This window comes from Phocoena phocoena, chromosome 2, assembly GCF_963924675.1.
Source record: "Phocoena phocoena chromosome 2, mPhoPho1.1, whole genome shotgun sequence".
Classification (NCBI taxonomy): Eukaryota; Metazoa; Chordata; class Mammalia; order Artiodactyla; family Phocoenidae; genus Phocoena; species Phocoena phocoena.
The window spans coordinates 24,719,230-24,861,978 of NC_089220.1; the positions used below are offsets into that span (position 1 = coordinate 24,719,230).

The 142,749-nt window shown below is 47.3% G+C and overlaps 1 protein-coding gene across 1 annotated transcript; it reads right to left on the bottom strand.

Moving 5' to 3' along the window:
* Window positions 1-4,047: 4,047 nt before the first annotated feature.
* ADCK1 (aarF domain containing kinase 1) lies at window positions 4,048-104,964 on the bottom strand. The gene is made up of 10 exons (XM_065871493.1): window positions 104,801-104,964; window positions 102,728-102,811; window positions 70,429-70,632; window positions 42,954-43,112; window positions 32,476-32,634; window positions 25,538-25,654; window positions 12,056-12,205; window positions 10,627-10,824; window positions 6,291-6,484; window positions 4,048-4,804 (listed from the first exon to the last, which is right to left on the bottom strand). Exons 1-10 carry the CDS (start codon window positions 104,933-104,935, stop codon window positions 4,633-4,635), a joined length of 1,572 nt encoding a protein of 523 aa, XP_065727565.1. The 5' UTR covers window positions 104,936-104,964; the 3' UTR covers window positions 4,048-4,632.
* Window positions 104,965-142,749: the final 37,785 nt, after the last annotated feature.

Consider the following 142,749-nt stretch of genomic DNA (forward strand, 5'->3'; position numbering starts at 1 on the left):
TAAAACAGACTGGTGGGTCCCACTCCCAGAGGTTCTGCTTCGGCAGATCTGGAGTGGGGTCTGAGATCTGCATTTCTAACCAGCTCCTGGGTTACGCTGATGCTGCCTGTCCCAGGACCACACCTTGAGAACCACTGATCAGAACCTTGCAGCTCAAAGCATCATCCTCAGACAAGCAGCATCAGCATCCCCTGGGAGCTGGTTAGAAATGCTGAATCTCAGGCCCCACGCAGACCCACTGAGGCAGAACCTGTGTTTTAACATTAGCCTAGGTTACTTATGTATACAGGGAAGTTTGGAAAGCACTGCTCAGGAAGGAGGGATGAGGAAATGGGAGCTGAAATGTCAGGGGTCGGGGGCTATTGACACCCATCACTTCACCACTTCACCAGCCTGGACTTCCCTTTACACAAGGGAAAGAGAAAAACAGGAAGAAACACCAGAGGCTCTTTGCTATTGTTAAGCCAAAGGCAGAACTGGGCAGAAAGAGTGCTTTCTGTCCCTTGCAGTGCTGGCCAGGGGCACGGTGACCTGGCTAGAAGAGGAGCTAGCCGATGACGGGGGCTGAGGCAGCCTCCGGAGAAGTCAAGTAAACCGGGCCAGGAGGCACTGGCTGTAGGAACATGGACATCACAGCCCAAGGTTTAATCTTTACTCTGCTGAGGGTCCCTCATCCTTCCTTTAGAAAAGGAGAGAGCAGCTTTGTAATAAGCTTTACTCCACAGGAGAGAAGGAGGGAGGGAGGAAGGAAAGGAGGTGAGAGCAGAGCCTTTCTGAACAAATGGATTTTTACCAAAATATTTGCAGACTTAAAGCTTAGGAGACGGGGCCTCCCCAGTCCCCCTTGGCCAGTTACAAACAGCAGTGGCACCAGGTCGCCGGGCATTCAAGGCCTCTCACCCCCGATCTAGCCCAGCAAACATCACCCCCAGCAGGCCAGGCTGCCAGGAACTCTCTGAGACCCTGTTCATCCTGTCTATTCAGATCTTGCCCAGTCACCAGTTCCCAGCTCAGACCCTAGCTCCGCCTGGCCACACCTTGAGACTGCTGAAGCCCCAGTGTCCCTCGGCAAGGCTCCATCCCACCCTTCTCACATTTGCTTACACTGAGGGTAATTCCAAACCTCCAAAGCACTGCCCCTGAGGATTTGTGCCGCGTGGAGCCACACTCATTTTCTGAGATGTCATCAGAAGTCCCTAGAGCCGTGAAGTGGTGGAGGACGGGGGCACCTAGCAGCCCATCATGCTGAGAGTGACCAGCCCTGATCCCGGGAGTGGGCTCAGAACACTGCGGAAATTAACCTGACAATCAAACAAGGCAGTGTTCCTAGCAGAGGGAGACTGGCATGTGCAGCTTCTTTTTAAATACACAGGTCTCAACTCCCTTGAAAATAGTGAAGCATTCTGAGAGTCTAAATATTCGCGTGTTTATTGAGCACTTACTACAAACCAGGACATCCGCACTTCCTATCAGCTGGGTGCATACTCGAGAAGCCAAATGGGCCATCGAGTTGGAATTCCCCTCAGGTGGATGAGAAGAGGGAAGGGGAACTATAGCCATGTTGCCCAAATCAAAGAAGCCAACACCTAAATTGAGTAAGGATCCAAGGGTTAAAAGAGAAGGTGCTCTTCAAAGTAAGCTGGTGCTGACTTCCTGACACATTGTAACTGCTGGGAGAAGAAAGCCGCAGGATTTTACTGGAAGCACCAAACCCAGATCAATGTATGGAAGTTCCACGGGACAGAAGGGAGCAGGGCAAAGGTCCCACATATAAACTCACGTGCACACTCTCTGAGCTGCAGAACAGAGATCTTGAGATGGATCCACCAGACATGGCTCCACCTGGCAGAGCAGAAGGCATAGACCAGTGGTCAGTCGATAAAGACGCACCTCCGGCCAAGTACACAGGATAAGGAGACACCAGAGTGATTGTTACATAGTGAAGAATCTGCCTGGTCTTTGTTGCTCTGTCTGCTCCTGGGAGACGACCTCTCAATCCTTGGACTTTCTTAGTGATGGGAGTATCTTTGTTATTCATGGTGTGCCCCCTGGATCACACCTGAGCTTATGCTAAATGACTCAGGATGGGGTTGATAGCAGCCCCACCTTCTCCAGGGAGGGAAGGGGGGCTGGAGATTGTGTTCAGTCACGTGGTCAATGATTCAATCAATCGTGCTTATATAATGAAACCCTGATAAAAACTCTGGACACTGAAGCTCAACGAACACATTTCTGTGCCAAGAGGTTCCCTTCACAGCAAGAACCCAGAAGCTCTGCATTCGGGATCCTCCCAGACCTCACCCTGTGTGTCTCTTCATTTTGCCTGGTCACAAGGGTAGTGCTTTCCCGAGTTCTGTGAGTCATTCAGCAAATTATCAAATCTGAGGGGGCTGTGGGAACCCCCAAATTTGTAGTCAGTTGGTCAAAAGTGTAGATGGCCTAGGGACCCCCAAACCTGCAACTTGTGTCTGAAGTGAGAGCAGTCTTATGGGAACTATGCGCTTAAGGGAACAGAGTCTGTACTAGCTCTAGGTGGTCAGCATCAGAATTGCACTGCAGTATCACAGTGGTCCAGGTCCATTCTGCCTTAGGCCCGAGGAACATGCAGGACTCGGTCTGCACTTCCAGAACTTTTTGTCTCCTTCACCCATCCACTCCCCCACTTCCACTGAAAACCCAACTTTCTCTGAAGTCAGGGTGTTAGAGTCACAATTCAGGCACATATGACAGCTCACGGAGCAGGCGTAATCCATATCTCCAACACTGTGGAATAAAAAGCAAAGCATGGACCCTCATTCAGCAGCTGTGTGACTTCAAGCAAATTACTAAACTTCTCTGAGCCTCAGTTCCCAGCTCTGTGAGATGAGGCTAATGACCCCTTGCCCTCATAGAGCTGATGAGACAAGTCAATGATGTAACTTACTTACAAAGAACCTAGCATGTTCTCTCACACATGGAAGGCACTCAGTAAACACTGACCCCTCCTACTTTCCAACTGCTCTGTACCCCAAGCTCTCCCAGCCTCTCAGCTCTCTCTGGATAACTGTTCTGGCAACATGCTGATGTCTTAGATCCCAAGGCAGCAGGAAGCCAACCATTAAACCCAAAGTGAAAAGCGAGTAACCATTACCTTGAACAAAAAGGACATTTATATTTACTTCAGTGGCTATAAAAGACACCATAAAATGTAACATGCAGCGTCCATCCTCATGACTCATAACAGATCTTGCAAATTATTCTCTCAGGTCTCTGGGTGCATCCAACTGGTCACTAAGAACAATTAATTCTTTCAGGAAATAAAGGGATTGTGAATCATCTCTGGTCAGTGAAAAATCTGCTTCTTGTGTTATGAATAAAGAGAACAGAAAATGAGACTTAAATTTAGGGTTTTTTCTGCCCTCATGAATGCAGTGAAGTAAGACTGGAGAGATTTAAACACAATTACTCTCTGTGAGCCTGGGTGCTTGGTGAGAGCTCGGACCTGCCATATCTGGGGTCTTGGGGATCTGGAGACCACACAAACACAGGGGTTTGCGGGCGTCCCCAAAACAGGACCAGATGATCGAGTGGGGGGAGGGGCAGGCTAGCAACAGGCAATAAGGTAGAAGTAGAGTCCAAACAGGCGACAAAGAGGTTTCAGAGTGGAAGCCCAGCCATGGTGACTGAACTTTAGACTACAGTCTCCAGGACTGGGGATATCAAATGATGAATCCAAGGGCTAAGTCAGAAGCCAACTGGTAGAACAAGGCAGGTGCCAGGTCACAGGGAATGAGGTGAGAAACCGGGGGAACCAAAGTCAGAGGTTTCAGCTGAGCCTCTGAGTTCCTGGCCTTGGGCTTCCTAACAACTCCAACCAAGGTCTCAGTCTTAGAAAGTGAGAGGAACATACAAGAATCAGAAAGCTGCCGTACAGTGGAAGGGTGGAAGGATTTCAGGGCCAAGAAGCCGAGCAGATCACAATGGCACACGGCATCCAGACCCACTCCCACCTAGTGGCCAAAGTGGATTCACTCCCAACCTGGAATAAAAATCCCACTGACCAAGCTCTGCTCTGCAACCCTGAAGGGGTTTTTATTGAATCACAGTACATAAAACACCAAAGGGGTCACCACGACAGCAGTGAACTCACAGCTGCAACAGAGCCTGGCTTGGGTGCCGAGCCACCTCGCTAAGGTCGGCACCTCTGGGGAGTGACAGAGCGAGGAGAGGAAACTGTTCTCCAGTTCAGAGACGACGCTCCCTTCCAGCGAAATCAAACTTCCTACAAGTTAAATGTGCCCTCAGTGGGATTCATGGTCCATCCTGAAAACAGGAAGGGTTAATGGAAGAGGGGGGGCATCCAACCCAATGGCCCACATGGGGAGCGGGAAAGCAGACTGCCATGTCTTCTCCCTGGATACAGAGAGAAAGAAACCTATCACACGGCACAGCTTGGGGGTCCCAAGACAAGGGCTCCAAAGGAGAGGAATTTCAGAGGTGGAGCACAACGGTGCCATGGACAGAGACCGTGGGGCTCCAGGCCACCAGCTGGCAGAAACGGGGCAAGTGCGTAGAGACACGATGGAAGAGTGAGGAGTGAAAAGACCCCTTGGCCACCACAAGGTCACACCGGGAAGGGAACAGTAAGTCCACTCAGTGTGGAGCAGGGAACAGCCAGCAGAGCAGGGCCAACACCCAGCTGGCCAGCCTCAGCCCCTTCACACGCAGAACGAGTTCATGAAGGTTGATCTGCCATAAGTTGAAGGCCTCACTGAAAGAGATCTGGGTCCTTCTGAAGAATGAATGGGTATTCTTCTTCTTGTGCCTGCAGGAGGGGCAGGAAGGAAGGAGAGAACAGGAGATAAAGAGGTAAGAAGTACTCAGTATCATTAGAACAATGGAGGATGGTGGCTTTGCCAACTCACCAGCCCCCTGCCCCAGTGGACAACTCCTGGTTATGGATCAGACCACGGCCCAGTCAGGGACCAGAGGAACTCAGCTATTCCAAAGGCATCTTCCAGGTAAGTGGGGTCAGCAAAAGCAGTTGTTTCACAGCGTATCAAAGGTCTAGTGAACCCAGTGGGTAGCACGTTCCAATGTTTCCCTTTTTCCAAAAGTATAGTTAATAGTTATCAAATCAGAATCCCCCAAACCCAAATGTAAAAGCTTTCCCAAACTTTCTGAGGGTAAGAATCACTTGGAAACCTAATCAAGGTAGTCCTGGGAGGCTGGGGCCACTGTGGATTCAGCCCAGCTCATTCTCTTCTGCACCAACAAAAGGACATGATGAAAATTGGTGTTTATGATGACCACCTATTCCAGACTTGTTTCCTTTTTTTTTTTTTTGGCTCTGCCGTGTGGCTTGCGGGATCTTAGTTCCCCGACAAGGGATTGAACCTGGGCCCCAGCAGTGAAAGCACCCAGTCCTAACCACTGGACTGCTCCAGGAACTCCCGAGACTTTGTTTCCTGAACCTCAGAGGAAGAATAAATCATGTTCGGCCCTTTCTGTATACAGTCTATTTTCCTGTAATCTAACTCAGTATTTGATAGTGGGTGCATGATGTATGTGGTCAACACTCCCTTCACCCATTTACCAGAATGACCCATTCACTGCCTAGAATGGATGGGCTCGGAGCTGACCACAGTCCAGGCCTGCCCTCTCAGGTGAGAACATTCAGCCAGAGCACAGGCCTTCCTGTGTATTTGCTACTGTCAGCTAGGAGAGCCTAGAACCCTCTTTCCTCTGTCACTAACCCCCTGAGGAAGCACCCTTCCCTTCCTCATCAACACCTCAAGGGTGCTGAGACATCTAAAAAGACCTGAGATTCCGAGATGGCCTGCTGGTGACACTCTCCTGAGTCACAGCCACACCTGCAGGGAAAAGAACACTGGCCTCACTGCCTGGCCAATGCTGGGGACACAGTCTCGGGACCAGCTAGAGACGGGATGCGAACCCGGGCATCCCGATTCCAAGTCCGGGGGACGCTTGAATGGGACTGAGATTTTCCGAAGACACTGTAAACTTTACTAAGGGTAAGAATCACCTGCAAAGCTTGCCCAGGAGGGTGAGGTCCTAGAATCCACAATTTTAACAAGTAGAGGTGGCTCTCTGGACCACCTCAAAACACAGCCCCGAGGCATCAGCCAGGTCACTGGAGCTGTGTTCTGCCCCTAACTTCCTGCAGGGAGAGCTGGAGACTGGGGAGCTCAGGCACAGCCCTGGGGACTGGTGGGAAAAACTGGAGGTGTGCAGACCCCTGGGGCTGGTCGGGGAGCTAGAGGGGAGGAGCGGCCAGAGCCCACACTCACGCGGCCAGTGCCTTGATGCAGCAACGTGACATGTTGAGGAAGGAGGTGGCACTGGCACGGGTGCCCAGGGCGGCCTCGATGCCCCGCAGCAGGTCGTTGGTCTTGAAGATGAGCAGCATCTGACGCGGCACGAGGTTGAGAAGGTGGCTGATCTGGGGGAGGTAGTTGGCCGCATTGTTGCGGATCTCTGAGTCCTGAAGCAGAGACAGGAGGACAAACAGACGGCTGGCATAGGAAGTGGGGCCCCGGGTGGCGGGCTGTCCGGGCAGCCTGTGACCTGAGGGGCTGCAAGGAAGCTCCGGGAGGGAGCGCCTAGCACAGCTGCCTTGGCAGCACTGGCAACCCTCCCCAGAGGGAAGCCTAGCCCAAGGGGCTTTGTATCCGGACAAACCTGGATGGGACATCTCATCCAACTTCTAGCCAAGCACCGAACGCGGTACAGGAGCAGAAGCACATCAGCAGGAACCAGGCCGCATTTCTGCTGCCTCTGCCATCCTAGCTCCCGGCAGCCAAGGTCACCCATACCCAGGCCCCAAGCCCCCAAGCCCCCAAGCCCCCAAGCCCCCAAGCCCATACTGACTGGGGCAGGAAGTCTACCTCCCCACCAACCATTTGATGAGTCCAGCCTCTGAGCCCGGGGTCCACCCTTGTGTTATTTTCTAAGGCTTCTTCGCTGGCCACCAATTTCAGGCCAGGCCTGGAAGGAGCCTTGGAAGCTGGTGCTTCTGAGTCGTGTCCCCCATCTCTCCAGCCAAGCCCAGGCTGGTGCAGTTGAGAGGTCTGAGCTGCTGACCCCAAACCCAAACCCAAAGTCCTGCCCCATACCCTGCCTGGCCCTGTACCCCACCAGACCTGCCCACCGGGCCACCGCTTATCACTGTCCTCCATGCTGGAGCCAGCGTCAGCCCGCCCACTGCCCGAGGTCCTCCTGTCCCCAGAGCAGGATTCAGGGCCGCCCTTGCCCCATCCTGGTGGGTAAGTTTGGGGTCTGGCTTCCCAGCCTTCCCCGTCCCTGAGCTCTGCATGGTTCTGGGCAGATAACTGCCTCTAGCCAGAGTCCTGAGTATAGAGTGAGGCTCTGATCCCTTCTCAGTCTCCAGAGAAACAGTGATGGTGACAACGATGCCAACAGTCCACTCGTACGGTGCATCACTAAGTAAGCCGGGCGCTCTGACAATGCTTGCATGCGTTAACGCACCTAATCGCACGGCAACCCTAGTAGGCAAGCGTATACCCCACGTGAGAGGAGGAAACTGAGGCACTGAGAAGTTAAGTAACCTCCCCAAGGTCCGCAGCTAGTAAGAGGTGAGTCAGAAGTCAGACCCAGGCCGTGCAGCTCCCAAGCCCACACCCTCACCACTACACTGCCTGTCATCTCACAGAGGACTGTGTGACCCAATGTCCTCCCCAAAAAACTGGGCATGTTAACACCGTCTGTGCCCACCTCCCAGCAGAACCCAGAGGGTCATCAGGGATAAGGTACGGGGAGGCGCGTGGGGCCTGTCAAAGTCACCCCAAGGGGCCCAGCAATGCTGCCAAGCGCTTCACCCCGCCCAACCGCTTTCTGCAGCAGGAGCAGAGCTCTCGGCTCTTTCAGCAACACGCATGCGCCGCTGACAACTGAGCCGCTGTGAAACCTGAAATGTCCCCCAGGCAGGAGCTATCAGACTGGAACATCTCAACACGAGCCAGACACCAAGAGGCTGTCTGCCTCCCCACCACCTCCCCGCACAGCTGCAGGTCGCCCTGCTTGCGGGGGCTAAGGGCAGATCAAGGCCCCGCTCACCAGACCCCCTCTCAGCCCAAACGGAAGCCCCTGTGTCCACCCAGGCTACCCCGAGAGGCTCTTTCTCAGAGCAGCATAGACGTCAAGCTTGGAACCTGCTGGATGTCTACCCGCTTGCAAAAACAAAACTCTAACTTAGTTAATAAAACCAGATATCATTCACTGAGAACCTACTGTGTGCCACGCAATCTTGTCCGTCCCTGTGGCTTTAATACCATCTATACGCTGGAGACTCCCAAACTTATATGTCTCGAGGCTGGATCTCTGAGCACCAGGCTTAACTGCCCACGACACCTCTATCTGAACGCTCAGGAGAACTACTGACCCTCCCACCCCAAACATGTCCTTCCCCAAGTCTTCCTATGTCAGGAAGTGGTGCCCCCTCCACCCCATAACTCACCTCAAAAAGCTACGATGCAACTCTGACCCTTCCCTTTTCCTCCCCTCACGTCCAAGCCGACAGAAAGGCCTCTCACTCTTATGTCCAGAATGCACCTTAGCCCCACCTGCTTCTCTCCACCTCCATTAGCGTAGTCTGAGCCCCGTCATCTTTCCACCTGAAGTCCTGCCCCACTGCTCATCTTGCCCCACTCCAGGAAAATACTTAACATAGTGAGTCTGAGCACATGCTTCTCCTGCTCAAAACCTGTCAAAGGCTCTGCTTTGTTCTGAGAATGAATCTGAAATTCTCCCTGTGTGATGCTCTCCCAGCTCAGCCCTCCAAACGCTTCTCAGTCCACCACCCTCCTCACACACTCCAGACCACCCAACCCTGCCCCCTTAATGCATCGCATGCCCTCTGCCTGGAGTGCTTTCTCCAAGCTCTTCCTGTGGCTGGTGCCTTTCTTGTCCTTCAAGCCTCAGCTTACATGTCAACTCCCCAGCAAGATCTCCTCTACAGCATCCCCCCCCCACCCATCATCACAGCACCCTGCTTATTTCCCGCCCGCCACCCCCCCAGCACCTCTAACCTGCACTTATTCCATTTACCTGTTTATTCACTTGTTTACTGTCTGTCTTCCTCTACAAGTGCAAATTACATGGAAGTCCTGTCTGTCTGTTCGTCACTGGATCCACAGGCACCCAGTCCAGGGTCCAGCAAAAACAAATGTTTATTCAGTGAACAAATGTCAGAAACTATGAGGAGGCATTTTACATGTATTATCAGTAAAGCAGAGACTATCGTCCCTATCCAACAAACGGAGGAGATTGTTTTCCTTCTTCTGAGATGATGAGCTGAAAGCTGTGTAAGCCTGGGGTAACTGGTGGTCATCTTTTTTTTTTTTTTTTTTTGCGGTATGCTGGCCTCTCATTGTTGTAGCCTCTCCCGTTGCGGAGCACAGGCTCTGGACACGCAGGCTCAGCGGCCATGGCTCACGGGCCCAGCCGCTCTGCGGCATGTGGGATCTTCCCGGACCGGGGCACGAACCCGTGTCCCCTGCATCAGCAGGTGGACTCTCAACCACTGCGCCACCAGGGAAGCCCCTGGTGGTCATCTCTGCCACCAAGTTTGCTGGGGAACGATGTCAACTTGGAGGAAAGCAGAGCCAAGAGATGGCAAGAGGCGGATGGTGGTTTGGTGACATTGCTTGGAGACTCTGGACCCAGCCATTCCTAAAGCCCCCACCACAAGGCAGCTCGCAAGGGAGGACTCTGAGGCTCAGAGAGGTGACTAGAACCATCCAAGGTCATGCCACCAGAAGCAGGCGCTGGAACCAGAGCCCAGGTCTTTCTACTGCACAAGCAGTAGAGCGTAAGCCCCTCCCCACATGGACACGGGCAAGTCTGCAAAGGTCTGCAAACTGACAGACTGGGAAGACAGAAGGCAATTCCATGAGGGATTAAGAAGCCTGGGAGGGAGCTCACCCTGAGCCAGGAAGAATGAGCTACCCGCTAAGCCCCTACTGGAGGGGCAGAGGTGAGTACAAGTACAGGGAGAAGGTGTTCCTAGGATCGGTCTCAGCCCAGACTCCCGATCCAATGGAGGAATGAGCTACAAACAAAAAGACCAAAAGAGCTGTTTCACTAAAAACTCCATAGGAATGAAGGGACAAGCAGCCCTTGAGTACGGCATGAGGATTGAAGCCCCCTGCCCAGGAGGGTGCCCTAGAGCAACCCCACGATGGGAGATGGTGCCCAGCAGGAGACAGCGGGTGGTGCCAGACTTATTCACCAGACAGTCCCTGGGGATTCCCAGAAGTCCTGGGGGAGAACTTGGTGGAAGCCTGAAATCTTATGACAGCAGGTTGTAGTGAAAGTCACAGAGCCTGGATTATACAGTTAATGTGACCTACTTATATTCCAGGTTGATAAGGCCAGGAGGGACACAGTGGGACGGCATCCCCTTTCCCTCCGTCCATCCAGGCACACTCTTTCTCCCTCCCTCCCTCCTCCTCAACCAGTACCTCTCTAATTCTGCCCCCTACTCCATCCCCACAGCCCACCAGTATAGAACCCCAGACCCTGGGTTGGCAGGGCTCCAAAGGCCACGCCTGGCCCTGCCCCTTGCATCCGGGACAGGGCAGGACCAGGGTGGCGGGGGGCACCCACCTCAGTGGCGGTGACTGGAGTTTGGCCAATGCCCCTGTTGACTGAGTCCCACGACCGGGCTGTCAGCATGCAGGTGAACAAGGGGTAGAGGTCCCCGGCTCCCAGGCGCTGGCTGTACTTCTTCACGCTCTTCATGTCGGTCCAGATCAGCGACTGCCAGAGGTGGCAGTAATCCAGGCGGAACTCTTCCGTGAGCACCTACAGCGGGGGCAGCATGGCAGGACCTGGGCCCCCTCTCCCCATGCAAGACCTAGTCCCTGGCTGGTGTGACCACTGCAAAGGGGAGTGGAGGGAAACCGTGGTTCCTGCACAACGTCTGCTCCTCTCCCACAGTCAGCCATCCTTGAAGGTCCAAGCACAAAGCCACTATTTGGCCAGCCTTGGTCCTGAGTGGCATACCAACAGCCCACCAAAATCTATATTCCCCTCTTCTTCCCAAGTACAGTCTAAGATCCCCGGCTTCCTCCTAGTTAGATGTAGCCCTCTGCCTGAACTCTGACCAATGGAATGTGGCAGAAGCTCCACTTGCAGGCCTGGTCCATGAAAACTTTCCCATGCATGCTCCTCTGAGCCCTTATCCCTGCTGCTGTGGGTGGCGAGACCCCCAAGGAGACCTGGGAGCAACAGCCTCGGTCAGCACCTGCTTTCAGGCTCCTCCACGCACCCCAGACTGGTGTGTGAGCAGGCAATTAGACATCTGTTGTGTTTGGGCCATCATTCACTTGGGGGCTGTGTCTAACTTAAACTAACATGCCCAACACCCCTGAGCCTTTCAAAGGAAGCCCAGATTTGGGGATGTGGGATCAGGGCTCTGAGGCGAGAAGCAGGAGACCACCAGGGAAACCTCCCCAGGACCACCTGCCTCATGGAATCAAGCCAGGCCCTGGATCCTGGGATTGACACTGAACTTGTCAACTTCCAGGCAGGAACACGTGGCTCGCTGGAACCTGCTCTGTGTCCCAAGTTCCAGAGGACAGTCGGGACCATCCAACCCCCATCAGTTCCCTGCGCCCTTTCCCATGACATATGACCTCCTCACTGGGGCTGAGTTACCCTTCCCCCTGAAGTCCAGCTCATGTAAGGGCAGCTCACCTCCCAGGGTCTGGCTGGCCTGGGCTTCCCTGGGAAAAAGGTTTTTTTTGCAGCTGAGAAAGCCCATTCACACATCCAGGCACAATCTCATCTACCCCTGACAGCTGCCTCTAAAGGAGGTGTTATCACTCTCACTCTATTAGGAGCAAGCTGAGGCTCGGAGAGCTTGGAGAGCTCCTATGACCTTGACTTCCACAAAATAACAGCTCTAGGGGTAGGGCTGGGCCCTCTTCAGCTACCTTGCTATCTGCTTCCCATTTCTGTGGCCAACAGGGGAGTTCAGCAGGTTCTGAGCCCAGGCAGGACCAGACCCTGGGGGGGGAAAGGGCTCTCCTACCTGGTAAAGCCCATGGTCCAACAGGACGATCTCCACCTTTCCTGTGCCAGGGCACTTCCGCACCAGCACATTGCCTGGGTGAGGGTCACAGTGCACGAAGCCGTTGACAAAGATCATCTCACTGTACATCTTGCCCAGGTGGCGCGAGATCTGAAAGAGAAGGGAGGCGGGTGGGAGTTGCACCTCATTACCACGTGCCTCAGAGATTTCTCCTCTGGCCCCTCAATCTGGCCACGCTCAAGAGGAAGGCCTGAGCAGTCACGGTGGAAGGGATGGCTTGAGATTGCACCGTTCTCGATAGAGCTCAACGCTCATCCAGCTTTTCCTAACTTCAGCTGCACATGAGATTCTGCTGGGACTCAGAAATGTTAGGGGTGGTACCCAGGCATCAGGATTATTTTTAAGTGCCCAAGGGGATTTTAATGGATGGCAAGGTAGGAGAACCACTGCTTCTAGGTTTTCTGAAGGCTGTAACACCCACTTCCCACACCTGCCCCTCCAATCTTCCCTGGTTTTTCTCTTCTCTCAGTCCCTCTTCCTTGTTTCCCCCAAAGTTGAATATGAGTTGGAAAGCTGGGTGGGGGTAGGGATCACTCTACCTGCCCCTTCTCCAAAGAACAAGGCCAGAGGGCTGAGGACCAGGGCTAGGTGACCCCCACCACCCTCTAGGGCTGCCTCAGCGGCTCCAGGCCAGTCCCAGGAGTACCCAGAATCACAAGCCCTTCTCCCCTCTCCCTTCAGCCCCCTCTCCCTACTCCCCTCCCTGCCACAGCCCAATGCTAATCTGATTTATGATGTCTGCACAGAAGAAATGACACTGGAGAGGCCATTTAAATCATCCTGTCACTGCTGCTCTCCCTGCCGAGGCAGCCTCCTTATCTCTACTCCCTTTTCATTAAAGCTAAAAGCCTCTTCCCAGCTAGGGAACAGCTGCTGAACAGAGCCAGACCCAGACCCACAGATGGTCTGCTGATGGGTTTCCACAGGACAAAGAGATGCTTAACCCAGGAAGCTGACGCCCTAGGACACACACTGCCCTTGGCATCCCTCAGCCTCCCATGGTCACTAACAAACATATCCCAGCTAGAGGAGAGGAGCTGGGGCCCGTGGGATGGGGAACATAGGATTAGGGTCTTAAGATAAAGACTCCTTTGCTTGGTTTACAAAGTCCTGTACAACCAGGCCCAGCCTCCCTCCCTGGTCTCATCTTGTACCACACTGACATTCCAGCCATATTTGCTCTCTTCCTCTTCTCTGATAATCTCTGTGCCTTCCTACCTCAGGGCCTTTGCACATGACATTCCAGGAACATTGCTTCATCTCCCCTTCACCTGGTTCACTCCTCTCTTCCTTCCCACCCCAACTGAGCATCACCTCCCTGGGGAAGCCTTCCCTGACCTCCTAGACTAAATGATGTTCTCCTGCCATACACCCTCACACTTTTCTATCACTAGCACACTCTTTGTGTTATTATTTGATTAACAATCATCTAGCCCGCTATCATAAGCTCCTATATGATGGCAGGAACTGGCTCTATTTTGTTAAACAGCTTCATTGAGGTCTAAGTTACATATCATAGACTGGTTCTATTATTCATCCCCTTGCCTGTAACAGGCCAAACATGTGAGTATAGGACTCTGCCTTCAACATGAGTGAGACCCTTGTCTCTCCATGTTTTTCTGGGATGCTGAGGTTCCGGCCTCTGATGCTTATCCCAACCCCATTAGTCTCCTCTGAATCCCAATCAATGATAACTGGCCTCCAATTAAATCATCGAGGATAAGTCTACTTCAGTAACAGTAGTGGTCATCCTTATTAAAAGCCCTAGAAGTAAGTACAATCATGATCCCCATTTTGCAGATTAGGCACCGAGACTCGTCGAGGTTTAATGTACCCAGAGCTACCTGGAGGGAAAGAGGTGGAGACAGAATTCAAACCAGGTGTGACCCACAGCCTTCCAGTAAGCCCTATTCTATACCGGCTCACGCCGACTTCTGCACTTCTCAATTGAACTTTGTGACCTTAAAGAAGTTAGTCATACTCTCAACTTCAGCAAAATGGAAATAATAATAGTGCCACTCTCACGGGCTACTGTCAGGTAAATGAGAGTGTCATGGTGCTTGGGACCTAGGTGCCCCTGATTCCTCATAACACTCCTGGGAGGGCGGCAGACTAGGTTTCATTGTCCCTTTTTAAGAAATGATGAAATCAGGGTTAAAGAGGCTATCTAAAGTCCTGACACTTAGACTGTCGCCCTGTGCCCTGCTACCACACGCTCCTGACATTTTTCTTGTGGGAAAGGAATGCCCAGTACTCAGTGCCTGTGGGCATCAGGAACAGAACTTTACCCCATGTCAAGTTCCCAGACTCAGGCTGAGATGTTGGGTGCCCCAGGGCCACCATTTTCTGTTTCCTGGGAGAGGGGGCCCACCCAGAGCTGGTCCTGGATGAGCCAGCAGGTCCCCACCTCGGGACTACTGAGAACCCCTTCTGTTAGGCTCTTTGGAGCTCTACGGAGACGAGCTCTGAAAGGCCATATTTGCCAAACCAATTGCATTTATTAAGTAATAATTCATTTTTATTTGTCAAGGATGCCTATAAGGTCCGATCAGGGATCCTGATCAGCCCAAGATAAGCAGGGCAGCCAGACAGAGCTGACAGAATTCCAGCCAAAAGCAGAGACATGACATTTCATTTAGTCTGGGCAGACCTGTCATGGGGAGATGTATGACCTCCCTTAAGCTTCCTGAAATATTGCTAGTCGCTGCGGGCCCCCTGTTACTACATTGAAAGGTGGCCCCTAGGGCTCCGGGGACTCAGGCTGGGGGAGCCTTGGCCCATGAGGAGCGAGCGGCTGCTATAGGAGGAAGAGAAGAGGCTGCCAAGTGCGGCCCATGTACATGCAGGCAAAGCCACCAGAGCAGTCCTCCCCTTCCAGCGGCCCCTACCTGGGTGTCTTTCCTTTTACGGGCTGTTCGTGATGTTCATTTTAACCAGATCTCACCGGGATAGGCAGATGTGGAAGGCAGAAACAGGAGGGAGGACCAGCCTATGTCACTGGCTTCACTCTGGGGCCCTGTTGGCACTGCCACTGTGGGCATGGGTGACCTGGGGGACAAGTCACCTCCCTTCTCAATCTGGATCTAAGTTCCCTGAGCTGTCCGGTGAGCCTAGCCCCATCTGCTCTATTTCCTCACAGAGCTACCTCGAGATTCAAGGTCAAAATGTGATTGCTTGCGGGAAGGCACTTTATCTACTACACTCTACGACACAAACGTGCTTGTTTGTTTTCTGTCATGTGGTAGCTTACTTTAAACCTGGAAAAAAAATATACCCACTGTCACCATCAAAGAGTAATTTTCGAAAAGTTAAAAACTTGACTTTCACACAAATATAGAATGAACACATGTCAAACATTGTGTAACTCATCAGTAAAGGAGCAAGTAAGAAAGTAGGTCTGGTTCAAAGAGAATTTTGAGGGACTGGGTATTTATGGGTATTTAAACAGGAATAAGAGACTAAGATTACGGGATTAGATACAAAACTGGTTATTGGCCTACTGGGCAATAAGGAAATCATAACCTTCCGGGTTATCTTTTCTAGTAGGGAGAAATTATTTGCATCTCTACTGGATAAGATCCACAGGTTGACATATGACTTCAGTCTGAGCCCTTAATTAATTGTCAATAGCAAAGTCAAACAAAAGTACATTCCCTTAGATATGAAAAAATCCTCAGGTAGGCTGCTTGAACAATGCCCAAGAGTGACTTTGAAAGGACAAACCGCACACTCCTTTTTCTGAATTTTAGGTAATTTTTCTTAACATCTATCAGAGTTGCAGTAAATAGTCTCTGAGAACCAATATGCCCAGAGAAAGGCAGCCAGCCCCCTCCTACTCACAGAGGCACTGAGAGTCCCAGGAGAAACCTAAGGCCAACACTGGGCACAAAACCCTCTCTCCACCCCTTCCATATACTTAGCTATGGTTCCTCCTCAAGAACAGACAATTGTAAATAAGGCTGCAATGAATATGGGAGTTCAGGTATCCTTTTAATATTGATTTCGTTTCCTTCAGACATATACCCAGAAGTGGAAATGCTGGATCATATGGTAGGTCTATTTTCAGTGGGTTATTTTGTGTTTTCTTTGTCTTTTTTTTTTTTTTGGCGGTACGCGGGCCTCTCACTGTTGTGGCCTCTCCCGTTGCGGAGCACAGGCTCCGGACACGCAGACTCAGCGGCCATGGCTCACGGGCCCAGCCACTCCATGGCACGTGGGATCTTCCCGGACCAGGGCACGAACCCGTGTCCCCTGCATCGGCAGGCGGACTCTCAACCACCGCGACACCAGGGAAGCCCTATTTTCAGTGTTTTAAGGAACCTCCATACTGTTCTCCATAGTGGCTGTATCAATTTACATTCCCACCAACAGTGCACGGGGGCTCCCTTTTCTCCACACCCTCACCAACCCTGTTATCTCTTGTCCTCTTGATGACAGCCATTCTAACAGGTGTGAGGTGATCTCTCATTGTGGTTTTTATTTGTATTTCCCTGACAATTAGTGATGTTGAGCACCTTTTCATGTGCCCCTTGGCCATCTGTATACCTTCTTTGGAGAAATGTCGGTTCAGTTCCTCTAAGGCTGCCCCTTGCCCTGTTAACGGCAGCATCTGCATAAAGAAAGGAATCCCACCTTTTTAGAATGGTAACAGCTAACGCTCTGTGCCATGCACCATTCCAGGTACGTTACATGGACTCACAGCCACCTCTGCAGTAGACAGGTGAGGGAAGCGAGATACAAAAAGAGGAGGAAGCTTGGTCACCTGGCCAGCAGTTAGTGAAACCGGGATCCAAACCCAGGTGGCCTGGCTCCAGGGAACAAGCTCTCAATCACCAGCCCCTCCTGCCTCTCCACTCACTGGGAAGCTCCTTCCTGGTGGCAGGAGCTGCACCAAAAACCTCTGCAGGTCCCCACGGCAACCAAGAAAGCATTCCGTTTGGAGAAAAGAGTCGCAGTGGGAAATCCAGAGCTGTTTGTCTAACCAAAAATACACTGTTAACTAAAGCCATACTACAGCTCTTTTCAGAGAAAAAAAAAAAAATCAGTGACAAGTCTTTAATTGTTCCTTGTAAAAAGAATGTGCCACTCACGTAAGTGATTTCCATAATTACGCAATGCCTTTATGTTCTAACGGTAGGCAGGGGAAAACCCAGGAATCTATAAAAAGTCTGAGTAATGAATTAATTTAGTAAATAATATTTAAACCAAAGAGTTATTTTTGGATTTTTCTCAAAACTGGAATTGGCTGAAAGTACTTTAATTATTCTATAATTGCATGGATGGATTTATTCCCACCCCCAAGGGAAAGTCTATTTATGTTCTTGGGGGGTGTCAAGGAAGCAAGGTCAAGATCTCTGAAAGAAACAGGAGGATGGTGTTGCAGGATATTAATAATCACACAAGTAGCCCGATATTAAGTATAAGGAGGTTAATAATTCAAGCTCTCTTTGCCCCTCCCCTGGTGTCCGCCCAGGCTTCTAGAGGCAGAACCACAGCCCCAAGGACCGGACCAGACCACTGCCTAGAGCGTTTTACTCTCCAGCCCACCCCACCCCCAGAAACCACCCCTGGGATGTATAGCCTCAGGTCCCTCGCTGCTGTCCATTCACGGAGCGGGTCAGTCTTGGACCAGCAAACACTGAGATGAAGTCCCTGAGTGTGAAGGCAGTGGGGAACTTCTTCAGCCACACATGGTGTTGGGAGCAGTAATGAGGAAGAAAAGAAGAGGAGCCGGGTTAATTACAGGAACCTGGGGGAGTTTCTCTAATCTCGGAGCCTCTAAGAGCTTGGTGAAAGCTTCTCTAGATTCGGCTTGAACCGGGACAGCACCTGAGAGCCAGGGCCTGGGGTATCCACAGGCCAATGAGGGCTCCTCAGGTCTCCTGGCCAGTAAGGCTCAAAGGGTCACGGCTACCAGAGTGGCGAGGAGTGGATCCCAGGGGCCGCAACTACTGGAAGACACACATGATGACCTCTGACATCCCTGCCTCGGGCAGTAACTCGCTCCAAAGAAATACGTCCACATCTGCCCACCTTACCTGGGTCAGGATAAAGGAAATGAGCAAAGGGTTTCTTCCCTACATTTCCCCCTTCTTCTGGCTAAAGTCTTACTGCCAGCACCACAGAGGGGGTTGGGGGTTAGAATTCCAGCAAAACAGCCTGTGTTGAGAGCATGGCCTGTGGGCACTGCACCAGCTGCTTCATGTTTCAATCATCAAACAATCCAATACTTTTTTTTTTTTTTTTGGCCACACCACACAGCATGTGGGATCTTAGTTTCCCAACCAGGGATCCAACCCGTGCCCCCTGCAGTGGAAGCGTGGAATCTTAACCACTGGACCACCAGGGAAGTCCCTGATACTCTCTTGTATCCACTTTACAGCAGGAACCTGGGCCTTCCCAAGGGTGATGAGTTCCACCAAGGCGGCACAGCTCGCAAGCAGCAGAGCCAGCAGCAGAAGCCAGGAAGGCCAACTCCAAAGTGACGCTGTTCCCCACTCCTGACACACCTGCTGTTGGAGAAATAAGTCTCCAGGAACCCATCTGTGCACCTGGACCCCTCCAACATCCCCAAGCTTCTCAAGATCTGGTGTGAGAAGTTACGGAGGGTGGACGATGGGAGGAGGTGTTTTCATTCTAGTGATTTCAGTAACCAGGGGTCTCCGTGCCTCTCTGGCTTCTCTTCCCTAGTCTTCTAAGCACCTTCCACCACCGAACCAGAGTGGCCCGCCAAGTGGTGGACGAGGCTGAGCACAAAGCAAATGTCCTGCGCAATCCGAGCTGGTGTCGGGAGACAAGAGGCAACACGTGGGCAGCATGGCTTTTAGAGCTAGGAAAGGGGGTCCCCATTTGCTCAGTCAATGACCACTGATCACCCCTGAGCCTACATACTCATGGACAACAGAGGGAGGTGGACAGGAGAGGAGCAAGAAGATTCTTGGAGATTCCGTGGAGCAAGACATGCCTCTGTGACTAATAACCTCATGAATTATAAATGACTTTCTTTGTTTTTAACAGAACTTCACAGCCTGCAAAGCCACACAACAACCCTGTGAAGGAAGTATTGTTATCACTCCAACTGTACAGATGAGGAAACTCAGACTCGGAGTTTAAGTAACTTACCCAAGGGTACCTGGCCAATAAATGGCAGAGCTACACACAACCCCAGGTGGCCCAACTTTGAACCCTCTGCCCCTCCCATCATACACGCAGCCTCAGTGACGCCTGACCAGCCCACTTGTCCCACGCTCTGTCCACACCTCTCCTATGGCACTGACATGAGGGGCCTGCACCTAGTAGGTGCTCAAGAAACGTCTGCTGAAAGACGCTTCTGAGATGCTTTCACTGCTTCTCCAGTGACACAGAATAGAAAAACGACTGGAAAGAAGAAACATGGCAAGGGCGGCTGGCTACACAGAGCAGATGGAACCCAGGCACTGACTGCATTCCCTCACCAGCCCCACTAAAATGACTCTAAAAGCAACAGATAAGGCCAAGACCCCACTGCAACAGAGAGCAGAATGGCCAAAAGCAGCACACAAAGAGATTAGCCAGGCTGTTTGCCAGAGGGGAGCAGACAGCTACTGAAAAGTGGCTCAGCAGGCTAGACGACAGGGCACCCTAAGCTGACAGTGGCGGAACTTGAAGTCTGCTGTCTCGGAGCCTAGAGAGGCCAGCAACTCAGGCCCTGGCACCTCTGATACATGGGTTGGGAGTCCAAAGGAAGAGCTAAACCTCCAGATCCCCTTCAGATCCTTATGGAAGACAAGATTTACTCTCTGGAGTGGTAAGAAGACAGGCTCTACAAGCCACACCACAGACCAGAGGGCCATCATGGGGACAGAGGACCCGGTCAAAGTCCACATAATGACCACTGCGGAGCACCCAGCCTTCTTCCCCCAGCAGACTCCCGGGCCCCCGGGATAGACAGGCTGGCGTCTCTTGCAAGCCCGCCATCCCTGCACCCAACGCGTCCTTCACAGACTGCGGACGTTACCCACCAGGCCTCCAGTCCCTGTCTCACCCAACCCCAGCTCCTGACTTTGTCACCTTTCTCCCAGCTAATTTCACACAAATTCAATTGGGCCTCAGCCCGTGTGGGGTCTTAAACACACACTCACTGAAATCCAATTAACCTTCGATAAAGGTCCTGCAATCAATAGTCGTCCTGTGGCTTAAGGAGGCTCCATTCAGCCCAGGAAAGCGTGCTCCCGCACGACCTTTATTCTTAATGAAATCAATGACAGTCACTGTCACCAGTTCTTAAAGTGACTGGCAAATATGATCACCGGGTCAGGCCCTCAATAACGTGCTGCTTCTGGGCTCAGAGCACAGACAAACGAGGGCCCCTGCAGGCTGCTGGCTCCCCAGGCTCCACGCTCCCTGGCCAGACAACACACCTACGCAGGGCCTGGACGTGCAAAACAGTGGAGGTGAGGCTTGCGGGCTCACCTGGGGCAGCCAGGGACCCCCTGGTCTTGTGGCAGGTGGTTCCTGAACTCCAGTGAGTGCCTGAACCACCTGGAGAGTTTGTTAAAATGCAGATTCTTGCAACCCTTCCCACCCCAGATTCTGATAAGTAAGTTTGGGGTGGGGCCCAGGAATCTGCATTCAAGTCTTATCTCCAAGCAAGCCAAGAGTCGCTGTTCTGTAAAGTATCCAAGCAGGACAGACCCTTAGAGTCCTGCTAACCCAATGCCTTCGGTAAGAAAATTGAGGCCCAGAGGAGGGGAGTGATGTGTCCAAGGTCACACAGCAGGCCACTGGCAGAGATGGAGCTTGAACCCAGGTCTCTTGTCTCCTAAACTGGTGTTTCCCTACCTGAGTCTCTGGGGAACTGGCCACTTGGACTGGTCTTCAGGTCCTCACATACTAGCCCAACTGTGCTGAGACGCTGCAGGGTGAGAAGGCCTCTTCAAAGTGGAATGGGGATGACTAACAAGTGTTTGGAGGGGTCTAGAGCCCTCCCCACCCTTGAGAACAATTCCTTCTAGAGCCACTTCCTGCTAAGCCCCATCTTCCAGCTGAGTCAACAACTTGTAGCAGCCAAGATGCCACTAACTATCCTTTCCCCCAGGATCTGGGATGAGATCTTTGCCCCTTGTCACTCCTATCTGTCCCCTGTATTTCCCTCCCCAAGCAACACTCACAGCCAGGCTGTCCTCAGGAGGGAGAATCACTCCAGGGACAGGCCCACTCAGTCCCACAGTCCTAGACAGGTTTTAGACTCTCAGAATTTTTTTTAGAAACTTTCAGTCACGTGGAGTCTTTCATGCTACATACACACACACACACACACACACACACACACACACACACACACACACACACACACACACACACCACTAGTCTTCCATGAGGCCTGTGGCTTTGAGGTTGGTTGGTAAGAGCCATAATAGGTTAATTTCTGCACAGTAGGGCCTGTCCCTAGTCTCCCAACATCACCAATGGTCAGCAACGGCACAGTAGAGCACGTATCCCAGCGCCCACTGCCCAGCCTGAGGTTCCTGTGGAAGTATTTAATGACATCATCTCAGAACACTACCAAAGAGGCTCCCAGGTCATGCAAACCCTAGAAGCCAGGGGCAGGGGATTAAGGAAATAAGGAATTAAGACAGTATGGTTATTATTGCAAGGACAGACCAACAGACCAATGGAAGAGAACAGAGCTTCCAGAAAAGACCCACAGCCAATTGAGGACAAAGATGCCAGGCCTAAATTACTATATGGTATGATGCCATTGACATGAAATTCAGTAAGGGAGAAGGTGATCTATGGCGACAGAAGTCAGAATAGTGGGAGCTCTGGTGGGGGTGAGGGTATCAACCGGGAGCGGGCAGGAGGGGGCCTGCCAGGGGGCTAGAAATGGTTTGTCCCTTTATCTGGCTGGTGAGTACACGGTATATCCATATGAAAACTCACTAAGGTGTACCATGAAGATCTGGGACCTCAAGTAAGTTACCCTCCCTCTCTGAGTCTTTGATTTTTCATCTGCAAAATGGAGACAAGACCTCCCTCCTAAGTTTGTAATGCAGATCGGGCCTGGCACCCAGAGTCCGGTAGTCAGTAAACGTTAATGGTCAAAGGAGGTAACGGAGGAAAGGGCAGGGCCCAGTGATGATAATAATAATGAAAACAGCAACAACCATCAACTAGTTACCAGTTCAGAGTCCTAGCCACATGCCAGGAGCTGGGCTAGGAGGACACATCTAGCCCTCACAACATCTCTAGAAAATGGAACGTCTGTAACATGAACTTGACGTAAGCTAGAGAGTGAAGGGTTGCATTTAGATGGTGCCCTGGGAGCTGGGCAAAACTTCTGTCAGTATTCCAACTCCTTCTTCGAGGGGTTACTGGTGTGGCTGTCAACCAGGTGGCCCCAGGATCCACTGCAGCCCCAGGCATATCCCTGGGAGGGAGACAGAGAAGGTGGAGGTGCAAGGACTTTGAAGCCATGCAGACCTGGGTTTGACTCCTGACTCTGCCCCTGCTAGCGGTGTGATGTTGGGCAAATTGTTTAACCTCTCTGAGCTTCACCTTTCTCATCTATAATTGGGGTTAACAATATATCCTTGGAGGACATCTGTAAGGAGTAAAGATTATATTTGTCACATGCTTGGTACATATAAGTTGCTTATAATAATTTTTGCTATTGTTTTTCCCAAACTACTCTGATATCAGCCTGCCCGACTCTGTATGCCCACAGAAACAAAAACCAACACTCTACCCCATCCCTGTCTCATAGAGGCCAATCCAGGGCATGAGACTGGCTTAATTTGTTCGCTAATTCATAGGATGTCCACCAAGGGTCTGCTCTGCACAGAACACTGGCCTTATCTGCAAAGCTGATTCAAGAGGGTTGGAAGCAGGAACAGATGAACCCAGGCCCTCAGAGGGCATCACCTAGACCCAGCTCCCACCAGCCACCTCCAACCTCCTCCCAGGTACCTCACTCAGCCGAGAGCAAGCAACTACACCAGAGCACATCTTTGTCTGCATTTGTCTTTGAAAATCAAAGCTGCCTGATTAAACGCCATTACAGCCCTGGGTTCACCGGATCAGAAGAGATTAATGGATTTGGGGTGCTGCTGGCATGAAAAGCCCACCGCAGCTGGCAGTAACTAAACGCCAGTAACCTGAGGCTCCTGGAGTCTTTCCTGATCAGCAGGCAGAGAGACCCTGCTCCCCTTTAAGACTGCTCAGGATAAACAAGAGGTGACCTCCCCTCCTTTCCCTTCCCCTCCTCACTGGCACCAAAGACTCTGTACTCAAAGAGTCCTGGTGGACAAAGGACAAAGGATCCCTGGTTAGATGTGCGGACAAACCCCCACCCCAACCAACAGAGGAAGAGATGGGCAAGCAGGTCTTACCACTCCCTCCTCTGCAGGAGGCTCTGCCCAGACACCCTCTAGCCAACAGTGAGGGAAGCAGAGTCAGAAGCCCCAAGTTGTGCTACTGCCAGGTGACCTCGGGAAAGACATTTGCTATCTCTCTGAGCTTCCCCTGAATTGGAACAGTAGTTTTCTCATCCTCCCCCTGCCCCCAGCCCCCAAGCAGCAGATCTCTTCCCAAAAAGCCCAATAGGCAACTCAGGTGATGGCAGAGCTGCCCTGGACGAAGCAGGGCAGGGAGTAGAGAGGCCCACCCAGCCTCCCCACCCATCCAGAGGCCCGTGAAGGGTTCTGGGAGCACTGTTCCCTAAGTCAGGGGACAACAGCTGTCCCCAGGACTCAAGGCCAGCTGTGGCTAAACATGCTCCTGGCAGCAGCTCCATACCCTCTGATGCAGGCCCTCCTTTTATGAACTAAGAGGAGTACTGGAGTCAGAGAGACTTGGGTTTCAATCCTAGCTCTACTAGCTGTGTGACCTTGGGCAAGTTACCTTCCTTCTCTGAATCTCTGATTCTTCATCTGCAAAATGGAGGCAATAAGACCTCCCTCCTGAGTTTATCATGTAGAAAACGGCCTGGCACAGGGAGTCAGGCATTCAGCAAACATTCACCGTAAAAGGAGATAAAGGAGGAGGAAGGAAGGGCCAGAGCCCAAAGAAAAGAGTGGAAACCACAGTCCTGCTGCCATTTTGGAGCGCTCAGCATACACCAGGCACTGTTCTAAGCACTGTTGTGCACTAACTCTTGAGGTCCTCCCAACGTTTTTAGAAGTAAGGCTATCCTCGTCCGCATTGCAGAGGCCACACAGGCACCCAAGGCCTGGGCTCACAATCTGCACACCTCCTGCAGTTCCCACGGGCTCGTCTGCTGAGCCAAAGTATGGCTTTTTCCTCTGGGCCACCACTGGGACCACAGGCTCATCGTCGTGTGCTGCCTGAGAGGGAGTAGCCAAGAGCATTCGCTTCTACTGGGTCTGGTCCCTTTCCTTCCTTCCTCCCACCAGCCAGAGGGGTCATGTCACTGCACAACTCAGCCTTCAGTGACTCCCCAGTACCTCGGGGTCATGCCCAAGGCCTTCACCATCTGCCTGCAGCCCTGCAAAACCTCACCACTCCTTAACCCTTCCTTGCAGTACCACCTCTGCGCCCCCAACGCCTCCACCCCGACACACACACACACACATCCCTGGCAAATTCCTGCTCATCCTGCTGGGGAAGCCGGCCTGGGGCAGAGGTGAGCACTTCTTCTTTGTGGCTCCCTGGGGACTGGCTCACCCCTCATTGCGTTGCCTGAGAGATGGCTACAAGGATAGAATTGTGTGTCTGACTCCAGTGCTAGGCTGGGAACTCCCTGACAAAGGGAATTGTGTCTAGTTCCTCTCTGAACCCTCACACCTAGCACACAGTAGGGACTAAAAAATGATGAATGCTGGTGGAAAAAAGACAACCTCATCCCTACCTGTGGTATCCCATGGTGACCAAGAAGAAGAAAATGGGGTACAGGCCCCAGCCCACCGGTCAGCTTTCCCTGAGGCCAATCAGGTGGCAGGCAGGAGACAGAAGCCCCTCTGTTTTTCGCTCCAGGCCACTAGCTGGCTACTGCCGCGCCCTTTTGGCCTGATACCTGGAGATCTGGGGAGGGCAGGAAGAGGGAGGAGGTGCGTCCAGGGCCCAAGGGGCAGAGGATTAAGTCCCATGGATTTGCACCATTGTTCTTCAGTTTCTCTGCACTGTGGGGCTCAGATGGCACAAGAAGGCAGATGGTAATCCCCTGTCCAGGCAGGCACTGCTGAGGGCGGGTCAGGTGGGGCTCAGCACGTGCCCCACCTCACTGCCTGCTGCCAACCCCAGTTCTAGGAGATGGGCAGAGAGCTGCCATAGAGGACCTGTAAGGCTGCTTTGTGCTCAGAGATGTTATAATTCTTCAGACAACAGGCCCCACTTCAAGACCTTGAGACCTCACCCAGACACACCTGCCCTTGCTAGGCAGCCCCGCCCCGTCCCACGCCAGCAGCCAAGCGCCCTTGACCTTACCTCATTGACGTCAATCTTGTTCCTCTCCATGTAGTCTCTGTCGTTGACCTGCCCGCCGTCCACAAACTCCATCAGAAGGACCCGCTTGGTGGACAGCTCCCAGTAGATCTGGGGGACCTGGAATAGGAAAGGGCAGGTCAGAAGGAGGCAGGAGGCTGGAAGCTGCGGGCAAAGGGGCTGCAGACAGGCACGTGAGCCAGACATCAGCACACGCTCCTCCCAGGAACAGAAGGGAAGGCCCCCCCCCCAGCAGGGATTGGTGGGGAAAGTGGGAGGCAGGCCAAGAGAGAAGGGTAGGCTGTTTCGCCTCCACCAGCGAGGCGCAAGGCCTCCTTTAGTGACCCCTCCTGCTTGGGGACCAGAGAAAGGGCTTCCCACCCTCCTCAGTGCCTTCCAGACACAATGAAGAGCCCACACTAAAACTGGGACTTAGGGGAAAATGCATGGAACCTCTCATATCTGAGCCAGAGTTGGTGTTAGAAGCAAATTCTCTCTCACACCAGGCTTATTTCAGGCTCCTCGTGTGAATATAAACCCCCTGCCTCAGTTTCTTCACCTGTGCAATGGGTGTTATTATATGTATGAATGATTGAATGAATGGATTTTTCCTGAGTGATAAATTTTTCAGTCATGAGTTTTCTCATGCCCGTTTCCTAAAGCCTCCTGTGGCAGGCAGTGCTGAGGCCTAACCCAACACCTATTCCCAACCCTCCTCTTTCCCCGAGACAGGGGAAACTAAATACTTTCCCTGCCTGCCCTGCAATAATTATGGCCATGTGACACAGTTCTGGCTTATGAGACATAAGTGGAGGTCTGTTAGGGGGTGTAGGAAGGTTTTTATTTTCTTAATAAAAAGGGATGTTTGTAAATATTGCAACTCTTCTTACCCTTCTCTTCTTACCTTGAGAGTGAATGTGATACCTGGAGCTGCAGCAGCTACCTTATAACCATGAGGAAAAGTCTAAGAAAATCACAGAGATGCCAGCTCTGATACTGTCAAACCACTGAAACAATAACAACAGTCAACTGCTACAAGCCTTCTTGCTATGTGAGGAAAATACATCCTTTTTGTTTAAGACACTCTGAATGGGGCTGTCAGTTACTTACAGACAAATGCATTCCTAACTGATATGCTCTCCGACCCACTCTGACTCTAAGGACACCCAACAGCCAAAAAGAGAAGATTTCCCCAGGAGTAGCCAAGAGATTGGGCTGTACCAAGGACTGCTGGGCTGCCATGTGAGTGAGTGACACCTATGAGTCCCACCATGGCCAGGAGGGAGGAACGACCAGGATTTCAACATGCCATGATTCCCCAACAACTTAATGGGTTTATGCCACTTACAAATGACGAAGCAAGGGCACCTAATTCAAGTGTTTTGGGGAATAAGGACTTCCCTCATCCCAACCCTCAAAGCTCACCTAGCAGTAAGATAGCAGCCCTCAAGCCAAGAAACCTTTCTTGTTCCTGGTTCTGCTAACAACTGTTGTGTCTGAGTCCACTTAACTCCTCCATGCCTCAGTTTCCCTCATTAGAAAGGAGATTGTTCCTTCTCCATCTCAATAAGGAGCTCTGGGGACAAAAGGTGCCGTACGTACAAGTGAACACCCTGGGCTCCCTGGAACAAAAGTTCCTACTGAAATCAGGTGTCATTTTGGTTTGCTCCTTTCCTGCAATTCTTGCCATTTGAAAATCTGGGCCATTAGAGAAATCTGTGACCCTACGTTACTTTGAACTTAAAATTCAGTCTCGCTTGGCATTCTTCAAAAAAATCTCTTTAAGAATATGAGTGGCAAGTTTGCTGCTGTTGGTGGTGGCTTCCAAAGGAAAGGGACATATTTGGGGGTTAAGTCCTTCCCCTGCATTGTATGGGACCCAAGCTTGGCCGTGGGTGCCTGGGGCTCTGGAAACTGGAGGCCAGGCCCCTCCCCTCCATGCCTGCCTGGGGCAACAGGGAAAACAGCCAAGAAAGAGCCACAGACCAGAGAGAAAACCCAAAAGCTGGAGACTCCCTGGGCCTGTTTGTCAGGGTCACCGGTGTACTGGGTTCCCCCTCTTCCACCTTCCCCCCAGTCTCCCTCCAAATGCAACCAACCCAGTCTCCCAGTGGAATGTGCGCCTGCGTCAGCGGCTTAGCTCTGAAACAGCAGAGACAGCAAAACGATGGGAGGCAGAAGGGTTTGTCCCGGGAGCTCGGGGAGGGCGGCAGTTGCCCTTCGATGGATGTAACATGGAAATGCCTGCAAGATGCTCAATTAGGAGAAATTTGGCTTGACAGGGGACACAAGGTCAAGTGACTCGTCCCTAAATCATCACGTGAGCAGGAGGCTCCGGGGCTGTAAGGTGAAATTTACTTCACCCCAACAGCAATGTTTCACCACCATTCCTTCCTCAGCTTCTTCCATCAAGGAATGGAAAATGAAAGAGAAGTGGTTTTTTTTTTTTTTTTTGCGGTACGCGGGCCTCTTACTGTCGTGGCCTCTCCCGTTGCGGAGCACAGGCTCCGGACGTGCAGGCTCAGCGGCCATGGCTCACGGGCCCAGCCGCTCCACGGCATGTGGGATCTTCCCGGACCGGGGCACGAACCCGCGCCCCCTGCATCGGCAGGGGTACTCTCAACCACTGCGCCACCAGGGAAGCCCAAAACAGAAAATTTTTAAAGAGGCAATAAGAACCACCCTGTCCCCTGCCCAAACAAAAATAAACCCCAAGAGGCTCCTGGCCAGGGTGCCTGCTCACCCAACATAGGCCATCAGGACCTCTGGGTCTGGCATCTAAACTTCTCACCACAGAGCAGAGGCCCCACTCCTGTAGGCTCTGCCTGCCCCCATACCAGAGCCAATCCTGACCCCCGGAAGGAGGGCACAGATTATGGAAAGTTCCAGCCCCAAACCCTGGCCTCAGCCTCATTAACTGGCCTTGACCCTGTGCTTCCTCTTTGTTCCTGTGCTTGGTCAGCACACCTGGCTTGTCCGGGCCAGCCCCCCGTCATCCAGGGCCACAGTCGTCCCATTAGCCGAGCCCAGTGGAGCAGAGCATAGACCTGAAGTCAGACTGTCAGGCTGGAGCCCCTGCTCTGCCACCTCTGAGCTGTGTGACTTGGGTAAGTTTTATAACCTCTCTGAGTGCCAGTTCCCTCACTGTAAAAGGGTGACAACAGTTACGAGGAAAGCGACGCTCCTTACTTCCTACTAGCATGTGTGAGGTCCTGGTGCTCAACACGGCAGCTGCTATATGACAGCCACGTAGAATTTCACTGGTTCTGAAACACAACCAGCGCTGAGAGCTAATGCAACGGACAGTTCAGCATAACTCAGATCTGCCCATACGTTATTACAGAGGGAGAAGAGCTCAAGGTTTAACATGCAGGCTTGGGGCCAGGCTGCCTCTGTCCCTTACCAGGAAACTGTGTAAACCTGGGCAAGTGGCTTCATCTCTCTGGGCCTCAGCTTCCCTGCTGCTGACATGGAGCTAATAATGGCATTTCCCTTGTGGGGCTGTATAACGATTAAAGAGTAAATATACATAAAGCACTTTAAAAGTGTCTAACACAGCACAGGCATGTAAAAAATATTAACTAATTATTACACATCAGTGCTTCCTGATCTTTGAGAGTCTTAGGAAGTTATGGTGTTTCACCAAAAGCATGCTCATCTCCTCAGGGTTTGCCCACAGCTTCTGGAGAGTCCCAGGCCCCTTACCTAGCACTAAAAAACCCTGGAGTGGGCCCTGCTCAAGAGACAACTCCCCACCAAGCCCCAACTCCACATAGAGAGACACACTCTCATCCCTTCCAGTCCCAAACCCTGTGGTTATAAGGCTTCTCCCTCTATCTTGTCCCAGTTGTCCCCAAGGTCAGTCACAAACCTCACTGCTTGTCCTGTCCCCTCCCCACAGCAGACACGCACTCTGATGCCATATCTACAAATGCCCTGGTCTGACCGTTCGGCCTGGCTGCCCCATCACCTTCTCCCCGTCTCCCCGACACCACGTTTGCATTCAGTGCTTGTCTGAGGCTCGGAGATTTATAGCATAGGGCTGAGGTTATTAAACCCCACTGGAAGAGGCCTCACACACTGAGAGGTAAACTCTTTGCTGAGGCTTAATTACGCACAGATGTTGTGACGGGGTGCCAGCGTGCAAAAGCAATCTATCTCCTGTTTTAAGAGCTGAACGGGGTTCGCAACGCAAAATTTGCTTCCCACTTGTTATGTGTTTAGAGAAAATTAATTACTCAGGAGCCTTAATTCTACCATTGTCTCAGGAATGGTGTGCGGGTTTTAGAAGCAGCAGGTCAAATCATTACACTAATTATTTACCCATTTGGCATCCTCGTTTCAAAAATTTGTGTTATTATTATTATTATTACATGTCTTGGTCTGACAGATGCTAGCTGGCCCCAGCCAGGGGACGATTTTGCTGTTTCCATGGGAACAGTGGAGGAGACGGTTCTGTTTGGTGCGGAGGACCACCCCTGCCGGCTAAGAGGCAACAGAATGTCCTTAGACGAGCCTCAGAGTTGAAGTCAGAAAATCCCGTTTGTACCCTAACTCCTCTCCTCTAAGACTACCATCTGTAAAATGGGATGATGGCTGTTGGAAGGATTCAGTGTCCTAGTATCGTCACAGTGTTCAGTGCCACAGAAGAAACATTCAGTAAACATTGCCTATCCCTTTGTATAATCAACACGTCTTGGAAGCCCCCTCTGACCTCCTTACCTAGGTGGAATTAAGTACTTCCTCTTGGGCATCCACAGAAACACAGATCAGTCTCTGGCATAGTACTAACCAACCCGTACTATAACAACATGCTGTGTGTTTGTCCCCCACTAGATGGGACGTCTTCCCAGGCAGGAGCCAACCATCTCTTACTCATCTAGGTACCCTCCAGATCCTAGCACAGCAAGAGGCTCAGGAAATGCTCCATAACTGTGGAATAATGGACTGAAAGAAAAGGAATATGTAAGTGGAAGCATAATTCAGACCCCACAGCATTATTCTAATTAGTTAATATTATTACTTGCATTAGAAAGCCAAGTTTTCATTGAATTGGTGGCTTGAAGCTCAAGGCTGGGGCAATGTTACCAGATCATCTGGATTTGCCCAAGCAAGAAGGTCTGTACGAATAATGGCATTTGCCTCGTAGGGCTGTTTAAGGCAAAGCCAGTCAAGCACACTGGGGGCATCTGGACAGACCTGACCCCTGACTCACTCAAAAAGCTGAACTTTGCCAGTGGCTACACCTTCCACCAAACCAGCGTATCAAGACGCCACGCTGCTCATCACAGTTGTAGGTCTTCCTCCCATGAACCAAGCTCTAGGACTCTCAGGCAGCTAGGGTAGATGCACCCTCAGTCTCCCCGTCTCTATTAATCAATCCGGATAGCAGAAGTACAGTATAAACACAGTCTCTGTTTCTCAGGATGTCTTCAGAAGCCACGTGGATACCTTAGTCCAGAGCAAGAGACCTTCCAGTCCACATGCTGAGACACCCTCCCCAGGAAGAGCCCCACTTGACTGTTTGCTCCAGAACTAGTACCTGGAGCCCTGTGCCTCCCCCTCCCACATTCTCCAGGCCTCCCCAGTTAAGAGCAAAGGGTTGATCTCTCCCAAGAGTTGAAAGTCAATCTCTCCATGCAGACTGCCAGAGAGACCCAACCCCTGCACTGCTGTGATGAAGCGGTACCCCCGGAAAATGAATCCAAGCCCCACCATGGACAAAATGTGTTGGAAGAGCAGTGGTGTGGGCATGCATCTCTCTCACTCTGACCTCCACGGGCCCTGTGGGGAACATCAGGACAGTCCTCAAAGACCAGCTCCAAGGCCAACTCCTCACTGGAGCCTTCCCTGCCCTGCTCCCCACAGGAGTCCCTTCTGAATCCTTAGAGCAGGACCTCTCACTGAGCTGGGACTCTGTGACATTTGATGTTGTTTCCCACAGTAAGTGTCTCCTATCACACCAGCAGTTCTAGTAAATACTTGAAAACACAAATCCGTTCCAATGTGACTGATAAATTAGGGAAAAATTTGATCATAACACAAATTTTACATTCACTTACGTGCAGTATCATCTGCGAGAAATACTCGGAAACACAGAAAACTGTATCCAGCTGATCCACACAGGAATACAGAGCAGACACACCTCAAACATCACCACGTGTGTTATGGGTTACACTCACCCATAACTGGCGTCACAACAGCTGTCCAATTTCAGATGACCCTCCTTCCACCTCTTCATAGTAACTCCTAAGCAGCCACTCTTCTGATGCCCACTTCCGCAAGCCCGTGTCAAGTAAAGTGGCGTGTGTACTGTGGTCTTAATGTATTTCTTAGCCACTTACCATGTGTAAAACTATGCTACCATTTCATTAGGTTCCTATCCGCTTTTATTTTCTGGGTCACTGGTGACATTTTTGAATGTGGTAAGCCTAACCCTATTTTGCCCATAAACCTTGTGGTTTCTGTTGTGCCATTTTGCATACTGTGGAGATTTCTAGGACACATGTGTTGTGTGATACAGACCTGCGTACTCAATGAGCTGATGTAATATAGGTAAAGCTTTAGGAACAGTGCCAGAGTATACTAGCGTTAGCTATCACCATCACCATCATCAATGTCATCATCCCATGGTTGATGGAGGTGGAAACCATGGCTTACAGGCCCTCAGGAGTGTTCAAGGTCTTGCAACTGCAGGTCATTCAATAAAAAAATATTTGTTCAAAAAGTCAGCAATCCCGTTTGATAATTTGTATCGATAACTTTGCCTTCGAGGGCTTTAATGTGCATCACCAGGGACAAATCAGTCACCCTCAGAAGGAAGACTCAGGAAGGAGATGTCCCCACTCATGTCTTGCAAGGAGGGATGCTCAGGGCTGGGACCAGTTTTCCCCTGCCCTCTTCCGCCCAACCAGCAGGGCCCCATGGCCCTGACCTCCTACCTTTAGGAAGTCAAAGTGCTTGAGCATCTGGGCCACTTTCTCGGCGTTCCTCCCCTCATTGAGGAAATCCAGCTCCAAAGGCAGGTTCTTCTTGGCTTCATCCACCAACCACATGAACTCAAACTCCGGAAATAGCTGCTTCACGGCCAGGACGAGCACCTAAAACCCATCAAGCACCCCATCAGTCTGTCCACGGCCCCCACCAAGGGAGGTACATGCTCTGTCCTCCTGCCTGGGTCTGGGCGTTGACAAGTCCCCAAGCCACCCCTGGAGTAAGGGTGGGTGGGCAAACGGCTCCCCTGGGGCCCATCTCTGTAGTCCAAATCCAAGATTATGAAAGCCCAACAGCCGCGAGCAGAAACCACCACCACCATTTACTGAGCGCTCCCCACTCGCCCAGCACTGGGTAAGCACTATTACCTGACTTATTCCTCCATTTCTTCTTCACAGTGTCTCCGGGAGGTACACACCCTTATCATCTGCATTTTACAGGTTAAGAAAGTTGAGGCTCTGAGAGGTTATGTGATTTTCCTGAATTTGCCCAGCAAGGAAGCAGAGCCAGAATTCCCCTTGGGTCTACCCGGTCCCAAAACCCTTGTTCTTAAGCACGTTGCTGAATTGCTGCCTTTGCTTCTCCCAGATTTGTGCTTCGTGGTCCTGTTTATAAAGGGCTGGGAGGGGGCAGCAGCTACATTTTGTTTATTTCTTAGGCTGAGTGGTTGGTACCTGAGCATTTATATTATTTTCTATGCTTTTTGTATTGAATACATCTAAAATATTTCGTGATAAAAAATCAAATTGGAATAAGAAACCAAGGTTGGCTAAGACAAGAGGAGTAAGAGATAAGGGATTTGACCACTTGGGTAAAAAGCTTGGATTTTTGGAGATCTGGGCGCACAGTGGACTCTTGAGTCAGGACATGATGAAAGAGTGAGTTTCAGAAGACTTATCTGGCATTTCAGTTGTCAGTTTAATTATGTGAAACAAACATCACTGGCAGAGAACAAGAGCCCAGGGACATCTGCAGAGCACACCACGGCCCCTCCGTGGGCAGGGACTCAGTTCTGAGGCTACCCCACCACTGGAGCTATGGATTTGAGATGGTCTCACAAGTTCACAGACTATAGCACTATAGTAGTGGGTAAGCAAGGGTGATGCCAGGGACATGGGGGATGTTCCAGCATTGTGGGGGGTGGGGGGGGCGGGGGGGGTGGAGAGAGGGAGGGACACAGAAGGCACCTCTCCTGTTCTTCTATAAGCCCTCCTGTTGGTGTTCAAAGTCGGGCCTGGGGAGAACCACTGATAGATCCTCCCAGTAATTCTTGGTATAGTCCTCTGAGAATCCCCATCTCTAGCCCTGGCTAGAGCAGAAGGACAAGGAACGAGAACTAAAGAACCATGGGCCTATTGGTACCAAGAGACCTTCCCCATCTGTTATGGACTTAATGCTTATGTAGCCCCCAAATTCATATGTTAAGCCCTAACCTCAGGGTGATGGTGTTTGGAGGTGGGGCCTTTGGGAAGTAATTGGGTCTAGATGAGCTCATGAAAGTAGGGCCCCTGTGACAAGATTAGTGTCCTTATAAGAAGAGAAAGAGAGACCAGGGCTCTCCGCTTCTTCGCCAGGTGAGGACACAGGGAGAAGGCAGCCATCTGGCTACAAGCCAGGAAGAGGCTCCTACCAGGAACCAAATCAGCTGGCACCTTGATCTTAGACTTCCCAGCCTCTAGAACTGTGAGAAATAAGTGTCTGTCATTTAAGCCTCCCAGTCTATGGTATTTTGTTATGGCAGCCTGAGCTGACCAAGACACCCCCCAGTCTATCCAGAAGGCCTTCCCGAGCCCCAGCTATGAGGCTTGTCTCGTGCTTCTGCTTGCTCTGGTCTATGATATGAGGTCCAAATGAGTCCAACACTGTAATTAGGTTCACGCAGCACAAAGAAGTAAATCTAAAGTAGGGCCGTTAACTACAAGGCATTCTACAGCTTTGTTTCTAAATCCTATGTCCGAGGCAATGTACCAGATGCCACTCTAAAAGAATCATCACACAGGGTTATTATACTCAGTTTCTCCCAAACCCTTTTTAATTACATTCGGCTGCAGTCTAATTTCCTTTAAGTCTTGTCTAGTCTTTCAGGGGCTAGACCTGTGACCTTATGATAATCGATTTAGTTTATGTTTTGTTTCTGTTTCCGTCACACGAAACAAGAAGGAAGAGGTGGCAACAGTGAGGCCCAGGCCGCATGTGTCAGAGCCGGGCATCCTGTCTCATCATCGTGCCCTCAGATGGCCCTCAGCTGTCACCAAAGGGGAGGCAGAGCTGGTGCACAGGAAACAGAAGCACCTGCCCAGCCCAGGCTAAGGGCACACCTGTCATCCGAGGCACCTGAATTCCAATCTCTGGGCTCTGAGTTCAAGCAAGAACCCTCTTGGGTGTTTTGCTCCAGCCTAGATTCCAGAGCTTCTCACCCAGGAGGGACAAGGAAGGAGCCACAATGAGTCTCACTCATTTGTTCAGTCAAAATGTACTGATTACCTTCTTGGTAATGACTTTGGACCAAGGTATACACAGAGACCCACATGTAGCCCAGTGGAGTCTATACCAGGAGATGAGGCTTCTGGCCACACAATAACTCCTCATCATTTGTATGGTCACTGCTATTTGTGAAATTTTTAATTATCATTAATTATCGTTAATATCCAAACAGCACTGAAAGGCACTTTAAAGACTCTTCTGTTACTAATCAATTATGTGATTAGTCATTACTAGTACTATTGATTATTATTAATACTTAATGTCATGAATCATAAAAGCAGCCAAAAATTGTATTGATTGATATTAACTGCTAATAACTAATTAGTAAACTAATTCATAACCCAAAAAACGTTGCACTACTCATAAAACTGGTCTCAAAAGCATTCTGTGGTGGTTGGCATGTCACTTCCTTGGTTCCTTTAAAATGAGAGGGTCTGTTTGAATGGAAGTCAGGGGTTCTTAGCTTTATAGGACACCATCCCCTTTATAGGAAGTCACCAACCTGAAATTTTGATGCCCGCTATGAAGCCCAGAAAATGTAAATACTCCCATAATTTTGTACATAATTCAGGGGGGTTATCAACCCCTTGAACTTCACAGTGGGTGGGGAGAGGGGTCAGGTTAAAACTTGTCTGGTCCAAGTCTAAAATGGTTTGGGCAGCTGTCACTTTAGACTGTTCTTGGCTTGGGAAAATAAAATAAAACTCCTCAGTTTCACCTTCTGTTTTTATTCAATTCCGTTCTTAACAGCCTGCCCTAAGTAGATTCAAGTTTTTCTTTTTTGACAACACATGCAATCAACGAAAATAAAACAGGTGTTGTTATCAATTTGACTTTTTGATTTTTCTCCCAAATTTATCTTCTCCATAAAATTCTTCCAGCAGCCAATTTTCCACCAGTGCCTAGCACGTACTCAATAACCAGCAGATGTTTACTGAATATTCACATGAATGAATGAGTGAATGAATAAATGAACATTCCAAAAGGTTTGCCCTCTCCCCAGAAATAATTATATGTTCACATGTGCATTACCCAAATGCATTAAGTTTTTATGCCTCTAAGATTTTGGTGGAGAAAGGACTACCTCTGAACTTTGGGGAACCACGGTTTTACGATGACTGAGAATATTCTACTTGATTTGGAGTCTTGTTAATCAATCAAGGTATATTCAACAATTAATACTTCCTTCAAGGTAGAATAATGAAATCATTCTCCTATAAGGCTATTGGCTCACAGTAGGAAAAATAAATTATGAGCCACACAGAAATGTAATAGAAAAATTGAGAGTCACATAAAAGTTTGAAAACTAGTGACTGCTATTTATAATAGCAAAAAAAAAAAAGGGGGGGGAATTATCATTATCCAGGCATAGGCAGTGCGCTATGAGGCACTTTATATACATGCTCTCATTTCTTCCTCTTCTTGTCCATTTCACAGAGAAGGGAATCAGATCCAAGAGGTTAAAGCATTTCTCAAGGTCACATAGCTTTTAATTTCAAATGCAGGACTTGGACCCACGTGTTGGTTTTTGTCTTTTTTTTTTTTTCACTTCTTTATGCAGCCCTGTCTCAGGCAATACAGTACAGGACAATACAACAGGAAGCTTGAGATAAGGCATAAAAAGAGCTTTGTAAACTGTAAAATGCAACTGAAATTCGAGTTACTGCTATCAAGTTATTATATATTATAAAAGAAATAATGTTCTATGGAAAAGCAGGACACTAAATAGAACGCCTACACGGATCTGAACTGGTAAAAATGGATGTTCGACAAGGATCGAAAATCAGTTCAGAGTGATGCAAATAGCTTACCATTCATGGGGTTAATCTTTGTTCTGATAAGTTATTAAAGTGCATACTTTTTAGAAAGCAGAATTACAGGGTGAAGAGAAGTTTCCATGGGATGGTCTACATCTCTGGGGCTTTTAAAAATGTATTTAAAAAAAATAAAATCAGCTGTTGGATTCTGTGCCAACACAAACATTACCTAGCCACCCACTGTTCAATCAACACATTCAGAAAAGAAACAAGATGACAGACAGCATGCACTGAAAATGTTGTTCAAAAAAAAATCAAAAACATAACTGTCACAGGTCTTTACTTTTAGAGTCCCTTGGTATGGGCTGGATGACATCAAATGGTGAGTGGATGGGATTCTGGTGCTCAGATCAGAGAGTTCTACCCTAATGCTGCAGAGCACCTTGGGGACAGGTGGTACATGAAGGGCAGGGAGCCTGGCCATGAGTTAGATTCTTTAGGGGGTGATAGAGCACGGGGGTGTTCATCATCAATTTCAGAAGCTTAAGGGATAACAGGGAGTGATACAGGATAGTGCTATTGGGACCTGGGAATGATGGTCTTACTACTGCCTCATGGGTCAACTGAGTCCTACCCTGTTCTCAAATGGTGAGCGTGGCAGTGAGACCCGGCCTGCTAAGCTCCCTGCTATCGTGGGCAGGCAAGAACTGCTGCAAAGCCAGCCCGCCAGCAGACAGACTCTGCCTTGTCAGTCCTCCCCTTGCTGCTGAATCACTGTTCCAATCTCTGGGCCCAATTAGTCTGGCTCTGGACAGCCACTCAAATCAATAAGAGTCACTGGCCACGCATCTAGAAGTAGAGTTGCCCCAACTATTAAAGGGACAATATCAGGTGATAATGACAAAGCTGAAAACACCCTTGGCTGTGCCTTTCTCTTTTGTGCAAAGTCACCGACACCATCAAGTTCATCACCATTTACTGAGAGTCAGTCTCTGTTTCTCTAGCGCTGGTCAACAGCTATCACCGAGACCATCCCCTTCCCCAAGAGGAGGAGACACAAAACACCAGGGTGGCACATGCTATTGGGTGCCAACTTCCTGGCTAACAGAACCTCAATTTTCTGCACCTTTCTTGTCCTTCAAGGAAGGCAGGCCTTAGCCTGAGAAGGCAAACCATGATTGGTCTAAGCCAATCAAAGTGGTCCCAATCCTCTTGCCAAGACTGATTCAGTCTTGGGGATGTGGGCCTGCTTCTGGCCAATGAAAACTGAAATGAATTCTATTAAGGGGCTACTTTTTAATATGAGGGAAGAAACAGGCCCTCTCTGGCATCTGGATGTCATCCACTTGTAATAGCAGGAACCCCGCAGCTGTTTTGCAGCTATGAGGGGCACTACCTTAGAAGGACAAGCCAGGAAGCTGAGCTGGCAGAGTGGAAGACATAAAGAACCTGGGTCCTTAAAAACCACACAGAAATGATGCATTAGTCAACCTTGAAACAGCTGACCCTACTTCCAGATGTGTTGTAATGTAAGATAATATAGGTTACTATTATTTATACCACTTTTAGTTGGATGTCCTGATACACGCAGTTAAAAGCATACTAACTGATACAGCTAGTAGCCCCCACCTCCTTATTCTCAAAAGTCTCATTTCTGCAAACCTCCATCCTTACAGCAGATATGTGTTTGGATTTACAAGCCCACTTCTTAAACTGCAAATATAAAGGTTAAGCCTATTAGCCACTCTCTCCTTAGTATGAACTACTTTAATCGGGTTTTCTTCCTCTCAAGACCAGGCTGTGATCAATCACAGGGTTGGAGATGAGAGAGAGACAATAGTGGGCAGTGGGAGAGAAGCATGAGGACACACAATACCTGGAATTGGCATGAAAAGAAACACCAGAAGGCTCTCCAGGAAAGTAGCTTTGCCTCCCCTCTGTCTCTAAGTTTCTGGTGGGTGCGATAGCCCTAATGCCTCCTAGAAATCATTTTTTTCCTACCAAGCACACTGGAGCATGTGTCATTCCTAAAATCAAGGCACCATTTAGGTCTGGACTTAGAAAAAAATAGTAATACTCATTTCAAATATAAAACGAAATGAGCTTTCCAGTTGGCACCTCTTAGTTGTAAAGCAGAAAGGGTGACCAGATAGGACTTTTTTCCACCAGAGGCCAAGCCCAGCGACAAGGCAGTACCACTCTGTGCTGCTGCTAATGCTGGCGGTCCATGGAGGTGGTGACCTCAGGCCTCATTTCCAGCTTCTCTCCTGAAGGCTGTGAGCGCAGGTCTCTTATCTGCCTCACGATCCCAGCCCCAGCCACTGCGAAGGAGCCACTCTGTGCTCTGCACATAGTCACAGGGCTGGTAATTTCCAAGAAAAGCATCTGATGCTTATCTCAGGCCGGAAGATGCCAAATTTTTATTTCTACTATTATTGATAGTGACCTTACGGCCACCATTACTTAGGGAGCAGTGAGGCTCTGAGCAAAGAAAAGATGTCAGCTGTCCTCCCAGCCCCAGTGGGTCTGCTGGCACCACCGGGCAGAGACAGGTTCCCAGCTAATGCAGGCATGGCTGCTGGGTCCCAGGACACCCAGGGATCCTCTGAGACTCACAGTGAACTTGCATCTATGGCTGTTCCATAGCTACTGACTGATGCTTCAGAAAACTAAGGTTTCCAGGTGGCTGCCCAATGCCACTCGGCAACCCCACTCCCGAGTCCCGGTCAGCTCCCTTTTCCACTGCACCCAGCAATATTCCAAACCTTCATTTCCCCGCTCAAGCCTCCATGCCACCTCCCACCCCCTCTTTCTCAGCAGATGGTCTTACCTCCTACTTCAGAGAAAAAATAGAGGCTATCAGGCTGGTACGACTCAGCTGTCCACTTTCCCCACCTTCCCCCTCTGCCCCACTCACTCATCTGTACCCAGCCTTACTACCTTCCTCTAGCCTCAAACAAAGGCTGCCAAAGCCCAATGTTTCCACCTGTGTCCTTGGAGCCCAATCCCTCCAGGCTCCTCCTAAACCAGGTCTATCAGTTACTTCCTCTCCTAAATCTCCAAGTCCCCGGCTCCGCTGCCCCTTCCCCATCAGCTACAGCCTGCCCCAGGTCCCCGCCGCTAATCCTGTGCTCTGCTCTAACCACTATGCTCACCCTCCCCCACCATCCATGGCTAAACATGAAAAGAGTAGTCTACATTAACCATCTCTGCTCCCTGAGGCCTCAATTCTCTTCCACCCCACTCACCCCACTCTCCCTGCTCTTCCCAAGAACTCTAAGTCGCCAAATCCAAAATACTCTTTCCAGAGCTTCACAAATTTATGTTGCATTTGACAACATGCAGTAATTCTGACAGATTATATTTTCCAAAATGGCTGCAACAATACCTCCCACTCTAATGCTCTTCTGGAACCGTGCCACTCGCCCATCAGGAGGTAGAGTCTATTTCCCTGCCTCTTAAACCAAGGGGGACTTTGTGACTCTTGCTCTTACCAATAAAGTAAGGAAGAAGTAACCTGCGTGACTGCCACGGCTAGGTCATAAAACTATGATGTGCTTTCAGCCTTATTCTCTTGGGACACTCCCTCTTAGAAACCAGCCACCATGCTGTGAGGAAGCCCAACCAGCCTTGGAGAGGCCTTGGTGAGGGTCTAAGGCCCTGACCCACAGCACCGGCTGAGCTCCCAGCCAACAGCCAGAACCAACTTGCCAGCCGTGTGGGTGGGTCCTCCTGTTGCAGTTAAGCCACCCCAGCTGGCGCCAGATAAAACAGAGATGAGTCTCTCTGCCACACCCTGCCCAGGTTGCAGAGTCATGAGCAAAATACACGACTGGTGTTTTAAGCCACTGCGTTTTCAGGTGGTTCATCACGCAGACTAGTGGTTGTATCAGTTGGGATGCTAGATAACTGACAGTGCTCTCTTCTCTACATTGTTCTCATTGGATGTAGCTGCTCAGTCCTGGCTCTCCTCTAATCCCTCTGGCCATGCCTTCTTAGTTCCCTCCGGAACTCATCCTCCTGGGCATGATGCTCTCACAGCTCTTTCTTTGCCCCCTCCTTTTATTTTTACTCTATATAGCTTTTCTAAGTCATCTCAGCTACTGCCCCAGATTCAGCTCCCATGAGTCTCCTTGCTGATAAATCCAGAATCTGTATTTCCAGCCTGAAGTGCAGACCAACAGAGATCCTGATCTAAAACTGCTGACGGCAATGTCTTACAGAACATAGTTGCTCCGTCACCCACTCCACTTGCTCTGATATCCATCCCACCCCCTTAATCTCATAAGAAACTACATTCCCCAGGCTCCCTTACCAACTGGCTTCTAGCTAGGTTTGGTGGAATACAGGGGAGTGGGCAGGGGGAACAGGAGGAGGTGAAACACCCACTGCCTCAAACGGCATCTGTGGCTCCAACCCCAGGTGACAGGCCCGAGGTCTCTGAGCCACTCCCCTCAGGTAGCCCCAGCACCTGGGCTCCAGGGAACCACCTCTTCTCCTTGTCCCTCCACCTGGAGGGTGGCAGTGGCTTCCTGCTATTGGTGACTATCTCACCATTCCACTTGGCTTCTCAGCAATTCCATCCCCTGTGAACTCCATGTTCTGTTTTAAATTCCCTCTGAAATACCTAGAGCAAGTTCTTTTTTCCCCCAACTGAATCCTGACTGATACACATCGTTAAAGGCACCTAAATTTAATCATTTAAGCCAGAAACTTACAATTTGTTTTCATTTTCATTCATACCAATGTTTCCCCCCATCCCATGTAAAGCTGGTCACAAAGTCCTGATGATTCCACCCTGTGAATCCATGCCTCTCCTCCACCCCCATTACACTGCCTGGGTTCGCATCATCTTTTCTCTCTCAGACCAAGGCTGCAGTCCCTCAATTAGTCTCCCTGGCTACAGTCTTTCTGCCTTCCAATACATCCTCCAGACTGTCAACAGACTTTTATTTCTAAGGCACATCTGATCACAACATTCCCCTGATTAAAATTCTTAAATGGTTCCCCACTGACTACAGAAGAAAATCAGATGTGCTCGGTTCCACAGTAAATACGTACTTACTATGTATACCATTCTGCGCCTGAGCCTGGAATACGAGGCCCTTCATGTTCTGTCCTGCCTACCTTCCCAGCCTCATCTGCACCCACGCCCAGCTCGTTCCATCTGAACCAGCCGAAGCTCTCCAAGCACACCCTGCTCCCCTAAGACTCAGGGCCTTCGCACAGGCTGGGTCATCCTTCCCCTGCCCGGCTGTGTCGTGGGTGCCTTGGTGAAGCCCCCCTGATGCCCCCAACATTCCAGGCACAGGGCTCCACGGCACTCTGCAAACACCCCTCTGACGGAGCTCACAGTCGAGGGCTGTTTTGTGTACAAGCCTGTCTGCGCCACTAAACGGGGAGCTCCCCGAAGATGAAGATGTGGGTCACTCACTCTCGTGTCCTACGTACATGTTAAGTTTAGCCAAAGTGAGCTGGAAGAATAAACTAAGTGTCCAAAGTGAGGAAAGGGAACCAAGGAAAGGGAAAGAGAAGAAGAAGGAGAGGGACAATCTGGCAGGGTAGGCAGGCTGCTGACCTCCACTGGGGGTGCTGGCTACCGCCCAAACCCTGGTCGCTCACCCTTTTTCCTTGCTCCAGGCATGGAGCTAGAAAAGTCCAGAGGCACAGTCCCCACTACAGCTGTCCCAGGGCCATTTTAGGGCATACACGTTTTGTTCATTCAAAGCAAAGTATCAGGGAAGCAAATGTGCAATCTGCATAAATATTTCTATGTGATCTGCCTGTCATTTCCGTATCCCTTGACTGACCATATGCTCCCTTTTGTTATAATTTAACAAATTAGGAAGTAACTTTTTCTACCCCCAAGGAAGTCACCTGTGGGTCGTCTCATTTCTACAATATCCCCGAGGTCTCCTTGGCCCCAGCAGCGGCCCACCGTGTTCTGAGACCACCCACAGACAGTTCCCAGGAATGAATCAAAAATCAAGCAACCTTGCCATGGGTCCCCTGGTCACAGCGCTGTCATGACACCTCCTTTGCGGTCTCAAGCTCTCCTCTTTCACTCTGCTGCTCAAAGGGCCACACTCCAAACTATAGGCCTTGAACCAGTTTCACTGGGACTGCCTGGATCCCAGGGAAATGTAGAACGAGTATGAAGGAAGGGGAAGGTGGAAGGCTCTCACCTCCATCAGAAGAATGTCCTTTGAGCTCTGAGCCTGCACCTTTGGGTGCTGGACCTTCACGGCCACCGTCCGCCCATCATGCAGCATCGCCTTGTGGACCTGGGCCAGGGAGGCAGCTCCCAGAGGGGTGTCATCAAAGCTCATGAACAAATCATGAATCTGTCAAGAGTGGAGAGAGGACAGAGCAATTAAGATGACTCAACTCAGTGAGAGGGGCCAGGAGGATGGGCCAGGGCCAGCACTGCCCAGTGCCCCCAAGAGAGATTTTCTCCTCTATCAATTGCTTTGCCTGGGCCCTTTAGTGCCATGGAAATTCACACCAGCCACCAGGGCAGGGAGTGAGACAGAAAACACACGTGGAGGGTGGGTCTCATACCTGTGCAGGGGTACCCTGAGCACCTCCATTTAAAGCCAAAAAAGTGCCATCTCGAGTGTTCAGAACCGTGCATCATCCACCTATTTAATTACTCACCATTGTGTCTCCGAGGCTCTCACATATGGATATGATCAAAAGTTAACAGAACCTGGGCCCAGGGCAGCCCAAGCCCGGGGAGCAGATGGAAGATGTTCCAACCCCGCCAATCCGGAAAGCTCAAGGAAGCCCAGGCTAGAGGCTCCAAACCCAACAGCTACCACTTGTTGCTGCCTGAGCCTCAACATGGGTCCCCAAGTCCACTCCTGACCCAGCCACCTGGCAGAGATCTCTGCACACCAGAGCCCTGCTTTTGGTCTTCAGGTGTGATGCCACCCCAAGTACCTTGGGCAGATCCCTGCCCCTTCTGCGCCTCACTTTCTCTATGAAATGGAACATATACCCCTTACTCTTCCATCTTCTCTTCCCTTCTTCCTCCCCTCCTTCCCTCTTAGAAATGCCATTCCAATTCTCCTGAAGGAAAGGTCTGTCTGACTTGAGTGGTCAGATAGTCGGTCCAGATACGAATATTCTACCAGATGGGAAGAAGGGCCCCAAAAGCCTTTTGCAAAATTGTCCAGGTCTGAAATTCTCATCCCCTCCATTTCCTGAATTCCCTGTATAGCCTCACAATTCTGGAAAGGCCAGACATTCACACACACACGCACGCACGCACGCACGCACGCACGCAAATGTGCATATGTATGCCACATGCCTCCGCTCCTTCTCACACCACCCAGGCTCTCATGCTGAGGTCCACTCAGTCCGTGCCCCTGCTGCCTCTCTTTGTCCCCCTTCGGCAGCAGCCACTGCATCCTACCCCTCAGCCCCTCTCCTCTCCGTGGACTGCAGAGGCCACACGACCCACGGCCACCACGCCATCCCTTTGTTTGCTAGGCTGCACCACCACTTTGCTAATCTCATCTCATAAATCACTCCCTCCAGTCCTGTCATCATTTTGGTAGCTTTCACTAACTCCATGCCATTTATCAACATCCTGCGGGGGCCAAAGGTCCAGGCAACACGGGAGGGGCCTACCCTTTTCTGTCACGGGAGATGGGTACAGATTGGCTTCCCGTCCCCCTTCTTCCTTATTGGGTATTTATTTGTACCCCTCCTACTGCCCCCTTCCCCAACTTGCCTTTTTCCCTCCCTCGTGAGTTCTGGGCTCCCTAAGGGCCAGATTCTTCCCACATCATCCCCCTGAATCACCCTGGGTCTCTCCACACAAGAACGCTTTATCCTGGACCTGGGCTTAGACTAAGAACGAAAGGGCCGTCAGCCCTATAGCGCGTTAAAACATCAGCTCCAAATAGGCAGCAATTGTTTTCTGTTTTGTTTGCTGCTGACTTCCCTACAGTTAGAACAGGACTGGAACTAGTCAGTGCTAAACAAATATTGTTGAAGGACTGAATCCACTATTCTTTCTATCGGAGAGGGATTGTATCAACTCTTTCCTCCTTTTGAAATGGCTGGACCATCCTACTCCCACACTGCTACTATTCCAAAGGCCTCACACATAAAAGCACATGTCACGAGTGGGATTTACCTAGGTGGGCTCCACCTGTTACTCCAGAGTGGGGGTGAGACCCTGGCCTGATCATTCAGAACCCTGGGTACCTCAGGCCACACTGATTACATCAGAGATTGACCCAAGTGGTCCAATCAGACTCAATTGTTTTACTTTTGCTTGAACTATTGTAGAAGTGCTTCTCCTTCTTTCTGCTCAACTTGAAGCTGAAAATTGAACTTGAAGCCTGGAGCTACCAGGGGTCACACAGTAGCAACAAAGAGGAAAGCAGAGTCAGGAGAGAGAGTGAACCCTGGTCACAATGGCTGAGCCCTGGGTCTAGCCGTGCCTGGATGCCCAACCCTATAATATCTTTCTTTTGCTGAAGGTAGTTTGAGTCGTTTTCTGTCACACACAACTGAAGGGGCTCTGACTGACACAGTGTGTTCTCAGGCCCCAGCAGGGATAGATGAAAGAAACCTGGGCATGGTGCCCGGTACCCCCAAGAGGCCAGTACATGAGAGTTCCATTTCCTTCCCACCCTCTTGCTGGGACTGGCATCCAGGAACCGAAGGGAGATGGAACTTCAGCAACATTCCTGTCCGTAACATAATGAGATCAACACCACTTCCTTGGAAAGCCTCTGGTAATTCCTGAAGGAGCACCAAGGAGAATGTTTTCTAGAGAAAAGCCGTGAACTCAGACCCTCACCTCCGGCAGCTAGGATGGGCAAGGGGACCTGGGGGTCATCTGACCCCACTCCCACCCCAAGCCTCCGCCTGGCTCCCTGGGAACACTTGCTCTTTCTCTGAGAAGGACGACCAGTCTTCAAATCAGAGTCATTGCAGGGACGCTGCAGAGTCACTGCAACTGAAGAGTGACGTGGCATCACTAGGGCTGTGTGGCAGGAACAGCTGCCAGGAGCGCTGCAGGGGGTGGGGAGGTGGGGGGAGGAATGCGTCAAGGCAAGCATATCCCAATCTTCAGGGCAAGAGGAAGACTGGTGCCCCATATCCCCAGGGAATGCGGAGGGGGGCCTCCCACAGTTCCCTGCTCCCACCAGGGGTCGGGCGGGTCCCAAGGTACCACCAAAGCCCAGGTGCCCATTCAGCACCCTGCACGAGGCCCAGCTGTGAGGACGTGCCCAAATCCTCAATTTGACCAGTGGAAGCAAAGAGGCATGGCAAGTGAGGATGCACTACCCACTCGGCCCAGGGAACCTGTCGGGCGGATACCCCGCCCACCCCACCCCATCCACGCACTGCCACCGCCTCCGGGGTGCCCCTGCAGCCATCCTCTCCCCTTATCAGTAAGCACGTCAGACACCCACACCCTCCTGTGCTCACATACACTCACACACGACACACACACAGTTAGTGATTGCTAGTGAATGTTCCCAGCCGGCTTATAAAAACCGTAATTAACGATTGGGGCTACAGGCTGTAATTAAATATGAATAAAGTATCTGTAAATGGAACCTTGATTCAAAGTGTTCGCTGGAAGTACTTTATGCTGATAGAGAGTAAGGAAAAATAGACCCTGTCCCGAAAGAAGAATTTTACCCCTCGTGCAGCTGAAACAAACGTCACCCCCCCCCCCATCAGGCCTCGTCCCCCAGACCTTCAGCAGAAAAGCATTAGCAGAAACAACCTGCAGCATTTGTAGCAATTAGATTCAAGTGGGGCCCTCAGCCGCCTCCAGTCCCTCGCAGACGCCTCTCTCCCCTTCTAAGGCTTTCTCTCCCCTGTTCTTTTTTTTCTCCCTCTGGGTCTGGCGGCAAAATCAATTAACTAAAACAACTACATTTTAAAATGACGTTATGTGCTTTTTAATTACTGTCAGCCCATGATTCAAATATATCAATGTCCCTGTCTGGAAAAGGAAAAATAATCAGGGAAAAAGTTTCTCTAGCTTTGTATGGTCTGGGGGGTGTGTGTGTGTGTGTGTGTGTGCGCGCGCACGCGTGTGTGTGTGTGCGTGTGTGTGTGTGTGTGTAAGGGGTGGGGAGAAGGGCAAGAAGAAATTTGTCACCTCCTAGGGGCTTAGCTCACCAGGGGCTCAGGTTAAGACTTCAGCACGTCGATATGACATGATGGATGTTAACTAAATTTACTGCAGTAATCATTTCACAATATATGTAAGTCAAACCATCACGCTCTACACCTTAAACTAATACAGTGATGGATGTCAATTATATCTCAATAAAACAGGAAGAAAAATAAATGTCAGCAGACTGCCTTCAGCTGGGGTCCAAGACTCAAGAGACCACGTGACGTGATGCCCTAGTACTGGGCAAAGTGAGAGACCCTCCAGAAAATCAACCAGGATTCCCATAAAGCCAGGTTACCGGGCAATGATTCCAAAATGCCACGTTAAGCAGCCAGGCACTGGCCAGGTTCTCATTCAGCCCAAAATAAGGAGGCCGGAAGTCAGGACCTTCTAGAGAAGCCTCAACATGACCCCTGGGGGGAGTTTCACTGGGGTCTCTTAGCCAGCCCCACCAGAGCCTGCAGCCCAGGCAGCCCCAGCCTCATCGGGACTGGCCCATCAGTCACAAGATAGGGGATGTCCCAGATTTTCCAAGATGGTCCAATTTCAAATACTCTATCCTGTTGTCCCCATACTCACTCACATCAGACATATTCTGGATTCAGAAATGACATCACCAAAAGATAACGCTAAGAAATCCAGCACACCCTGAACTGGCCAGCTCCGGATGTAGACAGAAGCAAATCCAGGCCTTGATGCCAAGGCCAGGCAGTTCCCACTTAGGAGCCAGGAAGACTGCCCAGGGCACCTGAGCAGGTTACCATGGCATCAGCAGCAAACAACATCTGGCTCTCAAGGTCTTGAGATGGCCCAGCCCACACCTGGCTGGGTGCCAGCAGCCATCCACTGCTACCTGATGGGGGGAAGGACAAGTCCCTGTGCTAATGGAGTGGCTGGAGTGAAGCATACTCACCCCAGCCTGAGGCAGACAATAGAGCTCTAGCTTGCTAGGACTCTGCCAAAACACTGATGTCTGATGTCTGCCTTGGGCAGAAAATCCATCCCCCCTCTCAGCACCAGGAACCCCGACATCTCACGGTCACCCTATCAGCTGATACCCCATTTTGCTGCAATTCCTGCCCCTCAAGTAGGGGCTGGACTTAATGACCCACTCCTAGCAAACAGCACATGGAGGAAGTGACGATGTCCAATTCCCAAGACCGTCACCAAGATGTCCTCCTTGCTTTCTCTCTTGGAATGCTTGCTCAGGAGGAAGCAAGCTGCCACGTCACGAGGACACTCAAGCAACCTGTGGAGAGGTCCACGTGGTAAGGAACCCAGGCTTCCTGCCAGCAGTGGGCCATCTTGGAAGCAGCTCCTCCCTCCCCACTCAGGCCTTCAGATAACTCTACCCCAGCTAACATCTTGACTGGAACCTCACGAAGAGACTGAGCCAAAGCTATCCAGTAAAGCCACTCCCAAATTCCTGACCCGCAGAAACTGTAAGATATCAAATGTCTGTTGTTTTAAGGCACTAAGTTTTGGGGTAATTTGTTACCCCAATGTAGCAATAGCTAATTAATGTACCCCAAGCACACCCTGCCAGACGTCACGAATCAATCACAGCCTTCATTCCTGCTGGGCCCAGATGATGCCTCAAAATCTCTCTCAACCCAGTGTTCCACGCAGCCACTACCAACTGACAAAAGTTAACATGTGAAATGAAACCAATTTGCCATTTCTCAGCCTAAGCCAATGAATATTTACTGCAGGCCCATCACATGACAGACACCATGCTAGGAACATGGGCCAACAAAACAGGCAGTCCCTAGCCATGAGGAGACCTTGGCGCAGCCGAACGTCCTACTAGAAAAAGGCAACAGCCTCTGAGAAACACACCTGCATTTTAGCAGTACCTGCTGGAGAGAGCACCCCCTGCCCAGTGCTGCTTAACCCAACCCTGAAAGGACCTTCAGGCAAGGTAAGGAGAGGGGACCCCCCATATCGCCATGTAGACCCTGGGGGGTCAGGGGAGGGGACAAGGCATCCAGGTGTCTCTCTGTCTCCCCACTCAATAGCTGCCCCGCCTCAAGGTGGGCGCAGCCCCATCTCCAGCTTCCCACTCAGAACAATTTATTATAATAAAAATCGTAATGACAATAATAGCTCAAGGACACCTAGAACCTGTTTTCCATGGAATCTGTGTTATTTCTGGGGTTCTAAAAGATCAAAGTGTTGGTTCTGCAGAGCCATTAGCTATTGCTACCGCCAAGCTAGGCCAACAGCAGAACCTGAGGCCCTTCTCAACAAGGGTCCTCCCCAGAAATTACAAAACAGCATTCCCGTCTAAGTTCTTGCAAGGAGGCTGGCACGATGCTAAACTCTTACCAACTTGCTGAAGAGCCTCCAGGTACAGGATAATCATCTACCTGGCTCCGCCAAGGGCGTCACAGGTCAGACCAAGCTTCTTTCCTCCTGCAGGATGGTAACAAGTAGCTGACAGAAGGAGAAGCAAGAAGCCAGGAGCAGCCCACCCTAGGATGGCCATGGGCATGCTCCCTGGGAATGCCCACCTGCTGGCCAGGACAGTCGGATCTGAGAGGCAGCAAGGCATAGTGATTCCAATGCAAGCTCTGGGTCAAACTGCCCCGACTCAAATTCTGGCTCCAAGGTGCATCAGCTTCGGCGGTGACATAATCCCTCTGTACCTCGGCTTCCTCATCTGTAAAGTGGGAATTTGGGTACCTACCTCATAGAGTTGTACGAAACCACATACATAAAGGGTCTAGAATAGAGCCTACAGAAGACCCCCAATAATTGTAGCAGGAGTAGTGGGTGCCCCATCTGATGCCTCCATGAAGAGGACACAGTGGTCTAATGAAAAGAGCACTGGACAAGGAGGCTCTCAGGTCTGTTCTGTCAGTGAGTAAAACCCACCATCCTCTTTCACCCAAAGACTCCTAACTGGTCTGCCCACTCATGTTCCTTTCTGTGCCAAGCCATCTTCCCCATAAAGCTAAGGTGAGTTTTCCAAACATAAACCGATCATGTCACTTCTTGCTTCAACTACTTCACCAAATTCCCAGGGCCAAAATCTTTAGCACGACCCACAGGGTCTGACCCTGCCTACATGTCCTGCCCCTTCTCCTCCCTCTGCCCTCCCCAAGCTCCAACTGCCCTGAAGAGATGGCCTCTTTTGACCACCAGCATACTCCCTCACTGCCCAGGGCCTTTGCACGTGCCATCCCCTCTGCCTAGAAGGAATGAATAGGAATTCTTCATCGAGGGAATTCCTACCCATGCTTCAAATCACAGCTCAACTGTCACCTCCTCAGGGAAGCCTCCCTGTGTACATTCTCAGAGTTCATTGCCTTCCTCAAGAGCAATTACACAACTGCACTTTTGCCTCAATTTATATTTGCTTCATCTCCCTCTTTCCTTCTAGATGATAGACTTCTGTTTTGCTCAGCATTGCATCCAAGGCACCTGGCACACAACTGGTGCCCAGTATGTATTTCCTAGTGAATGAATGGATGTGAGGTTTGATTTCCCCATCCACTTCCTGATGAGGGGACTCCAGGCCTTCCAGCTGATCCAGGATAGCTAAAACACCTCCCGGAAGTGGCTACAGTTCCCTCAAGGTGGCTGGGCACTTCGAGAGCTGTGGGTAGAGGGACTCTATGGAAATGTTGTGATAATAATGATTAATAAAAAGCAGATAAACACCCAGTGTGGCCGGCCAGCCCAGAAAGCCATCCATTAGATCTGTCATTCATTAGAGGTGGGGGAGGGCACAGTCCAATCAGATCTTCTCAGTTTAAGCAAACCTTCTGTAAATTGTAGGCTGCAGGCACTGACATTTGATAAATTATTGTTCATAACCCACCATTGGCTGTCATAAATCTAATCTTTCAACATTTCCCATCTTAATAACTTGTCCAGCTGCACAGGGTGACAGGTCTATGTCTCTGCCTGTGACAGAGATCTCTGGGGTAAAGATACCAGAGATCCTAGGCAGTGCTGTATGAAGTTGAGGACTCCCACAGCCAGGGCCCCACCAGGGCAGGCATCCCCTGGGTGATCAGAGTACAGAGGTGATGAGCTGTCTGTGGAGCTGCAGAGCGCCCGTGAGTCAAGTGCTCACACCCCATCCCAGGGTCCAGAGACGGGTGGTGCCAGGAGCTCAGACCCAAGAATTGGGCAGGTTGAGCTCTACACCCTCCACTGCATGCCTGCCCATGTGAGGACTCTTCCTTGAACTTGAGCTTGGTTGGAATAAGGGATGTCAGGATATCTTTGCTCTGCAGGCACTGAATGCTCAACCATGGGTAATTCCTTGTTTTTGCATAATATCTTGCTCTTATGTAATTCTCAACCCTCTCTTAAGGTTAAGGTAGAGGAGATACAATCACCCCCATTGTACAGAGTAGAATATATTCCCTAAAGGTCATTCGTTTATTCATCCAACAAATGCTTATTGAGTGACTACTACGTGCAGGGCCCTGTGCTGGTCAGTGGGGACTCAATGGGGAGTGAGTCCAAATTGGGTACGGCCACCAGCCTCTGGAGTTACTACAGGAATGTGAAGTCCATTAGGGAGACAGGAATTAATCACAAGATCACCAAGAAAGATAAACGGCCAGCTCTGATAAGTGCATGAAGAGAGAGGTAGCTGGTACCATAAGAGCCTGTGTCCAGAGGATTAAACACAGGCTGGGAGAACTTCTTGGAGGAGGAGACAAAGAACTGAGCTCCGAAGGATGAGGAGCCAGTTCACGAGTTAACTAGCTGAAGAAAGGAAAGAGGAGCCTTCCAGGCAGAGGGGACAGCCTGTGTGAACCATGAATAAGGGGAATAAGTTATGGAGACAGCAGAGAGCCAGAGAGAAGATGACCACCAACTCCCAACCTGGAATCCAGGCCCACTTGGGCTCCCCGGGTCTCCCCCTGGTTGAGGAGGAGGGTCCTTATCCACAGCTCATGCCCACGGCGGAGAAAGCCTGGCCATAGTGACTCGCATTCATACTTCTAAAACCAAATGGGCTCACCCTCACAAAACCCCAAAGGCCTTCTCCCAACAACCTTCAGATGTTCCTACACCCAAAAATATAGGAAGGGAAAAACTAAAGCCTAAGCAAGCATTCTTTGCTTATAGCGGCTCCATTTGCTGTCAGGACAGACTTCCTTAGCCTTTGGGAGGTGGCAAAACGACACACAGCAAATGAGCCCAAGCTATGTTCCTATGCCTCAGAGCCCCAAACAAGAGGGTTCGCGTACCAAAGCCCTTGTGGTCTTTCTATAACACCTGAGCGTGTTCCATCCAATAAGAAGTTTCCCAGATTTACTTTGCATGTGACAGCAGCAGTGCCCAGGAATTTTAGAGGGAGGTAAACCCAGACTTGCTGGATCTACGGGGAAGATAAAGCTCACATTTGGGGGAAACCACACACACGCCTGGCTAACCCTATCTGCCAACATACAGCCAAGTGGCCTTGGGCAAACTGCTTCGCTGCACTTATGTTCTGCAAATGGGAGTGATAATAATGCCCATTGGTAGGGGAGTTCTAAAGGTTAAAGGGTATTATGCATCTAGAGCAGGGGGCCAGTAAACTATAGCCCGTGGGCCAATCCAGGCCACCGCCTGCTTTTCTGTAGCCCACAAGCAAAGAATACTTTTTTACATTTTTAAGAGAGAAAAATCAAAATAATAATATTTTGTGACATGTGAAAATTACGTGCAATTCAATTTCCATGACCATGAATAAAGTTTCATTGGGACACAGCATGCCCATTCATTACTTATTGTCTATGGCCACTCTCATCCTGCAACGGCAGAATTAAGTAGTTGCAACAGAGAGTGTGTGGCCTGCAAAACCTAAAATATTTACCATCTGGCCCTGTGGCAGGCAGAAAAATGGCCCCCTAAAGATGTCCATATCCCAATCCCCAAAGGTGTGATGAAGGTAAGACTCTTGAGATGTGGAGAGTATCCTGAATTCCCATGTAGGCCCAATGGAACCACAAGGGTCCTTATAAAAGGGACGCAGGAGGGTCAGCGTCAGAGCAGAGATATGACAATGGAAACAGAGGTGAAAGGACAAGAGAGAGAAAAAAATTTTAAGAAGCTATGCTGATGGCTTTGAAAATGGAGGAAGGGGCCACAAGCAAAGGAATGCCGGCAGCCTCTAGAAGCTGGCAAAGGCAAAGAGATTCTCCCACAGAGCCTCCAGAAGGAACGCAGCAGCCAGCACCTGAATTTCAGGGCTTCTGACCCACAGGACAACAAGATAATGAACGTGTACTGTTTTAACCCACTAAATTGGTGGTAATTCGTTACAGCAGCAATAGGAACCCAAAACAGGCCGTGAAATAGAGCATTAGTGTAACACTCTCAGTACAAGTCGGGTTTTATTGTTTTGCTGCATTTCCCAGGACAGAGAAAGGGCTAGAAAGCTGGGGAATGTGACAAGAGGTTGCACTGGCAGTGGGGGGAACACAAGTCAAGTGCAAACCCTGAGATGTGGAAACAGGAAGGGCACATAACTGCTTCCAGTTCTGCTGTGCCAGGTGGCACACCTAGAGCCAGTGCTGTTCTCACCCGCTTCCCAGGGCAAGGCGTCCTCTGCTCCCCCAGCTGCCTCCTACATGTCATTCCTTCCCAGCCTCCAGGCCAAACCCTAAAACCTGCTTGGCTGAAACAGCATCTTCCCCTCTTCCCAAGGAGCTTCAGTCCCCACGCAGAACTACCTGTCATCGGCTCACACACCAAAGATGGGAGGAGCAGTGGGGGCCCATGAGAGACCCCTCATCACAATGCTGATGACATAGTTAATTTGCAGAAGCTGTTCCAGCTGTTGAAGTAACAGCTTCTCCTACAAAATCCGTTACACACACACACACACACACACACGGCCCTAGAGCTCACGTCAGATCAGGGTACGTTTTTAATATCTGGAAACCAGGAACCCAATGCTGGATCCCAGCCTCTCAATGCTGAACCCCAAATTACTCAAACCCATGTGGACTCTCTGGCCTTCTCTGACCACTAAGGAGAGAGGGAGCCACTGTGCAAACCCCAGCCCTGTAGAAAGACCCTTCCCCAAACTGCTTGCAGGCTGACCTGCTAACACACTCTCCTCACCGTCCCCTCCAGTGCTGTGGTCAGAACCCCAGGAGTCCACTGTGGCACGTCCCTCTCCCTGGCCCCTCCCCACGTGATTCATCCTTGAGTCCTGTTGATTCAGCCTCCAAACCATGTCTGTCCACGCCTCGTCCAAGTCACCATCACCTCTTGCCTGGACAACCACAGGAGCCTTGTAACTGGTCGCCCAGTTCCACCCTGATCCCCTGCGAGCCTGCAGGCTGGACTGCGCCGTCCTCTGCAGGGAGCCGGTCAGTGCCAACCTCGGCTGTCCCGAACGGGCCCAGCACCTCTCCAGCCTCACCTTCCAGGGTGTCTCTCTGTCCAGCCACTACCACCCCTTTTCTGCCCCCAGGCAGATCCACTGTCTTCCCCACCCTGAGGCCTCTGCATTCTCTGTTCTCTGTGCTGCCTCCCCTTCTCCTAATTACCCTCTGGCCTCAGCTTAATCCTCACGTCCTCAGAAAGGCCACCCAGCCCCACACTCAGAGCACTCCTCCTCTCTCGTGGCATTTATCACAAGTGTCATTAGATTTTCACTTTCCTGGTCGCTTGTTTAGCATCTGCCGTCCCCACAACTGGATCACGAGCACCATGACGGCAGCTTGTTCATGCACGTAACCCCCAGCGCCCGCACAGCAGAGCTCGGTAAACATCTGCTGAGCCAATAAACCAATCAGCAAAAGATTGGTGACGTCCTGGAAGGGAGGTGGAGGGTCCACACACGGGACCCCAGCCTCTGGGGCAGGCACACCACCCAGGCCCCGAGGTACAGGCTCCCTGGTCTGGCTCAGATTCAGACGCCTCCCTGAGATCCTCAGCCCTGCCTCTGCCCGTCAGCTCATGCCTCTCCACCTGCCCAAAGGCCCTCTCCAGGCCCTTCTGCTCGTTCTCCTTTTACAGCACTGAAGTCCCACTCAGGTTTCTCCTCTTTCAGAGAGTGTCCTAACTCACCCCTCCCTAAGACCCTATTCACTGATTCCAAGAACACCTGAAAACTGTAGCCCAAACTTCAGAGAACTTTCTCTCAGCCTGTCTTAACCTCTCATTAAGTTACATCTACAGCTCATTCTGTACCTAAAATACAAGCTCCTCCGAGATGTCAGAGTTGTATGATGTCAATAACTCAAGGAGAGCAGCCCACACAGTACCTTTCTCTGACTCTGCCCTGCCTGTACTGCTGTGGAAAGTGTTCTGTCCTCCGAGTAGGGGGGTCTAACCCCACCTCTGCCACCAACCAGCAGCGTGACCTTAGGGAAGTTGCTTCACCTTTTCTGGGTCTTAATTCCTCACTTGTAAAAGGAGGTGTCAGGGTACTTGATCTTTGATCGCCCTCCCACTTCTATGACCCTGTGACACTGACCTTCCATCCAATGCTCCCCTAATTGTTCCCCAGCCCATCCCACCCTCTACACAGGCAGACATGCACCCATGCACACTACATCCGGTTCTCCACCTGGAGTCAGCTTACCCTCTCTGGTCACACACACACACGGAGTCATCTCCAAAGTGGCACAGGCCAGGCACCCAAGACACCACTCCTTGAAGCTGGGCCCCCTACAGCAGAAATCACCAAGGGAGCCTGGCCTGGGACATGGGCTTGTTCCTAAAGCTCCATGAATAAAGAAGCAGGCACAGCTGGCCCATTCATAATCAGCATAAAAAATTGATTAGCCCTTTCTGGATTAAACATTATTGTTTCAACGATGAACATAAATCAGGCGGACGTGGAGGGCTTGCCTCTCTCTGCTGCCAAGGAGCAGTATCAGGTAGACGGCGAACGGGGGCAGTGGGAGGAGAGGGGGGCTCCTAGCTGGAGAAGTCCATGGGGGAGCAGCCCACTCCCCCATCACCAGCCCCTGCCTGCACACACACAGGGGGAGCACCTTGTCCAGAGGTGAGATGGAGAGGAGAGCCTGATGACCTCCCAGCAGGCTCCTTAGAGCACCTCCTCAGCTACCATCTGATTGGCTCTCGAGGCAACATAGGCCCAGGGCCAGCCCAGGGCTGAAGGCAAGGGGGAAGACTGGGGTGATGTCAGAGGCAAGAGCATGGCCCTCAGAGGCAGACTGGGTCCCACAGGCCCATCAGCGCAGCCTCCATGAACGGTGTGTTTCTCTGGAGTCAGACAACACTAAGGTTCAGTTCCCAGGTGAGCCACTGTCCTGCTGTGTGATACTGAGTAAGTTACTTAGCGTCTCTGAATCTCAGTTTCTACATCTGGAAAAAATGGGGAAAGGGATACCTACCTCGCTGAGCTGTTGTGAGGACTAAGTGGGACCTTGTGTTTGAAAACACCTAACACGTGCTAGGGAAGGAGAAAACACTTAATAAACATTCAGTTCCTTGACCTGCCAGGTTCCCCATCTGCCTGTCCCGCCTCCCACTCAGGAATGCTGGGAGAATCCATCAAATGCCAGAAGTATGAAACCTTGTGAAAAGCACAGGGGTCCTTACAGAGAACAAGGGAACACAGTGGTTAGGAACTTGGGTTCTGCAGTCAGCCCTGGCTTCTGCTCCTGACTCTGCCTGGTACTCTCTGTGTGACCTCAAGCATGTGACTCAACCTCTCTGGTCTTGGTTTGCTCCTCTGTAAAATGGGAATAATAATAGTACTTCCCCTCATAGGGCAGCTGTGAGGATTACAGGAATGATGCCTGCAAAGTTTGCCAGTGTCCCCCCATTCCCTCAGATCTTTCCTCCTTCTCTGGCCTGATTTGCAATTCTCTGTATTTGCATCTGTGCCTGAGGACTCCTCCTCCAAAGCCGCAGGAATTAACAGCGCTCTGGAGCAGGCATCACTCAGGAAGTTAGAAAGCTGGTGTATAAACACCCCACCTTCTCCTTTGACTGTTGAGTGGGATGATTCTAAGGTGACTGTTTAGCACCGTTTCCCAGTCTCCCCACAGCATTAACCTTCATTCACCCACTGGGGCAGCTGGTTTAAGAGCACACAGCTACCGGCTGACTTCTCTTCTCTGGACCACGTTCCCACTTCCTACTGGAAGACCCTGAGCTTCCCACAAAACCACTTGCACTGGAACCCTTTTCTTGGAGTCATATTCTGGGAACCCCCAACTAGGATGAGCACCTCTCACGCCATGAGCACTGGGCCAAGGTTGGCAGTTATGTTCACTGTAGGATGGGGCAGAACCTGGGACTCCTCCAGATCATCGCTTCTCCACCAGCCATCACCAGTAAAGACAACTGCTTGGCTCACATGGAGACAGAAACCACTGCGAGCACATCCAGCCGGCCCACACCACCAACCCCAGCCCTGAGGGTTGCAAGTGAAGACCCACCCCTTCTCCCTGGGAAGGGGAGGAAAGGCCACAATTTCATTCAAGGAGAAGATGAGGACCCTGCAGTCCCCCCAGCAGTCCCAGAGGGCATGGGGTCAGCTGTCCGGCCAGCTCCTTCAAGAGCAGTGACCGTGGCATTCATCCTCTGGCTTGTAGCCTCCTGACTCACTGCCCAGCTCGGGACACTTGCTCGGAGCTCCAGGGGGATGGCGAGAGAAGAAACTGGCCCTGCCCAAGCCCCAGGAGACAGCTAAAAAAAGGTTCTGTAGGGAGAGTTCACCTCTGCCATATGTGGATGATGGAAAGAGCCCCTTCCCACAGCTCCTGCCTTGGGCCCCTCCATCCATCCTGCAATGTTGGCTAACTCTGCCCGAAATGTCTTTTTCCATCAGTCACGGGAGCTTGCACACACACACGCACGCACGCACGCACGCACGCACACGCTATTAGCTGATTTGACTTAACATTACTTCCTGGGGCCTGTGGCCACCCCCTAAAGCCTACACATCAAGGCCCAACACTTATGTCCACTGTAACGCCCTCCGGGAACCAGTCCCTCCTCAGGGCTGGCAGCTGGAATGCAGGAGGGGCAAGGCCTTAGGCAACAGAGTTCAAAGCCTGGCTCTGCTTCCTTTAGCTATGACTGTGGCTGTTACTTAACCTCTCAGGGTCTCTGCTTCCTCATATGGAAAATTGGAACGGCAAAGTCTATCACACTTGCAGAATTATTGTTAAGGGTTAGAAGCAATATCTGTAAGACATCCTGCCAATGTGTACTACACAGCAAGTACCAAATAAAAAGAAACTAACACTATCATCTGCTGACATGAACATCTCCGGTTCTGCTGGCCTTACGCATCTTTATGCCTTCTTCTGCCTTGCTGCTTCCCACCCGACCCCAATTCTAAACCTTGGGGGTTAAATGAGGGGGGTAATTATCTTACAGACCCCACCTCCTCCGACCACAGTGATTGGTCCGTATGGAACAGACAACTGTATTTGCTAATTAGGGCTACCACACCAAATTACCACTAACTGGGGGGGCTTAAAACAACGGAAATATTGTCTCACAGTTCTAAAAGCTCAGCTCATCTGCAGTCAAGGTGTTGGCAGGCCTGCGTTCCCTCTGAAGGTTCTAAGGGAGAATGCTTCCTTGCATCTTCTTAGTTTCTGCTGGCTGCCAGCAATCTTCAGAGTTCCTCGGTTTATAGTTACATCACTCAGATCTCTGCTTCCATTGTCACATGGTGTTCTTATAAGGACACCAGTCATTGGGGACCACGCTAATCCAGTGTAAACTCATCTTAAGTTGCCTAATTACATCTTCAAAAACCTTATTTCAGTCTCAGGTTCCAGACAGACATGAATTGGGGGGAAGAAGGGGGACACTTTATTTTATAAAATGAAACTAGAGTGGTGGGGGGAATTCCTCCTGGGGCCACAGATGGAAAGAGGTGAGGCTGAGAGCTTCCAGTGCCAGGTGGTCATGGAGGGAACATGAATGAAGCTGACCTGCAGGAAGAAGTGGAGAGACAGAGAGAAGAGTCCGGGAAGAGCTCCCCAAAGGCTCAACTCCACCCCAAGCCTTCCTAAGATGTGGTTACATTAGACAGGACATCTGCCTTTTTGCTTCAGCTCGATCAAGTTGGGGTTCTGATCCTCACAACCACAAAAGACCCAACGCACCCACCTGTTATGGGTTGGTTTGTGTCCTCTGAATATGCAGGTGTTAAAGTCCTAAGCCCCAGTTAGGGGGTTAGAACATGAACTTATTTGGAAACAGTGTCCTTGCAGGTGTAATTAGTTAAGATGAGGTCATGCTGGCATAGGGTGGGACCCCTAATCCAACATGACCGCGTTTATGAAAAGGGGCAATTCAGACACAGAGACAGACACACACACGCACACACACACACACGTGCACACACACATAGGGAGAACGCCAGGTGAGAGCGAAGGCAGAGATCAGGGTGATGCTTCTACAAGACAAGGAACACCAAAGATTGGCTTCCAAACACCAGAAGCGAGGCGAGAGGCAGGGAACAGATTCTCCCCGACAGCCCTCAGGTGAACCATCCCTGCCGACACCCGGACCTTGGACTTCCAGTCATCAGAACTACAAGACAATAGAGTTCTCTTGTATAAGTCATCCAATTGGTGGTACTTTGTTACAACAGCCCTAGCAAACTAATACACCCCAACAAAGTTCCCTGTCATTCCAACCCCACTGGTCTGCTCTTGGCACAAGACAAGCTGTGGTCAGCCCTCGCCACCACACTGCCCGGCCTCATGTGCTGTCGTACTTTCCCTCCTTAAATCTTACTCATCCTCTAAGGCCCAGCTCAAGGCCCACCTCCTCCAAGAATCCCCTTCTGAACTTCCCCCAAACTTTTCCTTCATCAGCCCCACAGGTGAGGCCTTGATTGTTCTCTAATTACTCCCTCTGTGTATTGTTTTGTCTGCCTGGCTTTGGCGGGGAAGGGAGGAGGCGGGAGGGAGTGACATGGCTTTGACATTTTCTGTATCCACCACAGCACTGGCACAGAGGTAAGAACCTATCAGCTGCTCAACAAACCTGTATTTTCTGAGTGAGCAAAGCAGCAAGTGGTCGCCCCAAACTTCCTGAGTCAGTGAGTGGGACCACCATGAGCTGAGGCCCTTTCTTTCTCCACGGAACAGCCCAGACACAGCAGCTAAGCAGAGGGTTTGGGCACCACCCCGCAGGACAGATCCCAGAGAAGGGGAGCACCCCAGGCGTGGCCTGTGGGCCAAAGGTGAACTGGTAAGCGCAAGGGTATAATCTCCCCAAAGCACAGACAAGGACTGATAGAAGGATACGAAGAAGAGAATCCATCCCTTTGAGGGATGAACTTAGGAAAATACAGCTTCCTGAAAGTCCACAAGAAACTACAAGGTCCCAAGTAGGGTGGAAGCTACCTGAGGCCCTCTGGGTTTCGCTGAGAGCAAGACCGGCCTCGTTTCCTGTGCGGGGCCTCTCCTTCTGGGCACTAAGCTTCCAGCCCTGAACAGAACAGTCCAAGAGCACTAGCCCTGGATCAGGAGTCATGAGACCCAGGTTCTAGGCCTGCTTCTGCCACTAAGCAGCTGTACCACCCTGGGCAAGTTACTTCTCCTCTCCGAGCCTCAGTTTGCTCACCTGTGAAAAACTGGGGTTGAACAAGATGATTTCTAAACCCTTACAACGCATGAGTTAGTGACGCTCTTAGATAACCTGTGTCTAAAGCAGCTGCCGCTGGAAGATGAGGGCTGAACGAGAAGATCCAGTGTTTGTCAAACCCCAGGAAGATCCAAGTACCAGGTGAGGTGCTGGATATAATCTGAGGGTCCCGTCTTATTGCTTCAGTTCTTCCTCACAACCTTATACATGACAACCACAGCTAACAGCTACTGGGATTCACCACACGCTGCGCACTGCATTTTACATGGGTTAATCTTTCAATCCTCATCACAGCCCTATTAATACAAAGGTTTTGTTACCACTCTTGTTTACAGATGAGGAAACTGGGGCTCAGAAAGAACTAATGATACAATTAGAATAGGGTAGCATTTGGGATTTGTGCAAGGCCCTCTGAATTCAGAGCCTATTTTATTAACCTTCATGCCACGCTACCTCAGAAATGATCCTTTTGCTCCTTCTAGAAGCCAGACCCTGACTGAGCCTCAGCCCGTAGTTTATTTTTTTATTTTATTTTTTTAAGACTTTTTTTGATGTGGACCATTTTTAAAGTCTTTACTGAGCTTGTTACAATATTGCTTCTGTTATATGTTTTGGTTTTTTGGCCCGCAGGCATGTGGGATCTTAGCTCTCTGACCAGCGATGGAACCTGCACCCCCTGCATTGGAAGGCGAAGTCTTAATCACTGGACCGCCAGGGAAGGCCCTCAGCCCGTAGTTTAGATAGCCCCAGACGCACCCTCGCCCAGCCCTCCACAGGCTCATATGGGAACGTCCCAGGGAACAAGGTGGCCAGTACCGAGCCAGGCGCAGAGCTGGCTACCCCAAGGACCCCAGGCCCTACAACCCCACACCACGATGTCCTATGCTGGATGGAGTGTCTCAGCACGCGTTATAATCCATTATTAAGCATCTTTTGTGTGCCAAGCACTGGACAGAGCTCTGAGGAAACCCCAAGGTGAGCGGGAAGAGACCTGCCATCCTGAGAACATAAACCGAGCTCTGAGATGACCAGACGACCAGGCTGAAGTGAGAGGACCGCCCAGTTCAAGGGGACAGGGGCATCTGAAGTAGTTCTACAAGTCAACCCAACCACATTACTAACACCTACTCGGCGCAGAGCCCACACGAGGCCTCGTAGGGGACTCAAGACGGAAGAGCAACCGATCCTAACACAACAAAGAACTGCAACGGGGGAAGCGCAAAGGAGCCATTAATCCTGACTGGGAGTACATGAGGAGGCCCAGGGGCCCACTTCACCAGACACTGTACCTCAGTTTCCTACCTGTAAAATAAGGAATAATGGTATCCATCTCAGAGGGTTCTAGTGAGAAGTGAGTTGATCCATGTGAAAGTTTAAAGCAATGCCTGATACCTGGGCGGCATTCACTGTGTGGGTGTGTGTGTGTGTGTGTGTGTGTGTGCGCGCGCGCACACGGTGTTGTTCATCTTCCTTTATCAAAGGATGATAAAGAGCCTGAGAAATAAAGGAGGGACATGAGAGGACAGGCCTGAGGTACAAATGCAGGTTGATGGGAAAACCCTGTGCAGCCAGGGTGCAGCTGTGTGAAGAGCGGAGAGGCCAACGGGGCTGGAAAGAAAGCAGGGGGCGGGGGGCGGCACTTGAGTTGCTCTCCGGGGGCCTCCATTCCACAGGCGTGAGAGGGACGTGGCCCAGGCTGGGTAAGGTTCACCCAGGAGCTACAGAAGAATCGGACGGTAGGCACCCCAGAGACCGGCATGGGCGCCCGCCCACCCCAGAAGAGGAGGCCTGCAGAGGGGTGTGGGCCTGAGGTGGAGCCGGGCCAGGAGGCCTGGGGAGGAAGGGCCAGTGTGGATGCCTCAGTCTCTCACCCAGTGACTAATGGCACGCCATCTGTCCCGGCTGACAGGAATGCTTCCCGCCATCCATCTCCCACTCGTTAAATTACCATTTTATGGCCAAAATCTCTCTCTCATAATTGATAAAAATCTCCTTTTGATGTTCAGCATTATTGGGGGCAAAATGTTTTTCTATTCTTCATTATGTTTTTAATATAAATGTATTTTTTATTGAGAGCTGCTGGGAAGGCTGGATGAGCCCAGTTCAGGAGAGAGGGTGGTCAGTTCCCCCCGTCCCCTCCCCCTCCCCCTCTCCACCCCGCATTCCAGCTCCTTCTGTTCCGTTCCCAGAACGCTCACACGGTAGCCTTGGGGAGGAGGGGTGCTGTCTGGGGAGACAAAGAAACCAGACGCCAGAAGAAGACCAAAAGAAGCAATTCTACAGACAGCTGAAGCCCTCAGGGTGGTCCTCAGCTGCAGGCCAGTAGAGCAGCCCAGGGGTGGTAAAGGGTGAGCTGACCTTGGCCCGGTCCCTGCCAGTGTGTGCGAGAACAGGGCAGGAGCCCCAGAGGGCACGGACCCCCGGGGGCTGGCATGGTACCTGGCACAGAGGAGTGCTCCATAAATATGTGTGAACAAATAAGAGATGGGCAGGGAGAAGTTGGGTCGGCATTGGAAAGAAGGCAGCAAGGAACACGAGCGCACGGAGGCTTGTGTTATCAGGGTGGAAAGTGTTCTGCCAGCTGCGGGCCCCCAGGTGGAATCAGCCCCGGGGGCAGGAGGGGCTCCTCTTACCTCTGTCCTAAGCTCTTCTCTAGCCCTAGTCCAACCCAGGGCATGTTCAGCCCTGTGCACATCCCATACCCACCTCCTCCAGGACAAGGGAAGTTGAGTCCAGCTGCCTTCCTGCAAGTGAGGAAGGCACGGTGGGTCCTGGACACAGCAGAGCCGCCGACTCATGGCTCTGGGCACCCGTGGCTCCACCTCATCCACGGAATCAGACCAACAGTACACGGGAGGTGCTGCTGATGGGCCTCAGGAAACTGCCCGCTGAGCTGCCAGCAGCCCCCAGGGTGGGGGTCTGTTGGGAGGGTGGTGCTCAATAAGCCCAGGAGACAGGCTCCAAGGCAGCCTGTGTGAGGTTTCTAACAGTGGGAGGGAAGGGGCTGGCCACTAGATGGAATGCTGGGTACCAATCAGGAAGGGGAAGAGAAAGGCTGATTCTTCTAGCAAAATAGTATCTGGGACCATACCTTGTATCAGAAAACCTGGCTAAAGACCCAACTCCACCATTTAAAGTCTCCCAGAACCTTGGTTCCTCGCACATATGAAGCATCCAGCGCAACACAGAAACAACAGCTAACCTTTGCTGGTCATCTGGTCTGTGCCAGACACGCTCTAAATGCTCCACATTCATTAATTCATTTAATCCCTGCAGCAAGCCTGTGAGGCAGGTACTGTCATTATCCCCATTTTACTGATGAGGAAACTGAGGGACAGAGAAGATACGTAACATGTCCAAGGTCACAAAGACAGTAAACCAACAGGCAGTCTGGCTCCTGCCCACCTCAAAGGCTCAAAAAGAAGCTCAAGGGCCGTGTGAAAGCAGGACCCAGGGTACAAATGTGCAAGCCAAGCTAAGGGCCATGTGGGGAACTATGAGGGTTAATTATACGTGTTAATTTGGCTGGGCCACAGTGCCCAGAAATCTGGTCAAACGTTATTCTGATGTTTCTGTAAGGGTGTTTTGGGATGAGATATATATTTAAATTAGTAGACTCTGAGTAAAGCAGACTGCCCTCCTTAATATTGGCGGGCCTCATCCAATCAGTTGAAGGCCTGAATCGAACAAGACTGACCTCCCCAAGCAAGAGAAAATTCTGCCAGCAGATGCACATCAGCTCTTCTTGGGTCTCCAGCCCAATGGCCCACCCTGAAGACTTTTGACTTGCCAGCCTCCATAACTGCATAAGCCAATTCCTTAAAATCAATCAATCAATCACTATTTATTTATTAGATAAAAGAACACACATGTACCCTACTGGCTCTGTTTCTCTGGCCAATCCTAATAGAAGAATAAAAATCCAGCCCTGGTAGAGCGGTCACCGCCTGGGGGAAGGGATGCCCAGCTCAGGCACCTTTTCCTAGTTCTCACAAAGTTCTCTGCGTGCCAGCAGCAGTCCTGTGTGCAGGCATGCAGAAATGATATGGCTCAGCCCAGAGCCGGTCATTCACTCTCCAAGCCTACGGTCCCCTCCCCCAGCCCTGAGGCCTCCACCCAAGCCTCTGTTCCAGTCTCTGCACGACCCCCACCCAGTGGTCCCACACCAGGAACCCCTTGCACAGGCCAGGAGTTCCTGCCTCACCTCCCCGCCTTCTGCTTTTGCCTCCGCTGGTCCTCACGTCCACAGTGCTTTCTCTCTGCCACCACCACCAAGCTTGAGAGATGAATGATGTTCCTGGGACCAGAGCTTCTTTATCTCCTTTTCTGAACTTTTGCTTACAACTGAAACATCGCCCTCCACCCGTACCTGTAGGTTTGTATGAAACAATGACGGGTGCATTTTCCCACCTGAATCACAGTGGCTCTCTTCCGTATTCTCACAGCCACTCTGGTCAGATGGCCCATCAAAACACTGAGCCCTTGTCCCTGGGAGCTATGGGGAGTTACAGAACAAGGTGAAATCTAGATCCCTACCCTGTGGGAGCTCAGGGGTAAAAGACAGATAAAACATCTTTCAGAGCACAGAAGCCAAACCCCAGCACCCCAATACCAGCACAAGCATTGCCCCTAACAAAGGTATTTCTGTGCTCTGCTCCAGCCTCTAACTTCATTTGCTTTGGTTTTTCATAGAATTTAAGGGTTGGAAAGAACGTTATCTGATACAACTATGTTCCGGGACAATAAACAGAACTGGATCATTCACTGAAATATATTGTAAGGAGATTGGACTTGTCTGTATGTGCTGGGGAGGTGGGGAGAGATATGTGTGTGTGTTTATGACCAAAGATAACTGTCCCATTGCAGCTGAGGGTTCCATCATCTCTTCCAAAGTCCCACTGTAACTCCTACCCCCAAGCTCTCCGCCCACCTCCAACCTCCCGCCTCCACCTTCCCCACCTGTAAAAGATAACCTCATCTCCCATGTTACTAAGAAAATTTGGCTCCACTCTGTCCTTCCTTGCTCAGGCCCCTCTCCTCCAGGCTCCCGTTATGAAAAGAACATTCAAAGGCCCCTCTCAATGTAACCTCAGCCTCAACTTTGCAACCTCGGCTCCACTGGCCACCAGCTTGAACCCCATATACTAGTCAACAAGACTATTCACCATGCACTTTCTGTACTTTATGCTTTCCACTGCTTGCATCTTTGGCACATCTCATTAATCAGTAATCCCCTCCTCCAACCTCCACCTCCTCCAACCCCACCCATCTTTGAGATCCTGGGTCAGATGCCACCTGCTTCAGAAAGCTTCTATCCACCCAAAGACAATATCTATCTATCTATCTCCCTCTCTCCATCTCTCTCTCTGCCTCTCTGCCTCTCTGCCTCTCTCTCTCTCTCTCTCTCTCTCTCTCTCTCTGCCTCTCTCTCTCTCCATCTCTCTCTCTCTCCATCTCTCTCTGCCTCTCTGTCTCTCTCTCTCTCCATCTCTCTCTCTGCCTCTTTGCCTCTCTCTCTCTTCTCTCCATCTCTCTCTCTCTCTCTCTCTGTCTCTCTCTCTCTCTCTCTCGCAGGCACTTACATGGCCAGGTATTACAGTGACGAGTGTACCTCTTGATGACCCCAGACTACAGGGGCCAGAATGAGGTCTTACCCATTTTGGCTGCAGCCACAGCTTCCAGCTCTGTGCCTCTCTCACTTAATTCAAGCTGCTTAGACAACAAAGAGAAAGAAGAAATGGAAAAATGAAGGAAAACGTGTTGAACCATAGAACTGCATGCTCTTAGAGCCTGCAGGGGCCCTTAGAGGACTCCTACTCCAAACGAGGAAGCCGTAAGGATAGGCTGGTGGTCAGTGTGAAGAACCCTGCCAGGTCCTCCAACACACAGCTGAGAGCTCCTTGGGACCAGGATGGTCAACAGTCTCGTACCTTAGGCTTGTGTCTGCCCCATTCAGGGTCAGAGGTGTCAGCCCAGGCTCCCTCCACAGCATGGACCATGCCCAGGAGTACAAATCATCTGAATCTCAGCCAGCTGCTAGGACTCCCCTCTGTAAGGGAGGACCGTGTCTTCAACACCCCTCCCTGACTCTCGAGCTCAGGCGCCATCTGCTGGTCGAGATCAGCACTGCACCTGGACCCACAGCCCTAAGGGCAGTCAGGAGACCAAGGTTGAGACCATCTCCAACCCACTCCAGATCCAAGTCACTTTGGAAGCAGCAGAAATGACCCCACATCCTAGAGTTCTGACTTCTGACTGATTCTCAGGACCTGTCCTTCAGGACTTAAGCCTAACATTCAAAAGAAAAAAGTAAGTTTCTTTGTGGTAATAATAGTAGAAACTTCCAAGGCACAGATACACGGACACATAGAAAAGTGATTTACAGAGGATTTCTGCCAAACAGAAGCTCTGCTAATAAGAGACAAAGCACTGGCCAGAAGATCAGGAGATCTGACGTCTTGTCCCATCCCTCACATGCCACTCCCTTAGCTACCTGGTCCCCCAGACTCCCTACCCAGGCCAAGCCCTATGCCAGGATGGTACCCCTTCACTTGCCCTCACCTCTGCACTGACAGCACTGGCTGCTGTCCAGGGATTTGGACTGATCCAGAACCAAGTGCAAATCATGGGATCCAGAAGAGCCGCCACCTAACCCTCATCCCCCATGCTGGGGACACCCCTCAGGGCCAGCCCTATCTGCCTGGGACAGGGATCAGTCTGAGGATATTAGTGACCCCCCCCAAGGCCTCTGCTGATGGGAAGGGGCCCCTAAGAGCATAGAGGGAACCAATCAGTGCAAGCTGGGACGCACCGGCCTCGAGCTCCTCTGGCCACCTCTCCTCACTCTTCAGTCTGAGATCTAGGGGCAGCTATGCAGTCTTTGAGCTCCAGGTAACCTCAGAGCCCACACAAGGACTCACACCTAGGAAGAAGATGGTGATGCATGGCAGACTCAGCTTCCTTTCACCACACTCCTGGAACCAGGGACGGAATGGAGGGTCCCAGGGCAGGCGAGGAGCCCAGGATCAGTGGGGCTGGCTCAAACATCTTCCTGGGGGGAGGGCTGCTCCCCGAGAAGTGTCATAGGACACTTCACTGGAGGAGGAGGGAAGTGCAGAGTGAGTGACTTTCCCCGCCCTCACAGCCCCACACCCACCTACCCTGCTTCCCACCTGTCTCCTTTCCCCTCCCTCCACCCACAGGCTGAGAAAGTGTGTCACCGGGAACAAAAGGGGTGAGGGAAGAATTTGACTGTACACCTGTAGTGCCGGGTAAGAAACCAGAGGTCTCTGAGCTTCCCAGCTGTAAGGGATGCCCCCTCTGAGCCATGACCTTGACATTAGCCTCCTTTTCTCAGAGGACTCGAGTCAAGCTGTGGGTCACAAGCCACAGGCCACCACGCTCAGGAGGACTTGGCCGGGGTGCCTAGAGAAGAGACCCTGAAGATGCAGGCAGCATCCTCCAACCCCAGACATGTCAGCTGGGCAGGCACACCATGACTGCTGACACCCCCAGCTTCCCATCTCGCTCCACCCTGGCTCAGAGGAAGCCACTGCCCTGCTCTGGCCTCCCCCTCCAGCTCTCCAGAGACGAGTCGGCCTCCAAGGGTTAATCTGCTGCCTTCCCTCCCTTGCCTCCGCCCCTCACTGAGCTGCCACATGCTAGCAATGATGCACTTCACACTGTTATTATTTATTTAGTTTTATATTTAGTTTTAGTGATTTATTTAGTTTTAATTTGGGGGTGCACCTCATGCTGTAGGAAGCAGGGGGCCAACAGTCTTGGCAAGAAGCAAGGGCCCACACGGCTGTGTCATGCCAATCCTGTCCCCTCTGCCTGCGGCCCCTGCATCCTAACCCCGCTCTTCCCAGCCTGTGGTCTGCTCCTGACACCAGCCCTAAAGCTTCACTCAATCTTCCCCCTGTCCCGTTGGAGATGTTCCTCCTCAGTAGGAAGGGAATCCACAGAGGTTTCTATGCTCACCTCCTGCGCGACCCAGGCCCCCCAGAGTCAGTTAATGAGGCCAGCCCAGGCCAGGCTATCACTGAGGAGTGGTTCACCTTTGGCTGGATGCCGGGCACAAGATACCAGCTCTACAGAAAGGCACTGACAGCCAGGGCCAGCTCCACGCAGAGCAGAGAACATGGAACACGGTCTTTATGAATCTCTGCCCCTACTCTCCACCTAGTCCGCAGCAGCCTAAGGAAACTGTCACTTACCAGCCACTGGTTCATTAAACAAACACTGGTGCCCACGATATACCACATCCTATCCTGGAACTGCAGATGGGATTAAAAGGACCATCATGGTCTTCATCCCCAGACTTTACAACTTACCGTGAAACCAACTAGACACAACTAACCAAACTACAAGAGGCACAAGCAGAAGGGGCAAAGGTGTGCAGAGGGTCAGAGAAGATTTCACAGGAGAGCTGGGATTTGGCCGGGACACACAGCATCTCGCACAGTGCCCAGCATTTGGTAGACAGATGGACGAATGGCCTAGAAACACAAGGAATCACTTGACAGGGAGAGAATGGGGTAAAGAGATTCCAGACAGACAGAGACCATGGCAACTTGAAAGCAGATGGGGTAGACCTTGAAAGTCCTGCTAAAGATTTGATTTGGGGAAATTGGGAGGCACCAAAGGTAATAAAATAATCTCAGGAAAGGCATCAGCTGATCTAGGCTTGACTTTAAGATTATTTTGCTCAGAAAAGTTCTAGATCCAAAGGGTTCTCTAAGAGGAGAATTTCAAATATAATAATAGGTGAAGGGAGAAAAGAAGTTTTTTTATTATTAGCGTTCTCTGGGGTACCATGAAATTATAGCACATAATTTATAAGTCTGGGCCTGATCGGCCAGTCGGCACCCTGCAGACGGCTGCTCCAATCCCTCCCCATCCCCAGAATCAAGATGAGCAGAACAGGTCAGCAAGGATCCACACCACTGTGGCAATCTGGGTTCCACACATCCTGCAGGTCACTGGCATGAGTCCAAAGGAGTGTGACCAGGGCTGTGTATGGAAGGGCCCTCAGCCCCTTTCTCTTTTGCTCCATGGGGTGGATGAAGATCAGGAAAGTTTGAGGAGGCAGGCCTAGCCCTTAGGAGGAAGCATGTGTAACAATTAGAGATGAGTGATTATAGAATGGACCACCTTAGGCAGCAGGTAAGAGAACAAGCTTCCTATCACTGGAGGTAATCAAGCAGTGGCCCACAGATGTTCTGGAAAAGTCATAGCACTGAATGATCAGGAGAGCTCACTGATAGAGCAGTGCACTGGGATCACTAACAGTCCCCTTGGATGCTCTACCTGGTCACTCTAAGTCTCCATCCCTCACCTGCAAAATGGGGTTAATGATGGTGCCTACCTCATAGGTTTGCCCTGAGGACTAAGTGAGATAACATGTGGGAAGCAGCGCAGGTGTGAGTGCGCTGTAAACCCTCAATAATTGATAGGTATTATTATTTTTTTTTTTTTAATTTTTTTTGCAGTACGCGGGCCTCTCACTGCTATGGCCTTTCCCGTTGCAGAGCACAGGCTCCGGACGCGCAGGCTCAGTGGCCATGGCTCACGGACGCAGCCGCTCCGGGGCATGTGGGATCCTCCCAGACCGGGGCACGAACCCGTGTCCCCTGCATTGGCAGGCGGACTCTCAACCACTGCGCCACCAGGGAAGCCTGATAGGTATTATTAAATTCAACCATATAAATCATATTAAGTTACAGGTCAAAAACAATCAAATATCAATGATTTCATATGGCCCAACTAATATTTTATACTGAGGGCCACTCAGGCTCCTTCTAACCTCTCTGCTTTCACACTGAAAGTTTCTGCGAAGCGTAGTTCCACGCCACTGGTGGAGCCCCAGGGCCTGGGGCCAAGCAGCGACAACTCTGCGGGGGCCTTTTCGGAAGCCCATCCCCCCTGGCAGAGGTGGGTACCTCTTTGCCCAGGTCCTCTCGGATGACCTGGCGGACCTCCTGCATGCTGCTCTGTGGGGCCTGGCTGTGTAGCACCTTCAGCGTGCTGGTGTACTCCTCTGGCAGCAGGTAGTCCAGAGCCCCCAGGTGCTGGCCCACCTTGATGAACGTGCCCCGGTTGGCACAGCAGAGCTCGCAAAGGCGCCTGGCAGAGCGAAGGTGCACCTGCAGGAAGACAGGCGGGGCCAGAGAGATGTGAAAGCTCACTGTCAGCTGCATGCTCTTCTCCTGCCCCGTGCTTAGCAACCCTGATTCACCACCACCCCCACCACCACCACCACCACCACCACCACCACCCCCACACACACACACACACCGTCATTCACCTTCAGTCTCCCGGTACCCAGAGCAGGCAATTCCAATCTCAAACTGCAGCCAGCCTCCTGACATGGCCCGATGCTTCTGATCGCCTTTCCTTCGAAACTTACCTGGTCCAAGTCCCACTCCCTCAGAAACTAGTGTTTGTCCAAGACTTTCAACCAATTCTAATCTACACTTATGATTCATTCAAGGATACACTGAGTTCACGCATTTGTCACCCACCCCTCAGTCATACTAATAATACTATCTGTTTGTTTGGAGGTCTACAATTTTTAAACATGGTCATATTCATTATTTTTTTAATCCTTACAACAATTTAGGGAGGCACGTATTGGTATCTTTAAGGATAAGAAACTCAGATGTTTTGCTTATCAAGAAAAAGCTCACAAATGTCAAAGGAAGGTCTAGAAAACACTTCAAACCTAGAGCGCTTTAACGCAGCAAACTTTAGCAGGGGTCTCCTGTTAACTGAAGGAGAACTTTACAGGGAGCATCAGGCACGTGGGGTAGGCAGCAGGGCAGGCTGTGCAGGACAAGCCGGCCTTAACTTCCAGCCTGATGCCCACCTATCCTTCCAGAGTGGGAGGTGGCCTCCATCCACCCCCAGGCTACACATCCCCAGTCATCACCCCAGCTCAGCTGAGGGTCTTGGCATTTTGAGGGTCCTGCCTTCTTGGATCTACAGTTCCTGAAGCAGGATGAAGCCATGGGTACACACAAAAGACAAGGGAGCCCAGTGCCCTGTGGGAACCTGGTACCCTCTTCCACCCATAAGTCAACCGGGAGAGTGAATATCTAGGATGGACTTACACTCTCTTAAGTGCTATGAAGGATGCTGACACAATTAAGTGTGTATTGGAGGCAATAAACCACATGAAGAGATAAATAACCGCTGGCAACAAAGATGGAAGAAACGTTCAAAGATCCGACATAATTAGTTGCTGAGTGAACCATACAGAAAACCGTTACCTTAGGAATTAAAAAGAGAACACTGCAGCCCTGAACACCCTGGTCCCAGCAGCCAGGGAGCCATCTACCCACTCCCTCTAGAGCAGAGGGATGCCCCACACTCCAGGCACTCGCAAGCTGTCCTAGGCCCTCAAGGGCTCTGCTGGACACCTCCGCATCCCGCGCCAACCCACTACTGGGGAAGCCTATGTCCACATGACTCTATGCCCCTGAACAGAGTGCGGGCGCCTGGTCCAAATTAGGCCAAGAAGAGTCTTTTTTCCCTGACAGGAGGGTGCAGAGAGAAGGGAATTGACGCTAAGAATTAAGGCAGGGCGGGTGTGGGGAGAGAACACATTTCCCTAGATGAGTAAAAGGCCCATGGGGGCAGCAGGGGGGGTGGACTGGGAATTGAGCTGGCCGGTGTCAGATGGTAGAAGGTCACTACTGTCCAAGGCCACACTCACGTTCTGAGGACGTGAGAAAGAAGGCAAACATGGTCAAATATGGAACTGGGCGTTTCCCCACCCTCCATGAGTCCAGGCTGTTATGAACAAATGACTCTTTACACCTCAAATAATCAACCCCAATTCCCACCCTGCCGAATAAGAGGCAGCCAGCAAGTCATCCACAATCCATTTGTCCTAAGGTACAGTGTGACCGGAAGCCAGGTCCCACCAGAGGCTCCCGGTGAGGCTGCCCTGGCACCCAGCTGCCCACTCCCCCAAGGAGGCATGCTCAGCCCTCACACCAAAGCCACTGCAGGGTCAAGGCAGAGGACTGGAAGGCGGAGTGAGGACACACCCCATTGTCTCTGCCCCTCCGAGAAAAGACATCAACCGCTGTGTATTCACTGGGGGCTGACTGAGTCCCACGCCCTCCACCTCGTGGGGAGATGTGACAGAGCCACTCACACACATAGAATGACACGTGGCAGTAGGACCACACTGAGGACCACAGAGCTCACAGATGGGAGAAACAAGAGGGCTGGAATTCGAGAGGCTTGGCTCCTGGGGAGAAGCAGGGTGCATGCAGCTCAGGAACACAGGGCCTCTCGGCTGCAAATCCATGCTTCTTTGCTGTGCGCTGTGATACTGGTGCTAGACCCTGTGCCATTTCTCCTTTGTCAGATGGGTCACTATTAGGCTTTGTCAACAGGGGGCTCTGGGGAACACTGCAAGGCCACAGCACAAGGAGGCGCCCTTATTGTCCCCGTGCACTGTTTTCAGCTCATCAGCCAGTGGGTAGTGGCTTGGGGATGACCACTTTGGTGGCCCTCATGGACCAGCCCACCCTCTGTAAATTTCTCCACTACCTGATGGGCCCCTCCTGTGGACCAACTCAGGCCCCATATCTTCCAGCAAGTGTTCTGACCAACCAGCAGGCAGCCCCTACACACTAGCTCCAGGTCGCACCCTCCTACAAATTTCTCCGCCACCTGGCAGGCTGTTCCCATAACCATGCCCGCCATCACGTCTCATCACCAGGGCAGCCCAGCATCCCAGCCTTGCAGGTGGCAGGCCCCCAGCTAAGTCTTTAGCTCTGTTCTTGTTCACCACCCCCTCAGCCCTAGAGGGAGCAGGTGCTTTATGCATTTACTACTTCTGCACCTTTAGAATCTTCTTTTACTCCTTTTAGGAGTTAACTACCTTTTCCTAGTGAATAAGTCTTTATATTTAAATTACAGGTATGACTAGTCCCTGGCTGATACATAGGATTAGCCCCTGAAATTGAACCTGAAAAGATCAGAATAAAAAAGGAGGGCATTCCAGATCGAGAGAACAACATAACAACATGCGTGTGTGTGTGTGTGTGTGTGTGTGTGTGTGTGTGTGTGTGTGTGTGGTGCTGAAGACCTGCTCCACCATTTTCTTTAGACTGGATTCACATCTGCGTTTATCTCTGCTGCTGGTAGCCCTCAGAAAGCATTAGCCTCACCCTAACAAGCCCTCCTACCAAGGAGCAGAGCCAGGGCTCTGTTGCCCCTCACCTGTGGCCTGAGCCAGTCCTGGGTAGGGCGTCTCTTGGCACAAAGTGATGGTCACCTTCAGGACACTGTCTGGGCAATGCAGAGAGCCCTCTCTGGTCACACAAGCCCAGGAAGGCTGGTCTACTGCTGACTCACTGGTTACTTGGCACATCAGCCACTGGGGACAGAGCATGTGTTGTGTCCCCTGTAGACTCCGTGTACCCCAAGGCAAGCCATGCATGAGCTATAAATGTAGACTGATGACAACCTTGGGTCATACACTCACAGAACCATCATCCATGAAGCTGAATCAGCATCTACTGCAAATGGCACATTTCAACAAAAGAAGCCCCAAAGTCACCTTCAACCAGCTTCTAATTAAATACAGACACACACAGAGTCACATGCGGGTGAGGGACATTGCCACTAACCAAAAAGTGTAAATGCTCTTTTAAAGCCAAAAGACACACATGCTGAATAACAGAGCAGGCACTCTGGTCTCCGGCGTCCCTTTCTAGCTCCAGCTCCTACAGCTCCACCATCCTTTGGGATCAGAAGGCAGGTCCCACTCAGAACTTCAAGAAATTACTCGCTTAGCGCAAACTCCCTCTTTCAGCATTCACCTCCTGCTTGCTGGTACCTGGGATGGAGGACTGCCCTTCCCCCAGCTCACTGAGCATCCTTGCTTCTGGGATCTGTAAGTAATAATAAATCTTGTGACTCTACTTCCTCTGTGCGGGTGTATTTAAACTGTACCTTCAATCAAAACAACCCACTGTGTTTCACTTCCCCAGTGGAAGCTTGGATGCCGAGGGAGCTACCAGCCAACCCCATGTAGGAGACTTGCACTCCTCATTCATCAGGTCATAAACTACATATTCTTAATTCAATACACCAGCTCTTGCTTCTCAACACATGTTACTGCCCTAACACTCCCCACCCATTTGCTCACTGGACCTAAGTCCTGCCCTTACCCAGCACCTGGTTTCACGAGCTAGTTGGGTATGTCACTGCCACGTGTCCTCACTGCAGAGTCCCCACACTCCCCCTTCTGTTCCTGCCAAAACACGGCAGGAACGGCTGGCAGTGTCTCTCTGCCCCTCCTCCAACTTTGTTTTCACTCCCAGCTCAATAACTTGCCTTATGATTATCTCATTACCAATAACCTTGTTGTAATGAGTTTTAATCTGCCTCATATTAATTAAAAGCATTGTCATTAGCCAGCTTGGGTTGGGGTTGGGGGGCCGGGCAGTGAATAGCTAATAAGATCAACTCAGTACTGATTAATTATTGATTGGGAGGGATGGAGCAAAGGCCCAAGGAGAGCAATCCTTTACTCGTGTCTAAATCCCAAAGAGTAGGGATCTCGAGCCCCAAACTTGGCAGAAAGGCACCAAAGCCAGACCGAATCAAAGAGGCTTCCCATCAGAATTGAGCAGTGTCTCCAATGGGATTTCGGGGTGTGACTGTGAGACAGAGACGAAAGAGACAGACACATATACATACCCCACACATCACAGGAAGAAAGAGACAGTGAAAGACAAGGTCACAGACAGACCCCAAAACAGACAAGCCCCTTGACGGATTCTTCTAATCAAAGATTCAAGACCCAAAGGAAAGGCACTGACATGTAAACAGTGTTACCTCTGGGCAGTGAGATTAAAAGAATACTTTTCTTTATAGGTTTTTCTGTATTTTTCAAATTTCTTAAAACTAATATGTATTATATCAATAATAGAGGAGAATTTTAAAAAATAATCCCTTCTTCAACATCTTCTGGAAATAGATAAGTCCAGCTGACAAGATTCTCCCATGCAGACTGGACCAGCTTGGTGCAGAATCCAGCATCTCTTCCCCAATTTTCCAGGGTGCTATGATCCACGTGTGTGTTTTTCATCATGAAAATGGAACTGCAGGGCTTCCCTGGTGGCGCAGTGGTTGACAGTCCACCTGCCAATGCAGGGGACACGGGTTCATGCCCCGGTCCGGGAAGATCCCACATGCCGCAGAGCGGCTGGGCCCGTGAGCCATGGCCGCTGAGCCTGCATGTCCGGAGCCTGTGCTCCGCAATGGGAGAGGCCACAGCAGTGACAGGCCCGCGTACCGCAAAAAAAAAAAAAAAAAAAAAAAATGGAACTGCAACTCCTTCATCCCCAAGAAATCAGGCCAGGACGGTCTCCAAGGTTGCTTTTCTGGATGTCACCCTTTGCTTTAAGCTCTCAATTAAGCAAAAAAGTAAAACTAACTCATGTCTTAGGGGAAAAAAAACAAGTTGCAGTTTATAAAAGTTTTGAAGGAGCCTGACCACAAATTTAATCCCACTCCTTGGGAGTGTCCTCTGTCTCTCCTCTGACTACCTGTCAGGTAGATCCTGGTTAAGAGCACAGGGCCAGCATCAGATTGCCACAGTCTATATCCCAACTTCACCACTCAGAATTGGGTGATCTTGGGCAAGTTATGTAACCTCTGTTTACTTCTGACTGCTCATCTATAAGAGAAAGACAATAATAGTACCTACCTCATAGGGCTGCTGTGAAGATTAAATGAGGTGAGGTAGTGCATGCACTTCACTTAGCCAGAACTGGCATTTCTGCACTTGTGGTAAGGGTACCTAGAATTTGTTTTAAGGTATGGTAAGACACACAGACATGGAAATGACTATCATAAAGAGAGAAGTTTTTACTCACAATTCCTTACAAGTAGGAGAGTTGGCATGCCACACAGAGCCACACTGGGAAGCACCAGAGTTGGCCAGGAGAGAGAGGGCGTGAGGGGAAATGTGGGCAAAGCTTTTATTGTGGATTCAATGGGAAAGAATGGGTGAGACTTAGGAGTGGCTAGTTTTAAGTATTTCATTTGGCTTTGGGGCACAGGGGATGTTCCTGGTTGTTTGGTACTTGGCCCTGGGGTGAATAAGGCAGGTGGATAGTGACCCAGAGTGTAACAGCTCGGTAACAGAGGTGGTTGGCAGGTATGGGCTCCAGATTGGTTGGTTTGCCTATGAAAGGCATGCTCACAGGTGAGTTGCTTACTATCTCTTGGAACTAGTTAACCTTGAGAGCAGCAGTACCCCCAGTTTCAAAGCATCAGAATATAAAAAACATGATCAATACAATACTCTAGCTATACTCCCTTGGGGAATCTCACCCAGAATCATGGTGGTAAATACCGTCTACACACTGATGATACACAAATGCGTATCCCCTACCCAGACCTCTCCCCTGACTCCAGACTCACATATCCAACTTCTTCTCTGACATCACCCAATGTCCAATGAGCTTCTCAAACTCAGCGTGACTTTCTCACCACTTCTACCACCACCAAACCTACTCCTCCCTCAGTCTTCCCCATCTTAGGAAATTGCAACTCTAAACTTGGAGTTGTCGAAGCCATAAATATTGATGTCACCCTTAACATGTCTTCCCAAATGGGGACCAAAATTACCTTCCCATCTGAAATAACAAAAAAGTGGACAAGATTTACCAAAAAACGTTTTCTAAGGCATTGGGCCTCAGGAAAGGAAGGAGAGCGGTTCCTGAGAGATGGGAAACAAACAAGGTGAACACTATGGTTGCCCCAATTTACAGCATTGAGGGTTTCCAGGCCACAGTGCAGGGAAGGGGAACCCAGGCAGTGAACAGGAGATTCTCTGAACTGAAGAGACAGAGCTGAGAGGCCAGAAAGACCAAAGTAGCTGGAGTTCGCAGGACAGAGTACTGGAGAGTGGACAGATGTACAAAGAAAGAACTCTGAAGATCTGCAGAGGGTCCATCTCACATATTCAGCTAAGTACTGGTCAGCACATGCACACAAGAAAACTACCTGAGCCAGAGAAATAACAACCACAAAAGACTAGGGTTACCAGTACCCAGTGTTCATATAAGGTCTATTTCTACCAGCCATACCGGAAAATCTCATAATTCTTGAGACTTTTGTTATAATACCCAGAAGTGGCTTGACTCAGTTAAGGGGAATATACCAAACTAAACACTGTTCCATTCCCAACTAATAAATATTAAAAGAAAGACTTGAAAAAAAATCACTGTTTTCAGGGCTTCCCTGGTGGCACAGTGGTTGAGAGTCCGTCCACCTGCCGACACAGGGGACACGAGTTCGTGCCCCAGTCCGGGAGGATCCCACATGCTGCCGAGCAGCTGGGCCCGTGAGCCATGGCTGCTGAGCCTGCGCTTCCGGAGCCCGTGCTCCGCAATGGGAGAGGCCGCAGCAGTGAGAGGCCCGTGTACCGCAAAAAAAAAAAAAATCACTGTTTCCAAGTAACTTAACTGTGTCCCAGAACAAAGCTCAAGAATATTTATAAGAATACAAATATATCTAGTACCCAAAAAGATAAAACTGCAATGTCTGGCACCTAATAAAAAATTTACCAGACATGCAAATAAACAGAAAAATACAACACATAATGAGAAAAAAAAAAATCAATCAATCAAACCAACCCAAAACTGAAACCTATATTAGTAAAGGAGGACAGCGGTTATAACTGCATTTCATATGTCCAAAAAGTGAAGCAGCAACATGGGCAATATAAAAAAAGAAAGCAAGATCCAAATGAAACTTCTAGAGGTGAACACTAATGTTTGATATGAAAATACACTGGATGGGGCTTCCCTGGTGGCGCAGTGGTTGAGAGTCCGCCTGCCGATGCAGGGGACACGGGTTCGTGCCCCGGTCCGGGAGGATCCCACATGCCGCAGAGCGGCTGGGCCCGTGAGCCATGGCCGCTGAGCCTGCGCGTCGGAGCCTGTGCTCCGCAATGGGAGAGGCCACAACAGTGAGAGGCCCGCGTACCGCAAAAAAACAAACAAACAAACAAAAAACACTGGATGGGATAAATGGCAGATTAGACATTGTAGAAGAAAGGATTAGTGAACCTCAAGACCTACCAATAGAAACTATTCAAAATGAAACACACAGAGGAAAAAAAAATTTTTTTAATGAAAAGAGCATCAGCGATCTGTGGGACAAATTCAAGCAGCCTTGTAAACGTGTAGTTGGAATCCCCAAAGGAGATGGAATGGGAGAGGTGGAGAAAAAATATTTAAAAAAATAATAACTGAATTTTTTTCAAATTTGATTTTCAAAATCTATAAACCAACAGGTCCAAGAATCTCAACAAGCCCCAAGCATAAAAAACATGAAGAAAACTACATAATGAAGTTGTTCAAAATCACTGATAAAGAGAAAATCCTGAAAGTACCCAGAGAAAAAAGACACATTATGGAGAAAGGAACAAAGATAAGAATGACAGCAGATCTCTACTGGCAACAATACAAGCAGAAGTTAGTGGAGCAACATCTCTAAAAGCACTGAAAGAAAACCCAGAATTCTATATACCCAGTAAGAACATCTTTCAACACTAAAGGTAAAAAAAAAAAAAAAAAAAAACCTCTTTCAGACATATAAAAGCTGATAGAATTCATCTCCCTACACTATAAGAAATGTTAAAGGACATCTTTCAGGCAGAAAGAAAATGATATTGGAGAGAAACATGGATGTACATAAAGGAAAAAGAGACCAGAAATAGAAACTTCAGGAAAACATATAAGAATTTTTTTATATTCTATATCTCTTTAAAAGATAAGTGACTGCTTAAACAAAAATAATAACAATGTAATGTGGAGTTTATAACATATGGAAAAACAAAACGTATTACAATAGCATAAAGGCTGGAAAGAAAGAAATGAAAGTACACGATTATAAGATTCTTATACTCTGAAGGAAGTAGTATAATGTCACTTGAATGTAGACTGTGACAAGTTAAAGATTTATGCTATGAACTGATGCAATCACTAAAATAAAAAGAATTATAGCTCATAAGCCAACAAAGGAGACAAAATGGAACCATGAAAAAAATATTCAATCCAAAAGAAGGCATGAGAGGAAACAAGGAATAAAGCATAAATTGGACAAGTAGAAACAAATAACAAGATGAAAGACATAAATCTAACCATATCAATAATCTCTTTAAATATAAATGGTCTAAATACCCAAATTAAAAGCCAGAGATTGCCAAATTGGATAAAACAGAAAGACTCAAATATATGCTACCTATAAGAAATTGCCATTTAAATATTAAAACAAAAATAGGTTAAATGTAAAAGGATGGAAAAGGATAAATCATGCCAACACCAATTAAAATAAAGCTGGAATGGTGTATATCAAACAAAGAAACTCTGACCCGAGACGGTGTCACAGTTGAATTCTATCAAACATTTAAGGAAGAAATATTGCCAATTCCACATAAATCCTTCCAGAAAACTGAAGACAGAATAACTCCCAACTCATTCTATGAGACGAGCATAACCCCAATATCAAAACTAGACAGAAAATACAAGAGGAAAAAAAAGCTATAGTCCAATATTCATAGTGAACATAGATGCGAAAATTCTTTTTTTAAAAAAGTGTTAGTTAATTGAATCCAACAATTTATAAACAGGCTCTGTTCTTCTCATTACAACCTGGTGGTGCACAACTTTGATTTGTCTCCCTAGAGACAATGTTAATTTTGATAATGTCTTAAGATGGTTATCCACCTAACTTCCTCACTTAAGTTACTTGTTTTCTTTTTTATAATTAAGTGTTTTATGGGAAAGTCCTTCCAAATTTTATAAATAGCCAGTTCTTTACCAAAATTTCAGTTTATTCATCTGTTTATTTAGATCAGTATGGACTCATGGATTTCTAATTTTTTCAAAGGATCATAATCCATTAACATCATTTTTTGTTGTAACAGCCTCACTGAGGTATTGATATTTTGACACAGTACACTGCACATAGTTAAAATGTAAAATCTGATACTTTTTGACATATGTATACGCCTATGAATCCATCACCATAATCAAGCTTGTAAACATATCCAGCATCTCTCAAAAGCTTTGATGTCCCTTGGTAATTCCAGCCCCATCCCTCCACATACCTCCCACCTCCAGAAAACCACTGATCTGCTTTCTATCAGTATAGACTAGAATTTTCTAGAGTTTTATATAAGTGGAATCATATAGCCCATACTCTTTATCCAGCCTTTTTCATTCAACATAATTTTTCTGAGACCCATCATGTTGTTGCATATATCAATAATTTATTCTTTATTTTTTAACTAAGTAGTATTCCACTGTATAAATATACCACAAACCTTTCTACACTGAATTGCCTTTTCACCACTGTATAAAATTCATTGTTCATATTATGTGTGGGTCTATTTCTGGACCCTCTAATCTGTTCCACAGATCAGTCTGTCTATCTTTATACCAATACCACACTATCTTATTACTACAGTTTTACAGTAAGTCTTGAAATCAGATAGTATTAGTCCTCAACTTTGTTCTTTTTCAGTGTTATCTTCTAGAATTGACTCTAAAACACTCTGCATTCTCACATAAATTTTAGAATCGGACTGTCAATTTCTACAAAAAAGCCAACTGGGATTTTGATTGGGACTGTTATGAATCTATAGATTTATCTGGAGAAAATAGACACCTTAACATTATTGAATCTTCCAACCCATGAACATGATATATTTCTCCATTTATCAGGTCTTCTTTAATTTCCCTCAGCAATGTTTTGATTCATATATATCACTTTAAAAATCCCTCCTAAGTAAATAATCCAGGACATAGGGAAAAACCCTATGTACAGAGAGGTTCAGCACAGTGCTAATTATAAAAGAAAAACATATAGATAGATGCATCCTAAAAGTAAAAAAAGGGTTAAGTAAATTATGGAACAGTCACACAGTGCAGTATTAAGTAGCCATTTTAGGCGAAGACCATGAAGATTATTGTAACAAAATGGAAAATGCTAAAGATAACATAGTAAATCAGAAAACCAGATAATTATATTGATAGAACTATGGATATAATAGGAAAGGGTTAGAAGAGAGCATATCAAAATCATAATAAGTTTGAATTGGTGAAATTATAGATTTTTTTCTTGAACCTCTAAGTTTTTTATAATGACTGCTTTAATAAATTAAATTTTCTATTTTTTAATTGAGATATAATTCACACACCATAAAATTCACCATTTTTTTTTTTTTGGCTGCACCAAACGACATGCAGGATCTTAGTTCTCTGACCAGGGATCGAACCCGAGCTCCCTGCAGTGGAAGTGCAGAGTCTTAACCACTAGACGCCAGGGAAGTCCCTAAAATTCACCATTTTAAAATATACAATTTGCTTTCCTCAACATAATAAAGGCCATATATGACAAGCCCACAGCAAACATCATCCTCAATGGTGAAAAACTGAAAGCATTTCCACTAAGATCAGGAACAAGACAAGGTTGCCCACTATCACCACTCTTATTCAACATAGTTTTGGAAGTTTTAGCCACAGCAATCAGAGAAGAAAAGGAAATAAAAGGAATCCAAATTGGAAAAGAAGAAGTAAAGCTGTCACTGTTTGCAGATGACATGATACTATACATAGAGAATCCTAAAGATGCTACCAGAAAACTACTAGAGCTAATCAATGAATTTGGTAAAGTAGCAGGATACAAAATTAATGCACAGAAATCTCTGGCATTCCTATATACTAATGATGAAAAATCTGAAACTGAAATCAAGAAAACACTCCCATTTACCATTGCAACAAAAAGAATAAAATATCTAGGAATAAACCTACCTAAGGAGACGAAAGACCTGCATGCAGAAAATTATAAGACACTGAAGAAAGAAATTAAAGATGATACAAATAGATGGAGAGATATACCATGTTCTTGGATTGGAAGAATCAACATTGTGAAAATGACTCTACCACCCAAAGCAATCTACAGATTCAATGCAATCCCTATCAAACTACCACTGGCATTTTTCACAGAACTAGAACAAAAAATTTCGCAATTTGTATGGAAACACAAAAGACCCCGAATAGCCAAAGCAATCTTGAGAACGAAAAAAGGAGCTGGAGGAATCAGGCTCCCTGACTTCAGACTATACTACAAAGCAACAGTAATCCAGACAGTATGGTACTGGCACAAAAACAGAAAGATAGATCAGTGGAACAGGATAGAAAGCCCAGAGATAAACCCACGCCCATATGGACACCTTATCTTTGATAAAGGAGGCAGGAATGTACAGTGGAGAAAGGACAGCCTCTTCAATAAATGGTGCTGGGAAAACTGGACAGGTACATGTAAAAGTATGAGATTAGATCACTCCCTAACACCATACACAAAAATAAGCTCAAAATGGATTAAAGACCTAAATGTAAGGCCAGAAACTATCAAACTCTTAGAGGGAAACATAGGAAGAACGAACACTCTATGACATAAATCACAGCAAGATCCTTTCTGACCCACCTCCTAGAGTAATGGAAATAAAAACAAAAATAAACAAATGGGACCTAATGAAACTTCAAAGCTTTTGCACAGCAAAGGAAACCATAAGCAAGACCAAAAGACAACCCTCAGAATGGGAGAAAATATTTGCAAATGAAGCAACTGACAAAGGATTAGTCTCCAGAATTTACAAGCAGCTCATGCAGCTCAATAACAAAAAAAACAAACAACCCAATCCAAAAATGGGCAGAAAACCTAAATAGACATTTCTCCAAAGAAGATATACAGAATGCCAACAAACACATGAAAGAATGCTCAACATCATTAATCATTAGAGAAATGCAAATCAAAACTACAATGAGATATCATCTCACACCAGTCAGAATGGCCTTCATCAAAAAATCTAGAAACAATAAATGCTGGAGAGGGTGTGGAGAAAAGGGGACACTCTTGCACTGCTGGTGGGAATGTGAATTGGTTCAGCCACTATGGAGAACAGTATGGAGGTTCCTTAAAAAACTACAAATAGAATTACCATATGACCCAGCAATCCCACTACTGGGCATATACCCTGAGAAAACCAAAATTCAAAAAGAGTCATGTACCAAAATGTTCATTGCAGCTCTATTTACAATAGCCCGGAGATGGAAAGAACCTAAACGCCCATCATCAGATGAATGGATAAAGAAGATGTGGCACATATACACAATGGAATATTACTCAGCCTTAAAAAGAAATGAAATTGAGCTATTTGTAATGAGATGGATAGACCTAGAGTCTGTCATACAGAGTGAAGTAAGTCAGAAAGAAAAAGACAAATACCGTATGCTAACACATATATATGGAATTTAAGGGGAAAAAATGTCATGAAGAACCTAGGGGTAAGACAGGAATAAAGACGCAGACCTACTGGAGAACGGACTTGAGGATATGGGGAGGGGGAAGGGTGAGTTTTGACAGGGCGAGAGAGTCATGGACATACACACACTCACAAACGTAGTAAGGTAGATAGCTAGGGGGAAGCAGCCGCAAGGCACAGGGATATTAGCTCGGGGCTTTGTGACAGCCTGGAGGGGTGGGATGGGGAGAGTGGGAGGGAGGGAGACGCAAGAGGGAAGACATATGGGAACATATGTGTATGTATAGCTGATTCACTTTGTTATAGAGCAGAAACTAACACACCATTGTAAAGCAATTATACCCCAATAAAGATGTTTAAAAAAATAATAATAAAATAAAATATACAATTTGGTGGCTTTTACTATATTCACTAACTTGTGCAACTATCACCACTATCTAATTCCAGGCCATAAAAACTGTTTTACTTTTTAAAATCAATTATAATATTTTAGTCACACTTTATATAAATATCCATCTTGAGCCTTTGAAATAAGACTGCCTTCATTCAATTTATCAGTACTCATTAATAGATGATAAAGGTTGTGAATGCCCAGTATGTATGAGTTTCCTATTATCTTAGGTTTTACTAACACTCAAGTTCAGTTAATAATTTCATATTAAAATGAGGATCAAACTAAGATGCCAAATGACTTGTCAGCACAATGCAAGTCCAAATAGGTCCCTAATTTATAATTTTCACATACTCTTCTCCATAATCATTAGCTTCTATTTGAATTGTTGATTCACTATACCAGCATATGACATAAGCCGCTGGGAAACAAAATCTTGCTCATCACACGCTCTGTAATAATGGTCCTCAGCAGTAAATGCACAATTCTTTATAAGTGCATTATACCTTTCACACACACTATCTCACCTGATCCAGGTAAGAGCCCCTCGGGTGGATATTACCATTCTCTCCAAGGCCCCTAACAGAAAAGCTAGGGGCCTTGCTAGGGTTACTCAGCCAGTAAATGGGAGATCCAAGGTTTAAGTCATTGTCTTCTGACTCCAAAAGCCACCTCTTTCTGCTAGACTCCACTGCTCCTCCAAAAACACCGTTAAACATTCTTCATAAATTAGAAGGAAAAAGTCCAGGTGGCCATGGGCCCTCGGCGTTGCCCTCCCCACTCCCGCCCCCAGCTATTTCCCACAACTAGGTCACGTGGCCGCCATGGCGCCTGGCCGTGTCTGGGCTCCCAGGAGCCATTCCAGTAAGCCGGCTAACACCAAGATTAGGACAAATTCATGAGCACACAGAGGGGCCTGGAAAACACCAGTCACACAAACAAACTGCAATCAGGGAGCCACTGGGAGAAGGAAAAGAGGGAGGCCCAGGAGGCATAACGTGTCTCACTACAGACACAGGATAAGACCACAAGACTGTACAGCCCAGGCAGGCAGGTCACGAAGGGGCAGGATACTGGCCACAGTGGGAAAAGGGAAATAGCCTTCCATGATAACCCTCCAGAAGTCCCCTCTGCCCTTGGTATGAAATCCAAGCTCCTACCAGGCCCATCACGATGCAACCCAGGCGCCCTCTGAACTCATCGCTTGCCCTCCCCACTCACTCCCTATCCCCCAACCACAGTGATCAGTCCTGCGCCATCCCCTGCCCCCCGGCCTCTGCACAGGCAGTTCCATAACCTCACCATCTCTTTCTCCTTCTCACCTGTCAAAATCCTCTTCAGCCTGGACCCAGGCCTCACTCCCCTCACCTTTTCCTAGTCCCAGCCTGGCCCATTCTCCTCTCCTCCCCATCTACCTTCTCCCAGATGATGTGACTGCTGCCCACCATCCCAGAACTAACAGCAGAGCCAGAGCTCAATCTCCAGTGTGCCTCTCAATCCTCCCTTTTTCTGAACCTCCGTTAGAAAATACTAGGCTTCTGAGCGTGCTGCAGCTCTGGGGCTCTAATCATCTGCTCTGCTCTGGGCCCAGACAACGAAAAGCAGGGAAGCCACCGCAGACATGGCCGGGTTGCCACCAAACTTGGTTGTGATCCAAGATGAAAGGCCCAAAGCAACAGAGCTTCCAAGTGTTAGGGGCAATGACGTGACTGTCCTTCAGTGGGGATGGCCTCCTTCCCACAGCCCCCTTTCCCCCCTTTGTCTGCCAGGAACAGACAGGCAGACCCTAAGAAGGCCCCTATTTGAGGATCCAGAGCAGAGGCTTTTCCCCCCCAGCCAGTCAGGACTGGAATCACAGATGATTCACTTAACGGAAGCCACACGCCCATCACAGCACCCAGGGAGCCCTCCCCACCGCTGCAGCTCCCTTCCCCTATACACTCCAAGAGGAGCCACCGGGCACTGCTTCCATGAGGAACTGAGCACGCTACCAAGAGGCCAAGTCAAATAATGCAGGGGTAGACCATGGTCCTACAGGAGTCAGCCCCAAGTCCCATCACCCCAGGCCAGACATCCGGGACTATCACGGACTCCTCCCGGCTCTCAAGGCCTCCCTGGGTCCCCCTCAAGGTCACCCAAAGGGACCACTGACAAGGGCCTGTGTGGCTGGACTAACGTAAAGAGGACCCCAGCCCAGTTATGGGTCCAGGCTCTGCCTGGGCCCTGCTTTCTAAGCCCACTGGAGAGGCGGGTGTGAGGGGAGGGGGCTGGCACCAGCTGGGCACGGATGTCCAGTCTGCAAACTAGGTTGGGGGATGGGAGCACATACTGGCTCAGGGGAGCAGGGATGGTCTGGGGAGATGCTATAGCAATGTTCCGATCAGAGGAGAGACCAGGCAAAACGGCCACCGAGGACTCTTTGGCAGCTGGTCCTCAGGGAACCCCACCAGGCCTCCAGGGCTTTGTCGATGCCCCAAACCAAAACAAACTCCTGTGGAGTGTGAAGTATGACACCCCAAACGTGGGCATTTACAGGCCCAGCACCATCTCACACTTGGTTGTTAGTACTGTGGGACTTTTCATCACCAAATTACAAACTCCAGGAACATATCAAACACAGAAAATCCCAGAGCGTTCAATAGGGAAGGAAGAGAAGCAGGTGTCTGAGGGGTACCTCTGCAAGATACTGCAGAGGGGGTGACCATGGGGAGTTTTTGTGTCCGTATCCAGCAATAATCTAGAAGGACAAGGCAATAAAAATTTTAATTAAGTTACTAACATTTATTAAGTACTATGTATAGGCCCTAATCCAAACACTTTATACACATATTATCTCATTTAATTCCATAACCACCCTATAAGGTAGGCACAATTATTATCCCCTGTTTTACAGATAAAGAAGCAATGACTCAGAAAAGTTAAATAACTTGGCCCAGGGCACACAGCTAACTGAGACCTGAACCCAGGCAGTCTGACTCCAAGACCACATGCTCTTCAACCACAGTGAAATGCTTCTTAGAATACCTGGATACTTCAAAAGAAAGGGTTTTGAACCAGGATTCAAGGGACCTGGATTCTGGGCCAATTCTGCCCCTAATTTGTCACCCCTACTTACATAATCCTGAACAAATCATCCCAGCTTTCAGGACCTCAGCTGGCCCATGTGTACAATGAGAGGTTGCAGAGAATCAGGAATACAAGTGCGGCATACATGCCTCCCCTCTATTACCATGGCACCCATCAGACATCACTAATCAACCCCAACACACTGAGCTCAGGTGAAGACTCACTCATTCTCCACCCTCCCCTCAACCACTATGTATCAACTCGTATTGACAAATAAAATGCATTTGCTTTCCCAGTGTTAGATTGTTTCTAAGGTGTCTTCTGACTCTAAAAATCTAAAACTGTTACTGGGGTTCTGAAGACAAAATTTTAATTATAGCCCCACTCCAACTAGATTTTGTCCTTACGCTTCCATTTTCCTTCTGCAAAATGGACATTATGTTACACGTGGTCAGCTCCACTTTCTCCCCGACCCACAATGGACGACACTCCAAGCCAACGCTTAATCGTAGTTACGTGAACTGGTTGTGCTGGCCCTCTCTCTCCTCTGCCTCTCTAAGGGAGCCCAATAAAAGGGAGATCTAAGGTCAAAGCCACTGACATAATAGGATGAAGGGGTACAGGTTCCTTTGTACTAAGCACTGTGCTCCCAGAAATTTCCACTTAAAATACAAATACTCCCTAGAGATGGTAACACAGAAAATTATTATCAGTCACTGACACCTTGGCATGAGTTTCTGTCTGTTTTCCCAGCTTCAGCAACTAGCTGAGAGCAGAGTTCTCTCTTTGGAATGAGAAAGACTCCAAACATAGGTTCTGTTTCAGAGAAGCCCATCCTAAAAAGAAAGTTGCGGGAGGGGGCATTTGGGGAGGGCAGCCACTAGTGGCTGAGAAAGCTTTATGAATAAAACATGCTACACAGCTGCCAAGGCTACTTGCATTTTAATAGGGAACAGTTTGGGGCCAAAAGAATTAATCTCTAATGGTGGAATTACAAGCATCAGCAATGATTTAGGGAGGTATTAAGCAAAGAAAGTTGTTCCAGCATCCCTGAAATCCCATCAAATGAGCTGATGTGAGTGCGCAAGCCCTCAGCAAACAGCAAATATGCTGCAAATTTAAGGGATTAATAATATTATTACTGACAACTTCTGACTCTGCCTGCCAGTGAGCAAGCCTGCCACTACAGAGACAAACCCAGATGCCCACGGGAGCCCAGGACACGCATTCTTTGGTCTGGAAAGCATCCATTTGGGAACCTAGTTGCCAGAAAAACTGAAGAGAACCCTTCCCTCCATCTGCCCCTTAATCACACACACTGAGAAGATGCATAATTAATTTGTTCTCAACAGTTGCTCTGTGGCTAGAAGAGTGAGGGCATTTCTGGAATGGCAATTACAAGCAAAAAAAAAAAAAAAGAGAGAGAGAGAGAGAGAGAAACATTAGGCCACAAGCAGAATAACATATCCATCCAGCCTGTTTCCCTTCCGTTCCCCTCAACCCTGTTCAGGCTACAGGCCTGGGTGTGGGACAGGAGTGGGAAGGAACAAAAAACAAAATCCTAAGAGATACAGAGAAGGAAGACTCATTCTAACCTCAGAAGAAGAAAAGGTGCAAAGCTCAGGTACGACATGAAGATCAACAGGCAGGGTATTTGAGGGACAACTGAATATACACAGGAAGTTGATGAAGTTAAAGAATTCTTGTTAATTTCATTCAATGTGATAATGACGTCAATACTTATAAAAATGTCAGTTGTTAGAAATGCATGTTGAAATTACAGTTGAAATGCCATGATTTCTATAAGTTAAAATTCTTCAGCAAAAAATATAAATAAATAAATGAAAGAATTATGGCAACATATTTTAGATCTAGGTGCCAGGTATAGGGTTCACCTTATTATTCTCTCTACTTTTTAATTATAGTTGAAATTTTTTATATGGAGTTGGGTTTTTCGGGGGGGGGTGGTTTTTTGTTTGTTTGCTTGTTTTTTTCAGATTTAAGGCAGATCCCTACCTGCTGTTCCTAACCTTTCACTGTGGCCTAGGAGGCCCTGTGTGCTCGACCCACGCCAGCCTCTCTTGATTCATTTTGTACCACATGCCCTGTCATCCACTCTAGTCTATCACGCCAGCCTCCTTTCGGGTCCTTGAACAGGCTGTGCTTGTTCCCATCTCGGGACTTTTAGGCTTGTAGCCTCCTCTTCCCAGGGCCAGCTTCACCGACATGTGACCAGTGCAGTGAGACTGCACCCTGCACTCAGAAAGGCTCCACACTTGTGGTTTAATGCGGAAGACAGAATAATACCCCCCTAACAAAGATGTCCACGACCCTAATCCCTGGAACCTGTGAATATGTTACCTTACATGGCAAAGGAGAATTAAGGCTGCAGAAGAAATTGAGGTTACTGATGAGCTGACCTTGAGACAGATTAGCTCAGGTGATCCAGGGGGGTCCAGTATAATCACAATGGTTCTTTCAAGTGCAATAGGGGGGGACAAGAAGAAACCAGAGAGGTAGCAGCATGAGGACCTGGCCAGACATTGTTGGCTCTGAAGATGGAGGAAAGGTGCTTTGAGCCAAGGAATGCAGGTGGCCAATAAAAGCTAGAAAAGACAAGGAAATGAATTCTCCCCTAGAGCTCCCAGAAGGAATAAAGCCCTGCTGGCACGTTCATTTTAGTCCAGTGAGAACCATTTTAGACTTCTGACCTCCAGAGCTGTAAAAGAATAAATCTATATTGTTATAAGCCACTAAGTTCTGTTTTTTTTTGGCTGCGTTGGGTCCTCGTTGCTGTGCACGGGCTTTCCCTAGTTGTGGTGAGCAGGGGCTACTCTTCGTTGCGGTGTGCGGGCTTCTCATTGCGGTGGCTTCTCCTGTTGTGGAGCACAGGCTCTAGGGCGCGCGGGCTTCAGTAGTTGTGGTGCGTGGGCTCAGTAGTTCTAGCACACAGGCTTGGCTGCTCTGCAGCATGTGGGATCTTCCCGGGCCAGGGATCGAACCCTTGTCCCCTGCATTAGCAGGTGGATTCTTAACCACTGCACCGCCAGGGAAGTCCAGCCACTAAGTTTATAGTAGTTTGTTACAGCAGCAATAGGAAGCTAATACAGAGTAGCTGTCTCGAAATTCTTAATTTTATCTTTGAATTTGTGTTTTTCAAGTGAAGCCGAATGGGACTATGGAGCATGCACTGGGGGACTCAGCACACACACAGTCCCACCTCCCTGGTGGGTTCTCAGCTGCCCATTCCTCACCCAAGCCCAGTACCCTGGCCCCATCCAGCCTCCCCACAATTACAGCTGCTCTCCACCCAGCATGGCAAACAGGTCATGTTGGTGGGAGGTGTCTACATTCTTCCATTGCCCTTCGTCCCTACTGGGGGCCTGGGTACAGGCATAGGAAGGATCGGGGTCTAGGCTTACCACGACAAGTTCAGCAGGTGACTCAGCAGGACTTCTCACTCATGCCCAGTCCAGAGCCTGAGCACATCCCAGCACAGAGGCTGCAATCCCTTGGGAGCTTCCCATCCACTGCGGGTTGGGGCAGCAGGGCCACAAGAAGGGGAAATTGACTTCCCACCCAGCCACAGCCCTGCATTGTCATTTTGCACTGGGCCCTGTAAATTACATAGCCTGCCCTGCCTCTTCCTCTAACAATATTCTCCCAGCTCTTCACTTGCTGGTTTTTTCATCACTTTTCAGTTTCAACTGAAAAACCCATGTAAGAGAGCTTTTCCAAAGCCCAGCTTCCGTCACTCTTTATCCCGTGACCACGTTTTATCTCTTTTAGGGAACTCAGCAAGAGCTGATGTTATCTTGTTTACTTACCCCATTGAGTCACTAAAAAGTATTCACTGAGCCCGTTGTGTGCCAAGCACTGTTCCAAGTGCTAAGGATACGGCAGCAAGAAAAACAGATCGAGTCTCTGCCCTCCTGGACCAGACCCTCTTGTGAGTGCCACCAATTGCTAATGATCTCCTATCCCCTCAAGAATAGACCATTGTACACCCAGCACCTCACACAGTACCTGGCTCATAGTAAGCGCTCAAAAGCATTTGCTGCACGACTGACTGTATGAATGGTGAGTGGCCCAGGTACTCTGGGCTGTGACCGGGCACAGCGTGGAGACATCCCTCTTCATCCTATAGAGTGTGGGGCATGAAGAGCCATCCCAAAAGCAAGAAACTGGAGGGAAGGAGAGGCCTGGAGACAGACTGGGGTGGGAGGGGGCCGTGCCCCAGCTCCCAAACCATGCTGCCTTAAATTAGCTTCACATATGTCCTGCCATTATCTGTCAACAGTTTATTTGTATATTTAAGTGAAGTTGTTCTGCTAATTGGACATATGTCTCACGGTTCTACAAGGAAAAGTCTATTAAAAAGTCTTGCTGTAACAGGAAAGAGCTTTGAGGGTAGTTTTATTCAGGAACAGGAAAGGAGCTGAGTGGATTTTAATTTGGTAGAAAATAGCTGCTTGGGGCCAAGACAGTGAGAAGCAGGAAATCAAAATAGGCTATTAGATTATTAGTGTTGTTAACAACCGCCTCCATCACCCTTACAGCTGCAGATTCCTTCCAACAACTTTATTAGTTGTATTATGGCCTTCCATCTACCCCTGCTATTCCAGCGATTCCCATTTTGGAGACGTGGCCACTGAGGCAAGAAAAATGCATCTCGCCCAAGCCAGTATGAGTGTGGCCTCATAGTCCCTACGGCCTCACCTCCCAAGCACATCAAGGTGCGAGAAGTTCTGCATCTGAGATGAACAGCCCAAAGGGTTTCAGGAGAAATGGTGGAGGGTCGAGGCGATAGGAGAGAGGTAGAGGAAAATACTGGTTTGTCAACTCTCTGATACAGCAAGTTAATCCATGCCTTGACTGCTGGCCTATAGGAAGCCTAGAAGCTCATCCAGTCCAGGAGACAGAGCCAGGAAGTTGAGTGGTTATAGGCAGAGGCTCAGGGGCCACCTATCTGGGATTAAATCCAAGACCCTACAGTGGGTTGAATGGTGGCACCCAAAAGATATGCCCATGTCTTATTACCCCCAGAACCTATGATTGTAACCTTAATTGGAATAAAGGGTCTTCATAGATTTAATTAAGTTAAGAATCTTGAGATAAGAACACCCTGGATTGCCCAGATAGGCCCTAAATCCAATAACAAGTGTCCTCAGAAGAAAAGAAAAGAGAAGACAGAGGCAGATATTGGAGTGATGCAGCCACGAGGAATGCCTGGAGCCACCAGAAGCAGCAAGGAAGGATTCTTCCCTAGAACCTCCAGAAGGAGTGTGGCCCTGTCAGCACTTGTTTTCATTGTTCTGGCCTCTAGAACTGTAAGAGAATAAAATTCTGTTGTCATTGGCCACCTAACTTGTGGCCATTTGTCACAACAATCACAGGAAACTAATATACCTGCTTACTAGCTATAAGCCCTTGGACAAGTCACTTCATCTGTGCTTCAGTTTGTCCATCTGTAAAATAGGGATGACAATGATAGCATCTACCTCGAGGTCATTGTGAAGTTAAAGGAGATAATACAGAGAGAGCTCTCAGCACAATGCCTGTCCCGTGGTGTTCAGTCAATGTAAACACTTGCTCTTAGCATCAGAAGCCCACCTGGGGAAAAAAAAAAGAAGCCCATCTGGGGAGCCCATTTTAAAAAATGGGTTCTCCAGGCCTTACCCCAGAATCACTGAAAACAAATTTTAGAGCATAGAATCTAAGAATCTGTACTTTTAAGGCTCCCCATCTGACAGGTTAGAAACCATCCGTGAGCTTCACAACAGAGTCTCTGCTGTTTCTGGAAAGCTGCCCTTCCAGATACAGATTTCACATCTGTCCTTGGTAACCCAGTCCAGTACTAAAGAACCTTAGCGGTAAGGAAGTCCTAGCTTTTGCCTACTCCTAACCCCCCATCACGCAGCTTCATTCCATTTCCCTGCAGAGGTAGAAAGACCTTGGTCATGGTGAAAGCACCCAGTCCAGGACAAGAAAGGAAACCGCAGGGAGGTTTTCAGTGGAAAAAGCAATCAGCAGTGAGAAGCCCAGCCATGGTTAGTCTGGGATGGAATCTGAGATGAGCAAAGACAGACTGCAGTTGGGGTTTCTCCAGCTCCTGCCCCATTACGTGCAGGCTAAACCCTCAGCACAGCACCATCTCTGGGGAGCAGGCCCCTCTGCTTTCCTCTGGCCACTCCTCAGAACCAGGTGGCAGGGGCAATTGGAGAGCAGATCTGCAGCAGCAGAAAGCCAGCTCTGAGTGTCAAGGCAGCCCACGTAGGCAAGGGAGCTGCAGACACTGCAAATGAGGAACTGGCTAATGGTGATAATCGTGCTGATCAGGATGAGAGACGCCCAGCACAGGCAACGGCCTCCCATCACCGGAAACCTAGGGGCTGATTTTGTTGGGGGCGGGTTGGGTTTTTTTTGTTTTTTTCTGATTTTGTTTTGTTTCAGCTGTGGCCTTTGGAAAGGGATCACTACTTCTGAGCAGCAGGAACAAATATCAGCCCATCACATAGCTTCAAGCCCGAAGCAGCCCCAGGAGATAAACAGGGTGAGCGAGGGGAAGAGGAAAGCTAGAAAAAGAGGAGCCAAACCCAGCAGGGGAAAGACCGAGGCAATGGAGGGCGCAAGCCAGAGTCTGGCCCAGCATCTGCTACTGATGGTGCAGTCTGTGTTTCTCTAAGTGTGACCTGGCACCAGTGTAAAAAAAAAAAAAAAAAAAAAAGTGGTACAAGAAGCAATTTTGGGTGGTACCCAGAACACGTCTTACTTGCATATGCATTAGACCCCAAAAAAGCAAGCTAGTCTATCAAACCTGCAATTTCACAGATATGTTTGCTTAGAACAAAACCAAGTAAAGGAAAAAGAGTCAATAAAATGAAAAATATCATACCAATACATAAATAGTTGGGTATAAAGAAGTGCATGGGAGGGGCTTCCCTGGTGGCACAGTGGTTGAGAGTCCGCCTGCCGATGCAGGGGACACGGGTTCATGCCCCGGTCCGGGAGGATCCCACATGCCGCGGAGCGGCTGGGTCCGTGAGCCGTGGCCGCTCGGCCTGTGCGTCCGGAGCCTGTGCTCCGCAACGGGAGAGACCACAGCCGTGAGAGGCCCACGTACCGCGAGAAAAAAAAAAAGAAGTGTATGGGAATGACAACTGGTTACACAGGAGGAAGACTGGAATCAGGGAACAAATACCTAGGGGTCTACAATTATATGGGTAAGGTATCTTTTCTGAAATTGAGCAGGGAGTGTAAGGGTGATCACTAAATTATTTTTTATACTTTTTTTTAGGTCTTATATATTTCACATGTTTTTAGAAATATAAAAGGTATGCAGGCATGGCAAAGTGGGTACTGTTATTGGCCATGGTCCATAGGTCACTGAGAAGTCCAGAGCAACCAGGAAGACAGCTTGGCATTTGTGTGGTCTGCCTGGGAACTACAGAGAAGCCACCGCACAGTGGGCCCAATCTCCTGGGGAAGCTCAAGGCACACCACATTTTCCCCCAGGGTCCCCACTAATGGGAGTGGACCCCACCAAGGCTTTCCCCAGCCCACACCAAGGCCCAAGAGCCTCCTGCTGTGTAACTCTCTCTGAATCAGAAAGACTTTGGGGTCAGGGCCACTGCAGCAAGTTGTGTAGGTTTGCAATGCAGTACTCAGAAAGATCCGGGTATGCAGAAAACTGAAAAGGAGGTGCTAGATTCAGTAGCAGACTCTGGTCTCCCTACTCCACAGGCCTGGTCCTTAGATGACCCAACCAGAGCACATTAAATGCAGCTCATGCTCCTGCAGAAATTATCACAAACTCTGAGAAAGCCAGTCACCAAGACAGCAAGGATTCAATTTCCCTCCTCCTCTGTGCAGAATACTCTCAGGCAAATATTCCATGATGACAAACAAAAGCAGTAAAAGGGGATCTGAGGGACAGAATGCATTAAAACTCCCTGAAAAGCGTCCACGCCAGCTTGACAGACACCAAACGTGCAAAAGGAACAGCAACACAATTAGAAAAGGCAACTCCAGGCCTTCTAGGCATGTACCCCCACCCCCCAGGCGGGGTTAGCAGCCCCTCCCACGCAGGGCTCCTGCCCACTACGCACGCCCCACCCACCCTGATCCTCCTGGCTAGGAGTTAGCTGCTGTCAGGGGCCAGAGCTAGAATGAAAACACACTGATCTTCTGCAACTGGAGATTTCACGTCTGGTCCCCCCAGTAGACTGTGAGCAACTGCAGGGCAGAGATCGAGTCTTATTTCCCTTTATATCCTCTGAGCCTGAGCCTGACGCAGGACCTGGCACACAGCAGGCTCAGTTAACGTTGGTTAAAATAACAGGTGATTGGAAGAATGGTGAACATATGTCCTGATTTGGCCAGAATAGTCCCAGGTTTCAGAGAATATAACTAAAGAGTCAGACGCGGCTACAGTTCCCCTTGCAAAGCAAGAAGAGCTTTAAAATGCTTGCTGAGTTATCATACTCTCACTAAGCTGGGAGCGTGGTTATCCTCAAAACCAGCGGTTGCTCAATAGCTTAAGAGTTGAAACTCCCAAGCAATCTACTGATTCCTTTGGAGGGTCTACACTCTCCTCCACTGGGGAGTGCAAAGTCCAAATATTTGTTGAATTAATAACTCTTTGGTTGATGGGTTAAATAAGTAAAGGAATCCCAGGGAGAAGGCTCTATTGCCCTTCTCTCCTCCTCTGTGTTTCCCAAGCCCACCCAGGCAGCATCACAGCCTCAGGGCTTGCACCAGAGGGCGCGGACCATGGGGAGAAGCTGCACAGGCATCTTTGGTTCTACTTTCTATCCAACTTGGTGCTTATCCAGGTTGCAAGTGGACAAAAAGGGAGACAACCAAGTATAAAGTGCAAAGAACATGAGATTGGGCAAGATCTGGATGTCCAAGACCAAGTCTGCGATCTGCCAAGACCTGCAGGGGGCTGGGGGGTGCCTGAAGAAGTAACACCCTGCTCTGGGCCTCCAGTTCCACATGTGTACATTAGAGGTTTGAGTTAGCTGATGCCAAAGATGTCTTTCCCAAGTTCAATGGAATGATTATAAATAGCCATCACCTTCCCTGAACTCCTCATTCTGCTCCTCTGACCAACACCCACTGGTCAGAAGTGGAGTCCATTTTCCCCCAAAATACCCTACCACGTGCCATAATTCTAAAGGTAGACAGCACATGACTCCTCCCTCTAAATGCAGATTTCAGTAATGCTGAAATTATCAGCCCATATTCAAGCCCGAAGCAGCCTGTGTCCCTATACAAGGTCAGGTGTAAAGGTTAGCAGGATTTAATGGGCACAAAAGGTTCTTACAGCAAATTTAAAGCTACCTCCCCTTCCGAGGGTAAGTGCTGCAGGTAAGCCTCCTTTCACTAAGTTTCAGGCAAGCACGTGGAGGGAGCCCCATTAGAGGTGTAAGGCTCCTGACCTCTCTCTTCCCTCTCCCTCCCGCCCTGTGGGAGGAGGAATCCTCAACCGGATTGGTGAGTTTGGGAGAAGAAACAGCTCACCTCTTCCTCTCTCCTCCCTTTTGGGATCTGCAAACCTGCAGAACACTGGTATTCAGTCCCTTCCTGCCCTAAGAGGCAGGCCCCCATCTGAAAGGCTTGTCCTGCCACGTCTGTGCCTGGGTAGGCAAGTCTATCAAATTCAGGGGTGAAGTTCAACAAGCCCACTTGTTCACAGGCCCAAGACATGTGATCCAGCCGAACACTTACCAGTAATAAAGCTGACATTTTGATCTCTACCTGGCAGAGTCCTGCATCTCCTTGGTTCTGCTTCTTGGGCAAAGAGGAAAAGAGTATTTACATCTTTACCTCCTAAGCCCAAATATTTATTAAGTACCGTAGTAACTAATATGACGCACACATACTGCACACCTGAAGCATCCCAGGAAGCATACCACAGGAGCTCAGTGACCTGCTCCATAATCAAGAAACTGAATTCAGCTAAAGATTCCCAGTCACAGCAACAATCAAGGTCCCCTGCCTATATTAGGACTCCGATTAAGAAAGGAAAAGGCACATGAGATTTCTCTCACTCTCTTACTTTATCCTCTCCACACACGTACACATACACATACACACACACACACACACACACACACACACACACACCACTTTTTTACTCATTGTCTAACTCAAAGCAGAAGCTCAGAAAATATTCAGTAACTGATGACTTTAAGCATTCTCATTCATTAACGGCTTAACAAAACTTTACTCTAGAACTTTCCAGGGCTCCCTACTGCCCATGGTATAAAACTTGGCCTTTAGTCCCTCTGCAACCTACCTCTAATTCTGTTTGCCAGTATAACCCTTCACTCACCCATAACCTAGTCTCCAGTAACACTGAACTACTCTCTGCTTCTTATAGACAATCGCCAAAATTTTACCCATCAACCTCAGCCCAGATCACCTTGTCCCCAATGCTACATGTTTCTATCTTATGCATCTATCCAAACCCAGCTCAAATACCCCCTTAATTCATCTTGAGCCACTCTCTCTGCTCTTGTATGCCTTAGGGGTGTTAACTAATTTGGGCTATACTAGGGTTTAACAAATAAGTGAATATATTGTAGATAATAGGCATTCTCACTCTTGGAGAAATAAGTTACATATAAGGAAAGGGAGAAGGCTATAATGAACTCTGTGAGTTTAGATTGAAATTAGAGGTAGCAGCATGAGCTCATGTTTTTTTAATAGACAGATGTGTTTATGCATGAATAAGTATACATCCATATATTTCCTAGCTATGTCTCCTGGAAGAGCCTAGAAACAACAGCACCCCAGTAGCAACATGCATCCACATCTTGGTTTCTGAATACCATTCTCCAATAAAAGGAATCAGAGCTCCTTGGAGAAGTGACTGATTCCAGGGATTGGGCAATGAAAATACAAGATGATCCTGGGGCAACTTGTAGTACCAGAAAGTTAAGACAGTGCTGAAAAAATGATGGGGCATATCAAAAGAACACAGGAGACAACCTGAAGAAGCTCCCAATGGCCAAAGTCAGAACAATTTGAGTAATAAAAAGAAATAATGATTATTTTGGACTCTAACCCATAGAATAAATATCCATGAGTTGATACTGATAAAAATAAACAAATAACTGATTGAGAAGGGACAGCTATTTCTTGTAGAATAATTCCAATTAATACATGTAAAAATAAGAAAAATAGAAAATAATTAACTTGTTCATTAAAATGATAAGGAGCCATCAAGGCAAACTGTGCTTCTAGATCTCCTCTCTGGCTGGTTAAATAATCCACAGTATTTAATTAAGTAAAGCTTCTCATCTCTGTTCTTACAAACTTAGCTGGGGCAAAGACCCACTTTACAGTTAGGGAAGTAGAGGTGTTTGGTGACAGACCAGGAGCTCTAGGTCCAAAATGGCTCACATTCTACCCAGCACCATCATTCTATCTCCTCATCCTCCATGGGCCTTGGAATTTCTGAATTTCATTTCTTTCCTTGAGTTACTGGTCCTTCTGTGACCTATCAAAACACTAATTACGCTTCCCCAAGAGTTTATCAGAACTCATTTGGCTGCAAGGAACAGAAAACTGAACTCAAAACATCTTAAACAAAAAGAGAATTTCCTGGCATAAATAACTGAAAAGTCCAGTGGTAGTCTAGCTTAGGACTCAAATATATCTCTCCACAATACTGGCTCCATTCACAGATGGGCTCTCCCCTCGTGGTGGCAAGATGGCTGCCAGCAGCTCTAAGCCAACATCTGATACTCTCAGCTAATCCAGCAGAAAAGACAGTGTCACAGGGGGGACACCCCCAAAAGTCCTGGAGCTGATTTAAGTTCACTGACCAGCACTGGCTTAGATACTCATCCTTGAATCAATCACTAGGGCCAGAGGAATGGACTACACTGATAGCCAAAGTCACATGCCCACCCTGAGGGTGGGGTGAGCTACACTCAAACCTCAAGGCATGTATATGAGATAGGAGTGGTTCCCCAAAGGAAAGTTTAGATGCTGCTCCCTAAAACAAGAATGGCTCCGGTGCTGCAAAATTAACATACGTCCACTACACCTCGACTCCTTGGTCAGAATCAACTCAGTCCTGCCTCCTCCAGCCCATCGTCTGGACATCTGTACCAGCAGTGACTTCTTTCTGCTTCAGGCACAGGCAAGTTCACACCCATCCTTTCTGGGCACCAGGAGTCTCGTTCTCCAAAGCACCTGGGTCCCGCCCCACGCCCTCACTGCCTAGCAAAGTGCCACTGTGCCCCTAGAAAACACACCTTCACGCTGGCTCCCACCCCCTCTCGAAGCAGAGCTGAGTCACTGCGATCCCAGCCAGCTGAGCACTAACCATGAAAGTGCTTCTCGAAGTCACTGCCTGCCAAGCTCCTGGCTCTGGCGCGCTCCAGGACCTGGGGACACTGGCTTAACAGGTGAGATAATTATGTTTTACCCGGCACTCACTTCTTTATCAGTCTCACAGACCAGAACAGATAAGTGCTCCAATGCAAGAAAACACTTCTGCGGTACTTACTTGTGCTCTTTAGTGCTGGCCGGCTCTCCCTTGCCAGGCACAACTCCCAGGGACCAGCCTGCACCCTGTTATCTGGTGCCAGTCACCACGCGCTGCTGCCCTCTTGTCAACTGCCAGACTGTACTTTCCTAACTGCATTCCCCCAAGCTTCTCCAGGACCTGCAGCACCAGTGCTTTGCAGATGACTTACACATGAAGGGCAACTGTCTTCACGACATCCATCCCCCTGTCTGCTCTGCAGATTCCCCAAGGCAGAGGGCTTGCCCCTGTGCCCTGGCCTGGACCTCTCTGCAAAATGTGGCTCTGGTGGGTTCCAAGGTCCATAGCATTGGTTAGATGGAGAAAAGGGGGTAGGGAAAAGCAGGGGGCATTAGGTCTCAGAGACAAGGACTTTGAGATCTTCCAATACACACTAACATTTCATTCATTCATTCATTCAACAAACCTTTATTTAGGAGCTACTGTGTCCTGGGTACTGTAGTAGGTGCTGCAGAAGTGAAGATACACAACATAGACCAAGTCTCTTTCCTCGTGGAGCATACCTTCTAGTAGACATCTGACTTATTTTTGATACCTGCTTTATTTACATTTACATTCACAACACACTGTCTCAGATACTATCCATATAATCCTCAGTAAGTGGTATAACTATCTGTAGTCCACAGACCCCAAAAGTTTGAATGACCGTCTCAAAGCCAAGGCACAAACTCAGGTCTTCTGACTACAAACCTTTCTCTCTTTCTGGGGCCTCTCCCAAGGCAGGGAGCTAGCAGGGTACAGCCTGGCATTGAGACAGACATTAACTCAACTCAGTCCCAGGCACCACTGCTAGAGATAGGAGATGTAAAAAAGAAAGACCCATCCCTGATCTAAAAGAATTTATGGTCTAAAGAGAGAGAAAGACACATAACCAACTATCATCTATGACAGGAATAAAGAACACAGAGTGGTTAAATCCAAAGAGGAAGAGCTCTCTGGAAAGATATACAAGATATAATGATCACCTCCAGGCAGAAAAATTGGGTACCAGAGAAACAGGGATAGGAGGGTCATTTTTTATGTTCAAATATTATATATTTTGAATTGTGTACCGTTGAATTTACTTCTCATTAAATGACACTGTGAGGATGCAATCAGCCAAATGCTGAATGTAGGAAATTCCACAGGATAAATGATCTGGTTTCTTCAACAAGCAAATAGCTCCCCCAAAAAGCAGGGAGGGGAAATATTATAGACTTAGAAAGATTTAGGAAACATCAGCCAAACATAATATATGAACCTTGTTTGGATCCAGATTTGAATCAACTTAAAAAAGAAATTTTGGGGACAACATGGAAGGTTTTTTTAAAATAAATTTATTTATTTATTTTTGGCTGTGTTGGGTCTTTGTTGCTGCCCGGGGCTTTCTCTAGTTGTGGGGAGCGGGGGCTACTCTTCCTTGCAGTGCACGGGCTTCTCATTGCGGTGGCTTCTCTTGTTGCGGAGCACGAGCTCTAGGCACACGGGCTTCAGCAGTTGTGGCATGCGGGCTCAGTAGTTGTGGCACACGGGCTCTAGAGCACAGGCTCAGTAGTTGTGGCTCACGGGCTCTAGAGCACAGGCTCAGTAGTTGTGGCTTATGGGCTCTAGAGCACAGGCTCAGTAGTTGTGGCACATGGGCTTAGTTGCTCCGCGGCATGTGGGATCTTCCTACACCAGGGCTCGAACCCGCATCCCCTGCATTGGCAGGCGGATTCTTAACCACTGCGCCACCAGGGAAGTCCCAAAAAGGAAGATTTGAATATGGACTAGCTACTAGAGGTTATTAAGGAATTATTATCAATTTTGTTAGGTATGATCATGGTACTGTAGTTAAGGTTTTTTTAAGGTCCTTATCTGCTAGAGATACATTCTGAAGTATTTACAAATGAAATAATATGATGCCAGAGATTTGTTTTTAAATATTTCAGCAAAAAATAATAATAAATAAATAAATGAATAAAGAAGTAAATGAAGGAATGAATAAATAAAGGGAAGAGTAGATGAAACAAGATTGGCAAAAGGTTGATAATTTCTGAAGCTGGACGACAGTTCCATAGGGGCTTATACTACTCTACCCTTATGGATGGTTGAAATTTCCATAATGAAAAGTTTAAATAAAAATTTAAAAATTAATTATTCCAGCCAACTAGGATGACTGAGGAGGAAAGTGTCACAGAGGAAAGGTATTTGAGCTGAGTCCTGAAGGATGACTAGGAATTTTCTAAGGGGCAAAGGGCCTTCCAGGCTGAGTAAAGATACACAGATCTATCACAAACCTCTCTCTGGGAGAACCAAAGTTATATACACTTGACCTCAAACTCAACTTACATCCCACACAAGTGCCCTCTTGCTTAATCCCCCAACTCTCTGGGACATGTAGACATAGCACCAAAATCAACTATCCTGTTCCAAATGAGAACAGAGTGTGTGGTCGACAGCTCCACTCAGAGGCCTACAATAGGCCCCAGTGTAGCCTTCAGAGGACAGGAAGGCAATTAACCTCTCTCACTTGGGTTTTGCCTGACAAGGCAGTTTGGAAGCCAGCTGAGTTATCTCAGGGACAGAGCCTTCATCCCTCCTGAGTCATCCCAGACGCGTGCCCTCCCTAAACACACACACCAGCCTCCCCAGCAGCACCTTATAGATTTATAACCTCAGTACTGGGGGGTCCAGCTTGATGGCAGCTTGGCAGCCCAGCCCATGGGCACTAAAACACGCCCCCTCCTTCCTCCCAAGCCCCCAGCCTCAAACCCTACACTGCCCCCGCCCACCTCCAGCTGCACTCAGGAAGCTTGCTGGCTTTGCAGTCACTTCAGGACTTATCCAGGCCTGGCCTAGCTCAGATGGGTCCCACAGGTCCCTTACCTTGGATCGAAGCTGCAAGTATTCCTCTGAACCATAGGGGACACTCCTCAAGGAGGTAAGATAGTCGTAACTGATGACAGCTGTCTGTGAACCAAGGAAGAGGAAGGCTTAGCACCAGACATCAAATATTACTCCTCTGTCCAAGGCCTGCAGCTGCAGCCCCCTGACACAGGTGGTATGTCTAGAGAAACAGTCCAACCTCTAAGAGGCCCTGCCCCCAGATTTCGATCTGGCTGGCTTCTTCCTGTCATTCAAGGCTCTGCACAAATGCTACCCCTGCAGAGACCCTCAATCTAAAGTTACCCCCATCCACCAGGAACTCCCAATTATTTATTAGAACAAACTACCATCCAAAATTACCTTGCTCATTTGTTTCCTTGTATATGGATGGTTTCCACTTCACTAGAAATTAAGCTCTATAAGCTCAGGGGCATGTCCTTCCTATTCATCATCGTATCCCCTGCACCTTTCACAGTGCCAGGCTACTCTTAATTGCGGTGCACGGGCTTCTCGTGGTGGCTTCTCTTGTTGTGGAGCACGGGCTCTAGGCGTACGGGCTTCAGTAGTCGTGGCACGCGGGCTTGGTAGTTGTGGCTTGCAGGCTCTAGAGCGCAGGCTCAGTAGTTGTGGCGCACAGGCTTAGCTGCTTCACGGCATGTGGGATCTTCCCAGACCAGGGCTCGAACCCATGTCCCCCTGCATTGGTAGGCGGATTCTTAACCACTGTGCCACCAGGGATTGTTTTTTTGACCCATTCATGTGAACACTCCTCAGTCAGAAGGTCCTTCAAAGCTGCACCTGTAGGGGCTTCCCTGGTGGCGCAGTGATTGGGTCTCTGCCAGCTAATACAGGGGACATGGGTTCGAGCCCTGGTCTGGGAAGATACCACATGCCACAGAGCAACTAGCCCCGTGAGCCACAACTACTGAGCCTGCGCGTCTGGAGCCTGTGCTCCACAACAAGAGAGGCCACGATAGTGAGAGGCACGCGCACTGCGATGAAGAATGGCCCCCTCTCGCCACAACTGAGAAAGCCCTCGCACAGAAACGAAGACCCAACACAGCATAAATAAATAAATAAATAAATAAAATTTTAAAATATATACATTAAAAAAAAAAAAAAAGCTGCACCTGCGTGGGACAGTTCGTTTCTACCCCTAAGACACATAAGATAATGCTGGGCCCAAAAAAGGCATTCAGCAAACACTTAAGAATCACTACATATGCCATGGCCTGTTTATCTATTTGCTAATCTTGAGTCTATGACCCAGTTTACGTTAAGGAGCAGGCATCACATCTGAGCCAGGCTAGGAAGAAGACGGGACAACACTGAGTATTAAGGAAATGATTAGACAACAGCCCAGACAGACTGCATCAGAGTGTCTCTACACTGAGGGGAAGAAAGCATGGGCTCATCCTGCAGCAGACAAAGGAGGAAAGAAAGCAGGACGCATGTGGCACTCTACCCACCAATGGAGCAATTATGTAGGGGTGCCTGGAACAGCCACTTTCAGCAGAGTTAAAGAGGATGTGATCACACCAGAACGATGTTCCTGAACCACTGGAGAAAGCCTCTAGCAGTCAAATATTCAATTCAGATTGTTAGTTTGGAGCTTGGAGGGGATCGGCAAAGTTCTTCGAGGCATAGATACTCAGAGCATGAGCCCTGCATCACGAACCATTCACGAGCTCACTGGAGGCAGCCCAAGTTTTCTGGTAGAATTTAATCAAAGCTGCAAAGCTCTCTTTCCATGTGTTTCCTGAGAAGACCACCTCCTGAGTCTGTGACTAAAATAAGGTAAGGAGGTTCTGTAAAGGTAAAGGCTTCAGAACAGAGACCCCATGCAATACCACTCTGTTTATCTTCAGGATGCCAGAGGCTGTGTGAACAGGGATACAGGCACACAGGGGTGCACACCCATGCCTGTGCAACTGTGTAGTGGGAGCTTCATACATGTAGGGGTACATGTGAATCTCCACATATGTGTGGCTGGCAGGTACATCTGCTACATGTATGAACACCTGCAAGTAATACTGCAGTTCCTCTGCCCCTCCCAAAAGGTGAAGAACCTACCGTGGCAACCGCTCTGCCCACCCTGACAGCGCCAAAGTCGTTGAGGTCCAAGTACTTGTTGCTGTAGAGGTAGACGCCAGAGGCTGCAAGAGCCATGCTGGTCCACGAAGCAAGCTTGAGAGCCCTCCGGGCCATGTCCCCAGACCCTGAAGAAGGAAAGCAGAGGAAGAGGAGCAGTTAAGAGTTTCCCAGGTGGTCAAATTCAAATCCGGGCTCTGCCACTTAGACTGCATGATCTCCAGTCATTTCCTCAATCTCGCTGCACCTGTGTTTCCCCATTTGTAAAACAGGAGGATACCTACCTCAAAAGCTGTTGGGATAAGATGAGATCGTGTATGTGAAATGCTTAGCACAGTACCCAGCATAAGTCAACTGTCAAAGTCATTCTTCCTCCAACAGTACCAGGCACTGTCCTAGGCACTAGGGAGAGAGCCAAGAAAACAGACAATGTTCTTACAGTCTAGAGGGGATGACAGATCACAAGCAAGCAGACATGTATTAGAATAGCAGCAGGTATTCAGTGCTGAGAAGAAAATCAAAGTGGGTAAGAGGAAGGATGACGGATATGTGATGGATGCTGTTTTAGATAAGAGAAGCGAGTGTGTGTTAACGACCCTTACGGAAACTATGACTGTACCACTAAGCACACAAAGGCGTCATTAGCCCCCTATGCCCAGGTCAGAAGTAACCACAGCCAAGACGGCAGCTGGTCAGAGCAGCCAGGTAAGCCCTCCACGTCTGACTGATTTTCAAAATATTTATTTTGATTAGAATAGACAGCCCCTTTTCTAGACTATAAGCTCCTTGAGGGCAAACACCATGGCTGTTACTACTTGTCCACTCACAGCCCTCCAGGCTGCTTTCTGGTTAGGGGCTCAAGGTCCACCTGCTGATTTGCTCCGTTTCACCAAACTCACACTCCCATTCAGTGGGACCAAGTGGGCTCCCGGCTCCCTTTCCCCACCCTGCTTGTACTGCTCAGCGTGCCAGGTGGCTGCACAGACAGTCTTTGGGGCCACTGTAGCCAGTGGGCAGATTCCCCTTCAATTCCTAGGAATTCTATATCAGAATAAAGTCCTTGACCACAGCTGCAGCTGCCAGTGGAGAAGTCCCACCCAGAAGTGCCACCATCAAGCCACCTGCAGCTGCAAACCCGGCACAAATGCAGCAGGAAAATTTAGGTCATCACCCTGTTTGCTTCTGCCCTGGACTCAGTCTGTGACCATCCCCTCCCTGCTCTGTGCCTCTGTTTCCCCTTTGGATGGAAACAATTGCTCCAAACAGCCTTGTCTGCATTTTCTTTAAAGTCTATCTTGACTCATGCCTTATAACATAGTCACAGATTTTTCTGAAGTATCCACAGGGACATATTTCCATTCTTTTACTTTCAACTTACACTTTATACTGTTTCTCTAAATAGCATATAGTTGATTTTGTTTGCATTTAACATAATCACTTATGTATTTGGATTTAATTTTACCATCGTCTGTGCTTTCTATATTCCTACCTGTTCTGTTCCTTTTTCTCTCCTTTCTTGACTTTTCTGGACCCAGTTCTTTTTATAATCCCATTGTTTTTCCCTTTGCAGTGTTCTTTTCCTAGCCAGCATTTCTAAAGTGTGGTCAGAGGAACTCTTAAAAAAAATAAATATCAATCTGGGTGCCATTTCAAAAATGTAGATTTCTGCTAGACTCACAGACATAGAAAGCAAGCTTATGATTACCAAAGGGGAAAGTGGGGGAAGGGATAAATTGGGAATTTGAGATTAACAGATACACGCTACTATATATAAAATAGATAAACAACAAGGACCTACTGTAAAACATAGGGAACTATATTCAATATCTTATAATAACCTATAATGGAAAAGAATCTGAAAAACAATATATATGTATAACTGAATCACTTTGCTATACACCTGAAACACTGTAAATCAACTATACTCCAAAAAAATAATAATAACGATAATGATGTAGCAAAGTAAAAAAAAATGCAGATTTCTGAAGTCCACCCCTTGGCCCACTGAATCATCAAGGCTGGGGGTAGGACTCAGGAATCTGCATTTTAATAGGAAATATAATGGGTTATTTTTATGCAAAGTTTGAGAACCACTCTTCTAAATATTTCATTTTTAATAAAGAGAGGCTTCATGTGTTCAAATTCATCAGTGAAATCATGCCCCCTTCCAAGTTTATCCTACCCACTCGCAACCCCAGATGACTGCATTCACCCCACAAGGAATGCAATTTTTTTTTTTTTTTTTTTGGCTGCATTGGATCTTCATTGCTGCACGCGGGCTTTCTCTAGTTGCAGTGAGCGGGGGCTTCTCATTGCGGTGGCTTCTCTTGTTGCAGAGCATGGGCTCCAGGTGCACGGGTTTCAGTAGTTGTGGCATGTGGGCTCAGCAGTCGTGGCTCACGGGCTCTATATCTCAGGCTCAGTAGTTGTGGTGCATGGGCTTAGCTGCTCCGCGACATGTGAGATCTTCCCAGACCAGGGCTCGAACCCGTGTCCCCTGCATCAGCAGGTGGATTCTTAACCACTGCACCACCAAGGAAGTCCCATGCAAGCAATTTTTTTTTTTTTTTTTTTTTTTTTTTGCGGTACGTGGGTCTCTCACTGTTGTATTTTCTACTGAAAGGGGCAGCACGCTCAATGTCCCCTCCACCTTGTTTCTGCCAAGACACAGGTTGCCAGTTGGACCCGGACGCAGGCCTTAAATTAGGCTGAGTGCCCTCAACTCCTCACACACCTTCCTCCTTCAAGATCATCAGTTCGAAAAGGTCCATGAGGGGTGATCCAGGGACCTTCCTTGTGGGGCCTGCAGAAAAGCCCACACGAAGAAGGCAGTACAGAGCAACCGGTGGTCAGGAACTCAGCCTCTGGAGCCGGGAAGAGCCTCGGCTCAACTGCTCACCAGCTGTGTGACCGTGAGCAAACCACAACCTCTTAGAGCCTCCATTTACGAAAGAGGCTCTTGATAGTACCTACCTCATAGGGTCATTGTGAGAATTAAATGAGATGCTGCTTTAACAGAATGCCTACCATGCTCAGTAAATGAGACCTCTTCTCCTTATTGTTATTTTAAACTTCATTTCTTCTTCTCTGAAAAGCTGAAGAGCTTATATAGAAGAACTCCTAGCTCTCAGGGACCAGAATTCAGCACAACCTTGTACAATTAATAAAGGAGGTGGGAGAAACCCATCACATCTTGCCTGAACCATTCAACCATTCCCCATTCCAAACACTTCCCCACATCCCAGCCAACCTTCACTCTGCCACACAAGTCGTCATCATCCTAAACCACAAGTGCATTCTTATCACTCTTACCTACCCACTCTCTACCAAAAAGTCCAAATTCTCTAGCAAGGCATTCAAGGCCCACCCCATTCTCATCCCAACCCACCTTTCCAGCTTCATCTCCCAAAATATCCCCCCACACTCAATCCCGCATTATCCCTCTATGAAGTTTTGTCAGCCAATCACTCAGAGTTCCTTGCTCCTTCCTCTCTGGTCTCATTGTACACTGCTTTTACCTCTAATAATCTGGCCCTATATCTGCCTCTTCCACTAAATGCAAGGGGCAGAATTCGCTAATAAATAATAAGTGAGTAAATAAGTCTGCTAAAAAAAAAAAGACTGAATGAATGAGAGAGTGAAAATTTCCCCACTCTATTCTCAACACGGAAACTTAAGTCAAACTCTGCATTCCTCTGCTCTAAACTCTCCAATGGCTCCCACCTCACTCAAAGTGAGACAGGAGGGAAGGGGACAGGGCACAACCTTTAAAAGAATGACACAGCCATTGAGGATATGACATAAACTAGTTAGAACCAATTAGGCCCTAGATGGCAGATGATTCAACTTCCAGTGGACCTTGAGCCTCATTATATGCTCATTATGATACATTAGCTAAATGATACACCCAAAGGCGCCATGACAGTTCAGAGGCTGATCATAAATGGCCAAAAAGTGGGTGATGATCTAATTCCTGGAAATCCCCACCCCTTCCCCGAAATGATTGGAATAATCCTCCCACTTACTGGCCTATGAAATTACTCAGCCCACAAAAACTAACCACCCCATAGTTCAGGGTCTCTCGCCTTCTGAGACGGCCCACAATCTGTCTATGGAGTGTGTGTCTCACTAAACAAACCTGCTTTCCCACTTAGTTCTCAGGCCAGAGCCCCCTTGCCTGCCTGCTTATATTCCTCACAAGTGTCCTATATTAATGAATCTACCTCTTGCCTATCACTTTGCCTCTCACTGAATTCCTTCTGCGCTGAGACATAAAGAACCTGAGCTTCAGTAAGTCCTGACACCAGGTGGGTGATTTTAATTAAAAGACAGTGGGTTCGAGTCCCAGCCTGTGGGCTCGAGTCCCAATAGGAGTTTTGGCTGGATTCGAATCCCATCTGAGGTGCAATTGGGTTCGAGTCCCAATCTGAGTTGTGTGGTTTCAGAAGAGCCAAGGCCTTGGCGTGACCTGAGAGGCCTTCTTGATCTGACTCCCCAGTTCCCTCCAGGGTTTCAGGCCATTCCACTGTCCCCACTTGCTCACTTCACCCCAAAGGCACCAGCCTCCCTGCTATTCCTCAAACACGCCAGGCACATTCCAGCCTCCGTGCTTTTGCACTTGCTATTCTCTCCGCCTAGAACAGGGGTCAGCGAACTTTTTCTGTAAAGGACCATAGAGAAATATTTTTGGCTTTGCAGGCTATGATATCTATTAGAACTACTCAACTCTGGCATTGTAGTGCAAAGCAAAGGACAGCCATAGACACTATGTAAAGTAATGCGTGTGGTCAGATTTGGCCTGCAGGCTATAGTTGGCCATAACCTCGCTTAGCACATGGAATAGGTGCTCCAAAAGTATTTACTGAATGAATGAATTAATGAATGGGTAAACTATACCCTATGAGACCTGTACAGAGTCAGTAACAACACAGATTCCCAGGTGAGAATCACAAACTTGAGCTGCCAATTCGACAGCCATCCTCCTCCAGTCACCCCCAACATCCCTCCCAGACTTCCCTCCCCGAACCCCATCCTCCTCAGGTTGCACCATCCTCCAGGCCTGTCCCTCTAGGTAATGAGGCCACCCCAGCCTTAAGCCCACCTCTGAGTGGGGAAGCAGCAGCAACGCAGACACAACTCCCAAGACCCAGTTTTCATGCAAACGTCCTCAGTAATAAAAGAGGTGGAAATTGAAAAACATAAAATAGATGATATAGGAGTCAAACTGTGTCTAAATAGACTGGAGCTGGAGTTTTCCATAAGGTGTCAGTGAGTCTTTAACATGTAAATGAGTTGCTTTCCTCGGGGTAGCAATCTTAAAAGACCCTGTCAGCTGTGAAATATGTCTGTCAATGAAAAACACCTTTCATTATTAAATCTTTTGCTAATGAATCACCTGCCCTGTTCTGTTTACTTGCGTTTTTTGACTTTCACCTGAGTTGTTTCTCATAACAGCACATCCTTTTTTTTGGTTGGGGGTGGGAGGGGGAGGTGCCTGGGGCCACCGGACCCTAAAACCTAAACATTAGATAATAATATTAGCAATAACTGATCTTTACACAGCCCTTTGCACTCATTATTTCATTAGTTATTCCACACAACCCGGTGAGGTGAGACAGATACTACTACCATCCCCAGGTATAAATGAGGAAACCAAGGAGCAGAGAGGGTGAGTGATTTGCCCCAGGTGGCTCAGCTGGTAAATGGCAGGGTAGACCTTCAGCCCTTTCTCTTTATGGCACGTGACCTTCCTGACAGGGACTCGCAGACCTCCAATCCCCAACATTCTTAACCCCATTCTCAAGTAACTGCATCAGTCACTATGATTTCTGACCCTCTACCACCCCAAACAGTGCCAGGCACAGGGAAGACTCTGCTTGGTACCCTGGAAGTCAACAGCATGTCACAGATCAACCAAAGCACCTCACTAGAAACCACCAATTCCAGGCTATGAAACATTTAGGAGAGCTGTGTTATTGTCAAATCAAGGATGAGCATGGAATCCATCTCGCTGGACCACAGGAAACATACTAGCAAGCACTGAGACAAGGCAAGAGGAGAGTCTGGGAAGATCTACAAGTTAAGTTGATGGTCAAATGAAATTCCACCCTCTGTGCAGAACTAAATAGGGAACCAAGCACTTACTGTTCACAGGGCTAAGCCTTTTCAGCTACTATCCATCTGCTGCCTCCTCCCCATGCCACACTACAGGACAGTAAGCCTAGAATCACCGCTCGCTGTTTGTTGCACAGGTGAGAATGGCCACAGAGGAAAGAAATTTAGGGCTCCAATCCCATTAATCCCATAAAGTGACCACAGCTCCTCCTCCCATTTCCTAGAGAGACCGTTAGACAAACGAGCAGTATTTCTTTTGGTCTGCTCCCAAGACTGGAAAAGACCCAATAATACATTTGGAGACAGTGATCTGGTTTTCAGGGAAAATTGGTTATTCATGTAGATAAAAAGCAACCAAGGTGGATGATACCATCATGTTTCATATCAATGCTGAGGGACCATCTAGTTGACCTGAGTAGGTTTATAGCCTGCCCTGCCCTGTAGATAGGAATGTAATCCAAATGTAATCACTCTGTTTCCTAGTGTTTGATGCCCAGAAGGTGATTCAATCAATATTGATTAAAGGAATCCCCAACTGATGCCGAAGTCCCAGAGTAGACAGGTAAAATAAATCTCATCCAAGCAAGGAATAGAATTCTCCATTTACTTCATCCAGAGATAGGGGGACTCAGGGAGAACAGTGGAAAACCAAGCACAAAGCCTGAGTAGCAGGTAAGAGGAGAAGAGTGAGTGAGATTGTAAGCAGAAATGTACAGTGCCAAGTGCTTAAACACCTCATGTAACTCTCACAACTACATCCTGGGGTGCATCCTATTACAGCCTCATTCTACAGATCAGGAAGCTGAGTTTTAGAAAAGGTAAAAAACTTGGCTGGGAAGCTACTAAGTGATGCAGCCAGAACCTGAATACAGGTGTGTCTGCTCCAGCCAAGAGAGCACAAGGCGGACGAGAACAGGGTTTGCTGGGCCCTGAGGTGGGTCCCTGAAGTGCCTCTGATGTAGATAGCTAAACTGAGATGGCTTATTCAGTGAGTTGGGCGGGGGGTGGGGGGGGGGTGGGGGGGGTGGGGGATGCACGAACCTAGCACTATTCTTGTCTTATAGGTCCCTTGTGTGACAAGAAAATAAGTGTATATCAGAAAGGGAAAAAATGTAAACTCTCCCAGCAGAGGACAAAGTTTACATCCTGAAGGCTGCTGAGAAATGGCCAAAGATACAATATGATGTAACCCAGGAAAATTGACACAAGTGTAGACTACATGAAAATCTGTATATAATGTGGGGGAAGAAACAGTGAACAAAGTAATACGTACATGCTTACTATCGCTACCGAAGTTAAACTGGCAAGCCAGAACAGAAAGGCCCAGGACCAGGAGTGACGAGTTGGTGCTTTAAGTTCACAGGAATTTTTCCTACAAAACAGTGATATTCCAAAGTATGTTCCCAGACCAGCAGCATCCGTATATCCTAGGAGCATGTTAGAAATGCAAATGCTCGCTCCCCACCCCAGACCTACTGAATCAGAAACTTGGGGGATGGGGTCCAGGTTTCTGTGTTGTAACAAGCCCTCCAGGTGATTCTGATGCAGGGTAAATTTTGAGAACTACTGCTTAAAGAAAACGCGTGAAGGCACAGATAAAGTCTAATTCACTTTCAACTCCGCAAATATTTCCTGAGCAGCCACTACGTGCCAAGAATCATGGAGGTGATCAATAAGTACTTGTTGAATCGAATGACTTCATAGTTAGTAGAAAGGAAATGCCACTTAACCTGGGGAGAGAGCTGTACTAGGCGTCTTCTAAACGGTGCTCTCCTTACAGCGCTGTCATCAGCACACGTTTACTGTGCGATCCGGAAGCTCAGGACCCCACCAAGTGCTATAGATACGGCGCGCTCCGGGGTCGCGCAGGCCCCTGTGGAGGGCAAGGATACCTGCGCGCCCCTGCTCTGATCCAGCCTGCGCTCCAGCCCCGGACGCCTGCGCCTAGGAGCCCACAGACCACCAAGGCTGAGGAGGTCTGGGTGAGCCACCTGCTGCCTCCCTCCAGCTCCAGCTCTACCTACACGCAGGACTGCGCCACGCTTCCGCCCAATGGTGAGCCAGGCTGGAGAGTCGCGGCAGAGGTGATGGGGCACTGCAAGTCACCCGAGTCACGTGGCCGCGCGCAGGGCCCCGGATGGTAAGGTCACCGGCCCAGGGTTCTCTCCCGGCTGGAGGCCGCAGCAGAGGCGGGCGCCGGGCGCGTCCATACTGGCTTACCTGCGCCCCGGGGCCCTGGCAGCCCGGGCTTTGCGCGGGCCTCCGAGGAGCTGCGCCTACTCACCCCGTGGGAAACAGAGACGCGGCGCCCGGCTTCCAGCAGCAGCCTGGTGGCGGGAGTTCGCGGGGAACTTTGCTTGCCGCCACCTCCGCATTGCTCTTGGCGAAGCCGGGGCGGCGCGCGGCCTGCCGGGAGTTGTAGTTCTTGGTTCCCTAAGCCGCGGGGACAAGGGCCAAAGAACAGCCGCGGTCGCCCTGGACCGCTCCACCTAGGGAGGCAGAGCGGTCACAGACACTTGACCTGTCAGATAGCCTGTTTCTTTGCCTGTGCTGCGGCCAGGATCCTTCCTGAAAACTTCATCTATCAATTCAATGCAATTCTAATAAATTTTCCAACAGGATTTTCTCTGGATGTTTACAAGCTAAGCTAAAATTTACATGGAAAAACAAAGGACAAAGCATAGCCTAAACACTCTTGAAGAAGAGTAAAATGTTTCAAGGACTTACCCTTACATATATCAACATTTATTATGAAGCTATAAAAATTAAGACTATGGGATATTAGTATAGGGATAGGGAGAGAGGGAAAATAAAACAGCCTAGAGAGACCAAAAACAATCCAGGCACATGTGGAATCGATATATGACAGAGCTGGCATATGAGCTGAACCAACTGGTTCTCTGTTGGGCCCCTAACACAAAAAATTAATTCCAAATAGATTAAAGAATTTTAAAGGAAAAAGTAAAATCAGAACTTTTGAAGGAAAATTTCCTACTATCTCAGGGAAGGGTTTATTAAATGACATCAGAAAAACGGTATGGAAAACTTTGATAAATTTGGATTACGTTAAAGTTAAGAACTTCCTCATCAAAAGGCATGAAGAAAAATACAAGCCACTAACTGGGAGAAGACACTTGCAGTACAGGGCTACAGTACAGAGCTAGCAGTATTATAGAGTTGCATAATACAGCTGCCACCACCTCGAGTTTGCAATGTATAAGTGTTAAGATAAAAACAAAGGAATAATTTCTGGGCTTCCCTGGTGGTGCAGCGGTTAAGAATCCAGCCGCCAATGCAGGGGACACAGGTTCGAGCCCTGCTCCAGGAAGATCCCACGTGCCACGGAGCAACTAAAAGCCCATGCACCACAACTACTGAGCCCACGTGCCACAACTACTGAAGCCCATGCACCTAGAGCCCATGCTCCACAACAAGAGAAGCCACTGCAATGAGAAGCCCGAGCACCGCAGGGAAGAGTAGCCCCCGCTCGCCACAACTAGAAAAAGCCTGTGCACAGCAATGAAGACCCAATGCAGCCAAAAATAAATTAATTAATTTAATTAATATTTTTTTAAAAAGGAATAATTTCCAAATGGTGTGAATAGTGTTAGAATAGAGGTATGAACAAAGTGGTGTAGGAACATAAAGAAGGGAGCATTAATTTTGCCCAGGAGATTTTGAAATGCTTTGTAAACTCAGACATGACTTATAGGCTGAGAATCAAAGGTTGAACAGGGGCTCCCTGGGAGAAGGGTGTTGGGGAGCAGACCAGGCATAGGAAAGTTCATATAAAAAAGCATAAAGATGAATAATACAGTAAAAGACATAAAGACATTTAAATTAAAATGGAAAATTTTAAACCACAGAGAGAGAAAATATATTGAAAACTTAATACGGTTACTCTAATTGGACATTAACTTTACGAAATTGTTACCAGCAGGCTAGCAGCTAACCCTGAAGAATGGGAATGGGGGAGGTGGGTCTGGAGTACTTTCAGTTTATACTGTACCCTTTTGTGATATTTGAATTTTTTACAGTGAATGTATGTATAATTAAAATTTAATTATTTAAATTTTTTTAATTTTTAATTTAGCAGGTTTCCAGTTCAACATGCTATGTTTAGTATACCCATTTAAATCCATGCCTGCCTAAAATCCCATGAAAATGACAGGAAAGGAATAAAAAAGGCATAAACCCCAAAAGGAACAAGAAAGGAGACAACAGCAAATAGAAAAAATTTTAAAATATATGTGGGAAACTCCAAAGCAGATAGGCGAGTGAGGCACTTTTAAACAAGCTAGTGCCTGAGCCCCAGCCCCAGAAATTCTGATTTTGGAGTCTGGGCCTCTGTAATTCTTAGAAAGTTGCCTTGGTGATTTTAATGGGCAGTTTAGTGGAAAGGCTCTGTCAAGAAGGCAGTTCATATAGTGAAAAGTGGGTAGATTGAGAGCAGAGTTCTAGCCCCCGCAGAATCACCTGGAAAGCTTTAACAATCCTCCTGGGACACACCCTGGAGCTCTTGAATCCATTTTCCAGGGACAGAACCCAGATAGAAGGATTTTGCAGAGCTCCCCAGAGGATTTCCATGCACAGCCAACGTTAAACACCACTGATTCACAGAATCTTGTTTGAACTGTGTGACTTAAAGCAAGTTTTCTCCCTTAGCAGAGCTTTCATTTTCATCTTAATAAAATGGTGGTTTCCTTCTTGATAAAAGATATGAACTATCATCTGTCCTACTTACCTCAGAGGTTCTTGTGAGGATCAAGTGAGATGGTGTTTGTGCTTTGGAAACCGAATAGTGCTGTACAGATGTGTCCCATCACACTTAGAAGAAAACACAAACTCTTTACCCAACCCTCCCTTCTGCCCATGGCTGTTACCACTCCCTCTGTCTCCAGCCCTTGTTTCCCACCCACCTCCCCCAGCTCACACCACTCTAGTCACACCAGCTTCCTTTTTGTTCCTCAACCTGCCAATCTGCCTGCTCCCTTGAGGCCCTTACACTTGCTGTTCCCCCAAAGGTCTGCTCTGTCACAGCAATCTGTTCTCTCTTTCATCATCACCCCTCCAGAGAGGCCATCCCTGATCACCCTTATCTAACCACCACCACCCCTCCACATTCCCTGAGACACATTCTATCCCTTTACACTGCTTTATTTATTAAAGTACTCATCAATACTAAAAATTATATCATTCATTTGTTTAAGATGGCTTTTATCTGTCTCCCCCACTAGAACATAAGCTCCACGAGAGCATGGATTTAGATCCATGGTGCCTAGAACAGTGCCTGCCACACAGTAGGTGCTAAGGATATAATGGTGAATAAAATGGAAAAGGTCCCTCACAGAGTGTCATTTACCTGAGGTGGAGAAAGAGGAGACAGACAATAGACATGCAAAGAAATAACAGGATAGTTGCATGATGTAATAAACTCTGTGAAGGAAAGAAGCAGGGGGGTATGGTAAAGAGTAACTGGACAGAGGCCATTGATTGCGTCTTTGGAGAGAGTAGTCACACAAGGCCTCTTTGAGGAAGGTGCACCCGAATGGATGAGGACATCAGCCATGGGGAAGATGAGGAAGCATGTTCCAAGAAGGGGGAACAGCAAGCCCAGGGGTAGGAAAGAGCTTGGTAGGTTTGAGGAACAGGAAGGAGCCCAGTGTGACTGAGCAAAGAGAATAGTGTAGGAGGAAGTAGGAGAAGCAGACAGGGGCCTTTGGAGGGCTCCTCAGTTTGGATTTTAGTCCAAGTGCACTAGGAAGCCATTGAAGGGTTTTAAATTGAGAGGGGACGTGACCAGCGAAGCTAAACAGAAAATGCACTGAGCAACCAAAGCCATTAAGGAAAGCAACTAACTCATTCCAGAACGTGCCAGAGTCCCGGTTACATTTCTGGGACAGCAAGGCCTGGGTTTGGTACATTGAGTATTTAGAATGCTATCCAAGAGAGGTTTTCATTCAGGGTGCTGTGTGGCTTATCCCAGAGGTGGACCATCTGGGAGAAAGCATCACACAGCCAACCAGAGGAAAAGCAAGAGAAACCAAAGTACAAAATTCTTCCTTAAGGCAACAAGAAAAAAGCACGGCAGAGGAAGTAGTAAGGGAACTGTGTTCAAGGCAGGGGGAGAAGGCTTAGGGCCTGTGGTAAAGGAAACAGGAAAGCTGCGTTGGCTCCCAGCAGCAACCCAAAGGGGAGCAATGCCCCACGGGAGTCCATCCACAGAAGCAGCAGCAGAAGGAAGCGTGGGCTAGAGGCCCGAAGCTGGTGTTAGCACCTGCCCAGGACAGAATGTTCCAGTTGGACAAAGGAAGTCAACTCAGACCCAGGGCCAGAAGGTCAGGATCGAGCTACCCCAGAGGGCAGTTTAGCGTTTGCCAGAGGATTGGCAGCCCAATCCATGTACATCTGTGTAGTAGAGTGGAAGGGCAGAAACCTGCTTGGCCTGCCCCATGAGGTGGTCAGACGGGCCTGGACTTGATGGAAGCCTAAAGGGATTTTTTTTTTAGTATCTGGGAGGAAGTAAATCAAGATGAGTAATCTGGAATTCATTTCCAACCTGGGGGCTGGAGTGATATTGAGAGCAGGGATTTCTTATCTGCCTCTGACTGACTGAGAAATCCCACAAAAGACACACCACCCAGGCCCTTCAGGCATTTTTTGTTTTCCAAATTTATTGAAATCTAATTGACATACCCTTCAATTTTCTTATCTGTCACAAGGGAAAAGAAAAATTCCTTGTGAAAAATAGCTGATGTATCTAAGTAAGGGTAAAAAAACATATAAATTCTTAACCAGAATTGCAAATCTATTTATTGGAATATATATATATTTCCCATATATATTTATATATCTGAATAAATATTAGATATACATATATATGCTATCATTTATCAAGCACTCATTGCCAGATGCTAGTCTAAGTGCTTTAAGTATGTACGTTTTCACATATAATCCTCATGCTATATGAGATACATATCACTATTATCCCCATTTTATAGTTGAACAAACTGAGGAACAGAGAGTTAAGCAACTTGTCCAAGGTCATGCTGAAGGGCAGAGCTGGGCTTCCAACCCATGAGTCTAACTCCAGGGCCCACACTCTGGAATGGGCAGCCCACTATGATCACAGATGTATTTAGAGAGGGAATCATTTGAGGCAAACGTCTGGGGCCAAAGTAAAATACACCCTGAGGTCTTTGAGCAGTTTTAACAGGAAATAGGCAAGCTGGCTCAGCAGTAATCCTTTATTACCAATGATTAATTGACCACAGTTCTCAAATTGAGAGGCATGATGGACTGGGAGCTAGGGAACTGGGTTCCAGTCCTGCCTATGCTACTAATTAGCAGCTGACCTTGGACCTGTCGTTTTACATCCCTGGGATTCAGGATCCTCTTTTGTAAAGTAAAGGAATTCTATGGGCAGAACTGTAAGGACTCTTCCATCGTTCACATTCCACGATTCTTTGGGTCTGTAAGCACTGTCCTACCCCTAGAGACTGACACGGAGGGCAGGCTTGAGTAAGCCCCTGTGCTGAATATCCTCTGTATCCTCCCCGAGGTCAACTCTCCACACTTCTCTGCCCTGCTCCATGCCCAGGAGGCTGACCAGTACAGGCTGCATCCCTGAGACTCCCCTGCCCTCTGTCTTCTAGTTGAGCTTGGCCAGTGGTAAGCGTGAGTAGGAGGCAGGGAGGCCAAAGGAGAGAGAGACCCCATGTCTGCACACACACAGAGCCCCCTTCTGCATGTGCTCCCAGCCTTCCTGTCTGTGTTCTGGCAGTGGCTGGGTTCCTCTCCTGCCACAGCTCCTGTTGGAGCACCTCTGCCCTAGCCCCAGCTCCCACTGGGCTATAGGAGCACCACTCCCACACCACACCCCTTTAGACTTAGGGATGACAATGACTTCCTGCTCTGCTGGTACCCAGCTGCTTCCCCTTAACGTCCCACGCCTCCTCTAAGCAGTCCATCCGTTCAGTGCTCTGGATTTAAACCCTTGAATGTGCCATCTGTTTCCCATAGAACCCTGACTGCTGCAGCCCCTGGGAGTGGGGTGGCTTTCTTCCTTGTCATTGACACCATCTCTCCATGTGTCATAAATCAACACAGGAATCCCAGACCTCCTTTCAGAGTCCTACAGGCATCCTCACCTAGTCAGAGGGCCTAGAAATAGGTACTTTCAGGGTGAGGGGGCAGGATTCCCCAATTCCCTATGGTGGTGGGAGCATCAGTACCAATGTTCTATTAGCCAAAGTCTATAAAAAAAACTCTTGGGCTCTTTTGAGAGAGGTGACATGGAGTCAGACAGACCTGCGTTGGAATCCGGGCTCAGACTCACTGGGTTTGAACCCTGGCGCAGCTACTTACAGGCTGTGAGAACTTCCTGTGCCTTAGAATCCTCATCTGTAAATTGAGGAAAATAACATTTGCCTCTCAGTCTTGCTGCCAGGATTGAATATGATAATCTATGCAAAGGTTTTGTACAATGCCTGGCACATTCTAAACAGATGCTCAGTAAATGTTAATTCCCTTTCTCTATGAGGCAACTAGGAGGAAGAGAGGAGAAGCCATGAAAACAATTAGATGGGTTAAAGTGGCTTCTCAAGAAATACCATACCAACTCCTTCAGTTCTCCAATGGGATAGCCAGGGCCTGATATGGCAATGGACCAAGGCAGGGGAAGGGAAAAAAAAAAAAAAAACTCATCAGAAGCCAGGCTTTTGTCAAAAAAAACAAAAAAAAACAAAAAAAAACCAACTGCAGCAAGCAATTAGGGAACAATAGCTAAATACTTTCTATAATTAGAGAGAGAAAGCATGGCAAGTGATCAGAGTGCCTTTGTCTGCACTGACCCTCTTCACCCAAAGAATATCTTGGCTCACATGATATGGAGACTGGGGATCTTTGTAGACTTTTAGTTTTCTTGAGAAATCTAATCTCACACCACCCTTCTGTTGCCAAGAAAGGAGGACAGCAGAGCCAGCGAGGACCCTGTCATCAGAAAGAAAGGCAATTGGAAATATGACTCATGTCTAGGACTAATTCAATCCTGAAAGAGATGATCTTACAGCTTTGCCTGGGAGTTCCTGACACCCTGGCCCTACCCTGCTCGTGGGGCAGGTGGGTGGGTTGGAATTTCTGTAGGAAGAGGAGACAGATGGGTTTTGACATCCACCTAGCCTGCTCCTTTTGCTAAAATCTGGGGGGCAGCAAGTCCTTACTAATTTTTAATATTTATTTATTTATTTATTTGGCTGTGCCAGGTCTTAGTTGTGACATGCAGTATCTAGTTCCCTGACCAGGGATCGAACCTGGGCCCCCTGCATTGGGAACTTGGAGTCTTAACCACTGGACTACCAGGGAAGTCCTGGGGTGCACAGTTCTTCTTTTTTATTTATTTATTTAATTTATTTATTTTTGGTTACATTGGGTTTTTGTTGCTTCGCACAGGCTTTCTCTAGTTGCAGTGAGCGGGGGCTACTCTTCGTTGCGGTGCAGGGGCTTCTCATTGCGGTGGCTTCTCTTGCTGCAGAGCACAGGCTCTAGGCACGTGGGCTTCAGTAGCTGTGGCACACAGTCTCAGTAGTTGTGGTACACAGGCTTAGTTGCTCCGCAGCATGTGGGATCTTTCCAGACCAAGGCTCAAACCCGTGTCCCCAGCATTGGCAGGCGGATTCTTAATCACCACACTACCAGGGAAGTCCAAATCCTTACTTTTTTAACAATGGATATTCCAGACAAAAGCAAAGGAGAGGATATTTCCACAAACATTCATGCTAGAGAATTGATCTCTTGCTCTTGACAGAAGGACCAAGCTGGCTTCCTCAGCCAGAATCTCTGTGCCTTCCCAGGCACTGCTATTCTCCCAAGCCCCCAGGTTCTAACCCAAGTCATCCTTTTTCCTTCATTCTTTTCAACCCCTCTTCACGAACTCAGCCTCTTGACACTTCCTTCTATAACCCTTCCCATCTTTCTCTTCCTCCCCATTCCTATCACCACAAGCATTGTCAAGCTCCCCGCACATCCCATGACTAGACTTCCACAGACTTCCGTCCAGTACCCCTTCCTCCAGACTCCTCCCCCTCAAAGACTTTCCACGAAACACCACCTAAGGCACTGCATTCACAGTGCCATTCTGTATACCCAGACTTTCTAAACTATGGTACAAGTGCCCCTGGTGGTAGATAATTTTAGGTGATGTGGTACACACAGTTAGTGTTCTGCCCAGGTCCCCTTGAGCAGGCCAGTATGCCCATCACTCAGCTGCTGTGAATGTTGGCTGCTAACAGCTCACAGTTGCCTCAATCTCCAGAAAATTGATGGGCTGAAGGGAGCTGCCTCACCATGAAATGTCTGGAAGGTTACATCCTCACACATTCCTACATCATGTTTTCAAGAAGATATCCTGTTTCTTGAATGATGGCGTGTGACAAACCGTTTCTTTGGCAGAAAACCAGGTCAGTCTAGGGAAATCTAGGACACCTGCAATTCCAGTCTGTGAGAGGCCATGGAGACCTAGTTGTCTCCCACTCCCTGCCTGGAAGGAACAGTTATTGGGGGGTCTACCATGACCCAGGTACCGAGCCACTAATAAGCACCACACCTTGTTTTGAGAATACTGATGTAAATAAGATGATGTCCCTGCCCCACTGAGAAGCCCATAGTTCAGTAGTAGACACAGATTTTTTTTTAATTTTGCAAGCACTTTCAAAAGTGCTATATAGACAAATGTGTAAAGTAATACTGGGGGAGGGCGAGCTCCTCCGTTCCTGCTACAATGGAGCACAGTGAAGTTCAGGATTCAGCAGCTGAGTTCCAGCGTGGACTCTCTTGCTTACTTGCTGAGAGACCCCAGGCAAGTCACTGATGGTATCTGCTGGCAAAAAAGATCAATTAAAATGTCCTTTAGAAGTCCGGTAGGATATACACCAACTTCATGGAAATTGGATTACAGAATTGCAGGTGGTTTTTATTTTCTTCTATTCGCTTTTCTACTTTTAAAATTTTCCACAGAGAATAAAATCCTTTTGAAATCAGAAAAAAGAGAAACACTAAATTTTTTAAATGTGGTTCTCAGAAATAAGTTCCAAGGTGCAATTTTTTTCTTTTTTTTTTTTTTTTGTGGTACGTGGGCCTCCCACTGTTGTGGCCTCTCCCGTTGTGGAGCACAGGCTCTGGACACGCAGGCTCAGCAGCCATGGCTCACGGGCCCAGCCGCTCCGCAGCATGTGGGATCTTCCCGGACCAGGGCACGAACCCGCGTCCCCTGCATCGGCAGGCGAACTCTCAACCACTGCACCACCAGGGAAGCCCAAGGTGCAATCTTTTGAGGTATATACCCTCCTCCCCATACATTATCTGCCTATCTATCTGGAAGTATTCCTCAAAGTGTAGTTTTTATGACTCATTCCAGATTGGGGGGATGGAAATGTGTAAGATGATCCTGGAATATCTTGTCATACCAGAAAGCATGGAAGTTATCAGACTACTGGGGTTGGGTCAAAAGGATTCAGAAGTCAACATGAAGAGCCTCCCACTTGCTAAAGGTGGGACAATTTGATCATCCATTGGCTAAAATCATCAATGGATTGAAGCACATCAAATATGTTTAACTCCATAAAGTTTAAAATGATACCCCCCCACCAGAAAGTCACCTCTGAAGAATACTAGGAAACCACTTAATTATTTTAAAAGCTGGTCAATAAAGAGAAAGAACTGAGTATCTATTCTCTCTTCCCTTTGTGATCTGTTCCAAAGGGTAGGCAAATAGTTGATGAAGGGAAAATTCTCTTTTACAGAATATTTCAACTAATAAATGGAAAAAGAATGATTGAACATCACCAATTTGCGATTACTAATGATTTATGGTGTAGCAATGATCATAAATGGCTGCTAACATCACAGGAAAGACAAGCGGACTTTGGATCTTCCTAATAGAAGTAAACACCACTATCTGTGAAGTTGCTTTATCCCTCCCCCCACCGCACCGCAAAAATAAAGCAAAACAAAACCCTGAATCCAACCAGGCCTTTATATCTAATTAAAAATTTACAGGAAACAGAGGAGGAACAACATCACAAAGATAGAAAGTAGAGGTTATAGGAAACTCTACAAGGCAAATGACCTAGTTTCTTCAACAAAATATTGCATAAAAAATAAATAAATAAAAGAGATGGAGGGGGAACCTATAAGTAAAAGAGATATGATGTTACTGAATCAGGTTCAGCTGCTCACCACTAGAAAATCAGTACTGGAGAGTGCTGGTAGAAATGGAAAACGTTGCTTTTAGTCAGAAGGCTGGCAATCTGGGGAGAAGGCAGACTCGTGTCCCAAAACTAACTCTGAAGATTCTGCCTGCCCATGAAAGTTTTTAAAGGGAAAAGGGGAAGTAATCTCAGTTAATCATTGAGTTAGGGGATCAGATGTAGCCATCTCCCACTGTGTGCAGGCTTGTCAACTCCTTGCGACCTTTCTTGAGATGCTACCTCGTTCACACAGTTTATTCGCGAGATTACTGATGGGGAAGCTGGGGAAGAGATCTGGTCATCTGTTAATTACTTATTCTTCATTTCTACTTCTTTGATCTATAGAAAGAACTAACAGGTTAGGGAAGGTATTTTGTGATCAAAAGATTGGAAAGGTGTGCTTGGGCTGGAGATGAGTAGAGCCTGATGGTGCCTGGCTTAAGGTTACAATATAGCTTTGCTAAAGTGACAAAACAAAAGGGGCCTCCTGCAGAGAGCTCTTTCCTGCCGAAAGCTGCTTGTAAATCCCCACTTGTCAGAACATCATTCCATTTCTATGGGATTATGGGTGAAGGTCTGTCTTTTTTTACTTCTTCATGCTAACATAGGGCGCCATATTCTCAGAGTGAAAGATGTTGACATGCGTCTGTAGCCTCTCTTGGCTGACAATTTTAGTTGCCTGCTTACTTACATATATGGGCAGAACAAGCTACAATGATTTTGATGCCCACAAAGATATAGATTATTATGAGCAACAGTGTTAATCCCATTCTCTTAAGGCCAGTTCTTGGAATTGTGCTAGCCATAGATTCAATACTGCTCAAGATGGAGCAGCTTAAGTCACGGCTGCAGTCTGGTCATCCCTCTGGTGGCAGTTATAGTATCTGTAAAACAACTCAGATGCTGAAGGATTCTGTGACTCTATTGTCCTGATCATTAACTGCTTGAGCCTGCTCTCTTGTGACACAGGGAGGCCTGGGAGACTTCAGTTTTTCTACAAAGAAGAGGCAGGGGACATGGAGGGGCCTTTGTACTTGGAGGGGCCCTACAGGATTCTGCTCAGTTCCATGAGATATATCAGCCAATCACAAGGGATAAAACTTACTTGGATCTCAATTCAGGTAAGCAAAACTGTGTGTGTGTGTGTGTGTGTGTGTGTGTGTGTGTGTGTAAAGCAAAACCAAGAACACATTAAAAAAACATGTAAAGCCTAATTCTAAGACAATCAGGGAAATTCAAACACTGGATATTTGATGATATCAAGGAATTCTTTTTTTTAATTTAGGCGTGACGATGGTACTGTGGTTGTGATTTTTAAACAGGGGTCTATCTTTTAGAGAAACATAATGAAAGTTTTACAAATGAAATATAATGTTTGAGATTTGCATCCAAATAATCCGGGAGAGGGAATAGGAAAGGGTATGATAGGCAAGACTGGCCCTGTGTTGAAAACTGTTAAAGTCAGTGGTATCTTCATCAGTTTCATTTTTCTGTGCTATTTTTTTAATATCTTTGAAATTTTCATCAATAATATATTCTGGAAGTTCACAGCTGAAACTTGAAACTTTCAGAAAAGTAAAAGAAGAAAACTTATATTATCCATAATCTCCCTGCAGAGATGATCACTACTATCATTTTACAGTATATTCTTCTTGACTTTTAAATAATATATAAAATAGAAATCCTGCTGTGAATATTGTTTTGTGATCTGCTTCTTTCACTTAAGGTAGCATTTTTTCTTGCCATTAAAAACTCTAAAACCTTATTCTTAATAGCTGCCATAGTGTTTTAGTTCCTAACATTTATTTAATGAAAGCTCTATTTTTACTACTAAAAATTATTCTGCTATAAACATCCTTGAAAATCTTTCTTTGGGGGCAGCACTTATTTTTAAAAAGTAGAATTAGTGTTTAAAAGACAATAAACATTTTCAGGTATTTAATACATACTACCAAACTACTCTCTAGGAAGGTTATCCACTTAATGTCCTACCAGTAGTGAGGTAGAATTCCCCTTTGCCCCAAATCTTACTCTTCTGGAAGAATTTAATTTTCCCTATTTAATAAAAAATTCTAAGTCAAAAGAGCAATTGAGAAGTGTATTGGAGCCAGACCTTTGAATCCTATTAACTGTGTGACATTGGGAGAGTTACTTAACATCTGTGGTCCTGGGAAAAGAACAGCACGGGGAGGTCATACCCATTAAATAAGGTCATAAATGTAATGGTATATTATCTGTAAATTCCTAGCCACCATGCCTGGCTTGGCAGATGTTAGCTATAACTATCATCATTATCATTGTTATTGTTATTACATACTACCTTCCTATAGAATAAAATTCATATTTTTGTAACAGCTGTTTTCCTTTTCATGAAGAGGCCTTTTTACTTGTTCCTGCATGCAAGTCTGTATTTAAGATAGCTTATGGATAAGTTAGGATGCCTTTGGTTGCATCCAAAAAAAAAGCCCAAGTTAAGCCAATAGAGCTGCAGCACCCAGAGGTACGAAGTATTCAGAAGACGTGGTCTGACTGTCCTCAATGATTCCCTTGGTTCTGCCCATCTCTGACTGTTGTTTTCAACCCCATACTGATGTCGCTAGAACAAGGCAGCTGTCAAATAAAAGAGACACAACTATATCTACATGCTTCTTTGTTCCCTTCCGGCTGGAAAAAGAAAAAACCCTGCCCCCTACCCTCCAGTTAGATCTTGAGATGTATACTGATTGAGAAAACTGTTTTTGTTTTATTTAGTTTTCAGTTTGTGTGTGTGTGTGTGTGTGTGTGTGTGTGTGTGTGTGTGTGTGTGTAACTTGATAAGCAGATTCTCAAGGTAAAGGGCCAAGATGTAACGCACTATTGAATAAGGAGAACAAGCTGAGAGGACTTGCTGAAACAGGAACAGAATAAGGAGCCCCCAAGCAGACCTACACATATGGTCACTTGCTACCTGACAGAGGCGGCCTGCAGAGCAGTGAGAAAAGAACAGATTTTTTAATAAATGGTGCTGATAAAATTGAGTATCCATGTAGAAAAATATTGAAATTGCACTTGTATCTCACCTCATACACAATAGTCAATTCCAGGTGGAATTGACCTAAGTGTGAAAGGGAAAACTATAAAGCTTTTACAAGATAGTACAGGAAAGCATATTGAAGACCTTGAGACAGGGAAGAATTTCTTAAACAAGACACAAAAAGCACTACCATTATAGAAAAGATTCATAAATTTGCTTACTTAAGAATTAAAATTTTCTATTCATCAAAAGATACCATTGTTAGAGCAAAAAGACAAGCAGAGTAATAGAAAATACTTGCAATACTACAAAACAGACTCACAGACATAGAGCACAGACTTATTGTTGCCAAGGAGGTGGCGGGGGTGAGGGGATTGAGAGTTTGGGGTCAGCAGATGCAAACTATTATATAGAGAATGGACAAACAGCAAGGTCCTACTGTATAGCACTGGGAACTAGATTCAGTATCCTGTTATAAACCATAATGGAAAAGAATATGAAAAAGAATGTAAATATATGTATAACTGAATCACTTTGCTGTACAGCAAAAATTAACACAACATTGTAAATCAACTATACTTCAATAAAATAAAATTTAAAAAAATACTTGCAATAGACAAAGCACTAGTTTCCGAACCACATGAAGAATTCTCACAAATCGACGAGAAAAAAACTTATCAACCAGTAAGAAATGGACAAGAAACTTGAGCAGGATCTTCATAAAAGAGTAAATCAAAGACACTCCCCTCATCAGTAAGCATGGAAATGCAAATTAAAATCAATGCCATCGTTACATACCAGATGTAAAATTTTACATGATGAGTATATCAAGTGTTGGAGGTGGGAATGTAAACTGAATCACCAACTTTGGAAAAGAGTTTGGCATTATCTGGAAATAGGAAGATCCACATACCCTGTGACTCGGCAATCTACTCCTAAGTGTGTACCCAAAGAAACTGATGGGCAAATACCCAAAGTTGCACTATTCATTAATTACACCAAATTGGAAACAGCTCAAATGTTCATCAACAGGAGAGCAAAGTCTTGGACAAGCTTGCCATTACCCTCTCTAATAAAACTTAATTAATTAATAATAGCCAATCTTTTTATGAGGTATGGTTGAATAATAGCTAATCTTATTGGGCACTTACCATGTGCTAAATACTGTTCTAGGGTTTTAATATATAAATAATCATTAAAAATACTAATACAGAATTTACTATGTGCCAGGTACTGTTCTAAAAAAAATAGGTTTCATATATTTAGTTATTTTATCTTCACACTTAACCTATGAAGGAGTCCCTGTAAGCAGCTATTGGCAGGAAAAAGCTCTTTGCAGGAAAGAGCTCTCTGCAGGAGGCACTCTTTTGTCTTGTCACTAACCTTAAGTCAGGTGCCCCCATATGCTCTACTCATCTCTGGCGCTAGCACACCTTTCAAATCTTCTAATCACGCGATACCTTGCCTAACTTATCGGTTCTTTCCATAGATCAAGGAAGTAGAAAGGAAGACTAAGTAATTAACAGATGACCAAATCTCTTCCCTAGCTTCCCCTTCAGTAATCTCACGAATACACTGTGTGAACAAGATAGCATCTAAAGAAAGATTACCAGGAGTCGACAAGCCTGCACACAAGCCTGCACACAGTGGGAGATGGCTATGAGTCCAGTCCCCTATCTCAGTGATTAACCGAGATTACTTCCCCTTTTCCCTTTAAAAACTTTCATGGCCGAGCAGAATCTTCGGAGGTGGTTTTGTGGGACACTGAGCCCACCATTTCCGCAGATTGCTGGCATTCTGATTAAAAGCACCTTTCCTTTCTACCAACATTTGTCTCTCTCTCTCCAGTATTGATTTTTCCAGCGGCGAGCAGCTGGACCTGATTCAGTAACAATGCAATTATTATCCTCATTTTTCAAATGAGGAAATTGAGGTCAAGAAGTTAACTAATTTGCTCAAGATCACACAACCGTTAGTGGTAAAGTTGGGAGTCTGCTTCATGGAGCATAACTAGAAAAGGGTCTAAAGCAGAACCTTAAGAAAAGCCAGCAGATAAGGAGTTAATGCGTAAAGAGAGGCTAAGGAATCTTTTTACAAGATAAGGGGAGAGAGACAAAAGTCCCTTGTGGCTTCTATTTATCTCAGAGGGAGTGTGAGGAAACTCGGAGCAGAGATTTGTTTCAGTATCAGCTTTACTGAGATATAATTCCACATGCCATAAAATTCACCTTCTCAAAGTGTACAATTCAGGGACTTCCCTGGTGGTCCAGTGGTAAAGAGTCTGCCTTCCAATGCAGGGGACGCAGGTTCGATCCCTGGTCAGGCAACTAAGATCCCACATGGCGTGGGGCAACTGAGCCCGCCTGCCACAAACTACAGAGCCCAGGCGCTCTGGACCCCACGAGCCACAACTACAGAGAAGCCCTCGCCACAACAAAGAACCCACGTGCCGCAACAATAAAAAAAAATCCCGCATGCCACAACTAAGACCTGATGCAGCCAAAAAATAAAAATAAAAAAAAATCTGCTAGCAAAATAAAGTAAGACTAATATAGCTATTTAAAAAGAAGTGTACAGGGCTTCCCTGGTGGCGCAGTGGTTGAGAGTCCGCCTGCCGATGCAGGGGACACGGGTTCGTGCCCCGGTCTGGGAAGATCCCACATGCCGCGGAGCGGCTGGGCCCATGAGCCATGGCCGCTGAGCCTGCGCGACCGGAGCCTGTCCTCCGCAACGGGAGAGGCCACAACAGTGAGAGGCCCGCGTAACGCATAAAAAAAAAAAAAAAAAAAAGTGTACAATTCAGTGGGCTTTATTATATTAACAGAGTTGTACAACCATCACCACTATCTAATGTTAGGACTTTTTTAAGACTCCAAAAGGAAACCTGTACCAGTAGCAGTCACTTCTCCTTCCCAGTCTCCCCCTCCTGTCCTCCCACCCTGGCCCTAAGCCCCCGGCAACCGCTAATCTACATTCTATATGGATAGGCCTATTCTGGACATTTCATATACGTAGAATCATATAATATCCAGTCTTTTGTGGCTGGCTTCTTTCATTTAGCATAATGTTTTCAAGATTCATGTATGATGTATCACCTATGGGTACTTCATTCCTTCCTATTGCTGAAGAATATTCTATTGTATGAATATATGTAACACATTTTGTTTACCCACTCATCAGTTGATGGACCTTTGGGTTGTTTCCACATTTTGGCTGTTATGAATAATGTTGCTATGAACGCTGTGTACACGTTTCAATGTGAACATATATTTTCATTTCTCTTGGGTATACACCTAGGAGTGGAATTTTTGGGTCATATGGTACCTCTGTGTTTAGCATTTTGAGGAACTGCCGGACTGTATTCTAAAGCGACTGCATCATTTTACATTCCCACCAACAATGTATGAGAGTTTCAATTTCTCTACATCCTCTCTGGTACTTGTTGTCTGCCTTTTTTGATTATAGCCATCCTCGTGGGTATGGAGTGGTATCTTATTGTGGTTTGGAGCAAATTTATCTTTTTTTTTTTTGACCACACTGCATGGCTTACAGGGTCTCAGTTCTCAGTTCCCTGACCAGGGACTGAACCCAGGCCACGGAGGTGAAAGCCCCGAATCCTAACCACTAGGCCACCAGGGAGCTCCCTGGAGCAAATTTCTTGACTATAGGTTGAACTTCACCTTGAATATTCTCTTCCATCCTCAGCTTTCACCCAGCCTTTGCCAAGTCTCTCAGACCCCTCCTAAGAATGGGCTTCCAATGCCCTCAAAAAAAAAAAAATTCTCAGTCTACCCACTATGAATAACAGTATTTTTCCTATGGGCTGAGGCTGAGCCTGACCCTGTCCCTGACCATTCAGACAGGTTTCCATTCTCATGTTGAAAGGAGCTAGATTCCTCCTATCTCCACTTTTCTGGATTCTCCCAGAAATACTCTCACCTCACCTCTGGAGGCTTCTCTTTACTGCCCTGGGAGGAATTTAACTTGCTTTTGTCAGGAACAGCATTTAGGGTGGTTATTTTGTAAGGGGATATAAATTCTACCTGCCACACGAACTAAGATCCTGCATGCACACAACATGGCCAAAAAAAAAAAAAAGAAAACAGTGCACAACTGCAACCGTGAATGGCCACTGATCCCCTCAGATACAATAGGGAGTGGTGGGGACTGTGGCCCACATTCCCACATTGGCAAACTGCCTCCTAGATGATTGCTGCCGTGTGAGAATATAGGCCCAGTATTGCCATCTCTACTAGGTTTCCAAAGCTGGAAATACAGATGTTTATTAAAATCTCCCAATTTTTAAATGTCTGCAACTAATTCAAAAGTGTTGAAGCATGTGTGGACCAACAGAACACTTCTGAAGGCCAGATTCAGTCCACAAGCCCCAGATCTACTAACCCCCTGGTCTTTAGGACTCAGACTGTGCAGTATTTAACTCCAAGTCCCCCCAGATTAGCACAGGGTCTGGTACAGAGAAAGCACTTGATAGGTTTTTGAAGGAAAACACCTGATATTCATTTAGTACTCACTGGACCAAGCACTTACGCACTTTATTATCTCATAGCATCCTCAAAGCTTTATGAGGTAGGTAGACTTGCTAAAGGTTATAGAACTAGGAAGCAAGGGAGGCAGGACTCGAACTCAGGTCTGTCTGACTCCAAATATTTAGAAAGGTACCCTCTTCCACTTGGGTGCCAGTATGGAACAGTGGTTAAGACCATATTTGGGGGGTTTAAGTCACTTTGCAGATTTGTCACTTTCCATTTGTCGTCTCGGGCAACTTACGTAACATCTCTAAGCCTCCATTTCCCAATCTGTAAAATGGGGTTAAATAAGAGTTAACTACTCATAGGGTTGTTGTAAGAGTTAAATGAAATAAATAGATACAGAGGAGCTCATCAACACACAATAACTATTCTTATTGCTCCCGTATTTTCCCCCTTAGGGTTATTAAATCATAGCCATCCACGCCCACATCAGCTCCTTAGTACACAAACAGGCATATTTTAGTGGGATATCTTGTTACAAGACAAGAGAAAAGACAAGGAAGTAATATAAGGAGTCACTTCAGTATCAGATGGCTGCCTTCTGAGCCAGAAGCACACTTGATAGGAATGAAAACGAGATCGAAGTAAATGACAGTGCTCAGGGCAAGGGGCAAATTGTTCCCCTGCCAGGCTGTTCAATAGCAAAAGGAATAGTTATCTTGGGTCTAAAGCTTCATCCCCACTGGAGCCTTGTGTTTCAAATCCCCTTGAGGTTAGAGCCAACTTTCAAAAAGAATAATTAAATCTGGAAAGAAATGGGGTCGGCAGGTCTCGCAGTGCTTTCAATCAGGAAGTCTCAGAGCTGGAGAAGGGAAGTAGCTGCCAGCAAAGCTGCTTTCCTCCATCTCAACCCAAAGAACTGCTCATGCCCAGGAAGAAGACATAGGAGCCCATCTCACCACATACAAGTTGACCTTAACTTTGTCATCTACAGTCAAAAAATTGATTCTATTCATAAACAGAATGTGATTATTGGCCATTCACATATTTTCTTTGAAGAAATGTCTACTTAAATCCTTTGCCCATTCTTTTAATTGGGTTATTTGTCTTTTTGTTGTTGACTTGTAAGAGTTCCTCTGACTACAAGTTCCTTATCAGATATATGATTTGCAAATATTTTCTCCCATTCTGTAGGTTGTCTTTTTACTTTCATGATGGTGTCCTTTGAAGCATAAAAGTTTTTAATTTTCATGAAGCCCAATTTGTTTATTGTTTTCTTTTGTTGTTCAGGTTTATCAGCTGATAGTAGACTACATGATAGAATTTTTACTAATTTTCTTCGGAGTATTAATGACAATGTGGTTACAAAGAGAATGCCCTTATTTTCAGGAGATGCATGCTGAAGGGTTTGGGAATGAAATGTGTGCCACTTTATGACATTGACATTTTGAAGGTTCCAGGCCAGTTGTCCTGTAAAATGTCTCATATTCTGGATTTTTCTGATTGTTTCCTCATGCTATTTAACCAATTCCTCTATCTCCTGAATTTCTTGTGAGGTCAAAGTTAGGTCTAGCTTGATCAGGTAATTTAGGAACATCCTGTCAGAAGCACCTAATATCAAATTGTCCCTTGATCCAGATTTCTCCACTACAAAGGTACGTTTTTTCTTTTGCAGTTAATAAGTAATCTGTGAGTCTAGCCTTTTAAACTGTGCTTCAGTACAAATCAGTACTTTGATTTAAAAAAATTTTTTTAAGATTGTGAAGGCATATGAAAGGCTTCTAAAAAGGTAGGACAGTGCTACTTTTCACCAGGGAATGAACATAAATAAATAAAGCAGCAATAACTAAAGCATAATGGCATCAGAGCATAAAATACTGGCATTGCAATAAATAAAAACATGCATCATACAGGAGAATAGAATGTTAGTTCAAAGGTACCCTAGAAATAAAATTGAGTTTAACTGCCTCACTTTACAAATGCAAAACCTGAAGCTCAAGAAGCTTAATAAATGTTGTTAAGGCCAATTAAATTAAGTCCAGAAAATAATAATAATTTTTTGAGTACTTACTCTATCCTGGACATTATTCCAGCACTTTATGGGCTTAAATTAATTAATGAGTTCATTTAATTATCCCAACAGCTTTATGAGAATAGATTATAATTACTTTCCCCATTTTTTTGGCCAGCAAGAAATTTAGACAGAAGTTAAGTGACTTGCCCTAATTCCCTAGTAAATTAGGGAGCTGGGATGGGAACCCAGGAAAGCTGACTCTAGAATCTGTGTGTTTAAGAGCTCCACACTTCTACCTTACAAGTTATGTCACTGTGGCTATGGGGCCACAGCTAGTTAGGAATCAAATTAGGCCCTCTGAGAATGAATTCCTCCCTCTATCTGGAATACCAAGAGTGGAGTCAGTTGATTGTTCCTCGTAATCTGGAGCATCACCAATTCTAGCCTACACTGGGCAGTCTATTATGAGCAGGCAGCTGCTACTTACCTGTGATAATAAGGGAAGAATGCTACAAGGATGATCCAGCACAGCTGAACACAAGACCCTCCCCACAAAACTGAATAAAGTACTTGGCCTTGGGGTATAATATCGTGTTATTTTTTCAGTAGATTTGCCTTCATAATTATGTTTTGCTAACATTGCTATTAAAGTCAGTTGCTATTCTCTATACACCCCATGGACAGCAAGGGACCACAAATGGTAGAAATGCTTCACATGGATATGCCTCTGTGAAAAATGAGACTGGACTGTAAAAGCTCTTCTCCACCCCTTTCTTTCAATCCTACATCCCAGATCTTGGTCTGTATCTTACTGATCTCCCATGTTAATTATTTTAACCTTTTCCTCAGTGGGCTCCTTTGTCTCTCATCACCATAGAAACCCATTCTGCCTTAAGAATTGTCTTCCTTGCCAGTTTCTTTGATCCAGGCCCTTTGTTTATGTCCTCCTTCAGCTCCAAGTCACCTGCTGAATTAAATCTAAGCTTCTTGATCTTGGCTTTGGGACCTTTCTCTAATTTGCCCCTTTTTTATTCTCTTTTTAGGAATAATACATTCCTGGAGCAGAGGTTAAAGCAGATCACTGTCAGCCAAAATATTAACAGAAATAACTAATATATTTACACAGTACTTTAGATTTGAGTAAAACATATTCACCATTACCTCAATTAAGTCTCACAATCACTCTATGATATATACATAAAGCAGGTAACAAGATCAGCATTTTAAGTTTGATAAAATTAGGGGCCAAAGAAGTTAAGTGTCTTGACCATGATAACACAGCTTACCAGTGAAGCTATAGCTTGAATTTATATCTTCAGACTCCCAGATCATGCTTGGTACCTCATACAATACAATCAATAACCCTGCATTTACCAAAATATTTTTTGTCTTTTGGCTTATATCCTGTCGCAGGCAGAATTCTAAGATCTCTCCCATGATCCTCTCCCCAGACCCAGCTCTGTGTACATGCCCTGGGGCTGTGAATATGATGAGATATCAGTCCCCTGATTGTGTTATGTTTATAAGGTAAAGTTGATTTTAAAATAAGGAGATTATCTGGGTGAGCCTGACCTAATCTATGAGGCCTATAAAAGCAAAGACTTTTCTCTAGCTGATAGCAGAGGAGAAAATCAGAGAGATGTGCTCCATCTGGCCTGGAAGAAAGCAAACAGCCATGATGTGAACTAACCACAGGGGTCATGTGGGAAGGACCTGAGAGTGGCGTGTAGGAGGTGAGGGTGATCCTCACCAATAGCACACAACAAAACAGGGACCTCAGTCCTACAACTGCAACAACTAGAATGAGCCTGGAAGTGGATTTTTCACCAGAGCCTCAGCCTGATGAGAATTCAGTCCAGTCAACATTTGATTTCAGCTTTATGATACCCTCAGCAGAGAGCCCATTCATGCTGTGCCAGCCTTCTAACCTACAGAAATGTGAGTTCATAAATGGGTGTTGTATCAAGCCACTAAGTTTGTGATAATTTGTTATACAGCAATAGTAAACAAATACATCTAATATTCCCTTACTCTTCTTAAAAAAAATAAAAACACATTTTCTGAAACCACTTCTATGGGTCTAGGAACCCAAGATGTGTTCTGAACCACAGCAAGTGTAGAGTAAACATTGCTGATGCAGAATGAGGCTAAGTAGGCCCTTCTAACAGTATGGTAGTAAGAACCGGACCAGGAATTTAAAAACTTTTATTTTTTTAAGTGTCATACAGTAAAACTGACTTTTTGGGTGTACAGTTCTATGAATTTTAGCACATGTATAGTTGCATGTAACCACCATCACAGTCAGGATACAGAACAATTCCATAACCCCCCAAAATTGCCTTGTAGAGGGTCACATCTTTCCCCTACCCCTCATCCCTGGCAACCGCTGATCTGTTCTCTGTCACTATAGTTTTATCTTTTCAAGAATGTCATAAATAAAATCACATAACATGTAATCTTTTGAGAATGGCTTATTTCACTCATCATAATGCCTTCGAGATTCATAAGTTGTTGTATGTATCAGTAGTCCCTAAAATGGCATATTGTTAAACCTCTTTATGTAGAAGTTTAAAAACTAGAGAAAAGTACCAACAATCAAAGGATGTTGACACTAGAAGGGACAGCCTATGCTGTCCTTTAAAAGATGAGGAATCTGAAATCCAGTGAGGGTTGAGGACTTCCCAAAATTGTATGGCCACAAGTGAATGGTGAGAGAGATTCAATCTCCTTTGCAGTCACATAATCCATCAAAATCTATAAAGTGTGGTAAATGTTAAGACTGGGGGAAGTTCAACAGAGAAATTAAAACCTTTACAGACAAGCAAAAGCTAAGAGAATTCAGCACCACCAAACCAGCTTTACAACAAATGCTAAAGGAACTTCTCTAGGCAGGAAACACAAGAGAAGGAAAAGCACTACAATAACAAACCCAAAACAATTAAAAAATGGTAATAGGAACATACATATCGATAACTACCTTAAATGTAAACGGATTAAATGCTCCAACTAAAAGACATAGACTGGTGGAATGGATACAAAGACAAGACCCATATATATGCTGTCTACAAGAGACCCACTTCAGACCTAGGGACACATACAGACTGAAAGTGAGGGGATAGAAAAAGATATTCTATGCAAATGGAAATCAAAAGACAGCTGGAGTAGCAATTGTCATATCAGACAAAATAGACTTTAAAATAAAGACTATGACAAGAGACAAAGAAGGACACTACATAATGATCAAGGGATCCATCCAAGAAGAAGGTATAACAATTGTAAATATTTATGCACCCAACATAGGAGCACCTCAATATATAAGGCAAATGTTAACAGCCATAAAAGGGAAAATTGACAGTAACACAATTATAGTTGGGGACTTTAACACCCCACTTTCACCAATGGACAGATCATCCAAAATGAAAATAAATACGGAAACACAAGCTTTAAATGATACATTAAACAAGATGGACTTAATTGATATTTATAGGACATTCCATCCAAAAACAACAAAATACAGTTTCTTCTCAAGTGCTCATGGATCATTCTCCAGGATACATCATACCTTGGGCCACAAATCAAGCCTTGGAAAATTTAAGAAAATTGAAATCGTATCAAGTATCTTTTCTGACCACAACACTATGACACTAGATATCAATTACAGGAAAAAAATCTGTAAAAAATACAAACACATGGAGGCTAAACAATACACTACTTAATAACCAAGAGATCACTGAAGAAATAACAGAGGAAATCAAAAAATACCTAGAAACAAATGACAATGAAAACATGATGACCCAAAACCTATGGGATGCAGCAAAAGCAGTTCTAAGAGGGAAGTTTATAGTAATACAATCCTACCTCAAGAAACAAGAAACATCTCAAATAAACAACCTAACCTTACACCTAAAGCAATTAGAGAAAGAAGAACAAAAAAACCCCAAAGTGAGCAGAAGGAAAGAAATCATAAAGATCAGATCAGAAATAAATGAAAAAGAAATGAGGGAAACAATAGCAAAGATCAATAAAACTAAAAGCTGGTTTTCTGAGAAGATAAACAAAACTGATAAATCACTAGCCAGCCTCATCAAGGAAAAAAGGGAGAAGACTCAAATCAATAGAATTAGAAATGAAAAAGAAGTAACAACTGACACTGCAGAAATACTAAGGATCATGAGAGATTACTACAAGCAACTCTATGCCAATAAAATGGACAACCTGCAAAAATGGACAACTTCTTAGAAAAGCAAAACCTTCTGAGACTGAACCAGGAAGAAATAGAAAATATAAGCAGACCAATCACAAGCACTGCAATTGAGACTGTGATTAAAAATCTTCCAATAAACAAAAGCCCATGACCAGATGGCGTCACAGGCAAATTCAATCAAACATTTAGAGAAGAGCTAACACCTATCCTTCTCAAACTCTTCCAAAATATAGCAGAGGGAGGAACACTCCCAAACTCATTCTACGAGGCCACCATCACCCTGATACCAAAACCAGACAAAGATGTCACAAGAAAAGAAAACTACAGACCAATATCATTGATGAACATAGATGCAAAAGTTCTCAAACAAAATACTAGCAAACAGAATCCCACAGCACATTAAAGGGGTCATACACCATGATCAAGAGGGGTTTATCCCAGGAATGCAAGGATTCTTCAATATACGCAAACCAATCAATGTGATACACCATATTAACAAACTGAAGGAGAAAAACCATATGATCATCTCAATAAATGCAGAAAAAGCTTTCGACAAAATTCAACACCCATTTATGATAAAAACCCTCCAGAAAGTAGGCATAGAGGGAACTTACCTCAACATAATAAAAGCCATATATGACAAAACCACAGCCAACATCGTTCTCAATGGTGAAAAACTGAAACCATTTCCATTAAGATCAGAACAAGACAAGGTTGTCCACTCTCACCATTATTATTCAACATAATTTTGGAAGTTTTAGCCACAACAATCAGAGAAGAAAAAGAAATAAAAGGAATACAAATCAGAAAAGAAGAAATAAAGCTGTCACTGTTTGCAGATGACATGATACTATACATAGGGAATCCTAAAGATGCTACCAGAAAACTACTAGAGTTAATTAACGAATTTGGTAAAGTAGCAGGACACAAAATTAATGCACAGAAATCTCTTGCATTTCTATACACTAATGATGAAAAATCTGAAAGAGAAATTAAGAAAACACTCACATTTCCCAATGCAACAAAAAGAATAAAATACCTAGGAATAAACCTACCTGAGGAGACAAAAGACCTTTATGCAGAAAACTATAAGACACTGATGAAAGAAATTAAAGATGATACGAACAGATGGAGAGATATACCATGTTCTTGGATTGGAAGAATCAACATTGTGTAAATGACTATACTACCCAAAGCAATCTACAGATTCAGTGCAATATCTATCAAACTACCAATGGCATTTTTCACAGAACTAGAACAAAATATTCCACAATTTGTAGAATATTGGAAACACAAAAGACCCTGAATAGCCAAAGCAATCTTGAGAAAGAAAAACATAGCTGGAGGAATCAGGCTCTCAGATTTCAGACTATACTACAAAGCTAGAGTAATCAAGATAGTATGGTACTGGCACAAAAACAGAAATATAGATCAATGAAACAGGATAGAAAGCCCAGAGATAAACCCACACACATATGGTCACCTTATTTTTGATAAATGAGGCAAAAATATACAATGGAGAAAAGACAGTCTCTTTAATAAGTGGTGCTGGGAAAACTGGAAAGCTACATGTAAAACAATGAAATCAGAACACTTCCTAACACCATACACAAAAATAAACTCAAAATGGATTAAAGACCTAAATGTAAGGCCAGACACTATCAAACTCTTAGAGGAAAACATAGGCAGAACACTCTATGACATAAATCACAGCAAGATCCTTTTTGACCCACCTCTTAGAAAAATGGAAATAAAAACAAAGATAAACAAATGGGACCTAATGAAACTTCAAAGCTTTTGCATAGCAAAGAAAACCATAAACAAGATGAAAACCATAAACAAGACAACCCTCAGAATGGAAGAAAATATTTGCAAATGAAGCAACTGACAAAGGATTAATCTCCTAAATATACAAGCATCTCATGCAGCTCCATATCAAAAAAACAAAGAACCCAATCCAAAAATGGGCAGAAGACCTAAATAGACATTTCTCCAAAGAAGATATACAGATTGCCAACAAACACATGAAAGAATGCTCAACATCACTAATCATTAGAGAAATGCAAATCAAAACTACAATGAGGTATCACCTCACACCAGTCAGAATGACCATCATCAAAAAATCTACAAACAATAAATGCTAGAGAGGGTGTGGCGAAAAGAGAACCCTATTGCACTGTTGGTGGGTATGTAAATTGATACAGCCACTATGGAAAACAGCATGGAGTTACTTAAAAAACTAAAAATAGAACTACCATACAACCCAGCAATCCCACTACTGGGCATATACACTGAGAGAACCGTAATTCAAAACGAGTCATGTACCACAATGTTCATTGCAGCTCTATTTACAATAGCCAGGACATGGAAGCAACCTAAGTGTCCATCAACAGATGAGTGGATAAAGAAGATGTGGGACATATATACAATGGAATATTACTCAGCCATAAAAAGAAACGAAATTGAGTTATTTGTAGTGAGGTGGATGGACCTAGAGTCTGTCACACAGAGTGAGGTAAGTCAGAAAGAGAAAAACAAATATTGTACGCTAACACATATGTATGGAATTGAAAAAAAAATGGTTCTGAATAACCTAGGGGCAGGACAGGAATAAAGACGCAGATGTAGAGAATGGACTTGAGGACACGGGGAGGGGGAAGGGTAAGCTGGGACGAAGTGAGAGAGTGGCATGGACTTATAAATACTACCAAATGTAAAATAGATAGCTAGTGGGAAGCAGTCGCATAGCACAGGGAGATCAGCTCGGTGCTTTGTGACCACCTCAAGGGGTGGGATGGGGAGTGTGGGAGGGAGATGCAAGATGGAGGAGATATGGGGATATATGTATATGTATAGCTGATTCACTTTGTTATAAAGCAGAAACTAACACCCTGTTATAAAGCAATTATACTCCAATAAAGATGTTAAAAAAAAAGACTGGGGGAAGAACAATTATTATGGGAGCACAGAAAATAACCTTTTTGTTGTAAATGATAATAAGCTCAAAGTAGTTTAAAGCAACAAACTAATTTATTGGCTCACTTGGTTAAAAAAATTCAAGGTGGTGTGGTCTTTAGGCACTGCTGGATCCAGGAACTCCCATGATGTTGTTCAGAGGTCTCAACCTCTATCAATCTCTTACTCTCCTTCTCTTTACTCTCTGGTCTCTCCTTTTTGCATGGTGGCTTCTTTCTTCCCTGTCACAGGCTCTTGCTTTATGCCAGGAAAGATAGATACTGGTAAATCACACCTACAACCTTATAGCTTCTGATCCAAAAGAAAGGCCTATGCTTTCTCTCCTAATTCCATTGATCAAACCTCTAGCAATTCTCTCTCAGTCTCCTTACTGGTTCCTCCCATGTCCCCAACTTCTAAACTCCAGAAGTCTGTCCTTGGACTACTTCTCTTCTGTACCCACACTCCCTCCATTGGTAATCTCATCTGGTGTCATGAATGTAAGTACTATCTGTCTCCAACCTAGATCATTTCCCTCATACTTCAAACTTGTATACAAACTGCCTACTTGACACATTTACTTGGCTGTCTAACAAGGCATTTCAAATGTAACATGTTGAAAACCAAATTTCTGATCTTCCTCCCCCCACCCCAAACATGACCCTCTTGCAGTTTTCCCATCTCAGTAAATGGCAACTCTATCCTAGTTGGAATCATCCTTGATTACTCTCTTTCATACCTCACATCAATTCCACCATCAAAATGTGTTGCTTATACCTTCAAAATAGACCCAGATTCCAACTTCTTACCATATCCACTACTAACTCCCTGCCTAAGCCATCAGCATCTCTCCCCAAATTATCTCAAAAGCTACGCATTGGTCTCCCCATTTCCTTCCTTGCTTCTTGGAATCCATTTTTAACATAGTAGTCATAATGATCGTCTTAAAAGCATACGTCAGATCAAGTTTTTTCTCTGTTCAGAGCCTCCGATGTAATCTCTATATCCTGCAAAGGAGTGATCTCCAAGATATATTGACAAATGGAAAAAAGCAAAGTGAACAAAAGTGTGTATGGTATCTGCTACTTGTCTAAGAAAGAAAAAGAAGTATAAAAAAATATATATGGGGACTTCCCTGGTGGTGCAGTGGTTAAGAATCCGCCTGCCAATTCATGGGACATGGGTTCAAGCCCTGGTCTGGGAAGATCCCATATGCGTGGAGCAACTAAGCCCATGCCCAACTGCTGAGCCTGTGCTCTAGAGCCCACAACCATAACTATGGAGCCCGCGTGCCACAACTACTGAAGACTGTGCATCTAGAGCCTGTGCTCTGCAACAAGAGAAGCCACCGCAATGAGAAGCACGCTCAGCAAAACTAAGACTGGCCACCTTTCGCCGCAACCAGAGAAACCCGCACGCAGCAACGAAGACCCAACGCAGCCAAAAAATAAATAAATTAATTAATTAATTAAATTTATTAAAAATATATATATACTTATTTGTGTATACTTTTAAGTAGAAGGATAAACTATAAAAAATATTTTTAAACGTCATCTACAGGGTGAGGAAAGGAAAAAGAAGGAAGAGACAGGGAAATAATCTAGACTTCTCTAAATGTACTACCTGCTTGGTAAATTTTGGATTTGAAACCATATAAGTGTTTCACAAAACTATTTTTTTTAAAAAAAGCAGCTCCCAAAAATCCAAAGCAAAATGAAATATTCAGACCTAACTGGGAATCAAGCTAGTGGCATAATGACACACGGAGGAATTATTCCAAGTCACTTTAAAGCAATGCAACTTGACTGTACATGCCTAGAGAGATATACCCTGAGGACAGAAAAGACTTGAAAAAAAATTTCAGAAACTATTATCATTAGGCATATGTTTAGTAATCATATTAGAAATGTTATTCTGAAACCATTATATATATAGTAGGATAAGGCAAATGAGTAATTATGTTAACACCATTAGGTACTGAGATTTTCAGAAGAAATACACATATAAAATCAAAGTAAAATCTGTATAATCCTAAACTTGGATTGGAATATTAGTATAAATGCATGATGCATTTTCTCAAAAACTATGTGTATTTGTGAATTTTTTAGCTCTGTCCACTGAAAAGGCTTACAAACAATAATTGCCCAGTAATGATGAGCATTTGTAGCATCCAGATTTTCTTTAAATATCACTTTCCACTTAAAGAAAACCTTCTTGGATAAAGGATTGATTCAAGGTCTGGGGCAGAAAAAGTACTAAATTAGCCTTGAACATCTTGTCACACCAGAAATCAAGTGATCTTGGATGTGGGGTGCTTCTGCTGCTGCTCAAACTAGTGTGTGTGGTTTGGAAAAATTCAAAGAACTGTACACTGAGTGCATGCACCTTTCTGTAGGTGTGCTATACTGCTATTAAAAGTTCGTTTCGGGCTTCCCTGGTGGCGCAGTGGTTGAGAGTCCGCCTGCTGATGCAGGGGACCCGGGTTCGTGCCCCGGTCCGGGAAGATCTCACATGCCATGGCCGCTGAGCCTGCGCGTCCGGAGCCTGTGCTCCGCAACGGGAGAGGCCACAACAGTGAGAGGCCCGCGTACCGCAAAAAAAAAAAAAAAAAAAAAGTTCGTTTCTACATCATGGAAGATTTCAAACGTATACAAGAGTAGAGAGAATAATATAATATCCATTTCCCCATTATCTAGCCTCAACAGTGATCAAAACTCATAGCTATTCTTGTTTCATCTACCGTATATTCCACCCACCTCCCTCTCCCCAATATTCTGAAGCAGATTTCATGTATCCTATCACTTCATCAAAGACTGTGTTTAATCCATAATCTATGTAAAAGACAATCTATCTGAAACACTTACGCATATAAAAACATACATACATAATACACATA

Excerpts from the sequence above, each read along its gene's own strand:
- ADCK1 (XM_065871493.1), bottom strand. The coding sequence starts at position 104,935 with ATGGCCCGGAGGGCTCTCAAGCTTGCTTCGTGGACCAGCATGGCTCTT. Across the intron at positions 102,812-104,800 it reads TGGGCAGAGCGGTTGCCACG|ACAGCTGTCATCAGTTACGA; the intron begins GTAGGTTCTTCA and ends CTTGGTTCACAG. Across the intron at positions 25,655-32,475 it reads AGCACTTTGACTTCCTAAAG|GTCCCCCAGATCTACTGGGA; the intron begins GTAGGAGGTCAG and ends TTCCTATTCCAG.